Below are 144,179 nucleotides of genomic sequence, written 5' to 3'. Positions count from 1 at the left end.
GTGGCTGGGTTCTTGGGCACACCTGAACCGCACCCCCAGGGTTGTGGCACAACACCTCCAAGTCAGCTCCCAAACTTGCTGGTTAACAGCACAGCTATGCATCTGTGCTGCTTTTGGACCAGGGGGTCAGCACCACTGTGGGAAGTTCTGAACTCTGTCCCATGGTAAGACTAGGGTCCCTCACACAAAAAGTTAGGAAAAAGGCTCACTTTTAAAATGTTCAGATGTTTGGTACACGCCTGGTAAGGTCTGCAGATTTCAAGCCATGCCTTCATAAACACTTGCTGTCAAGGGAGTGGCTTACAGGTAAAAAATGAGTAATCACAATGTGTTCCGCTATACCTTAATAGAAACCAACCCCTTTCCTTTTAGTCTTGCATGTAATGCAAGAATTTTTTTAATTTTTTTTTTTTAAATTGCCAAAATAAAGCATATGATTCTGAACTGGGTCTAAAAAGTTGGGGGTTTTGCTTCTTCATGGAAATTTCGCCTTCTCAGTGGGGAAAAAAAAGGAACCACTAGTATGAACATTTCAGAAAAGAAATGCATGCATCTGGTAGAAACTAGCTCTATTTAATTCACCAAGGAATCAGCTTAACATAGGAGCAAGTATGCTTGGAGTATTGTCCTAGAGGTCCTTCTAAGTTCATGTTGGTGATAGTCTCTGTTGAAAACAGACTATAATTTTACAAAACATTACCTTGTACAACTGCCAAAATACTATTAATTCCCCACTTCTCCATGGAGCAAGATGGGGAGCAAAGGCATCTCAGCTTGATCCAAATTAACAACGTTTGAAAAGCAAAAACTGACATCTTTTCACTCTCTTTCAAGAGACAGCAGCGGAGAAATGAGATGTGCTTGTAGAAAAGTTCACAGGTATTTTTTCCAGCTGTGTTTTTGAGCTTTGCTCCTACCTGAGGAAAACAAGAGCAAGAGTGACAAAAAGGATGCAAACATTGCTATCAATGATTAAAAAAACCAAACAAACAAACAAAAAAAAAAAAAACAACAAAAAACCCTAAACTTGTAGGCAGAAGTTGAATAAAATGTTAACTGCAGTTTTTTGTCTCCCTTAGGCAGCAATGTTACTTCACTGAAGTAATGAATTTGCTACTGACTTTTTGAAAACTGAATTTTATTTTTTAGATTGGATTGTTTCAGAAACTGGATCCTGGGTTCAGAGCCCAAGCTTTACAATCTGTCTAAGAATATCACATTACAAAAGTTACAGTGAAAGTATGGTTTCTGATGTCAACAGAAAATGTAAATAAGCCATAAAGATTACTTTCAAAGAATGATCAAAGAGGCAGTAAAGCAAATGCAATTATGACAGCTTGTGGGAGATGATTACAGTGCCTTTTTTGCAGCAGTCAGCACCATAAATCTTTCTCTTCCACCATGAATGGTTTTGCTCAAGAACACACTTCAGCCAGGTGACCTTTTATGTTTTTTCAGTGTGAAAATTTCACTCATGTTCATGTTTCGTGAGAAGGAACTGCTTGCTCAGCTAAACAGAATCTTCTTTTTTTCCGCTCCCAGGACATTAAGGACTTGTGTTATTTATTTTAAAAACAAGATTAATTTTAATCCAATGTTCCAATCAAGGCCATGGATGTAATGCTATATTCTTGACAAACCTTGTTTAAAAGCCCATGTTTCATTCCATGCTCTTTTATTGAATGTAATCTCATTGTTCAGAAGTACAGTGTCAACACAAACATAAGAAAAGGCTTTTTCCCATCTGGTATAACAACACAGCACAATTGTTTGTGAAACTATTTACAGATTAAGTGTTTACAAGCTATTAATACATCATTTATAATTTCATTTATTGTAGATAGATTAGATAGATAATCCCAACCAAATGGATAAAAATTATTTGGCTTAATATACATTCAGAAATAACCAAGAAAAAAGCGTATTTCAGTACCTGCTGCCTCATCCTTTTCTCTGACTTATCTGCCTCTGCATTCAGGGTAGGTTGTTGGATACATACAGCAGTGGATTACAGCTGGGAATCTTTCACCTCCAGCAGTCTTACCTTCCCAAGGCCTTTTAGATAGATAGACAGACAGATAAAAAAATGTCATAAATTACTTAAGAGCTTAATTCAAATTGATTTTTCAGGGAGACAGACTCCTAAGAGATATTTTCAAACTGTTCTTAGAATCCAAAGTTACACAAATGCTTCCAGAAAAGTTGCCCAGGGTTTCCATTAAAAGCACTTTTTTAGATAAGACTGTATGATATAGTAGAAATTATTACTAAATTTTATTTAGGCTCTTGTACTTACATTTCCAAGTTTCAAAGAATCATGTATAGCTGAAAAATGAAATATGAAGACCTTTTGTTGAGAGCACAGTGAAGGTGAAAAACAATGATGCTATTAACTCTTTCCACTATGACAAGATAACTAGTTGTTTGCCAAAACTACGATGACTGAAAAGATCAGCATTGACTTTGTAATTATCATTGTTTATGTCAGTGTAACATTGTGGTGCATCTCATTCATAAAAACATAGCCTTTTTTCTGTGGCTTTATAAAAAAACTCCCAGAAATGAAATACTGAAAAACAAACCAACTGGTGATAGATGATGGCCTCTTACTCCCATAAGCAGCTGAATTCAATAAATGTCTCATGTAAGTAGTCACATATGCCTGTGCTAATTCTCCCCACCACAAAATTTTAAAAAGCACAAAACAGAATATAACTGTCACCTTCAGGTCTCTCAGGTGGTCTAGTTGATGATGCTGTTTCCAAGTCCAGGTTTTGTTCCCTCCTGTTTTGATATCATGATATCACCCCCAGACAGCCTGTCTGATTGCGTTAGATGTGCTCAAGTGCTGTAAAACCACATCTGGAGACACTCAGAACCATAAAAAGTCACCTCTAAACTACTTACTGCTGTGCAGACCTCATGCCTTCACCCTTAGCAGATCTTTAGTGATGGCAGACAGCACACATGAAGTTGAGAATACAAATCAAAAGAAAACACCAGTAAAAGTGAGTGTTGGGGGGAAAAAAAAAAAGGGGGGGGGGGAGAATACAGCTGAAGAAAACCCAGTAGGTTGGGAACATTAAAACAGCACTTTGTTGTGAGGGTCTTACAGCATGTATCTGTCAGGGCACTGAGTTGCATTAGAGGGTAACATGGTTTCTGGTCTCCATGGGTGAGAGTCTTTGCTTGTTATTCACCAACAGCAGTCCTCCACTGCACTCCCTCCAGTATGTTGAACTTCCCCTGTTCACCCTGAAGCACTGAACTTATACAAGAAATCCCTAAATTTTACCATTATTTTCTGTATATTGAAGTCCTTTTCCATTTCCTTTATGTGAAAATGCCACAAGTTTGTGGTGGCATGGCTAATTTTCCCATTTGCTTTGCCTCGGAACTAGCTACTGCCTCATTGTCTCTGTTCTTTCTGTTTAAAGAAATCATTTCATTGTCTTGTCTCTTTTTCTTTTTAGCTACATCTACTTCAAATATTTGGTAAATAAGTTTTACAATTAAACAGTTGGGGTATTTTCTGTAGATAAAATTTATATAATATTCATAATGCATTACCTATTGCTTCTGTGTAACCCAGCACTGTAATTAAATTATTTTCCCAAATTAACTTTGGTTATGTAGTAGCTGGAATTCAAGATCTAATTTAATGTTAGATTAGTGAAACATCTCCTCCAGGGATAGATGTTAGAGAGCTAACAAAATTCCTTCACTGTACTTAAAAACACTGTAAGGATTGGCACACTCCTCTGGCTGCAGCAGGCAGCAGACCAGCTACTTGGTTCCTTGTTCACAGTCCCAGAAATTGAAAAGAGAGAAGGAAAAAAATATCCAGTGGAGCAAGCAGCATGAAAACGTGTCTTTACTGTACCAAATAAAGCAGGAAAAAAGCCTCATGCCATGTTTTTTTTGCACAAGTCTAAATCCTAGGCTTGTGGTGAGCACCCAAAGAGTTTGCACAGCTGGTGCATTTGAAGCAGTTCTCCTGCTTTTCCTCACCCTTATATCCTTCATATTTGGGTCCGATCATACAACCCAAAAGACATTGGGAGTGTCACAAGAGCAAACCAAGCTGAAAAAGTACCTGTGCCTGACTGGAAAGGAGCCAAGACAGTGGAGCCTGACCAACTGCCATGACAAAAGAGGCCACTATGCCCAGGTGGTGCAGGTGATGGCTGCTGGAGTGAATGCAAACCTGCCTTTGAACATGAGGATCAGAAGAGGGACAGCAATTTTTATGAATCAATGGATGTCTTCTGCTGTGACAGATACCACTACAGATTTTAAAAGCCCCACAGATACAGCTCCACAGTAATATAAGTTGCTATTTAATGGCCTGCAGGCGTATTTCTATCCAGCTAATGAAACTACTGGCAGAATACTACAGTAATGAGCTAGCTGAGCAGTTCCATGAACCACTTGTATATCGAGTTAAAATTGCAGGAAAATATTCTCATCTGAGCATGTGAAATTGCCAGTCAAAATAACCTGCCAATTTCCAAACGCTATGCAGATAACAGCTTTTAACATTTAGAACACGAGTGCTCATATTGCAAAAAAAGGAAAAAAAAAAAGTTAAACTCTTTAAACTGTACAGCTGACAAAATCCAGTCAGGTGATAATACTTTATGGAGAGAGTTTATTTTCTTGTGCTTGAAGCGTGAATCATAGATGTGATTCTCACTGAAATGTGTACAGTATGAGGCCCCAGGACAAAAAGAGAGAGGCACACTGGTTCACTTTTAAACTTTCAACAGCATTTCCAGAAACCCATCCTGCCAAAGTTTCATTCACTCTTAAATATTTCTGTGTTATTAAGTGTCGAAAGCTGGCTCCTTCTAAACTTCTTTCCTATGTCATATAATTTCTATGCTCCAGTATCACCACATTATACCTCACTAAAGGACTCTCACAATATATGATGTTATTAGGACAACTTCTGCACTTTTCTTTCAGGGTGATAAATTTCAAGGTTTCACGTGTTCGTTCTTCTGTTTACTCTTATGATAAGGTGGATATTTTATCAAAACTCATGCAGTACTGAAATGCTCCCAGGATATGAGAATTAATTTGACTGCAGTGCTAAAGATGTAAATTACACAGGAGATAGTGTGTTTTTAGAATAGCTGTTGAACTCCCAGGTTCTGTGTTTGTAATGCTTTTCCAAACCACTCCAGTTCATTCTCAACAACAATAAATAATGATAATAATTTTAAAAGGAATTATTTTAGTTGTGTGACTGTACTGAGTCTTCATTTAGTGCCAGGTGATTGTTGCAGGTGGCCAAGTGCATTGTCTCCATAGTGCTATTCATACCTCCAGGAAGGCAATGTACAGCCCTTTGTTGAATCGTGAATGTAAATTTATATGAATATATATTTGCACATGGATCTATTATTGTAATCTGCAGAAATGCTCCCTTTCAGCTGCATAATAGCAGGAATCTTACAAAAGGATGTAAACTGCACTTCTGTTAAATGAAGGTTCATACTTGTCTTCTGACTTGGAGAGTTTTGTGTTCCTAGGTGCATAGCTTCTGTCAGCTACCAGTTAAGCAGTTGGGCAAAATTCCCGGCAAATGCACAAACCTGGTACTACTACAGCTCCATTCTCAGGCAGTGAAACAGGTCAGCTGAACTCCAGAGGACTGCTAAGATTGCTACTGGATATAAGAAAATAGAGACAAATACAGGTTTCTAAAGTTTAGAACCAGAAGGCACCCATGCAATCTGCTGTGTCAGGTCTTTTGCCTAATACAGTTGCACTCCTGCATTTTGAGGTGCAGCAGCATTTAGGGCAATCCCTAGATGACTTAAAGGTGTAGAAATACTTCCAAGATCTGTAGGCATGTTGGTCTCACAGTCACCCCCACTCTATATCTAAAGTTCAGGGTAGATGTGTAAGTAGAGATGTTGGCATTACTGGGAAGAAGACAGTGATGCAGAAGTTCATCCATTACGTCCACCACCAGCTATGGGAAGAAAATAGATCTTTACAGAATATCCCGCACTCATAAGCTAAATAATATGCCCCAGAAAGCCTGTTTGCTTTTTAACAGATGGCTGCCTAATTTTCTGTTTTGACACCTAAACAAAATGATGACACCACATATTTAGTGAATTAAAAGTAATAAGGAAAGTTTTGCTGAAAGGCCCAACTGCATTGATAACCTGCTGTTCAGGGTGTCTTTCAAATAGCAGCAAGAAGATATCTCAGACTGCTCAGAAACCATGCAAAGGGATAGTGTATAATTAAACTCACTCTTTTATCCCCTGGTCAGGCTTCTTGATCCTATTACTGAGAAAGACTCAAACACATGGCCTCCTATGACTATGGCAAAGTGATGAAATGCCTACAGCTAAAAGCAGAGGACATTACAATTGTTTTGACCATCAAAGCCAAAGAAGCATTATTGTGCAATTTATTGCCTCATGTACACCATGCTAGTCACAAAGAGCTATCCTGTTTGTATAAAGCTACCATTACCTGTTTGAAAAGAAGCCTGTCTTCAAATAAAGTGAAAAAATAATCAACCACAAGAAACATTCATTTATTTCTTCTCCCTGATATCTATTACTTCCTTTTGCACCACTTCTAACAGAAACAAAATGCTGAAATAATGGCAAGCTGGGACATTTTATTACCTAGAGTATCATAACAACACATGTAGAGTGGCAAACCTCAAATCCAATTTCTCACATGCATTTAGTTTCATTCCTTGGTGCTGCTTGTACAGCAGGAATTTATTTTGCATTTAAAATGGGAAATTCATTGCTTAAGCTTCTTCACATGCTTTGACATCTCTGAGCTCATTGTCCATGACAGTCTGACAGCATCAGTAAGATGCATCTCTGTTTCTCCATGTTTGTAGCTGCTGATTGGGAGTCTGAATTTCAATACAGGTTTCTTGTGTTTTCCACAATGGATATCAAGTTCTTTCTTTTTAAACCTTTTTATTATTATTATTCTACAGTCATACTGCCTCAGCTTTTACAGAGTTTTGATGCTACAAAACAGTTTTCATTTCAGACACCTAACGATGTTTCAGAAGCTCCAGAGTTTTATATTTACATCTGCAAAAGGAGTTACTAGCATCTTCTTGCAGTTTGTCTTGTTCTAAACTTCTTGTTTGAGCTTTTTAATTACCACATCCTTTCTCAGTGCCTCATATAGCCAGGTGGAAACGGGCACATACACTTAAAGTCATGACAAACCGATATCAGTAAAATAGGTTATAATAGAATACCGTCCAGCATAATTCACCTTCATACACTACTGCCCATGTTGCACTTGTGTGGAACCTCATGCAGCCAGAATATTGTGCCAAAATTTAAAGTCATGCATTACCTACCTTTTGTGGAACATATTGCACCTCAGAAAATGTATCACCTTTCCAGGAGGACAAATATATCCACAAGCTTTGATGAGCTCATTCTTGTGGCCTAACCAAGATCATCTTCAAACCCCCAAATTTTTGCACAAATATACAAAAAGAAAATATACTCTGGGGATTTTTTCATTTTGTTTTGTAGGTAAGGGGAACTAATTTGAATTTTTGAAGGGAGAAGGATGTAGTTTGGTAGCCATGTGATACAGAGAAATAAGGAAACAGATGAGTTGAAAATATTCCAGTGCCACTTTGATGGTTCTTACCTCTTCTACAGCCTTTTGTCAACAGCGCTCGTAAGATCAACACAGCTGTCTTCTAACCTGAGAGATAGATGCTCATTAGCAACCCCAGCCCATCAGCAGCAAACTCTCTATTTCCTCAGATCACATTCCTACTTAATTTCCTAATTATGGAAAGAAACCAAAGTGTGTATGCTCAGAGCAACACATGAAAACAAGGACACATATAAATTGCCAGAAACCATCCAACAAACAAGTTGCAAAATCAGAACCACAAAATTTCTAATGAGCACACATCCCTCAGGAGTATGCTGTTTTGCTAATGACCCTTGAAGATCCTTGGAGTGGATCAGATTGATAGAAAACACAGTTAATAGTAGACCACAGAGATTTGCAAATAACTGCTCAGGGTGCAACCAATCTGTTTTCAGTCTCAGGGGTCACTTCTTCACAGTGGCCCTCAGTGATCTTCAAATACAGGGAAAACTTCCCCTGTCCTTTCCAACCTTCATAAAAATTCCTCGTTCAGGGATTTCCTGAGCTAGAAGTAATTTTGAGTATGGCAAGACATCCACAGCTCTGCCTCTTCTGGCTTGAAGAGCCACCTCCTTTTCTTTGTTTTGAACCTGGCTCGTACTGATGCCTACATCTGATGCATGCCCACATGTGAAAGTGATATGCCAAGAGGCAGTGGAGGCAAACATGCCAGTGAGAAGTAGTTGTATGGCCCCTTTTTGTTTTCAGAGTATTTTCTCCATAATTTTTATGCCCTATCATTATCACTGATTAAAACACAGCGGAAAAATCTTTCACAAAAGCTATTTGACATAACTCTAGGAGGCCAGGAGATATCCAAATGGATTAGTGAGTGTATAAACTGCTTCAGAAAATGATATCAAAAGTGAGTTCATCTCAGAATTGCCAAAAGTAATTTTGTTACTCATTACACACAAAATAACATATTTATGGCTAAAATGCATCCCTATGAAGCAAGCTGCAACAAAGCCTGTTTGTCACTGAATCCAGCTCAAGACTAAGGCTTAACTGGAATTTTAAAATGCACGGGCCTTGAGTTTACTAATGTATCATACATTAATAGAAATTAGTTTATGCAGCTGCCCAAAAAGAAGTAAATACATTCAGTGTCTAAATGTTACATCTCTACATCAGGTTCCTGACTGATCAGTGACAGCATAAAACATGGCCTTAAGTAAATTAAAGTCATACAAGATAACACCACTAAACTGACTGCTCTGGCACTCCTGGTGCTTTGAGGTTGTCCTCCTTTCACCCCAGAAAAAAAGAGAAAATTCTTAAACAGTTAATCATTTTACTACAGAATAATTATGTGTCTCACAATTAAATCCATTAATGTGCAAAACAGAAAAGACGACAAAATTTCAAGACCTTCCTGAAACCCCAAAGCAAAAAGCAATAGAAGAAAGATATTTATTAGGATTCTTCCCAAGGCAATACCAACTTCTGACAGTCTACCCAGCTGCTCTCCCTGTTTGGTGTTTCCACAGCCGAAGACTTTTGACAGTATTTGATATACCATACTTGTTACATGGCACCTAGACGACTTTGCTCTTTTACTCAGTCACGTTAGAAATGTAAGTTTCCTTCTTCAGCTCCTGATGGTTCAGCCTGTGAACATTCAAGACCAAGAGAAAAATGTTAGCAACACTATGAAGTCTAAAAAAGAGTGTCTTAGAAAGGTGATGTAAGAACATAGCTACGCCCTACAGATGAGATCATGCTGTTTAACAGATGCACAGGGTAGCAATTGCTACTGCAAACTGACCTTTGTGGTCCAGTCCTTTTCACATGCAGAAAGGTGATGATATCCTAATGAGACTTGCCAGTTTCCAAAGAGAAAAGTCTCCCCAATACATTCCAGAAACATATTTTCATTAAACAACTTTGTGAGTTTTTTTATACCAAGCCAAAGTTAATATGTGTTCATCTAAAGAAAAGTATCAGTGTAACTGCTTAAAAGCAAAGTGTATTAAAGTGTGTGGGATTTTTCCATATGGGTCTCTCCTGATGTTTTTTTATAAATTGTTGCTTTTCCCAAACTGACAGAAGAATATAAACTTGGCCACCAGTTCTGATAAAACTTTTTTTAAAGACAGTAGCAATCTATTAGTCATCTTTCTAGATTAGCATTTCTTAAATTTGAGAAGCATGCTTGGACCTTGCATAGTGCTACCGTGAGGATTTGCACGTGCAGCTAAATAAAATTTAAGCTAAATTTCAAATGGGATGGGTTTTTTTCATATTTTGTCCTGTTCATTTTGTTTGTTTGCCTGCATTGTGTAAACATACACATATATAAAATTTGCAATTCTTCTGTCATATTAGAAAATGGAGGAAACACAACAAAAAACCCTTAACTACATATATGTCTCCTCTGCAACCTGACATATTTTTGCTCAGTGATCTGTCTTCAGAGCTCAATCAATTATATTATTTGTGTATATATTGTATTTATTTAAAGCCTATCTGCCAGAAGGAAACCCATCTTCAGTTTGAAAAAAATCATTAGATAGAAAAATACTTTCCTTGCTTGAATGGTTGGTCTGCTGGAAATAAACAGCATCATGTTGAAACACTGGTGATTGCAAAACATCACCATGGCATCCTCGTTTTATCTGATCATCTTCTAGGAATAATAAGTAGATATAAGATTCTGATTAATTTTGTGAATTATTTGCTATTTCTTTTTTCATATTAAGAAGATACAATGGCGACGTAGCAGTTTTAAATATCTTCTGGGAAACATCTGAAATAAAAAAACAGTCTTTTCTTCTAAGTAAGAAATGCATGAAATAAAATTTATGATAGATTAGTGCAGCCTCATATGGATTAGAAACTTTCCAGAAGAAGCACCAATTTTTGTATGTAAGGTAAGTAACAAGCATTTTAAAAGCCTTAATGAAATTTTAAAAGTAACTGAGACTAATTCTTTCCAACTCATCCCCCTCCCTCCATTGCTATAACAGAGTTTGAAACATGGTTGGAATAAAAAAACAACATAGGAGATGCCCCCTCAGAGACAATATTTCAGACTTATTGTCCAGATTCCACCAATCCAATTAGATTATTTGGAGTGATAGCTCATAAATTGTTAATATATTGCTCTGTAAGTGAAGAAAAATACTTATCTCATTTTTCCAGCCCGCTGGCTCAATTTCTGCACTTTACAATCATTTGTTACAAAATTTTCATTTTTCCATTACTTTTTATTGTTAGTTCAGAAATAAAATCCTATTAAAAGAGGATTTATGATGACAAGATAACTACGGTGCAGGAGCAGAGAGGGTGTGAGTTTAATGACACACAAATAAAGTTTAATGAAATATTATGAAATGGAAATAACATAGAGTCTGAATAAATCTCACTGGTAACTATGCATTGTAACTGTAAGAAAGGAAAATTCGTAAGAGAAAAAGGCTGTAAATATAAAGAAAAACAATACACTGAGAAGACAGCAGAACTATCCAATACAGTAGCACCATTCAGACTTACATTCTTAAAGATTTCTGAAAAAAATTCCTGAAGTCTGTATTTCTATGCTGGCCTTTGTTTTTTCTCTTCTGTCTGTAGAAAGATATCTGCCCATAAAGAAATGGAAATTAATAAAAAATCAATACACCTAAATGATACAGATTATATATGCAAACCTATTCAGAATGGATAGTAACAACGAGATAGGATAGAGATATTGTAATGGACCGTGTAATAAAGAAATGTGTATCAAATGTCCCATTCAAGGTGGTGATTTATTTTAAGCCATCCCTTAAATTTTCTAGCGAAAAAAAAAAAATGCAGTCTTCTAAAGCACATTTTTAAAGAAGTATTGTGAACATAAAAGTGCATTGGAAGGAGGAATTTCTCAGGCATGTCTAACACAAATCACTTGGAATAAGATAATTTACATCCTTAGGAAGAGAGGACATGAAACTCAAATTTTAGGAAAGTTAAAGGTAAGTCGAAGGACAGCACACGATGGCATTAATGAAGGATTTCTTACTTCTAATTTGAGATTAATTAATAACCTGAATTTTAATACTTTTTTTCTTTATAGTCCTCCAAAGCAATATTTCTAGCAAAGCTGGGCTGCTCTATAACCTTCATATCCTATTTATCTTTGTATGAATGTCTCTGCAAGGTCAATTGTTTGAAGTCACCCAAAGACAAGGGTGAAAGAAGTACAAGTCTATGGCCAAATTTGACCAGAAATAATGTATGTTGGGTTTCAAGGGAGCTGCAGCTGCTGCCTGTACATTTATGTCTCCTTCCTGCCATCATAGGCTTATTTGCTAAGCTGTGTTACTGAAAACGTTTTTCTACTCTGCAGAGAAATTACTTCTAAGATGCCTCTCCTTTCCATATTAAAACTCAGATATTGCATAAGGATTAAACTGGATGCAGTGTTTGATTTATAGGTAATCGCATGCAAGTTCTGCTAACTATGAATGTGTTAGATGATTGAAAGTGCAAATACTTCAGCTAGATAATTTATAGAGAATAGGCTGTTCACTTAATAATCAGTTCAACCATTATAAATTTTTAATGACGTACTGTGTAATCACATGTTATTCTTATATATACATCTCACTTTGGAGACAATAAATTAAGTTTACTGTGGTTTTGGCAAAACAGAATAATTTCTATAGATAAAAAAATCATGTAATAGTCTTTCAGTTCATTGAGAAGACTTGAGGAAAAAAGACATTACCAAAAGGAGGAAGTGTAATTATAGATCAATGTGCCCATTTTTGTAAAAATTGTTTGTTTCACTGCAGTTCTCATTCCTTAGGGAAATTGTATGTCTATTTATAACATATATAACATAATATATCTATTAATAAATATAACACTGCTCTATTAGTTCTGTTTGTCGAAGAAAGAATATCAACCTTGCTTAAGAAGTGTGACCATACTGCAAATTATCACTGTAGATCAATATTGGCTAATAAGATGGGCCCAAGTAGGTTTTTCAGCATGCTATTTTACTAGCAATCTTGTCATCTCTTTTAACAGAAGGGAAATTAAAATATTTATACCACTTTAAAAAATCCACTGAACATAACAAGTCTCAGAAGTTTGGGAAGAACGACATTTAGTTTTCTCCTAGGTCTTTTACAGGTACCCTTAGCATTTTTGAAATGCAGTGAAGATTCATGAGTGTCTTACAGCAGGAAAACTCTGGCTTCCTCTTCCCCTTCTATGTCTTCTAATGGTTTTTAATTTTCTCTTCCTGCCTCGCACACCGCTAAAGTATTTCTTATTTTAAAAAAGATTTTTTGTTTAATTTTTGCTTTGCAGTCAAAAAGGAGTCCTACAACAGAAACAAACTGCACTGGGGTAAAACCAGGACCCTTTTTTTTTTTTTTTTTTTTTTTGCCATTTTTCCTTAAACCCACCCAACAAGTTAAAAAAAAAAGGAGATAAATCCAATATACTGGAAATGCAAGAGCACATGGTAAGTTCTTTGAAACAGTCAATATTCAAGTTCATAATGGTGAAGTTATTGATAACGTGTATTTCACTGTCCTGGAAGTTTTGGACAAGACTATTAATCAAAGGTGTTCTGGAAGAAGAAGAATTAATATCTGAAAAAAATTACAGGAAAAAAAATGGTGAGAATCACCAAGGAGATTAAACAAAAAGCTTTGCACAAATAGAGGAGAAATACTTCTCTTTCTACTGCATAGAATCAAACTGTGAAACTCTATACCACCAGATAGCATGGGTGCCAAAACTAGATATGTTCAAAAAGCAAGTAGAAAAGTTTGCAGAAGTAAATCTCTTCCAGAGTTATAAGGCACAATGGTATCCCCCAATTTGGTAAGCAGTTTGCAAAAACTGTTAAGTGTTAAAGGTAAGATTTAGTAGGGAAGTTAATACCATCACCACCTTATCAAGAATATCTTGCAAATCCTTCTCTTTAATAGATACTCATATTGTAAAACATTTTCCCTAGTAGATTTTTGTATTGTCAGTGTGTTTATACTGAAAATCTCTTATTTTTCTTTTTCAGATTAGATGGGAGCTGTGGGAAATGTTTTCTGATCAACTCTTTTGCTTGGTAGAATGATATTTTAATTACCAAATCAGTACTTTTTTTTTTCTGCCACCATGCCTCATTTTTTTCCCCTCTAAATCTGTAACATTATACCCATCTCTAATGGTCCATTTGGAAATCCTGGAGAAAGTCCACTGTTCAACAAGAGATGCTCTTTGGAGGTTTCTTTCTCACCGGCATTCATTCAGGTATCAGCCTATTTATGAAACCTTTGTCTAAATTCCTGATGTTTTTGAGTCTCAGTTGCCCATTAAAAGGTCCACCCCAGGAATGTGGGAATGTGGGAATGCAAAAGCATAGGGCTTCACAGAGATGACTCATTTCAAACAGCTTTTAATTCACCCAAACTCTTGAACATCAGCCAATGTGTGCAGTGAATTAATACTCTTTGGCAGGCAACCAGGCTACAAAGCAGTCCTTTTTTGCCACTGAGGGCTGCTCATTTTCTAGTACAGTAAGAGTTTCCCCTTAAGCTGAAGGACCTGTCATGACACAAAAATAAAATTTTAAAAAAGCAAATAAGTGCAAATTCATCCACTATAATAAAATCAGATTGATTCTGTTTCTGCATTGTATCTTTATTGCTAAAATGTATGCCAAAAATTACAGAGTCTATGTGAATGATCATTCCTACTCCTGTTAGTACTCGTTTACCTGCTGTATGAGAAATGAAGAGCTCAGAAATCTGATTCTTGTTTGAACCAGCAGATTCTTAACCTCACTTGAAATCCCTAATTATAGTCCATTTACAGAACTGTTTTGGGGTAAGAAGGAGATGGAGAGGGGAACTGGGCCTTATTGAGACACACACAAATATAGCAGAGAAAAAAGTGCTTTCACTGTGTCTACTTACCTCTTTGGCCTTATGGTAAATGACCATAACAGCTAGAAGGAGAAAAGAAGCAGCAGCTTATTTTTAGATACAGTCCTGAATACTGTTTTTACTTAATTAAGGGTGCCCTTTCAGGTTGAGAATAAAAAAGAAAGGAAAAAGGAAGAAGAGGAAGTTGAAAGAGTGACATAATTGATTACAAATTTGCATGTGTAGATACTAATTTCAGTCTGTAGCTAAAAAAAAAAAGAAAAAAAGGTACCTATCTTTTATTTGGCTTTTTCCAACTAGTGAAATTAAAAGTGAATCATATTACCCTCAAAAGTTCTATTGTGATGATAAAAGCACCTTGAATTGAAAGAATCTTTGCTCAATTTTGAACTGACCTGTTCATAACATTTCCAAACTTGTTAAAAAAGAAGGGCAGAGCGTGGAAGAAAGCTTGTATGGCTTTGTATAGCTTATAAAGTTTTTTTCCATTACCCTTTTCAGGAACATTCTCCTTTTCTATTGAAAACAGTTGGGATGAAAAAAGTCAATGCACTGGTGCTCATAGGTGCTATACAGCTTACTCATATGAAGTTCATACTAGTCAGTATTTTATGTTACTTAGTTGAACAGTTAACAGCCTCTTCTGAGCTTTCCCATTTTTACTTGCTTTTTTCCGCAGCTATATGAGTGCAAAGTACTTAATATTCAAATTCTTTTACATGCAATAGAAGTCATGAAGTTAGACACTACTTATGCTGCACAGTAAACACTAGAATACTTCCTTACCAGTTCGCAATAAACAAATGAAAGGGCTTGACAGATGTGCTTTCTAGGATCCTGACACCAAATGTTTATATGCATTTGTACTAAGAGAGTACAATCTAACGGCAATAGATTGTTCCAGAGCTAACAAATGTGGTGGCTTTCAGAAAGGCTTTGGAAATCAACAAAATAAGAAGGCTCTTGGGACTTTCTGACTGACAGTCTTGAACTGACTTATCTGTACTTATTCCAGGTAAGCTGGGAGAGTGCAATCTACTGTCACCCAGGTATAGATATCTTGATTGTTTAGCTTTCTATGGGCCTCTAGGCTAACTGAGCAACCCCAAAATCACACAACCTCACAGATCTTTGGAGTTTTGAAACAAGACAGTTAACAGCACAAAGTGACACTACAAAAGACTCAGTTACTACCTGAGACATCACAACACCTTCACAGTTAGAGAAGAGCTCATGGAAAAACTGAAGGTTTGGAACAGTTCTCAAGTTTGCAGGACAAGTAGCATGTTCTCTACCTTCAGTGTTTTTGTGGCTAGTCAAACATTTCCCTTGGACTCATACCATCAAGCTTCTATCAGGAACATTTACAAAGAGGCTTGAGACATGTCTAGTGTCATAAACCAGCTGCTGTTCATTCATCATAATCTCTGCATGCCAGAAGCTCTGATAACAAAACCTGAATTTCAGCTGTTACTGTTAAAGTTTTCCTGTTTAAGATTATGTCGTCATCCACATTTACAGAAACAAATTGGGATAATTATATTCTTTCTGTGTGCCATGGAATTGTCATTTGCAGCTTTCTAATACATCCTTTGGTGTCCATGGCAAAATTTTCCTTTATTTGTTCATAATGGTAATGTTCATTTGTTAATGCTCTGCTCAGAATTTTGGTTGTGATCCTTTCTACTCTTCCTGCAAGAGGTCGAACCAGAACAGCTCAAGCAAATTGATCCATAGCTTTACAGAATTTCAGAACCAAACACCAACTCACCTTTTGCAGCAGAAGCTTTAATTTTCTAATATTTTTTTAATGTAGAGGCCACTTATGGGCCTAGTCTTTCTAAGGTGTCCCTAGGAGCTCTCTTCCTTGGAAGAGCAGAGAATTCAGTGTGACACCAAGTACAAAGTAGCTATATGGGAAAAGGACTGCACATACATTGTGTTCTCATTTCACAGGAACCTCTGTTATTTCTGCATTTCTCAGACCTGATTTTTTAACTGTTGCCTTTTCCCTTGCAAGCGTGCATCTGCTGTGTGTTGTTACTCATCATTAACACATACTGTCTGCTGAATGACCAAGGACCACTGAGACAGAAGCATACTACTTCTACTATACATGTACTCTAAGTACATTATTCAAGTATAATAACTATCAAAGTGCTGATAAATCATAAAGACAATGAATTGTCTTTCCACAGTTCTGTACTAAACATATGTTTGGCAAGAAAACACATTTCAGAACAAAATACAAAAAAAAACCCCATACTTAGAGGATGGGACATTTCAAATACATAAAACACATAATCCAGAATTTGAGGAACTATGAGCTTCTTTGAAAATGTTATACTTTAGTGCCTGGTACCCTTGCACTCCTAGAAAGTTACAAGAGGCAAGAAGTATTGTGACTCAGACACAGGATTTACTGAGGTAAACACAAGTCAAATCTGGCTGGTACAAAGAAATGCTCCATGATACTCAGATTAGGCTTCTGACTTCTCATTTTTGCAAATAATATTCTTTAGTTCCTGCTTCAAGAACACTGCTAAGCATTTCAGCAAGCAACAGTTCATTCCTATAACATGCAACAGGGATTTGATTTTGATACAACTGTTCTCAAGCTCATTCCCTTTGTGAGACAGAATTTCTCCTTAAGTTTGGCTACTAAAGTGTATCAAAACACTGTTTTTTTCATTATATGTGAACCTTCATGGCTTACAGCAGCCAAAGTGAAGACTAACTCTCTTAAATCCTTAGGAACGTTCCTTTCCAAAACGTGTCCTTCTTCCATATATTCAGGTAGGAAACCACACTTCCTGAAGGTAACCCTTCAGAGCTTCATGCTAAGGTCATTCAAAGATCAGAAATTACATACAGTTTGCTTCATTTCAAGTTTTTTTGTATAGTTGCTACAAGACCTATATGTCCACTTACTATTTGTGTTGCAGAAGCATCTGGATAGCCCAGAAATTCTCATTAACAAGTTATGAACCTTTGGGGACCAAGAGGTCATATCTTTATTCAGCGGGAGATTTAAAAAAAAAAAATCTGTCTCTACAGTGACAGAGAATAAAGAAACATAGAGGGGATGACTTGTTTTTTGCTATTTTTGACAATGGCTTTACACTGTATTCAGTCATCATAAACCCCAGGACAGGGCAGCAGATACACTTAAGCCTTACAGCGCTGATAGTTCCTCTGTAAGTCATTCATTTTCTGAACTGCTGGTGCTAAGACACAGCTTAGAAGGTATTTGATATTGCCATGGACATGTCTCCAGAAAGGTCTCTGGCTGGTGACCTATGCCCTGGCTCCTCATGGCACGTGCAGCCCCGGACTCACTCTCCCTTCATGTGTCTCCTCCCTCCTGTGGTGTGTTGGGCCTCTGTGGGATCCCTGATAGCACAGAGCCTCTTCCTAGGGCGTCATGTTACTCCCTGCTCTCCTTCCTCATTGCATCTCTCCCTCAGTGCTCACTTCCATCACCACTGCCCCAGTGCAGCCCCCTGTTACCCCAGCCACAAGGAACAGCTCCCACTCATCCCAGCATCATCTCAGGCTTCCCCCTTTCACTTTTTATCATGGGTCTGCCCATCAGGGAAATACAGTAATTAATCAAAAAAAACCACGAGACTCACACACCACATAATATATATAATCTTAGATAACATAAGATAAATTTCCAGCTGGAAAGTTTTTACTTTTTTTTGGTAAAAAAGTTACAGTTTTCCTGCAATGCAAAGAACAGTAAAATTTTCCTCGGGTGATCTTTAGCTACAAAATGAGTGAACTTCAGCAGTACACTCAACAGTAAAGTTTTTTTCCTCCTGATTCGTCCACTCTTAGTTGTAGCATTTTAACAGACTCTGTTACACACACCGATCTGAGAATTAAATGAGTATGCTGTTCGCGCGTATGAATCAATGTGTGTAGTGCAGCAGAAGTACTACGTGTTGATGTGCTCCATGCAAAAGTGTAAACTCTGGTCCATCTGAGTTGCATGGAAAGTGGCTTCCTTTTCTTTTTTTATAAATAATTTGATCCCAGGTTCATGAAACTGTGAGTGGAAACAAGCTACTGTTGTACCAGAAAGAAGAAAATCATATCCTTATCCACAGTCAAATGAGTGAGGAAACAGGTTTTCTGGAAAACAACATATCAAAACCAACTGGAGGTTAAAAAAGGAAAATAAAAAGGCATAAAATAATCAAAAAACTGTATTGAAAAGGGCAAAAAATTGACCTTAGAGAGAAAGTAGAAAAATGTGAGGGCAGAAACAATCTGGATAAAACTAAAAAAAAAAAGAAAAATGTTCCTTATAAGAGACTTAGAAATTAAGGAGTCAAATCAGCCCTCACCTTATGTCATTTCATCATCTGGAGAACACAGAACTAATCAGGTACCAGAAAAACAGGCCCAGCTGCAGGTTCTGCCCCTTCCCAAACAAATGTCTCAAAAGTAGCACTGCAGTTGCTTTCTGACAACTTTTTGAAGTGCCTGAATGGCTTAATACATACTTATAAGTATAGTTTTTCAAAAAGAGAAGCTTAACTTACATTCCTGACACACTTAAAAACTGATGGGAAGACTCTTGAAGACTTTGGTGAGTTTGGAGTCAGGCTTTGGAAAGGAAAGGTGCTTGAAGACCAGTTGTGTCCAATAAAGCATGCAAAGTTCAGTGTTTTGTACAGGATAGTGTTTGCATAAGGAGGGCACTGCAGCATGCATATGTAGGTGACAGTACTTGTTTTGATAGGTCTGTAAGTCTTTACTCCTCATCTGTCTTTGAAGCAAGCCTAGCTGCAATAGCTAAAAGAACACCATTAGATCCTGCTGTAAAAGTTGTGAATCCTTTATTTGCTTTAAATTAAAACTTCTCTCCAAACCCTAGTACGAATGAAGCATATATGTCTGTGTCACTGGATACAGAGGATATTATCAACAGTTATGTGATATTTTAATCAGTGACTTTATCACGTTACACTGATAAATGGGATGTGTAAAATTATCTGAACAGTGTTCTTATAATTACAGTTAGCATCATCTGCTCTATTTGATCACTTAGGAGTATTTCACATAGTGGTAGTCTGTGGTTACATACCACTCGTTCACTGAGAACAAGGAGCTTCACTTTACCAAAAACTGAGCAAACCAAGCTTGTCATCCTGATTAACAAGTCTTTTTTTTCTGACTAATTAGCAGAAACTTTAACTCCACTTCATGGGCTTCAGTTGAGCAGTGGAGAGTGTCTCTTACTTCATTGTCATTGAAAATAAAAGAGATGCAGCCAGCTTGTTCTAAATAAGAGTCTGTACTGGGTTTGGCTGGGATAGAGTTAGTTTTCTTCATAGTAGCTAGTATGGGGCTATGTTTTGGATTTATGCTGGAAACTGTTGACAGTTACCCTGGTTTCAGCTGGGAGAGCTAATTGTCTTCCTAGTAGCTGGTACAGTGCTATGTTTTGAGTTAGTTATGAGAAGAATGTTGATAACACACTGATGTTTTCAGTTGTTGCTAAGTAATGTTTAGTCTAATGTCAAGGATTTTTCAGCTTCTCATGGCCAGCCAGCAAGAAGGCTGGAGGGGCACCAGAAGTTGGGAGGGGACACAGCCAGGGCACCTGACCCAAAGTGGCCAAAGGGGTATTCCATACCATGTGATGTCATGCCCAGTACATAAACTGGGGGGAGTGGGGACGGGGGGATCGCCACTTGGGGACTACCTGGGTGTTGGTCGGTGGGTGGTGAGCAATTGCACTGTGCATCATTTGTATATTCCAATCCGTTTATTATTACTGTTGTCATTTTACTAGTGTTATCATTATCATTCTTAGTTTATTTTCTGTTCCATTAAACTGTTCTTATCTCAATCCACGAGTTTTACTTCTTTTCCACAATTCTCTCCCCCATCCCACTGGGGGGGGGGGGGGGGGAAGTGAGCGGCTTAGTTGGTGCTTAGTTGCTGACTGGGTTTAAACCATGACAACAATACAGGGATGTTTCATTACTGCTGAGCAGTGCTTACACAAAGTCGAGGCCTTTTCTACTTCTCACCCCACCCCACCAGTGAGCAGGCTGGGGGTGCACAACAAGTTGGGAGGGGACACAGCTAGGACAGCTGACCCAAACTGACCACAGGGATATTCCAGACCATAGGACATCATGCTCATCATATAAAGCTGGGGGAAGAAGGGAGTGGGGGGGATGTTCGTCCCAAGTCACCATTACACATGTTGGAGCCCTGCTTTCCTGGAGATGGCTGAACACCTGCCTGCCCATGGGAAGTGGTGAATGAATTCCTTGTTTTGCTTTGCTTGTGTGTGTGGCTTTTGCTTTCCCTATTAAACTGTCTTTATCCCAAACCATGAGTTTTCTCACTTTTACTCTTCTGATTGTCTCCCCCATGCCACCGGGGGGAGCAAGTGAGAGGCTGTGTGTTTAGCTGCTGGCTGAGGTAAAACCACGACAGAGTCACAAACTGTGGTTTTACATGAAGGATAGTTAATTAACTCTTTTAATATATGAACTAGGGTGATACCTTATAAAAATGTCCTTAATATTTTCATAATTTGTCCTCAGAAAAATAATTCAAATTTAGGGCAGACTTAAAAAAATAAAGTAGCCTTATGGATAGGCACTGTATTTTGAGCCAATAATGTAAAAGACAAAAGCATTCAGGAGACCTAGTAGATTATAAAGCATACTATAAGAAAGCACAAGAAGAAAGTCTCTCTCAAAGTAGTGAAAAAGACAAGAAATGGCAAGACACAACTGTGATCAAATTTTAAAGGACATTTAATGCCAAAAATGAAAACATAACAAAAAAGCTAGCAGAGGAAGGCAAAAGAATAGCGTAGGCTTGTATGAATATAAAGCAAATGGATGGAGGCACAATGTGAGTTACAACTGACCAAAGAAATTAAGCATAAGAAAAAAAATATTATTCTGCATCTACAGAATCAGGAAAGAGTAAAAGGAAAGTATAGGCTCATTGGTTGTGTAGGAGAGCAAATAAGCACTGAAAGAGAAAAAAACTGAAGTATTAAATGCCTTGTTTCTAGAGTTTTGAAAACACAACTAATTACACAATTGATTTTAACACAGAGAAAGGAGCACAAGCAAGGATTGTTGAGCAAAGCCCAAATAAGTTAAAAAACAAGTCAATTAACTATCTTAGTATAGGCATATCCAAATTTATTGACAACAGTGGAGTTAATTGAGAACAAACTAACAGAAATATGTGGAAAAGAGGCAGCTGTTAAATCACGGTCATTGTGGACTGGCTTCATGTTCGTCAGGCCTATGAATAAGGTCAAACTCTTATTCCATCAGGGAGAACTGAGAAACTGGAGATAGTTTCGTAACTAATTAAACCCTCTAAGCATGGTTATCAGTAGTTTGCTACCACATTGAAAGAATATACAAGTGGCATCCCATGGGTCTTTCCTAGACATATTCGATCTTTTCATTTATGATTTGAGTGATGTAACACTTTGAAACAATGTGTAATTTTGGGAAGCTTGATGAGTTTCAGAGCTGATGCAGAAAATATGCAAAAAAGTCTCATATGTCAAGCGGAAAGTACCAAATGAAAAAAGAAGAACCCAAATATGTAAATATGAAAGGGAAAACTGTTGGCAACAATAATGCTGTGGAAAAAAAAATCCCAGTTTATACCAGCATGCAAACTGACTTTAAGTTAATGATGTTGCTGCAAGAGCAGCGCTCAGTCACGAAAGTATTATCAGCAGTTTTATCTGGAAGGTGTGGGAGATGATAACCATTCTGCCATACACAGCAGTGGCAAAGCATTGAATTAGGTGCTGTCTTAGGTTTTGGCCCTGTGCTTAAAAAATGGAGAGAATCCAGGAAAGAAATGATGACAAGGGACTTGAACTGTGGGGAATTGTTAAAGAATCAGCTTTGTTTTGTCTGGAAAAGAGAAATATGATGTGGGAAATGGTGAAGTTGTTACAATTCCTGCCGGAATAAAGGGATGAGAAATTTGTCTTTCACCATTTGGAGTAGGTAGCTTAACAATCAGCTCAAACTACAACAACAGGGTAGGTGAGGAAAACAAAAACCAAACCAAAACAAAAAAAAAAAATTATAATCGTGCATCTGGCCAGAAGTCCAATTAACTCAGTAGTCCAATATTGAGTATTCTGTGCAAAATTGTAAGGGCAGTTCCAGAATTACCCTGCTTTTTCTATAGACTCCCAAATTTTGGTAAAAATCTGCAGATAGAAGAGGGAAAGAATATTCTTGTTTCAGGACTGATTTAGCAATGTACATCTGCATTTGTAATGATCGAGATAAAAAAACATACCCTGCCTTTTGCAAAGTAACTGTGACCTCCAGACAGTGTACACTCCTTAAACTGAAACTGAAATACTAAAATTTCCTTGTTTTGTGTCTGTTTTACCAACACACTTTAACATTACCCACTATGTAAAAATTTGCATTTTCTGTTTCTAGCAGACTGACTTTTGAGAAACACTTTAGTAATAACAGTTGTACGATTTCATTGTGACCCTAATTGAGAAAAACATTGCACAGACTGCCCAACATTCTATTTTCTCCCAAACTCCACACCCCTCTCTGCAAAAGCAATAAATTTACCTATAATAAGTAACACATAAAAATAATCTCCTGATGCAAGATTTTTATTAATACAATAATTCTTTCTAAGGTCATTAAAACTGGTATTTCCTCTGTGCAATGAAGGAACAGCTTCTTATTTATGTAATACACTCATATAATTTTCTGCTTAGTCCAGCTAAGTAAAAGTGTTGCTCAAGCAAACTCCAAGCTGATTGATCATTATGGAGCAAATTATACAGTGTCTCCCATCTGCATTTCTTACTGTAGACACTGTTTGCTTGAAAGCAGAGACTCTGCCATTTCTACATTATAACACAAGATGCATTAGAGTAGCAAGGGATGCCTGTTGGAAGAATAACAATAGTAAAAAAGAAAGATAATCTGGGATATCTCTATCTCCAAGAAACAATAGGAGCTCCACTTACTGAGCACATCAATTAGAAGTAAGTTTCATAGATCCAGCAGACTGTAAATAAAATCTGCTGAAGTTGCTGGGCCTCTAGTAGACATGCTTTAGTGACTCATACAGATGAGCAAATATCAAAAGAAGCTCTGGATTAGCTAAATATGAGGCTTTTTTTTTTTAGTCAGACATTTCTAAATTAATTACTTGAGAGATCTTTGTATAAATTAAAAGAATTTGAGGAAGGAAAGGAAAGAACTGGGTCATTTAGCTTGCAGAGGACAGGTTCTCAAGTGGAGGTACAGTATAGGGAGTGAGAGAGCAAGGCAAAGGTAAGAAAGAAGCCCCATCCCCAAACCCTTTTGTGGGCTATCCAAAAGAGACTACAGTTACCCTAGCCCTGTTCATCTGATGTCAGTGAAGAAAATGCCAGTGGTTCTGTGCAGTACTGGCCTGGACTTGCATAAAATCCCTAGTTATGGTTAGATTTCAGACTAGTCTGAGAACTAAATTAGATAAGTCAAGAGTAAGACTCCTTGAAATTTCCTGCTTTTGCTCGGAAAAGAACAACAAAGAAAAGAAGGCTGTCCACCAATAGTTTTGGCAGGATGAAGTGTCTTTAAACAACCAAAAAAGTGACTATCTGTAGCATATATTAGAATTAAAATGCCTTCATTCAGTTCTGCTGAAGTGGTAACAAGTATAGGATTCATTGCTTTCCAATGACTTTTTCTTAATCGAACACCATATACTCCACTCAGCAATATAGACCATCGCTACAGGGCCAAAGGAATTAAAGAACTAATGATGTAGATTGGCAATGACTCAAGTTTTCAAAAACGTCTACGTTAATTAAACAATTAATTCTCATTTTCTTCTGAAATGTATTTCACATAGCATCCTCTCTATTCTGGAAAACATGACCTGAGTGTATATGCTTGGTTGGATTTTGGTTCAGGAATTATTATGTCATCCCAAATGAAGGAACCAATAATGTCCTACCACATACACATCAGTATATTTTGGGTTTTCAGCTTCCTTCAAAGACAGCTTTCTGTCAAGTCAATAATAATAATAAAAGACAAGTAACAATCCAAGCTCATGAAAATATCTCTGTAGATTAGGATCTCATGTAGCTTTGATAAGAAATGGCATATAAAGTTTGCCTACGTAGTGAGGATTGCAGAGTTTCTGAGACTTATTATTAAAAAATAAACCGTCGGGTGAAAAAAAGAATACGCACAATGTTGGGAAGCTAGTTGTATTCCAACTTTGAGTTAATATTTCATTATTAGGGCTTGATCCCCTTTCAACAGGGAAGAATATTAATGGAGCATGTCATGTACATGATAAGAAGATTAATTTATTCAGTGAAAGATGGTAATGCTTAAGGGAAGAGTGGGAAACTGGGTTATGCTCAAGCTCTATAAAAGCACTTGAGAGGATTAAAAACTGAGCCCAGTTAGTGCAGTTAGAGAACCTGTAACAAAACCCCTTAAGAATGTGGTAGTAATATACATGGGGGATTTTGAATTTAAGTCCAAATGCGATTTGTACTGTCATGCTGCAATTTGTAGCAGAGTAGTAGAGAGTAGTAGAGAGATCCTACAGCACTGAACCAAGACCAGTGTCCACTGCTCTTTCCACTGGACAAAGATTTATTGCCTCCTCCAGGATATTGGCAATCTGGAATAATACCTGTTTTGTAGCTAGATAATTCAGACAGATCATGAGTCACCATCAATGCCATCAAGAAGTCCACTCTTCTGGGTCTCCTACAGGTCTTTCTGTCTTCTTCTTCCATCCTTTGTTCTTTGTTGTACTCAGCTTTCTCATATCCATACTTTCTGTACAATAAGACACCCCATTTTATAGAAATCCTTGCTACACTACAATTAATCCTTGCTGCTGTCCATCACCATCCAAAGCAAACTCTGATAATTTCTACTGTACACTGTCTCTTTCCCAGGTGTCAACAGTACCAGATCTGCCCAGATGTAGAGCCAGTGAACATACAGATACATACAAAAGCAGAGAAGCTAATTATGAGAGAAATGCCTCCTGTCATGCCCTTCATCTCCCAACCACAGCCATTCAGATGTCAATGTCATCACAAACTGCTCCTGACTGCCACTCTCCCAGGAGGCTGCAACCACCAAACACACAGCTATGGTGCTTCTCCACCCCTGTTCTTGTATAACACTCTAAAGCTTATCCCCAGTTCACCGAGGGAGAAATCAATTCAGCAGATGCTTATCAAAACATCTATGAATCAGCAATATATTACCCATGGTAGGACCACATCTCCAGAATTGCCATATGCTGTTGTAGAGAGTAAAAGGAAATAATCTATTACCTTTGCAGAAGGAAACAAAAAAATACTGTTTCTGATGCCTCATCAGGAAAGCCAAGACCACATAACATCTGCTCACATTACTGACTACAATATCAGACTCTGAGCATCTGTATAGTTAAGAAATGAGTTTAGTTTACTTTTGTCTTTGCTTCAGGATATGCAAAACCAGATCTCTAATTATGAAATGGCTTTATAACATTCTTACCAATTCCCGTGCTCTTGTCCTTGCTAATACAAAAATTACCATAGAAACATAATTAATCAACAGTCCTCTGTGCACTTCAGAAAACAATCAGTTCTGCTAAATTATTACTGTTTCAAATTAATGAACTGCCAATCTCTTCTCAATGGATAACATTTCTAGATAGTGGTCAATGAACCATTTGCAAATACAGAGAAATTATATGATCTTCCAGAACTGTTTCTTTTATTCTGTCCACCAAATGTTTTAAAGCAAATAAACATTACCTAAATGAACAGTTCCACTCCCAAAACATTACATTTTCAGTTACAGTGGAACAAAAACATCCTCTGCCTTCCTTCTTTGAAGTGACACATTTAGGTATCTCTGCTTAAATTGAGCCTCTACCCGCTCAGTTGTATCACTGCCTTTCACTCAGCAAGGGAAACGATGATGTTGACGAGAGATGTTGGTGGGGAAAAAAATATAAGCTTAGTTAAAGGATGATAGAACTAAAATTCAACTCACTTTTCTTTGTTTCTCAGCAGATCCTTGCAAAACTAAAGAAAGGTAACTATAATCACTTAATGAATAAGTCTTCCTAAGAATTTACTTGTTTAAATGTAATGACAAATAACTAGGTGTGCATGAGCCTTCCAGTTTGAGTGTGCTTTAAAGTCATAGGTTAAATATTGCAATTCTGGCATGCACGTGGAATTATTTTGTGCAGTGTACATTAGCAACTCCCCTATCTCATGCTAGGTTAAATAAAATGCTACTTTAAGAATTAGGAAGGTAAAAATCTAGTTAAAAGGTATGCTTATAGCAACTATGTTAACTTCAGAAATTACTCACTTTAATGTTGTAGATATTCAATGACATTTTTATCTCTCTACTTCCATGATTTTAATTACAATTGGCCAAGATACTTATATTCAACATCTCAGTAGTCACTTTAGTTCTGTACAGAAGAAATGGTATATAAATTTATATATGGGAGACCACCAGCATCACCTGCTTGGAGGAAAATACAAGAAGATTAAATGGACAGCTACTTAGCCTGAAATAACACCTCAGATTTTGGATAACAGATTCACAACTTTCTGAGTTGGACTTTACAACTGGTCTATCATGTTTAATAGCTACCAGTGTATCTATCTTCCAGCCTCTTTTCTTTGGACCTTTACAACAACCACTAGCAATTAAATTTGCAAGGATGGCATGAGGTAAAATAACATTCCTTTTCTTCTTTTAAGCTAGTTATTCAATAACTCTATTAGATATTTTATGAAGGTGCAGTATCACAAGAAATAGTAGATAATCCACTCTTCTATTAAAAGAATTAAAGCCATCAAAATTTTTCACCAAATAAAAGGCAGATGTTATTTTTCTGAACCAACAAATAAGGAAAAAGTTTGCAGGAGTGTTTTAGGGTGGTTTCGAGGATTCCCGAGAAGGTAAACACACACACACTGACTATAAGGGAAGAAGCAAGCATTTTATTGACTACACACGTGTGTTATGCTAAGGGTATTTTACAAAGCAAAAAACACCTGTTAACATACAGACCCAAGGGCTGTGAAGAAGAAGATGAACCATCCGTACATTCCATACATTCTTGTGCCATCTTGCACCGTGAGCTCAGCCCAGCAGTCGGTAGGTGCCAGCTTTACGTGGGCAACCCCACAGAGGTAATGGTGGCCTCGCGGTACACCAGTCCACTTCTCTTTGGAAAACCGGGGTATTTTATACATTTGTGGAGGAATGGGTGTCTACACTCACAGCCAATAACTGCCGAAACATGCTTCAATTGCAACATAGGAAACCTATGGCACTTGCTCCCGCTGGCCAGGCGTGCTGCACGTGCCATAGCCATCCCGTCTATTGGTTCATGGGCTCTGTGCATGTGGCAAATTACCATAATGCATCAGTCACGTCCACTATGCTCTAACCAATAGCAGGACTTTTGCAAGGTAAGCAAAATTATGTGTAGTGCCTTGTATTCCTCCATTATTGCATTATTGCATTATTGCACATACTACTTCCCCTGACCTTGCTTTACTTTCTTATCCCTATGGTCAGCATTTCAAACAATAGACAATAAACTAGCTGTTCCCAGTACTGACTGCGTTTTTTTAGTTATCCACTTCTTAGTGTTCTTCCACGGACCTAAATTCCATCTTTTAACCCTTCCATACACAGAGAGGAACAATGCCCCCCCAGTATGTGGCACCAAATGTCAGAACAGATTTTGAAGTTATTTTTGGAAGTTCTTCACATTTTTAGACCCACATTTGTGCAGTGGTAGCCTAAAAAAAGCCAACAAAATATTGGACTTCAAGAAAGCAGGTACTGAGAAAAAGATAGAGGGTATACTTTTGCTGTTATTCTTTAGTATGCCCACATCGTGAGTAATGTGCCTAGATACTGTCAAGAGAGAGGAGCAGCTGCCTTACAATGAGCACTGGAAAAGGCTGACATCACTTGCTTTAGAGAGAAGGCTGACATGGATGTGAATAAGGTTTCCAAAATAGAAAGGTGAGAACAAATTGAGGAACTGTGGTTGACCATATTCCCCTTCCACCTCACCCAAAAAAAAAAAAAAAAAAGAAAGAAAAGAAAAGAAACAAAGAAGCACAAGACAAGAACAAGGTATTCAATGAAAGTAGCAGAAGAATGGTTTAAAATGCACAAAAATACTACCTTCTGCAGTGGATTGCAAAATTTTAGAATGCATTGCCACAAAGATGTTTGTAGAGGGAATCAGTATTTGCAGGTTCAAAAAGGAGTTTAGACAGTTTCATAAACAACAGGTCCCATAAACAAATACTTTTAAAAAGTCAGATAGAAATATATTCCACAACATCCTTAATGCAACAATTGCAGGCACAGAGTGCCAACAGAACAGACAACAGGAATTTGCTATTTTGTCCCTTTTCCTGGACACACAGTACCAGGCTACACAGACTACTGCTCTGATTCAGCAGATATTCCTTGTGCAATGGTCTGTATAAGTGCCTGAATAACACCTGTTTCACTTCCCTCTTTTAGTGTGAACTGTCACCAGATAATAGTAAAATGAAGAGTTGTCCATAAGTCAACAGGGAAAGGAAAAAAGGGGGGTAGGAGATAGAAGAAGATAATTTAATTACAAGTCATGCAGAGGCAAAATTGAAAAATAAGGGAGCTACAGAAAGGAAGAAGAGTTAGTGGAAAGATTTGTGGGTTTCAAAATTGAAACAGTCCAGTCATAATCAGCAGTTTTATTTTTCTTAATGTGAAAGAAGAAACATTCAAAATTACCTCTTTCTAAAAAAAATATGTACTTTTGACAAAAACATCATTCCATAAAAAGTAATTTGATCAGTTCCATTCACTATATTAACTGACTGAAATTGTATCTCATCTGCAGAATGGCTGCTTTCAGCCAGGCCTACGAAAGTAAAACTGTCAAAACATGACAAATCTCACTTTTGCTTGTTGGCTTTCATTTCCAGTTTCTCAGTGCTGTTATATATGAGTTCAAACACTCCAGGAGGGGAACAAACATTGTTGATAGAACTATTGGCTTTGAGATATATTTTATAATATGATTAACTTTTTTGCCACTCCTCAGTTTTACAATAAAAAACATCTTGTTTTACAAAACCTAAGTTTTGAATCAAATTTATTTGTCTCCAATGGTGCTAGTCCCATCCATTTAAGTTGACGAAGTACACCAACTGAATGCTAAACAGGAGACAGTCAAAGTAAACGGTTTGTGAATTGCCCATAAAATAACCTCTGCTAGTTGGCAAATACATAGCAATAGTAAAACACATTTGCAGAAATTAATGCCCTTCCTTCATGAACTTAATGGCGCTCAACAGACACTGTTCATGTGGGCAAAGCTTGTGAATCACTAGAAGCAGAGAAAAAGGAGCTAGCTCATTCATGAACATTGTCTGCAATGAATAATTCAGTCAACTATATTTATGACCACCCATGATGCAAATGTGCTACTAACTCTGATCAGCGTTAGATTGCTTTCCCTCCCTACCACCACTGATGGTCAGAGAATATTGATGAAGTCATATACTACAGGATTTAATGTTTATTTAATTAGCAAGTGCTCCACTTGCTAATGGCAGGATTCCCTTCATGAATCAAGGTAAGAACACTTACTCTTTAAGTCCTGCAGAGATGATGTAACTTCTTAGGTTCATTTCCAATGCACTTTCGCCAAGCTGAGTCAACTCCATCCCAACAGAGCAACTCTTCCCTTTAGAAAACTCAATTAAATGGGTAATGTGATAAGCAGTCACAAGAGTCCATTGGAGTATTTGAGTGTATTTATGCATGAGTGTCATGCATGGACAGAAATGGGATTCAGTAAACTGATGGATGATTTTTGCATTAGATTTATAGCTCATGCCCCCAGCAAGCAAAGATGTAATCAGAAGGTGGAAAGATCACTGTGGTTACTATCAGTAAGGAAACATGGTTTTGACAGGCCCACAGTGGGTAGGACTTTATGTGTAAGTAACAGTCCAAAAGTACAAATAGAGGCTTTTGGGGTGGAGAAACAGGCAAAAAAATTCAAAGATCCTAAGTAAGTTGAGCAGTATAGACATCTAAAAAAAACCCAGGAACTCACTAAATCAAAGTGTGAGGCACTTAACTGGAAAAACATTTGGGGAAAACATTTTCTTTTTTGTTTTTTTTAGTTAGTTTTTCAAGACTGTAAAAAGGACTTGCTTAGTTTTGCTACTAGGAACTTCAGCTTTTCTGAGTCTTCTAATGGGAAACATATTATCCCTTGATCATAGAGGTCCTGAGACCATCATGCAAAGGCATAGCGAGGCAAGCTTCCACAGGTTCCTTTGACCTTGTGGCAAATACTTCAAAAAGGTTAGTCATCCAACCATTCACTCAGCATGTACATCAGTCCTCAATCAGAAAGCACAAGGAAAGTAACAGCAGTTGTGATGGGGAAAGAAATCAGAGGAAAGCAAAGGCTTCAGCTCAGTCTTGCTTCAAAGACAGTTTCCACTGTGACAGTATTTTGGCAAAGTGAAATGCGGGAGCTATATCAAAAGTGCAAAACTCATTGGGCACCAAAGCATAATCAGAAAGTCAAAAGCTTGAGACCACTAACCTGGGACCACTTCAGCTGATGGCTTAAGCTGGTGAGTGTCAGAGTTAATTAAATCTCTTATATTTCAATTGCACTGCAAGGTCACAAGCACTGTAATCAGTTTTCATAGCCTCCACATAAGAAAGAGTAACTCTCTATAGAGTATGGTTCAGACAAATAGATATTTTGGAGTTATAAACTGAGGGTTAGAGTCTGACCAGGCGAACACAGAACACAATAAAAAGACTCATTAAATTCCACTGGGGTAAAGACCAGGAGGAACAGAGTCCAGGGCTGGTGCTGTTGCCTGCTGCTCTGTAACAGGCATCCTTTGTTTCAGAGCACACATGATCAAAACAGTTCCACATGATGGCTGAACTGCTCTAAATGATTGTCTGGAGGGCCAAGTGGCAGACTGCAGGGTCCCACTATTTACTTTTCATGTCAGCCTGTGATAGAAGTCTATATTGCATTTAGGAGAACCACAAGGATAGTAATCTATGTGCAAGCCTACAGTGAACAAAGGCTGAGAGAGGCCACTAAAAGACAGAATGTCTTACAAGAAGTATGCCATAGACACATACACTGGAACCTTTTTAACACAGGCTGCAAGATAAACAAAGTTTGTAGCAAGATTTCTAAATTTCTGGTTTGACTAATGAGGTATATAGCTTCAGATTTGCTGGATTTAATGAAAAACTAAAACAAATTTCCCATGAATTTGCTGTGAAGCTTTCTGTAATTTCTTTCACATGCAATCAGAACTAGACAGTCCCTTCATCTAGCCATTCCAACAAACAAAAGAAGCAGGCAAGTGAAGCAATGTTGCAGTTAAATGCGCTGTAAGCTTTCCACAGTAACATCCAGGTCAGCTACACACAAGCGTACTATTTGAGCATTTGAATCTGTTCTACTGATTACTTCAGCTTAGCCAAAGGCAGCAAAAAAAACAAGGCTGTGTAACTCTACAAGTCAAGGAAAGCCATTGTTTCTGCTCTTTGCTGTTGCTTAAATAACTGTCTGCAGTAAACAAACCAGAAAATAACAAATGGGACTACTGCCTCCTTTTCCAGGCAAAAGAAACAGACAGTGTCATCGTTTAACCCCAGCCAGCAATTAAGCACCACACAGCTGCTTACTCCCTCCCTCCCCACCCAGTGGGATGGGGGAGAAAATCAGGAAAATAAATAAAACTTGTGGGTTGAGATAAGAACGGTTTAATAGAATATAAAAAGAATAAACTAATAATGATAATGATAACACTAATAAAGTGACAGCAGTAACGATAAAAGGATTGGAATGTACAAATGATGTGCAGTGCAATTGCTCACCACCCACCGATCGACGCCCAGTTAATCCCTGAGCGGAGATCCCCCCCACTTCCACTCCCCCAGTTTATATACTGGGCATGACATCACATGGTATGGAATACCCCTTTGGCCACTTTGGGTCAGGTGCCCTGGCTGTGTCCCCTCCCAACTTCTTGTGCCCCTCCAGCTTTCTCACTGGCTGGGCATGAGAAGCTGAAAAATCCTTGACTTTAGTCTAAACACTACTGAGCAACAACTGAAAACATCAGTGTGTTATAAACATTCTTCTCATACTGAACTCAAAACATAGCACTGTACCAGCTACTAGGAAGACAGTTAACTCTATCCCAGCTGAAACCAGGACAGACAGACAGCTTCCATTTGTCAAGAAACATCTTACCAATGTTAGGTGAATTGAAAAGAACCACAAAAAATTTGAAATAATCAGTTGCATTCTGAGTTGGGTGCATTTGGCTGCAGAGCATTTATTGGTCTCTTTTCTCTCACATGGCATGTACCCATCTCTCAAAAGAGAAAGGCAGTAGGTGCATAAATTGGGATTTTCTGAGAGAAGGGTTTAAATTGCATCATACTTGCAGTAAAGGTTTGTACACTATCAGTCCAGATGGACTCAAATCGCTTCCATCATGGAGTCTGGATGCAACATGGTGACCCTGCATCCACACCCAACACCTGGCCAGGTTCAACAGCAGCCTCACCTCCTTTGGCTGCAGAACCGGTAGCACAAGGAACCAGACTTGGGACCAACACGTAGACATTTGGAACTCTTTTCTCCTGCCTTGGAGGTAGCCTTTCCAAATTGACATGATGAACTAGGTATGTTTACAAGGTGAGAAGGCATCTATGAAGGCTAACAGAATACTGTGTTTTTCACACACATAGAAATATTAAGATGCTGAATAAATAAATTTTCTCTCTAAACTTTATTATTAACAGAGTTTTGCATGTTTCATTCAAGCATTCAGCTATGAGAAGGACATGGATGAACAGGTGGGTTGGTGTTTGAAGAAATGGACAGAAGATTACACGTAACTCCTTTTGAAACAGCAATTTTTAAGTAAGAGATACTAGGCTTGCAAAGTCAAGAAATTACTAAGGACCTTATAAGATCAGCCAGTATAAACAACAAATAAAATCAGAAATTATACATATATAGAGACACATATATATATATGCACACATATATTCTTACGTGGAAAAACTGCTCAGTTCATGAAGTTTAAACTACATTAACATAGTTAAATCAGGATTGAAGCAGCTATTTATTAACAACACACAACTAGCCAGCAACCAGTGAACTATACTTTCAGGACCAATACCAGGAATCCTAGCCCCTTTTAAAATGTCATGAGACACCTACAAACTTCTAAACACCCCTCCATACTGTCCCATAGGTGCCCTCAGCAGGGTGGGGTCCCTCTTTAATACCCCCAAAGATGATGGCCCATAGCAGTTTTTTTATCCCATACGACTCAGTATCCTGCCTTTATGAGTTGAAAATCTGTAACTGACATTCAGCTAAAGCAATCTTTGCTCCATCATAAATTAGTCTGCATCCCATAACAGTGCAAGCAACCAAGGTGCTGCATATGCGTGATAGCTGTCACCCTTGGGACAGACGTTTGGACAACCACACAGTCTGCACTGGATTAGACCTGCCGCACCACTGACTAGGTCTTGAAACAAGCTCCTCTCCTGTTTCTATAAACTTAAATTGCAAAATAAGTGGTTTAGCATTAGAGATTTAAATTACATTATTATTTCTGCCTTCCTAATGCCTATATATTTTAAGCTCTAATTCTCTGTAAATCATCTTGGTGTCAAAATCAACAAATTGGTAAAAAGCTGTGTGTTATACAGGGTACACTGGATTCTCCTGAAGCTCTCTGCTATTTGCTGCTGCTGTGACAGTTCTGGTTTCCATGGAATTGAGCAGAACGAAGATCCAGTGATACAGTCAAGAGTTAAGGCAGCATTACAATACTGTTTTCCCTCTCAGCAGGAAAATGTAGGCAACCCAAATTACAAATTGAAAAAAAAAAAGGGGTGGGGGGATTTTTTTCTCATGGCACTTTTCTTTTTCCCCTACCACACTGTTTCTTTGCAGCTGAGTACTGTAGCTCATATATCCTCTCCCAGGACAACCAAACTTTAGGCAGCTTGTAAACTGTTTGACCAGAAAACATAGATATACTGGCCAAGTCTGTCATGCAGTATTATTGCTCTCAATTTATCAGAGGTGGGAACTAATTCTTAAGTGAATAAATACTCCCACTTCTGCTGAAATGTTTACAGTCCATGATAACATCCTTTATTAACAGGGTTCCTTCAACGGACCAAAAATGAAATAATCATTAATCAACTCAAAAAGACTTCAGCACTTGTAAATCAGTGACAAGTACTATTCAACTTAAGTTCCTCTATTCACATTTAACCCAAAGTGAGATTTACACCAAGTGCTTTGTAAGAAGAGGCTAGAATGCAACTAAATACTTATATTTCTTTTTAGAATTGGTCTTCTTCGCAAAGAATGAGATTATTAATATGACCACAATATTCATCTTCGTGGCTTCAGATAAGGTATCGGAGCGTATTACATTTCACCTCCTACCTGTAAATGCAACAGCATTTGTTATTATTTGGGGGCATCCTGTCGGCAGCTATAAAGTCAGCCTCCTTCTTCATCCTTTGCAGCCCATACAGACCGTTGTGAAGACGTGGTGGGTGGCACAGAAGGGAGAGCAGGGCAATGCACAGCTGCCATAGGCTTCTGATCCATCTCCTTTACCTCTTGTACCTGCCAAACCATTCCCTCTTTCCAGCCTTGACAATGTTAAATCATGAGCATTTCAGAACAGGGAGCACGTAATATTTGTATGCTGCCACTCAGGAGAGACCAGCTCAGCCATAACCAAAATCTGCCACATTTTAGTTCTCTGTTCTGCAATGTTTCCAGCATTGCTCTTTCAGATGAGGGAAGATTCTCTTATTAGTATTTCTTTCAGTAGTAAAAGAGGCTGTTGTTCAAAGAAACAATCTATTTCAGATGAGAAGGGCATCCACTGGAAATAAAGGGAGTCAAATTATTGCTATTTGATGTGCTAACCAGAAAGAGTAAGATGGAAACAGTGGGCTTTCACAGAACAAGTGTATTTTATTTCAGTGTGGAATGATGTGTAATCCTGGTTAAATACAGCTTGAGCTGGGAAGGGAAGATGTAACCCACTTTACTGAGATGTTCTGGAATAATGTTAGATATTAAAAAGGAAAATTTCTTCCCTCCTTTTCCTTAAAAACCTTTCTGCCATAGCTGGCCCAACTTTGGGAATACAAGTGTGTGCTAAATAAGGCTATTTCTGGCTTACACAATATTTGCAGAGAAAAATGAACTGTACCTTTAAAAGACAGAAACTAAAGTAGATAAGTATCAGGCAAATTCTTTCCTTAAGGCAAAACACCTATCAGAAGAAGAAATGAAATAAAAAAATCACTTCTGTCTGTGCACTAGCTTCAGTTATGGCAGTATTCAAGCTCATAGCAAAGTGCTGGAATCAGTTTTGCTCCCTCTTATCCATTCATTTAGCAAGACAGGGTCAAATTTGTTCTTATATGTGCAGCCTTACCACGATGTACCACAGCTCCGTAGGTCCCCATCCTGCAGTCCAACCCACACATTAATGCCACCCAGCATAGACCCAGGAATTACAATGAGACTTTGAAAGGCCTGAATCTGCCACTCTGAGAGATCATTCAAATAACTGGGACTTTGTTGTCATTCTTCTACAGCTTGTATGAAATTTTCAGCTATCAGTGGGAATGGGATAACATTTTTCAGGAGATGGAACAACCTGATTGCAAACTCACGGGAGAAAGCAAACAAGTGACTGAGGAAACTAAGGCTAGTTGTAATACCATCTTTTTTTTAATTTGGGTGATTTTTTTAATAGGCCAGATTTGTTTTGAAAATGTTTCAACTGTAAGGAAAGCATATTTAAAAAAAAAAAAAAAAAAAAAACAAACAACAACCTGCAGTTGTACAAATTCTTAAAGATTGCGCAAAGTGTTATCTGACAAATAACTCTGCAGTGCTAAAGAGCAGAACAGCTAGTGTGGACTGGTCACAGAGGCTGAACTCTGGCAGTTTCCTCCCAGTGTATTTGAATCACTTTAACACAGTTTAGCATGGTACTTTAGGTAGAGTGCATATGTAAAGATAGCCTGTCAGTGTGACAGCCAAAGATTTTCATGGCTTTCTACAGCATCTGAGCACTCCAGAAATTAAAGAAAGTTTGGCCATCCCTTAAGAGACCTTGCAGATCTCTGCCTAAATGCTGCTCTCAGCAAAGCACTTGCATAGGCATCTCAACTGCATTCTTAAGGTATACCTTAAAAGGGGAGGAGAGGAGGGGCTGTGGTTCTTTCTCCTACCCTTCATTGTTAATTTGCATTTGCTTAGCATGACCACTATTCCCTGTCTCTTGCATTGACTATTTAATTTGTTGGACACTTGATGCAAATCTGTTCAAGTCCAATGTAGAGCTCCTGGCTCCATCTGCAGCATCGTACACTTGCTAAACCAGCTCTCTGGCATCCACACCACAGATCGTGTGCTTTTGTTCCCTAGTAAAATCCCATCATAATTAGTATTTGATAAATCAAATGCCAGCCTTAGCAAAATGCATTAAGCAACTAAATAGCTCATAACACTATAGTTGGCAATTATATAGAATAAGGAAAAGAAATGGTAAAAACTCTGACATTCAAACCATTTTAAAGGTTGCGTTAAGATCATTCATAATGGAGTTTTCAGCCATCAGGAATGTTAAATATAAAAATATTCACCTTACAGTCTGGTACCCATGGAAGTGAAATACAATTCAAGGCACAAATTTTGACAAAGTATTCTGGATTTCATTTTCCTTAAACAGTTCCTTTCCACTCAGGGATGTATAATTGGGCAATCACTGTATCTTGACATGACAACCTAATTTTCTTAGAGGTGACCTAGAACATGGAGCGTCCTGTGTTTTCACTGGGACACTGTGTGATGTTTTCTGTACATAATTATCTCAAACTGCAACTCTGGGAAATCATCCATTCCCAGGGAATTGACAAGGCGCACAAAAGCAAGGACTCCGTTACAATCCGACCTGGGCCCTCATAGTCTGAGGGTGGACCAAGCACGTAATGTAACTCAGCACTGGAGGCACATCACCTCACTGTCAGTTGGCTCGGCAGGCTGAGTGAGTCATTTGGGCACCCACACTTGCCATTTATTTGGTCAGGTCCCCTGCCTGCAGATAATCCATGTACTGCAACATTTTTCCTGTTCTCTGTAACAGCAATATGCACATTTAAAAGAGCACTTCAGGCGTTTTACTTTGGGATGCCCCACGGTGTCACAGCATCAGTGCCGCCTCCATGGCAATGTAACGCACACTGTCCACAGGCTCACCCCAGGCTTGACCTCCATCAGCTGCTGCCCAGAGAGCTACTGCTAGAGCAAGGATCTGGTGGGGAGTGGAGAAAATACATCTCCAGTAACTTACTTTCTTGATGAGGAAGAAGTAAACTGTCACTTAAATTTTCTCTCTTTTGGCTTTTAGAGCAGTATTCATCCTGCTCAGTAAAAATGCCTTCAAGATCAGCAGGCACATAGTCTCTGGGACAGCCATTACAGTCACAGCAGCTTTTTTCCCTCTGGCAAATCTGCCTGTGTTCAGGTCAAACCTGAGGAGACTCATGGCTGTAGTTTTTCTACTTGGGCTTGCCACACCCTACATGGATCTGTCAGCTAAACCACTCTGGAGACTGATTCCTAATCTTTTTCAGTTAAAATAAGCTGATTTAGCTTGGTGCATTTAAAGAAAAAATATTTGTCCATGCATTCATGACTGTCGGGACTTGAGTATTTTAGCCATATCCACCTTAGAAAGCTTGATCTCTTCAGAAAGATTGCTCAGTAGCTCACGGCCAATTATTCATGTGTTTTAGTTACTTCACTGGCTTTTCTTCTAACTCCTTTAGTCAAATTTCTAGTGTCATTGCTGACTAGCATGTGGTCCAAAATATCTGGGACACTGTCTAGCTCTTCTGCAGATTAGTTTCTTATGACAGCTGTCGCAATGTTAGTTTCTCATGATAACTGCAGGGAAAATTGAACTGTCACCTCTACCTGTGGGATATCCTGCATAACCTACTGTGAATAGAAGCGAAAATAGCCTCCCACCTGCATACAAAACCCATAAATTCCTTTTCAAAAATAACATTTGACCTAAACTGTACTAAAGCCATTTTCACAAAATGTCAGCTGTCAGGAAGCCATCAGCTGCAAATCCCAGAGCTAAGCCCATCATGCTCCTGCCCATTTGGAGGAGAGTTGTAAGTCCTTAGCACAGACCTGACCCCATGTCCAACAGCCATTGCAGCGCTCTTTGCACAGATGCCTTCTGCCTGCAGAAAATATCCACTGTACCAGAGCTGGAAACCTGAAGCTGTTAAACATCATCACTTACAACAGTAATTAATCTCGTAATCACCAGCTCAGCTGGCTGTAATTGTCAATATATTGTTTTATGAGCTTCCATTGGCAGGAAATGAATGATTTCTATCTCCTAAAAATGAAATGACTCCCTGGGTACAGTAGGGGGATTATTTATATAGAGAAGAATAAATCATAATGAAAGTGGCAGGAAATAAATAAAAGGGCAATTCTGCTGGCTGAGTGTCTACAGTTGAAATTTCTATTTGAAGCAGGTTTCAAGGATCTTCTATACTGCTTTAGTTATTTAACCCTAGTTGCAACTTTAACGGGTACTGATTTCTGTTTGATTCAGATATGTTAAGTGCCAGGCCATTTGTGCCATCAGAATGCAATTATACATCTAATTTTGAGAAAACAAAACTAAAATAAATAAATCTGGAAACTGCTACAATCTTCCAGCAAAATATAAGGTTATGAAGAAAAAAACATCTGGTCATTCTGCACCATCAAAGCTGCCCATTAGCTGCACTACTCTGCCAGGGATATAGGTACAAAGCCAACAGTAAAGCTAAATACCTGTGAAGAAGCATCATTTATCTGCTAGTGAATGGTATTCTCTTAAAAAAAAAGAAATTACCAAGTGAAGTGGCATGATGAGACAAGAGTCACAGTAGCAGAAAAACTAAGATTTGAAGCTGAAACCTCCAATAGAGCTGGATGAGGAGGCATCTTTGGAAGTGCAAAAACTTTACTATTTGTTTCGCCTCCTCTTACATCTCACAGATAAAAGCAACAGCAACATTACTTCCCACATAACATAAGTACAAGACGACGTGTCTTTTTTAGCAGATACAGTGGATAGGGAGAACAATATGACTGGGTCCAAACTTGGCATAACAATTTTCCCTTAAGCAACAGAACAGGTATTTGAGTATGTTTTTCTATTGTCTTTCTTACATGTAAATAGATTTATGCAATATTTTGACAGGACACCACAAGTATATTTAAGTCCTCTTTTCCCTTAATTCTCTTGCCTGCCAAGCTCATCCCAAGAACTTCTTAATGTTTCAGTAACATGCCACTTCAATGTTACTTCACTGCAGTTAGGCAGAGTTTTTCTGTGATTTTGAGTCACAACAGCCATTCTGCAAAGACAGCGACAGTATGTGGAGACTGAACGTCAAAACAACTTCCAGGTTTGTGTCATAAGGGAGCAGCCTCCAGGGAGGAGCTTGCATGAGCTGATAGACCTGCAGATGGACAAAGAAGTACCCACTGTGCATGCAGAACACCTTGGGAAGTCCTTCAGGCTCCATCCCCTGTGCAGGTGTACTTGCAGTGTCTCCAAGAGTCCACTCAGAGCTCGCCAGAGGAAAGCAGGCTATAAAGCAAGAATTTAGTCAGCAAAACCATTGCTGCATGCATTAGAAATCTTTTTGTTGTTGTTGTTGTTGTTAAATGGTGAAACAAGGTTTTACTGACAGGTTAAAACACTGTCAACAGCAAGGCAGAAACAAAAGCCAAGACCAGTTTCCTGCCCCAATGGAAAACTGGTTTTCCTGTGGGCCTGTGTCTGTGCAGAAGTTAAAACTCATGTCCAGAAATACACACTTCTAACTTACCACCTTATCTCAAGGAGCAGCCATATGGTCTGGAGATGAAAAAGCAGTCTGCATAGTGCATACTGCATAGCTATTCAGAGAGATATGTTTTGGTTTGATGACTGGTACAGTCTGCCTGCTCTCCTCTGTCTTTAAAATTAAAGCATCATTTTAAAATATATAGCATGAATTCATCTTCCTGTGTCCTCAGTTCCTCCTTATAGCTTTTCCCTCTTTTAAATTTAATAAATTTTCCTCTTTTTTTGCCTTCACAGCCAAGAACTGAAACAATTCATTTCACAGCAATCCCTTCTCACTGCTTTTCTAATACCCATGCGCATTAAAACCTCATCCATCATTGTTTTCAGAGAGTCAGCTTTTTAATCAGATCTGTATGTATATTGGTTTGAGCATGTGGCAGTTTAATTACCCTCTTGAATATGTGAAACACATCTTTGTCATATCTACTTATATCTGAAGAGAGCCATCCTATAACACTAATTAAAGAGGGATGATGACAATTTTTCCGTACTCAAATTATGTCCCATCTGTCTAATCTTCCTCATGTTCACTCTCTGGATTAATTAAGGGTGGGGAAAGGTTGTTTCCCTGGAGTTTTGCCTAATGCAGGATGAAAAGTCTGTTTTAATGAAGAAACATACAAAATTCCTTTCTTTTCATCCCAGAGTAAAGCACATAGCAAAGCAGAACAGAATCCTTCGTTTTGCTGCTGTCTAAACAACTAGTCATAGATTGCATGGCATTAGGAGTCATGTTTATGCAACTGTTTACTGAAGCTAGCAGCTGGTCTGAAGAGACGCACAGCACTGTCAGCAAGTCACAGCTAGACACTGTGCCCTGATACCTGGATCCAGAGTTAAAACCAATTTTGTGTTAATAATACGATTAAAGGACAGAGTAACATAGTACCAAATGGGTACCATGTGAAAGCACACTTTTTCAGCATTGTCTTTTATCAGCCTGAGAGTATTTTGCCCATAGACATTTTCTTCAGGTATTTGAGACATCTAGGTAAAATACAAAGCCTTCTAGTCTTGCCTAGTCAGAAAAGCTTTAAAGAATTTATTCTTATTAATGAGACTAGGTTTTTTCCTACCTAAACCTAGCTGCACAGTCCCTGTTCATTTTGAAGCTATTGTACATCCAAGCAGTCCTCTTAGATGCCTAAACCATTAATTTTCATCTAAATAGCAACCACAAAAGCTTTTAATACAGGGAAGGATAGAAAGCCCTGAGGAGTCAGAACTGTGTGCCACCAGCAAGGAAGGGGCATTACTTGTACCAGAGGCTGTCACACCCACACACAATTCGCAGAGAACACGCACCAGCTGCTGTCACATGCCAAAAAGTGAAAAATCAGGCAGGAGAAGCAGTGTCAGCAAGGCCTGGACTTCCCTGTCCCTCATTATATGGCTGAGCGTGAGAATTGTTTTGACCCACTCCCACCTTAAAAGCTTTTCCACTGCTGCTGGAGTGGTTCTCTGGCCTTTTTCTTCTCCCATTTTCTTTTTCTTTTCTTCCCTTCACTGCGACAGATGATAAAGGAGTCCTTCACTCAGAAGACCGTGCTACCACTGAAGACTTTATTAACTGCGAGGGTGGTGGTGCTTTTATTACCCTGGTTTTCCCCTGTTTATACAAGGCAGTGCAAATATGCAGTATAAAATTAATTTATAGAGATGACTGCATAGTATTAATTTAGGGTCATCAATCGCTGAGTCTATTCTGATCCTCTGGTTAGGCCAGGACATAATAATGGCTATAAATTTGCATGAAAACGAGGCAGCTAACAACTGAAACTGTTAAAATATATTTCTTTAATAACCATCGTATTTCATTGTCATTGTTCACATACACTACATAAACCTAGTTTTCTTTTCAGTATTTCTTCCTGCCTAGTGTACTTTGTTCTATTTTTTTATTTCTCTGGACTAATACAAAGCTAAACAAGGTGCTTCCAAAGTCTTTACACTTCAATTTACACATTACCTGCCATATGTTGATGCATTTTCCAAACTACAAGATAAGAAAAATACAGCTTGCCATATATAAAAGATTATTTACATTTTTTTTTTCTTATGGGAATATTGAAGCTCTTCATTTTAAAGCCTTAAAATAAAGTTTTCTAGGGAAGATAATAAACTCAGACCATGCTAAATCAGAGAGGCAGCCTGTGACTAGATATTTCAGCAGTTGCTACAGCAGTGGGTTAAAGAAAGCATTCTACATTCTCAAAATTTCTTTTGGTGAGGTTTTTTAACCTTAAGTTAACAGCACTACGAGACCATAATTACCAAGGCACAGAGATAAAAATATTTCTCCCGTTTTACTTTTTTTTTTTTTACTTTGCATATTTGACACTGTTGTATTCTATTACATTTTGTACTTCTCTCACTATTTTCTCCTCAGTTAGAGCCCAACAGTCACTGGTTCTTCCATAATCCTATTTAATTTCCTATTTTGTCTTTGCATGGTGTCTCCATCTCTAACAAACACTTTGACTGGTTTTCAACTGGACCAAACGACCCTGGAAAGAAAATGAACTCTCCTTTAAGTGAAATGACAGAGGCTCTCACACAGACATGCCAGCTTACTCCTGCATCAAAACCCTGGGGGGCGGGGGGGGAAATTAGTTTCTTAGTTCTGTAAGTATCAGGGAGTAGACTCCAAGTACTTCAAATAACTCTTCCAGACATGCTTAAATCTGCTACCTTTTCTGTATGCATAATGCTTTGTGCCACTTGCACAGTACTTCTTACCTACAGTTTGAAGTGGTGTTTTCTCCCACACAGCTCTGCAAAGAATCAGCATCTCACATTTGATTTTTTTTTTTTTAGGCTTAAGTTGCAAAATTAGATTCATTAGAAAACTCTGTAGACTCCTAAGGATTTTGCACCTGGTTCACCAAGTAAGAACACATTCTTTAAGACATTAAAAAGTTCTGGCAACAAGGATACCTGAATTTCAGTAAGAAATTGATATTTGAGTCCTTAGGGAAATATTCTCTAAGTACTGTGAGGCAATAAGCTGATTTAATAATGGATCCTATTTCAAATATTTTTCATTACCTCCAACCCAATTCCACAACATGAATGGTTGAGTAGCAGGAGGGGAAATTTGAAGAGATACAAAGAAAAAAATATTTTTTTTAATCCAGTAGAATCATGAAAAAACAGGCCAACAGAGTAGTATGCAATTTCAACCTGTGTGTGTAGACAACAGGATCATATTTTTTTATTCTCCCTCTCCCACTCCAAAAAAGTCTCAATATAATGATCAAATGTGATGGTTTCATCACATCTGTCTGCAAAATAGAAAATCCAGTCATGTAGAAAGGTATGACAGTATTTTATTTTCAAAATATGTTAGTAAGTTTCCTATAAGCTTGCAATTTTAGTACCCATTTCCTCCCCCTTCCTTCCCACCCCACCCCACCCTTCCACCCCCTGCCAAGCTCGTTAGTTGTTGGTCCTTTTCTCCCCGTTTTTGACACCTTCCAACTGATGTTTACAAATAATGTTTGCAAGACTTTACATATAAGAACAAATAATAGCTGGGAAGTTAAAGTGAAATCTCATCTTTCACTTTGAAAGAAATAGCAGTATTGTACCAACAGCCAATAGTGGAAAAGAAATATGAAAAGGAGTGGCTTCACTTGCACTTTGTTTTAACTAGTCCATCATTATAAGCATTTCCATGAATTTAATAATAGCACCAATATCCAATATTCTGAACTTAATGTAATAAATGAAGGGTGATCACATTACCCAGTTTTAAAAATTGCTTTACATAATGTAATCACTTACTTGCTCTAATTTAATTTCACTTTACATCATTTATTAAATGAATGCTGATCATTTGACATAATTGAATAAGTAGTTCAGCTCATTCTCGTACTTCTTAGATCACCAAATAGGCTGCTTTTTTGTCATCTTCCAGGATGATATTGTGAGATTTAAGAGTTGGGTTTCATTTCTCCTCTCAGCTTCTTCATTACCCATTGTAATCCCAGTCTGTAGGAAAGAACCTAGCCCAGCCCTGCAAGCTGAATTTTTCAAAATAATTAAAGCTAGGAATCTAAAACCCAGAAATTCTAGACACTCCAGTTTTCTGTGAAGTCAGTGATTCCAGACGACACAATGACTTTCCCTATCTTCTCTCCAAAGTGGGTAGGGAAATGCTCAGACATGCCTTTTGAACACAGAAAGGCAGAAAACTGCACCTCCTTCCATTTCCTGCACGCTTGCCAAAAAGCAGTGTGACCATGCTACTACAGTTCCTCTGGAAATATACCACAGCCCTCAGACCACCTTGAGCCCAACAAACATTGAAAGCCTCTCTGCAGCACAACAGAGCCCTGGGCTTTTTTGTAGGCAGGTAGGCTCTCAGGATTTATGAATATACCTGGAATTCAGTGCAGGACTCCTACAAATGAGGTCCCAAAGGCCACCATGATGTCCCCAGGCCCACGCCAATACCACCATGCTTTTTAGTGACTGGCTTTTGATCACACAGGATGCTGTAAGGATGGAGGGATGAAGCTGTCCAAGACTATCAGCCTAATGACATTACTCTGTTGTAAATTAAATATGTTATATGTAGATGCATGTTAGCAAGAAAATCTTGTTTTTCTCCATACTGCAGGCTTGAGGCCAGGTCTTACCTAGTATAAACTGCTTTGGGTCTTCCAGTGCCAGAGAAGGTGAAGGTCTTCTCTACCTGGAGGTGCTGTGTGCAGAAACTCCTTCCTAGCTGTCCTAAAACAGCTTTCCATGGGGATGCACTTAGTCCAAAGGAGCTGTATGGGAATATCTTCCAAACCAGAAATCTTTGAGAAGAGCTGCTGCTTTTCCCAGCATCCCCTCCCCATGTACATAAATCTTAAACTCACTTCCACTAGGCAGAAATTAGTTATGGTGTGCCTGTGGATCTAGTAAATAGTAATTTCATACTCCTCCAATGGAAGTATAAGCCCCTGGTACCTGTTAATATGCCTGAAATGGCTTTTTAAAGACAACAACAGAGGAAAAAGCCTGAAGGGTTGGCTTAAATATTGCATTGTTTAAATGGTTGAGTGAGTTCCTCACTTTTTGAAAGGGATTTTCTCAGACTGTGATTATTTTTCTCTCTTTTTTTTTTTTTAAACCTATAATCCAACAAAGCTTCAAAACTCTTTTCATTAATTTAGATACAAACATCATACCTTTACTCACAAAGCTGAATTCTGGTGAATCTTCTTAGGAAGTAACACATAAATCATAATGAGAAAATAACAGTTTAAAGTCTAATAAAAAGAGGCGTACTGACTGCATCTGTTGAATTTTCAGAAGAGATATTAGTTGACATGACTTAAAGGATGAAACGACACAAGAGGGGTTTCCTATATGCAAATTTCTGGGACATTTCCAATGGTCTACAGCCACCATTCAAAGCTTCTTTAATTAGAAAGGAATTTTTTTGAAAGAAATTATAACTCACATGCCATGACTAGTTTCAGCTTTTTCATCCAATCCAAGTCTCTACAGGGCACATAAGCACTCAGAAATATATTTCTTACAATTAATCACCTATAGCTACAAGCTGAATAGCGATCTTTTGACTTACTGTTATAGAAGGCTCTATAATATCCATTTTCAGTCTCCATGTAAATATGCACACCTATACACATAAATTACATACTGTATATTCAAACATTCTCTCTCTGAAACACATATAGGTGGTTTTCAAAGGTATTCTCTCTAGGAATACATATAGAAGAGAGCCAAAATTGAAAGGAATACATGAGTGGGCTGATTTAAGGATTTATTATTGCTCCTAGGTTCTCTCCAGAGCTACAGCCTCCTCCTTCCATCGTTCATGCCTTAAGCACAAGATTAATCTTTCTTTTTCAAACAAGCAGTATAATTTTTCAAAAAAACTTACTGTTCACTTAGCTTTAGCAACAATATGGATGTACCTTGTGTTGACTTGTTCAGTTTGTGCAACCTTCTCTTCCAGTATCCCCACATGGATTTAACTATGGGTTCATATAAAATCCGTACTGGTTAAGTACAGCCAACTTCCTCCAGTTTTAAGGTGTGAAACTACATGTGTGCTCCTGGATAGTTTTATTTCTGTGACCTTTCCTGACAAAATCAAATTATTCACATGCACAGCTGCTTTTAGAGCCAATCCCCTTAGGTATTAAGTCAGTACATGAAATATTTATCTTTCCCTCTACTGGAGAAGATGGATGACATCACTCTTCATTACGAAACAAACTTCCATGGTATATCTGAGCAACATTGAGGCAATTAAACTCACTGTAGGAACTATCCGAATTCTTCAGTAAAACTACAACTAGATATGGAAAACCAGGTTATGTTCCCACAGTGATTTGCAGTAGATAGCAGGCAATAACAGAATGCTTATTTTCTTGAAGATGCAGTTATTTTCTTTAAAAAAAAATAAAAAATAAAAAAAAAATAAAAAAAAAAAAATAAAAAATAAAAAATAAAAAATAAAAAATAAAAAATAAAAAATAAAAAATAAAAAATAAAAAATAAAAAATAAAAAATAAAAAATAAAAAATAAAAAATAAAAAATAAAAAATAAAAAATAAAAAATAAAAAATAAAAAATAAAAAATAAAAAATAAAAAATAAAAAATAAAAAATAAAAAATAAAAAATAAAAAATAAAAAATAAAAAATAAAAAATAAAAAATAAAAAATAAAAAATAAAAAATAAAAAATAAAAAATAAAAAATAAAAAAAAAATAAAAATAAAAATAAAAATAAAAATAAAAATAAAAATAAAAATAAAAATAAAAATAAAAATAAAAATAAAAATAAAAATAAAAATAAAAATAAAAATAAAAATAAAAAATAAAAAAATAAAAAAATAAAAAAAATAAAAAATAAAAAAAATAAAAAAATAAAAAAAATAAAAAATAAAAAAAATAAAAAGGGAGCCCTCAGGATAAAAACTGATTTCTGACACCTAAAAATATTAACAACAGATGACATGAAATCTTTCATCTTCAATGCTTCAGACCAACTAAATGTCAACTTGGCAACTCTCTGGCTTTCAGAAATGTGCTCGGAAAATGTTTCATTGCTTTGAAAGAGCCATTTGGCTCAAGAGACAATCACACGAATGGGATTTCTTCCTGTGTTTGAAGTAATAGATGCCAGATACTGGCAAAAGCCTTACTGTTGGTGTTGCTCTAAAGAAAATACCCTGTTTAGCAAGAAAAAAAGGCTTAGTTGCTCCACATAATCTTTTCTAGCTGGTGGATGTCACCCAACTCAATTTCTAAGAAAAAACACACAGCATAACACTACAACATCCTGCCATAATTTTAATTAAAGAGTAACTTTAAGTGATTTAATGGTTTCTATGGGACATTGGCAGGAACTGAGTCTTCAGCCACCTTCTAGCATACCCCAGATCTTTCCACTTTGTTTTTGTGATACAGAGTTTAAACTGGAAAAACAATAGATTTGATGAAGGACAACTCTTAATTCCAGAATCTGGATTATGTTCTGCTCAGAGTTAAAACAAGCCGTCATTCACAATAAGGGGGGGGAAAAGGGGAGGGGACAGCGGAGAGGACAGCAGAAGGGACAGCAAGAATCCTTCTAGGAAAAAAGACAGAAAGGAGGAAAAAGAAAAAGACAGATAGAAACACCAACAGTCACACAGAAAAACAAAGAAACAGTATAATTTCAACATGTTCACTATCTGGAAATGTGAAGGAGTCAGAAAGCAGCAATCAATTTCAAAATGGCCATGTCATAAAGCTGCGGCAAGTGCTCTCTGCCAAGTTCGGTGGTTCAGTCCAAGACAGGTGTGCCAGAAACAGGTTGTTAAAGGGCTGCAATGATGACTTTTGCCTTTGAGGATTAGTTTTGCCTTTCTGACTGTTAGCATCCAAGATGTGAAATCAGCAGTTCACATATGAAATATATGGGGTTTAGTGTACTTTGCAAAAGAGTGATCACAGAATATATTTCTAGCTTTGCACTAGACATCAGTTTCTCCCCTTCAAACCCAAAACACCACAATTTTCAGAAATGTTGACTGCAAGTCATCTAGTGCCTGGCTATACAACGTTTCATTTTTACAGATTATGAAAAACACCTGGAGATCCTTTAGAATGAAGCATGCAATGTATAGATTGCAATAGTACCCAAGGATTTATGTGTCTTATAACACAGAAATACATTGCAGTTACTTAAAAATAACAACTTTTTTATTTCAAAAGAAGTTACTCCTGTCCAGAAGTAACTGTTCAGAATCAAACTACCCAAGTCAACACAAGAAGAAAGGGGTAATAAATCTATGGTTTTGTCTAGTGACTGTCTACTAACAACCATTTATATCTGTAGTAGGTCTGTCTCATGCATCCTCACACTCCCCTCTTTGTTTTTACCAGGTTTAAGATCTGATCTTCCAGAGTCTAGTATCAAAGATATTTTGGGGTTGTCTTTCATATTTATCTTATAAATTTCTTAGTACAGTAAAAGTAGAGAGAGCCATGCATGACCTGGACTTTTAGCAGGCTGGAGAGTAAATGATGACATCCACGTTAGTAATTGTTCTCTTTAACTATCTTGAAATTACTTCTTTCCACTTAGCAGTGAAAAAAAAAAGGACATTCCCCTTTTTTAAGAGATTCTGGCTCAGAACTTGTGAAGGAAGTTGTAAGGGAAAAGAATTGATCCAAGATAAATATCCCCCTTAAGAAAGTCAGGTGGTAAAAAGGCATTACAGCCACGCCGCTCTTCTACCTTTCTTTTTTCAACAAACTCAATTTCTTCCTGGGCCAGTTGATGTCACTTCAGTTTCATTGCATCTTTGTAATGTCATAACAATAACTTTGCATCACAAAACACTTATGTGCAAGGGCACCACAAAGCCATGAAGACCAAATTGTGGTACTTAACTAGATGGATTTTATTCACTGCCACATGCATCCTGTGTCCAGCAAACTGAAAGAAATATTTCTTTCTATTATTTTACTCAAAGACACAGCTATTTTCCTTTTTTGCTTTGGAACATTCCTTTTTTGGAAGGATTACCCACTCCTAACGAATTAGTTCTTTTCCTTTATCTTTTATGAAGCAGCCCTGCAGTATGTTTCATGTTAGGTTTCCACATAGTTATTAGGTCAGCTCTTGCAGGCTTATTATGTCCTCTGATGGTGGTTTGGGGTTTTTTCCCCATGAAAATCAGTATCTGGTGATTTGGGGTCTGAAAATTGTCATAAAGTACCTGACATGTGGTAGAAAATTTAAAGCAACAATGATTTAGCTGATGATTTCTTCAAGTGCTAGGGGAGTTGCCCAGTCCAGTCGTTTTTGTGACCCAAACAGTTTCCTTGTTCCCAGTCTGGTAAACTGTAACATCACGCACTTATAGGCCCTGGAGATTCCCTACATACACTTACTAAAGGATGTGGCTGCTGTAGTCCTCACACACAGGTCAGCAGTGAGGCTGAGAGCGTTTCCAAGACACATATGTACGAGCACGTACAACCATACACTGCACAGTCCAACACAGGTAGAGCAGAGCCTTTACCAGCACCTCCCTAAACACCAACAGCACTGACATAAAAAAGAATATGGATAGCCCATACACTGACTTAGTCCATTTCAGCACATGCAGACTAGAGTGAGACCCACAGAAAATAGATAAGGGGATTTCATAAAAGTAAGGCAGATGTACCTTAAGAAAAAGCAGCGTATTGTTGTTGCCATTCAAACATGTGTATGACCCTGCATAACTTTTCAGGAAAGGAAAATTGAGTCATTCCTTGCTTTGACATGAAATAAATGAATAAATAGACAGACTTCCTTCTTCTTCTTTAGTTTGGGAATTGCTCCTGTGCAACTCCTGATATAACTACACCTCCTACTGTATGTCATTTTATTACTCTGCTGCTATTAAATATATCTTCTCTATTTAGATTGCACCTTCATGTCACATCAAAAATTGACATTTATTTTCTCTGAAAAATGTTAGGTTTTAAACCAGTGTTTGAAGGAGAAAAAGAAAAATTATTACACTTTAGTATTTCTAAAAGAAAACCCTTTGCATAAAGCATTAAATACAAGTTTGAAGGTGAAAGAATCTGCTCTTTAGTTACTCTTCAAGATTCTAGCGCAGTTAAGACTTATTCCAAAAGTTCAGATAATGACCTTGCAACATGCTCCCCTGACCAAGACATACCTCTACCTCTGCTTCCCCCACATTCACAGACAGTAGTTTCATGTTTACACATGCTGAAGACCTTCCCCTCCCTGCTGTGACTTCCAGCAATGAAGTTTTTAAGACACAGGATGCTTATCAAACAAGAACTGGGTGAAAACTGATCTAATATTGTAACACTAGCGAAAAAAAAAAATCCAGCAATGAACAATGTTTGATTTACATGCAAGTATTTTAAAAAAAAGTTTTCTTCCAGTGCAGCTGCAGAGTGTTACAAAACCAAGGAAATATGCAGTAGGTCCAGCAATGCTGACAGTGTCTGCAGGCCTACAAGAAGTTAGATGACTCCAGAAATCGGAGGTTGTGGAAAGTCTGATGCCTCATGAGGATGCCATTGCTGACACCAGCCAACAGCTCCAAGACACTTACCACAATACAGCACCAAAACATGTAGAGCATGATAAAATGCAACTGGTCTTCCAGCTTCTTTAGACAGCCTTCCTGAAAAAACTGCTCCAGATGGCCTAAGTCACCCCTGCAGTGAAAATACTCCTCCTTACAGCAGCTTTCAGGTACATAAGCTTTTTCAGCTGGAAGATGCCAAGAAGCAGCTGTTTCCTTTAGCCAGTCTGTGTAGTTTTGGGCCCCACAACACTGCAGCTTCCTCTGTACCACATCCATAGTGCTGTTGCCAGGAGCCTCGGAGTGTGTCCCATTGTAGTGATAGACAAGGTAACCTATAGAGCTTTTCAGCTCAGAAGCCATCCAAATAGAATAGATCTGTGCCAGAACTGTGAAAGACATTTCTAGGCAAAGAAGGACCAGCAGCAAGTACATGAGAGTTCCTTGCTTATAGCGGGAACACTTAGCAGAAACAGAGATAGCCAAAACTCCAGTAGGTAGCAAGATAATTGCAGCTGCAACAGCCAAACAGCCAGGCAGAGGCAAGAAAAATTCCTGATATAAATATCCATAGTCCTTGCACATGAGGATCCACCAAACCCCACCAAAGGCCAGAGCTGCAGCAGTGCCCCAGAAGATGAAACCTAGGAAGTTCAGCAGAAATCGAGCAAAGAGCCTGAGCCAGGAGTCCTCAGAGTACCACAAAGTTGATAACAATATCACCAGCACTACCATACCTCTAACTTTCTTCATTCTGACCACTCCTAGCAACCCAAACCCACACTGCCACTATTTAAGAGGCCTCCACCCCACTTATCCAGGTGCAGCAGATGGCATCTCCACCCAAAACAACTTGCAAGGGAGCAGCACTGATGAGACTCACACAGCACAAAGACCAGGCCCTCCATCAGCTAACCACAAGCGGTTGCTTGTTCAGTGTAGCCTGCAGACACCAGGAGGGTACGTGCCAGGCTTGCTGTTGAAAGGTCATTTACTCTGCTGTCATTGAGACATTTGCCTTTGAAGGAGGGGGACAACTGAAAAAAGGCTGCATCCCTTGCTTTACTACATTCATGTGTTGAAGAGCTACATGGAGAGAAATAGTCGAGGTGGTAGCCAGCAGCACTAGTTCAGATCACTTAGACTGCACAAGTGAAAGAGGTAATCCAACTGTCAATCCTACCTCAGTAGCCAAGATGGCAACAAATGCACAAGTCATAGTCATTAACAAAGGAATAGTTTAAGCAGAGCTATTCAATCAGGGATCTCCACAGGTAACACTCACCTAAAATCATTATCCTTCCCAGTACGTTTACCGCTCATTAGATTTTATGAGGGGCATAATGATGTTAATAATATTTTGCCCTTTTTAACTCGGCAAGATTTCTGTGTAGATAGCTTCAATTACTTAGGACACCTGGATGAGAATTCCCTACCATTTCACACTTGTACCCCTCAGTTTGCATCACCAGTGATTTGACTGAGTGCTGTAATGACTGAATACAAACAACAGTAAGATCTGTATTAACTTTTCCTTGTGTGTAAAGAAACTGAATTACACACTAGTTAAATGACTCCACAACAACCTCAAATGGAATTAATGCCACTTATCAGCCAGCACAAGAGCATTATTACTCAAATATGTGATGCCGAAGAGCCAGGCAGAATGGGAAACCTGCATAAAACTTGCCACAGGCATCAGGAAGGCAGATCCCAAGCCCATCCTAATGAAGTCCTGTAACATCTCTTTTGTTTCTCAAGGTGCAGAGCAGGGCTAATACAACAGGCATACATGAGGGAGAATACAAAGAAATGATCCTCATTTTCAGAAACATGACACTTGCAGACCCCCTAGAAAATCAGCGTGAGTCAGTGCTCAGATCTGTGGAACCCTGGAAAAGTCTCAGCAAAGCCAGTGATCCCACATTTGTCAGACATTTTACAAGGACCTATTGCTGCTATATATGGTATGCACACACAGCTGCTGGGCTGATTGCCATCAAAATGTCTTTCTATGTGCAGTACAAACATGTCATTAAGGCTAATTATTTTGGAATGAGATAAATTGCTTTTATTATTTTTAATCTTGCCATTAACAGTAATTAACTTGCAGTGATTAACTTGTTAAATCTTAACCCAATGCTTCTTTCAAAGCTGTTCTAGGATGTGTGTTTTCCTGCAACTGTTCTCTGAATATCTGTCTGCCCTCTCTCTTGTTCAGCTTGCTGCTATGCCCAGCCCTCCAGCTGCACGGGTTTTGCTGCCATTCACTTACTCTCTTGAATGCCTTTTTCTCCGATTTCTATGTTCTGCATCAGGGACAGGGACAAGGCGGGGGGAACAGAAAGGATTTCTCCCTCACATCTATACACACAGGCAAACTACACTGAATTAATGTTGCCATGATGCAGAAGAAACGTACCAGAAAAGTGCGAGGAAATGTATCAGAAACGTGTCAGAAAATACTGTGAGGAGTAACGGCTGCTTATTGCTAGTTCGCAAGCTTTGTGAAAAAAGCACATGAACCTGCTTCTTTTCCTTTCTGCCTTCACCCATGCTTATAGAGCTTAATGAGATATTAAGAAATTACTTACAACACTATTTACTTTTAGCTTGTTCTGCAGTCTCTGAAATATGTTAGAAAGGCTCAAACTGCCTAGAGGAGAATTTCACTGCACCTCTTGCTCATTTCAGCCAGGGTAACTGCCATCCCCTCCCTGAATACAGTGGAGAGAATTTCAATGGTTACTGAAGCCTAGGGGCTCTTATCTTTCTAAATATTCCCCAAATATAATAACTTCCCACTTACTTAAGTCTGACTCTTTGAACCACTGTGAGGGTTTTTTTATTTCTTTCATATGGCTGTGAGAGAGAAAGTGGGGAGACAGGGTTGAAGATGCTTTTGTGAGTGGAGGGGTTTGTGCTGTAACAGGCCCTAACCATTCCACTGGTGCCTTCGTGCTGGCTTAGCCCCACACAGAAAGCTGTGAGCCAGCCCACAGGAGCAGGGAACCATCTGCACACAGCCTCCTCCTGAAGTCAGGACTTCTGTGGCCGTACAAGTGGACAGGAGAACCTGCATGCGTGGCTATCTGTCATGGAAATCAGAAACACCAACACTAAATGTTGATTGGGAGCCAGTTCCCAGGTAAGAGCTCTCATTGCTCAATGCCATCTGGGGGGATGGAGCGTACTCAGCACGATGCAAGAGGAAATTGCTGTAGTGGGGATTAATATTGGCAGGGCTATCTAAAACACCTTGCCCACTATATGCTAGGTAATGCATACGCACTCAGGAAAAGAGAGCCTCTGCTCAAAATGTTTGCTGTCTGGTAAGAAAGGCAAGACAAAGAAGGACAAGAAAAACATACAACTGATCCCTGAAGTACCCAAAAGACCTAACTGGCACCCTCAGTAGCATTGTGTTTGTGCTAAGTAATTTTACCTGCATGTGTGGCCAAAAGATTGAAAAAAGCAATGAGTGGAGGTATCCTTCAAGAGACTGTGGTCTGACAAGGAGTATAGGTAAGGCAGAATAGGAATGCTCCTCTGTTTTCTTTCCAGTGGTAAACAGCATAACATGATAAATGCTATCCCTGCTTTCTCTGGAGTTGTTTCTGCTTATGAACTGATGAATATTGAAATTCAAATGTGGGTGTAACAGATAATACATCTTGGATAAACTACTTTCAGGAATGTTGCTGAAAGTATAATCCTTCAAGATAATAAAATGCCAAATATGTATTTTTTGCATACATTGTTCTAGCAAGCCGTGACTGGCATTGAAGGGCTTTGATGTGCCAGGAAGGTCAAAGAGGTTCATTCCACGTGGGTCCAGAAGTGGGACTGGAGACCCATCAAGTCAATGCTGCAGTTGTGCAAATACAACGTAGGCAGACGACTAGACTTATTTTAAGTGACATGGGCCATCATACAGATTGATCAGGGAGCGCATCTGAGCTCTTGCTGTAATGGACAACAATTCAAATCAAGATGGCCAGCTAGTCCATTCAGGCTTGTGTGAACAAGAAGGAATGAAAAGATGACCATGGGATCAGGGCACAGTTAAACAGCCCATCCTCTAAGTTTAATACAAACCTCACATAAAATGCGACAAGATCGCAAAGCCAGACCTTCAACCACTGCATTCATTATCACAGTGGCACAGAAGAGCCCTAAAGCTGCCTCAGAAGCACAGCAGGCATTTACCCTGTAACCCATCCACACATGAATCTACTGTAGCTGAACCTTGTAGGTGAAGTTAAAGCACTCTGGAATCGGTTTGGCTTGAGAGCTTAGAACATTTTTTTAAATGTTAAATGTCTTGTTAGACTAAAGCACACACATAGCATAGGATATGACTTTAAAACCTTACTAAAACACAGGTTTTTATCAACTTCATCTACCCCAGCTTTTACATTAAGCTTCCCCCCACCCTCCTGACCCCTTCAGTAGGTAGAAACTGGTGTGTGACCCAGGAGGGCTGGCAGATCCAGAAAAACTGGTAAATAGGTATCATTGGTATCACTCCTCCCTTCACTCATTCTGACCCTGTCTGTTGGCCCTGGCAGTATATCTCTCCCAAGCTGAAAGGACTTCATACAAAATTTTTCCAGTTTCCAAGAAAAGCCCTGACTGCCTGTAAAGTGACAGCAAATAGTAAGATTTGGGGTGGGGTGGGGGTGTGGGGCGGTGGAGAACTGTTATTCTTCTCAATCAGATCATTCAAGCTATGATGGGTAGTCAAAACACCACACAGCAGAAGGACTGGGTACCAAGCGGAAAGCTATTTTTTAAAAAACTGAAAGCTGCTAAGTATATTGGCTCTTTGGGAATGGAAAACATTGTCTTACGAGACATGTCATATTGGAAGAGCACTCTGAGAGCCCAAATGCAAAAAAGATGAACAAGCCTGGTTGGACCCAGATCCTACAGTCGCTGCCATGCACAACTGGTTGCCATAGTAACCAAGGTCAGACACTGTTGCCTTGGATAAGACTAATACCTCTCATGGAAAGCTTGAAGCAAGCAGCAGAGATATGATTGCCAGCTCCTATTCATAGAGAAAGTGTACTCTCCACAGGAACTGATTTACCATTGTGCAGGTGTTCCAACTAAAGCCAGTCAGATGTTTACCCCTGGCTCTGTTTGCCTGACCAAAAATGGCCCTTTTTGTAATTGAAGAACCACACCAAATCTTTCAGGGCTTTTATTTAGTTTTGGTTTTAATGTTCTAGGTTTTCATTGGTATTGAACACATTGAAAACTAAATGTCAAAAGTTTGGTGTTTTCATGTATTTCCCTCTTTCTTTCCTTTTATGAATTGAACACAAGAAAAAGGCCAAAACTTCTATTGTTGTTAAATTTTATTTTTTGCCTCCTATTTTTATTTGCCAGTCTGGAATTGATATAAAATATCTTCGGACTGAGTTGAATACAGACTATCAGAGGAAAAAAAAAAAAGGCACTTTCTGTATTTCCATCACTTTGGAATTTCAGAAGTTGGAGAAGATTTTAAAAAACACAGAATGGCAAAAGAAAAAAGAAATTAAAATGAAAAGGAAACTTCTGTTCTTTTGATAGCCTTCGTTTTATTGCAGTTGGTAATAAAAACAGGTTGGAGGAAAAGGTGCTTTGTAAAAACTTCAAAAAATGAAGAAAGGACAGAACACTGTGAAATTCAAGTCACCTTGACATTTAAAGTATTTTGTGGCTTTCTTTTTTCATTGTTTTCAACCATCACTAGCTACAGTATTTTTTCATGTGAATGCAGTGTTCTCATTTGTGTTTCAAACCATATGCAAGACTGTTGGGCACTTTGTGAAGTTATAGAAAGACTTTTAATATGAAATAGAGGCCCTTTAATCATTAACAAATGAAAATAACTAACATATTTCTTTTTAGGGAGGAAGTCAGAAGTGTCTGAATACATTACCTGGAAGTTAGTAAACTGTGTAAAGACCTGACCAGAAGCTTACACTTGTCAGAACTTCCCATGAATAAAGTTTCTTTTCTGCTGGGTCTCCTCAGAAAAAGGAATCCTTGTAGGATGCTTTTTCCTTAAGAAAAGCCTTTCATGCAAAATTGGGCTGGACCCCTGCTGGGCCAGCATTCTGCACAGCATCGCCTGTGAAACCTCAGTTTCACACCTAAAGCAGTGCTGTAGGTGATATGCATGAGCTTTCTACTTGTGACCCTTTTGCCCAACAATATAAGTGAATCTAGTTGTACAGCCATAAAGCAGCCATTTGTGAATAAAAATTTTGAAATCTTTGTTTCATATTGATACTATAAAATCTATATACAGCATCCAAGACAAATCTTTCAAATTAATTTTGTGTTAAATCCTTAAATTGGTCAATCTCAAGGTCCTAAATTACCGAGGTGCTTTTGCAAGTGCTGCCTTTGGCTACTCTGTTTCCCAGAGGATGTAGGCCTTTTAATGGTCTTCGAGCTCCATAAACTTCAGCCTTAAGTCATCAGGATTTACTACAATATGGAAACCTGCACCCCGCTGTTGATCTTACAATGTAAATCAATGTCAGTTTGTTCTTGAGGCCACTGCAGTAGAGATGCATTTGTTCCGAGTGTTATGGTTTCCTGTAACTAGCTACTCAAAACTAAGCTGAAGGGGAGACATCCAGCATGATCGCAAGCAAAAAATTCTTGATTAAAGGTTCACTTGAGCACCAACTTAGGAGGTAAAAAAAGAAAAAGACATTGTAGCAGTAATGATTTGAGGACTGTGGGATTACTTTTGAAATATTTGGTCTGACCAGAGACATCTTCAGACCTGTAATGCGAGCTCACCTGAAAGAATGAGGTTTGTACAGCTCATGCTTCATGAACTCATCTGCAAAGATGATGGCTGGCAGGGTGTAGGTTCTTCTGGGGAATAACTGATTCCTTTTTCAGCTCATTGACTGGGGAAAAAAAAAATCAATGAAAACATTCATTTTGGGTTAATCTGACAAATGATTAAAAGTTCAGCTTTTCCACCAGGAAAGATATTAGCAAAGAATGTTGTCAACCTACAAGGCAGCTGAAAATTTAGCCAACTGGAAGTAAAAGGAGTATTTGACAGAGTCCTTTTCTCTTTTTACTGGCATAGTACTAAGTATATGTATATCAAATGTAATGTTCATCTCATACCAGGTTTTATAGCAACTATAGTAGAAAACATTTTTATTATCTTTCTTAAGTCATGATAGGAGCATATAAAATATCAACTTTGTCAGAATTAGTCTTACAGCACATTTCAAAAAAGTGGAACCAATTTTAATAGGATTTTTATGCATTTCCATTCAGATGAAATGCAGCTTTTTAGAGAAAAAAGGGGGGGGAAGGAATAAAAAAAAGGTATTTGCAATTTATTTCTGTACTCTATTTCTATCTACAGTCTCTTCACCAAACAATTGCTTTCAAGAGGTATTTTGCTTTTAAATATAGATACTGTCACTGACATGGAAAGAGTCTATTAGGTTTAAACTCATAGAAGCATCTAAATGTAAAACAAAAGCAAACAAACGAAAATGTATTTGAACATGGAATGTAACAACACATTTAAGGGAGAAAACGTGAATGCATTCCACTACCAGGAAAGGTGTCTCTGCTAACTTCCAGACTCAATGACGAGTAACACAACCTGGCTTTGCCTTGGTAGGAGTCGCTTTCTTTTATTTCAGTGTTTAGTGTACTCACCAAAACTCAATTTTCAAGCCCAGCTGCTGGGCATCAGAGGCCTTTTCAGAAACCGCAGTGAGGTTCCCATAATGTTGAAGTCTAGCTAGGACTATCAAAAATATCCCGGCACTCCAGAAGCATTTTACTTTCTCCCACAGCACCTTGACATGTGTGGTTATTGTAACCTAAGTAAGTAAGTGCCTTGTTCAGCACCTTCCAGCAGAACTGGTCTCTGGGACATGCACAGCATGAGAAAGTCCAAGAGGCACTGTTAGAAGTAGATGAGGTGGGAGATGTTGCTTTCTTGCCCACAGCACAATTTGGGGCACCTTTTGCTCAGTACAGATTATGGTCCTGACTGACTGCAGCATGAGGATCTATGCCAATATACAGAGGAACTATGAGTGTTCCCATTTTCAGCAGTCAGACAAAAATCGGAGACTCAATGTGGAGCTGAGGGATCAACAGGGAGAAAAGGATTTGGAGGAAAAACAAAGTGAGTAGGTTTATACAAATTCCATTAAATGTTGCTACCAGTGAAACAGACAGTGTTGAAGAGCATAGTTGCTGAATCAGGATAAACCCTACCAAAAATACTCAAAAAAAAAAAAAAAGGTATTGTCCAACATTTTCTTCTTTAATCTACTTCCAAAATTTATTTCATGGCTGTCTATAGCAGAAGAATAATTTCTCTTTTCCTCATTGGCACTGTGAGCACAACCACTCAGGACTGAACAGAAAATAGCTCCATATTCTCAGAGGTAATTTTGGTCTTGCTTTTGCAGAGAGCAAAATACCAGATTATTCAGGGCTGCCATGAGCTTTCATCACAAATAAAGCAATTAGGTTTTACCTAAACTCTCATTCCCCAGCACCTTCCCACTCACTGAACTCAGTGTGATGCAGTGCCCACGTGAATCAGACAAGGAGGGGGACCCATATTTCATGCTGATAGTGGGGTAACCTTGCAAATGCTTGTACACACTTCTCCCTCAATATGCATTCACAGATGGGGCATTGGAGAAATCTTGGAGTGGCACAGGCATAAGAAGCAATAGAAGCAGAAGTCCATTACTTTGGGGAATTGAATAGCCATTTTGGATAGTTGGTCAGGCAAAATAGACAGTTAGGCAAAAAATCTTTCTCATGTATTCCCATTGTGTGAATTTCAGCATTAATGTGAAATTTGAGGCAGAGAACCTTCCCCAGGTGTCTGCACTGGTCTGGAATCCCGAATGCGTGGGTCAGGGCATTCAAAATGATGTGGCCACTGCAATTTTACGTTGCTGGAAGCCAGTTGGGCCTCCCCACACACAAATGCAAGCAGTCAGGAAGATGGTCCCCATTTCACAGCAGTCCGCAGAGGCGTGGAGGGAGGCAGGACATCTGGAGCAAGACAAACGCCCTAACCATGCCATCAGGGCTACACCAACAGTGGAGGTGACCAGGGCGGCTTCAGGTTCTTCACGTGCCACGCTGACATATTTCTCCAGCACTATGTTCACTTCAGAAACAAATTTATATTTACAGGCCTGTCGCCGAGTGGAATACTTAAGAAAGCTATTTCAGACACCCGATAAGAGCTCCAGTTTCCAGAAAAAATGGGATTCGAAGGGAGTGGAGCTGACTGACAAGCAGCTTCTGCAACCAAGGAATTTCTGCAACGTGGAGGAGGGAAGAGGCGACAGCTTAAACCGCGGGCCTTCCTGGATTTACTTTGGCACAGACTGCACTCTCAGCATCTTCCCTTTCCCTGTGCACAGACAGAGGTTGTGCGAAATGCCAGGAGGAAAACAGGACATGCTGCGAGGGAAATGGGAACTGAAGTCCTTTGTGTCCATTGCAGCCCTAATAGGAACAAAGCTCCTCCCATTCAAATATTCAAGGCTTTCTCTGCTCTGGCTGTTTGCATGGGTTTTGCCAAGTGGCAGCCCCATTCATTTTAACATAAAAATGTAGCATTGCTCAACTTGTCTTTATCAATAAATGCCACTTTGACAAATGCTTTTGATAAGACTTAAAAATACTGAAAAATCACACTGGAATGATGACAGCCCATCACCCTGACTGGCATGGTAACGAATGCTGCTGAAAGCCACAGTGTTTCCGTACACTTATAAATCCTGGAATAAATGTAAATCCTACTGAACATGCACACTGTCTATGTTTGCACTGGTTCCCTTCAGCTAATTAACTTGCTGTATTTGTAATAAATACTTACACAACTTCCCAGGCAGCAGTGCATTCTGTTTAATTAAAAATATTTTCAATATTGTACAAGTCATCTTCCACAACCGTAGCAATGGTGGGTTTAGAGTCATTGTGTTTCAATATTCTTCTTTAATGAAGTAACACTGAAACGTTTGCTACTGGCTAGTAGTTAAACTGTTTATAAAAATATACTGTTCTTACAAACAAGTAGATCTCAGATATTGTAACCCATGCCTTTGTTTCACAGTGCTCCTCCGGACAAATTTGCAGGTAGCAGTAAAGAGTAGAACTCAATTGAACAAAACATTCAGCTGCCATAGTGATGAAAGCAGCAGGAACAGAAGGCAATAAAATGAGCTTTGATAAATGAAAAAGCCTGCACCCAGAGAGAAACACGAACAAGCACCTCATGACACAGAGATAAACAAGCAGCCAAAACCAGCGCATTAAAGCAGACTTAGTCTTTTTTTCAGTTGTGTCCTCATACTGACAAGTGCTTCTGGGAAAGCAGATTGCAGAAAAACATGAGGGTGAAAAGTCAAAGTAAACTGGAATCCTACCAGATATTTCAGATTCAGCAGAGAAGGGTCCATGTTAAGATCCCTAGCCCTATAGAAGGACTTCTGTTTGAAAAATAAAATTTGAAAACCATCACTTAATAAACATAATGTATATAAAGAATTTCCCTAGCCTAGCAAGTAAATATTTTCATGAGTTTAACCTACAACTAGAAATCAAAATCTGGAATTGCCAGATTTCAGAAAAAAAATCAAAATGTGTTTTCATATCTTTTTTTGCCAGAATTTTTTAACATTTCAGGGAAACTCCAGGGATCTCTAAAAAGTTTATTTTGAACTTATTTTACTGACAGACTTTCATTTAGGAATGGCCTTTGATTTCAAGGACATTTTTAAAGTGCTTTCTGTATCGTGGTATAATTCAGAATAACATGTTTAAAGGACCTGAACAGTTTTCTGCAACAGTGTCTCCATGGAGAATTTCAAGGTATCTTGATTAATTTTTTTTACTGAACCAAAATGAAATCAGATTTTCCAAAAATCAGAATGGAGAGTACACTGTTACTGAAAAAAAGACATTAAAATCTCCATAATTTTAAGAGGAAAATTGAGATTTCTATGCAAGTTTCCCTCTTCTGACACAGATCACATCCTGCCTCAACTTCGCAAAACTTCCTACATGCTTTAAGAATGGAGATGATGGTTCCAGCACTTGATTGAATTGCCCTTATTTTTAAAGGAAATGCACCTGAAAGTTTTGAATGCTCTCTGATCTCTCTGTAGACAGAAACATGTATATTAAACAGATGTGTACAAACTCATAAACCTTCCTTGCAAACTATGTGCATGAAAGAACTAGCTGTTACACACATTAATGAGTTAGAATTTACTTTTTATGCCCAATAATCCTGCTGTGCAAACCAGTATTAAAGGAGTTCTCTTCCCAGTGGTCTTCTACGCAAGAAAGAGAAAATCCTAAATCTCATTTATCAATGCAGTTGACTGCATAACTCCACCATAAAGCCTGAAGGAAAGGGGAAGGAGCTTTCCAGAGCCTTGCTATATAATACAAAAGAGCTGGTTCTAATCTTGGTTATAAAGAAAGTGAAGTAACAAGAAACACCATTTAATTGCTGGAGCTGGATAAGATCCTATGAGATCAAAACAAGACCTACCTTGCACATGTTTATTTAAATCACCTCACATCAGGTAAATTTAAAATCTGTAATTTTAATATATATGTATTGCCATTTTAGATACTAACCTACTAAATGACCCACACTGACAGAGCTGGAAAATGCATGAAAGAGGCTAAAAGCCTGAACATTAGTTTATCAGCGGGGATGTAAGAAATGAATATTCATGTAGTAGATAATATTTTTGTGAATAGATTAGCAGGTGGAGATAGGTGCTGCTTTTGTATTTAATTTTCACTCTTTCTCAAATAAAAGAATAAACTCATATCTATGCAGTCTGCTTAGACTGGATTTTACTTGAATTTGAATAGCTGCAAATATTGACATCTTTAGTAAGATTTGCTTTGTAATTGGGTGGTTGTAAATTAAAGGAACCATTAACTTGAAATGTAACCACTTTAAAAATACATAAATTAAAAATACTTCTGGCCAGTACATTAGCTTAGATTGCATGCTCTTTGGCTAGGAATCATCTTTTGGGGTTTTTTTTCTATTTTCTTTTCCATTATCTGTAGATCACCAAGCATACACTAAAAACAGTATAATATCAGTATGTAATTACTTGATTACAATATGTAATCAAGTAACAATAGGCAATCCAGAGTATCCAGCCTTAGCAGTCTTCCTAAATTTGTGGTTGCCTTCTCTAGAATTTTTTGAAATTATTTTTGGATGACAGAAAAAGGAAAAGATGCATATTGTCATGGTTTAACCCCAGGCAGCAACTAAGCACCATGCAGCTGCTCACTCACTCCCTCCCCACCCAGTGGGATGGGGGAGAAAATCGGGAAAAGAAGTAAAACTCGTGGGTTGAGATAAGAATGGTTTAATAGAACAGAAAAGAAGAAACTAATAATGATAATGATAACACTAATAAAATGACAGCAGTGGTACTAAAAGGATTAAAATGTACAAATGATGCGCAGGGCAATTGCTCACCACCCGCCGACCGACACCCAGCCAGTCCCTGAGCTGCGAATCCCTGCCCCCCCCCTTCCCAGTTCCTAAACTAGATGGGACGTCCCATGGTATGGAATACCCCCTTGGCCAGTTTGGGTCAGGTGCCCTGGCTGGGCATGAGAAGCTGAAAAATCCTTGACTATAGTCTAAACACTACTGAGCAACAACTGAAAACATCAGTGTTACCAACACTCTTCACATACTGAACCCAAAACACAGCACTGTACCAGCTACTAGGAAGACAGTTAACTCTATCCCAGCTGAAACCAGGACAATATAAAGGAAACAGGAAATGATACCACACAGTCCACTCCAAGCACAGTGTTATCAAAGTGAGAGAAAAAGAAAAAGAATGGAAGTTTTGTTGTTCTCTGACCTTTTAAATATTTACTAAATGCATCAGGACCTGTCACATAATAAATCAAATACTTTTAAACAGAGAGTGACTGGTTTTAAGTTAAAGATATTTTTTTAAACATGTACCTAATTCTTTAGATAACTAATCCCAGGAAAGTACTGGCACAAGGTGATCTGTTGATCAAGCAGCATGTGTAAATAAGAGTCAAGTATGTCACTCCTTGTAATGTCTTGCAGGGTAATATGAAATGGGAAAGTGGGTTGGAGCTCCGTAACCCAAATAAGAGAATGGATGCTGAAGAAATGCAAGTACATATTAAGGGAAGATTATCTGCAAAACTTGAGTGTAAGCACAAAACTTCAGGAATGACAAACTACAAGCAAGACCCCTTGGTGTCATTTGAGCTGCTCTGAGGTTTTCATAAACACTAATGGTAAGAACTAGGTCACTCTGTTGATGATGTCATGTAGATTAAGGCAGGCAAACAAAAAAAGGCTGGTCTCTTACCATCTTTGGCAATATTCCCCTTCCAAACTTTATTTGTATGCCTTTTAACTGTATATTTTCATGCCAGGTTATTTCTTCTCCAGTTGCATAGCACTGTGCTCAACGGGGTATTCTCTCACTTGACTTCTCAGGTGAACATCAGAGTCCTGGACATCAGGTACGTGTCGGCACAAATGCTCTGATTCCCCTTCAAAGGAAGCGTAAATACGGGAGTAACAATGGCTCTGCTGTCCTCACCAGTAAGCTTAGTTTGGATAACAAACATAATGGCTACAAAGAGCATCAGCAAAGGCACAATCCCTTGGGATTTTGGTCCTGCTGAGACACAAGTGAACAAATATTGCTATGTAACTAAATACAAATAACCAGAGTTTTTTTCAAAGAGCTTACATCCTTTACATGCCAGGCCTCACACCAAGAGGGTTGTGATTGTGTGCAGGATTTAGGCTGAGTCACATCTTCTTCATCCAGAGGTAGCTTTTTGTAAACCCATAGACATTTGTCTGGGAAATGGCTGCACAAGTAATAAAAGAAACCCATAGTTGTTGAATATTTGTAGCTAAAGCCAGTCATAAGAACAGGCCACTTTCAGAAGAGATTTTATCCCAAATTACACTTGGCCATCACTTGCAAGAGTGTGTGGTAGTTTCATATTTTATGAACTAGATTTTCTTTAAAATATGCCATGGGTTTTTTTCCTGATTTGATTTATGTCTTTCTGGATATCACAATCTCTAATGGCTTTTTTTTAGAAAAGCCACTCATATGTCTAAGATGAAAGACAGCTACCTACATCTTCACATCTGTTAGTTTCATACCCCGCACCAATGCAGAGCCAGAGATCCTTGTTCTCATGCTCTTTTGTATGTTTCCTATATAGTTGTTTGGGAACCTCAATTCATTCTTACTAGGAACTCTGCATTGCCTTCACCAGCCACATATGGCTTTTGAAGGCAGAAGGGAGAAGTGTTATTTTCTGTGGAGTATGTCTTTCGCTCTTCTAACTGTATCATGAGTAGGAGCTTTGCAGGCATTATCATTAGCCATAACTGCTGTAGGAAAGCATTGGTACCCTGCAAGCAAGAGGCAAATTTTACTTCAAGAGTCTAACACTAAATCTCTCTGAATTACCACCACCACATTTACCCTGTCCACAGATCCCAGAGACCCCCTCCAGTTCCCTCTGGGAGAATTGGGCCAGTCACACACCTCCCACCACACTCCTTCATGAGGAGGAAGAGCCAATATTCTTCTGTCATACAGATTGCCTCTCCAAATTAAATCCAAGATGAAGGACTTAAAAAACAGAAAATCTCAGGAAAAGTGGCATTAGGGTTTGAGCAAGCTATAAATTCAGGTCACTTTGAGTAATGAAAGCATTGTAAAGACCATGCTTAACTACCTATAAATCTGAGATTATTTTTACCTTTCAGGTTAGGGACTTTAATGAAAAGCAAATTGAGAAAGCACAAGGATAAAATATAATGAAAAATCAGGTATATCACTGAGACCAGCAGGGACGTTTCAGAGATGCAAACAGAAATCACAGTGCTATAACAGGGAATGATTTAACTCTCTTTTTCTGTGTGACTGTGCTCAGTTACTGCTTCTAAGTCATCCACCTTTTCCTCAAGTCATTTGAGCAACAACACTTTGCCTTCGCTGCCTCTTACCAGCCTCCTGCACACTTGACAGGCTGGTCAAATTAGGGCACTGGAGCACAGCTCTTGGAGCAATAGCCTGAGCTCTGCATCCCCCTCAGACCACTCATCTGTCTGGGTGCTGCCCCAGTACAGGACAAAATGAAGCCACCAGTGCTTCCAACCCCAGACCTGGCAAGCTTAGCTTTATTTAATTATGTAAGTGAAGTTAAATTTCCCACTGGAGAGGGAAGAGATATCTCCAACTTTATCTTGTGAAGGGAGAAACTTGAGACTGACCCAGTCAGAGTATCTGAGATCATTCCCAACTTCACATCTCCAGCTTTCACCCACAACCACCCCTCGGTCCTGCAGCCTGTGCATGGGAACATCCCCAGAAATATTCTGAAGAATAATTAGCTAGGCACTGTACCAAATCCCCTCTAATGACAATGTACTGTCCAGTGTTAATACCTTATCTCTCTGAGTTCAGAACACACAAAATATAAGGAACCACATACCAAAACTGATTAATTTATAGAATTTGTCTGTGGTCTGAAGACATACCGTATTAGAGAACAGCTGAGTTGTGCTGTTATTCTCAGATTTATAATGAATATATATAAATTAATGGCAATTTCACATAACATAAAACAGAATAATGCTTTGTATGATGTAACTGCCATGTAACTAGGCTGTACTAGCCATTAAGTCTGATCAGCCATGACTTTGTTTTCTTCCTATTCTTCAGTCCTCACAGGTAACCTGAGATACAGCATGCAAATATTAATTAATGGACATATATTTGCCCAGGAGCTGCAGCAGAGACCTCTGAAGCTGCAGCATTTACAAGTGGACCTGGAAAAATATTTCAACCACAGCACAACTTTATTTACAGCACTTTTTACTCATTCATTACCTCCTCAAAAAGCTATTAAAGAATGGATCTTTAATGCAAATGAGGCCACAAATTCTTAATGTGAGCTAAGCAGAGAGCGGTGCACACAGCTCAGAGAGTGAATCTGCAGCCAAGAGACAGTCGGTTGTCATTACTGGAGGAGTTTGGCAATGAAAAACAGAGCTTAAATCCTTTTCCCTACTTCTGTCAGACTGGTGGCTGACAGTGTGTCACACCAGAATTCTCATAACACCAAAGGCACATGCTGGTGCATTTTGTGTACAGCCAATGCAGAATGAATTGTTACTATCAAGTGCTTCATGCATTTCTGTTCAAAATACTGTCATAATTTCTGTCAAGGACAGTATCATTTTGAATCTTACAAAGAATTTAATAGTCTCCTCAAAATTTGATCTGCTGCTTCCAAAATTAAACTGTGGTTACTAGACCTCAGCAAACTGGATAAATGCTATGTAGAAATGTCAAAAATTTCGTATTTAAGCAATATTTGTTAGACTTTCAGATTCAACTGTGATGTATCACAGTGCTTTTGCACCTTTGCAAGTCTTCTGGAGATTTTTGCTTAAATCTTGAAGTGTGTCTCAGATTGCTTGGGGAAAACATTAAAATTGAATAGTTTCCAACATGATTGTGACCTGCACTTTATCTAGGCATTGCTAGGTCTGCTTATATGCTATGTGACAGATGAACCACAGAATGAAGTTCTCTGATTTCATCTCTCTACAATGCTCAATGGAAACACAGCTTCTTTCACTCACAAAATGGCAAAAGAGATACAAACACAGACCTTAAGCAGATTTTGCTTAGTCATAATTTAATCTGATTGATACTTAGAGTACATTCGTTTGTGAGTATCTTTTACTTCTGTCAAGCTGTCATATTTTCTCCCTTTAACTGTCTGAATTTTTTCAATTGAAAGCTTTGGTGAAACTTTATATTTTGTACCAAAAGACACCCCAGAATTCCTCTCTGAAGCAAAGCTGATGGTGGTCTGCTCACCACATGTTCACTAATGTTCACTGTATCAAATGACGAATAAAGCCTGTACCACAAATGGTGGAGCCCTTCACATTCATTTGCCTTATGCTGGGAGCATCTGCCTGAATACACATTTTCAAATTAATGTGTTATTGTTTGTACATCTTTGTTATTGATGTCACCTTGCAAAACAGAATAGTGATTCACAGGCAGGACAAAAGCAGATGTACTGTATTTCATATTTAACTCTACTTACATACACTAAAATGTACTTATATAATATTAATGCAGTATTAATATAAAAATATGCTATCACTCCTTTCCAGAAATTGTGCATAGGTTTTCGAAAACTTCTTTTGGAGGAAAAATAATATTCTTCTGTGAAGTGTGGGGGGGTTCTACCATTTTGTTTTCTAGTTTTATTTTCTTAAGATCCTTTTACCCTTTCACGAAGGGGGATTCAGTGTGTGAATTTACTGTGCAGATTAACCTTATAAATTGTACAATGAAATTTTACACTAAACCAAGAAATACTTCCTCACAATTGAAGCAAGTAGTGGGCCGGAGGTGTACTCCACAAATCAAGGTTCAGTTCACATTAACAATGTAGAAGGGTGCCTAAGAAATATATGATACTTGCACAGTATGTTAAAAGACAGCCTCAAGCACCCACTTAAAGTTGCTGACCTGACAGCTGAGTTGACGCTTAGGATTTTCTTGGCAGCTAATCAAAGCGGGTGAAGAAGTGAAACAGGTAAAGGACTGGACACCATGGAAAGAGCAGAAAGGAGACAAAGAGACTGGAGAGGAATCACTTGTTATTAACCCAGGTAGGCTACAGTTTCATTCCTCACTCCAATCTCACTGCCGTTCTGCTTTACTAAATAAAGAGGAGGAATTAGGATGATTACACTCCAGTAATTCCTTGATAAAGCAATTCTACTCCTGAAATGAAAAAGCAGTGAGGAAAATTGAGAAAACCAAAGTCCTTTTTTGTTTGTTTGTTTGTCTTTGTTTCTCTCTATTTTTCATTCTTGCAAAGTTCAGTAAAAGCATAGAGCAGGGATTCATGGGTTGCAAAACCTGAAGTGAGCACTGATGTTAAGTAATCTCACCACAGACTTTGCAGTGGGAGACACATCTTTGCAAAGAAAGGGGACAGCAAATGTAGAGACCTCCCAGCCTTGTTTGCCTCAGTGATATTGGTACCAAACTGCACAGCTTCAAAGATCTAATCTAATCTGTCCCCACTGTACAATACACAGCACAGAAACACACAAAGGGGCCATCCACAAGTAAAAGAGTTGTGACAGTCCAGCTTTTAAAAACAAGGTCTCTAGTTTTTAAAAACAAAGTCTCACATGTTCAGTATTGCATACAACGGGAGTGGGAGCACCTTAATTGTTATTTTAATCCTATGTACCCGGAGTCGATCCCTCCAAAAAGTATTCCTGGAGGTCTACATTGAAGTTATAGACCAAACTTGCATATACCCAGGGTAGGGGTGCTCCCACAGGCCACCCTTGGTGAGCACCTCAGGGGACCCACACAACTTGGGAGCAGTTTGTGACACCCACAGTCTGTGCAGGGAGGGGATATGTGTACATCTGTATGTGCATGCAACTGTGCATGCATACGGGGGGGGGAGTGGGGGATTAGATCTCCTTGGGTTTTGCTATAGAAGGGCCTTTACGTTTGTAGGTGTTTCCTAATGTTTTATAAGTGCCTATTATTGTAGTTTGTTGCATTTCTGATATTGCTTCTGAATGTATAGTTCACTGAGTTGCTGGTTAATTATGTCCCATTAATATGTCAATAAATCACTGCAATCCTGAGTTAGTGTTTTGAACTCAGCACTTCTTTCCCTGTGATTCTCCAGTGTCATTATGTTCTTCTATCACACAGGAAGGTCTCATTGTTTGCCAGTATGGACACAGACAATTTCTGATATCTGTGCCTTTGCCATCTTCTGTGTATGAAAAATAACTAAAATCAAAACTAAAAGTCTTTATATGCTAATTTACAAATAATGTTTCTGGATGCTATTCATGCAAATAAACCCCCAGTCATTAGCAGAGGGATGTTCATCTGAACAGATCAAAGACCAGTTCATTGCAAATCTGCTCTCACTAGTTCTCAAGCCAACCGTGTATGGATAGATGAGAGGTCTAGGGTTTGGGGGTTTTTTTCTCCAACTAATATTGTTGAATATTCATTACAGAAAAATGAGTTTAAAAAATGCTGTATTATTCTTATGGATTTTTATGGACTAGTTTTTCAGGAAAAGAAAGTCCTCCTTCTCCAAATCAGGCAAGGATAGCAGTGCTGTAATTCTCTTCCCTGGATTTCTTCACAGAGACAACACCCTTTTCACTGTGGTTTCTGTGTTGATAAGGTTCCCACATGCGAGATAGACGAGTTTATCCCTAAAGTGGCACATACTTAAGCAAGATGCTTCAAACCTGTTGTCTGTTGTTGCAACTCTGTTATTAAAAAGAAGGGTCTTTTCAGTGGCCTCCTGTGCTTAAATTGTTATGGTTTTGGAACTTGTGATCACTTCTTGCTACATGTGCATATAGTATTTAACACAGTAGAGACCCTAAAGATTGCCTATTACCTAAAAATTGGTTTTAAACAATTCACTCCAGTAATTCTCCCTGTTTTTCAGGTGAAAAACACAGGATCACAGACAAAGCCACTGTTCCAAGGCTCCTCTATTGGTCACACATCAACAAACAAGGCTTGCTGTGTTTCACAGGCAAGAGTGATCTCTCTGACCTAGCTTGAACAAAAGCATTTCTGATAAGGCACAGTGTCACATGAACTCACAGAGAAGAAAAACAGCTGCTCCCATGTGAGTTCAGTACATGTCATTACAGTTTCTCTTTTCACCAATGTTTAGGAGCTTATATTCATTCTGGAACTACCATTTTTGAGCTCCATTTCCAGGCATCCACTAGTGCCTTATATCTAGCAAACTTCTTTCTTTGCCACTAGTTCCAGTTCTTCTGCTGCTGGGGCTTGCACAGTTGGTCTCAACTTGCACCTCTCTAGACATGTATAAAATCTCACAAAAGCCCATGAAGGAAAGACTTAAAAAGAGTGAAAGAAAAAGTGAAAGGAGTTTCAGAAGGCCAAGAAGGAGATGCAAGTGAGGTCATAAAGACAGGATTGTCACCTGAATCCAGAGCCCACGGGCAGTGGGACAATTTCAACTGGTACATCAGCCTGTGATTTACTGTATGGCAAAGCAGCAGTTGGACCAGAAGTAACATTTAAACAAGTAAACCTGAAAGTAATACAGAAACACATAAAGAATAGCTATGAAAATTTGGTGGACTTTCTCCAAGTCTGCTTTGTTTCAGCATTTGCCCACAGTAAGAAAATCCTTCTTTGAAGTTCCTGCAAGGTAGGTAGTGTCTTTGAGGAAGATGTTAAAACCTGCTAATTGTCAAGACCATCCCTCTGACTGCTGATTTCTAAACCTTCTGGTGTTTCATAAAATAGGCAGAGTGAGTAGCAGAAAAAGCAGAGGGATAGCTGTGTTACAATCCTTCCTGATTTTGTTTTCAACCAGCAGCTTTTGAGAAGATTCCAGGTAGTGTACGTCATACCCACCTTCTATGAAAAAGATTATTATATTCTTCTGAGCACTTGTAATGCTCACCATCATAAAGGAAATAAAATCAACTTATCCAAAGCCTTTTGGCTAGTTTCTGACCTCCTCTTCATCACTTTTACACCAGCCTGGCTTTCACTGGGCCCTTGCTGGTTTCAGTGGGATCACAGTAGAGAAACCAGGAAGAAAATGCAGCAACGGGGGGGGGGCATTTCTGCTTTGAGACCAATGGCATCTGAAGAAGATATGATTAGCTTGTAGAAAATGTGAACTATTCTGATGTCATCTCTGGAGATTAGGGTAATAAAAGGCAAAGGAAATGTCTTTCTCTAATTATTTAGTGATAATCTGTGATGGGTTGTTGCAGTTGAACTCAATAGCCTCCTGCCATGGAAACTGCCATTAACAGCTGCAGCTGATACTGAAAAGCTCGGTTCATTTATGTACTCATTCATTCCCCCAGCTCAAGAGTCTGGGTTATGGTGCACAGACTTTCTCAAGAGAAATAACTAGTCTAAGGGGAAAGTTGCATTATTACCTCCAATTCTGTGGGGTTTTTTCAATTTGAATTCCTGTATTTAGCTAAATGAAATTTCTTCTATGAATCAGCCTCAGTCAAAACCTACTTGTCAAGGCAACTTTCCTCACAGAATCCCAAAGTTAAAAACTTTTTTAAAAATCAGCTAATCAACAGGAAATGCTGATATAGATTTACTTTAGAATATTTTGCATGGAGATAATTATAAAATATTGCATTTATACTAACTCATTTAAAACCTAAATTAGGAAATCTTACTCTGACAGATGTAAACAAGACAGTAAGAGAAGAAAAATATATATAGATTGATCTGTAGCAAGCAGAAAGTCCTGGATGACTGATTTTATTTGGAGAACTTACACAGACAACACTAGCAAAAGGGTTCCACATCAAAAAATTTTATATCAGGGTTCTTCACCATTGTAACACTAACAGCGTAATTAAGTTCCACTTCTGTCCAAGGTTTCCCACATATGTAAACACTCAGCAAATCTGAAGTATAGGATGCTTCTGGACCATAATAGACTTGCTTTGCAGGTGCATTTCAGCTGAAGTGCACCCATTCAGTAAGTCTAACTCTTCCAAGAACTATCAGACATACCATGTGTGAAGGAGGTGGCTGATCTAAGCACACGCTGTAGAGACATTGTTAAGCTTCCAGACGGAGAGTCACACAGTGAGAGGCAAGGCAAAAAAGTACTGCACAGGGGTTTCTGGGGGGTTTTGGACCACCAGAAATCTCACCCAGACATGTGGTAGCACTAATTACATAATGGCTGCTAATATTTTCTAAGTTTGAAGGTAATGTCAGTCGCCAGAAATTCTGGTTCCTGTCCCTAGGAAACACAGTTTTTTTCATAAAGCTCTTTCAGTTTCATTGTGGTTCAGCACTGGTTTCACTGCACATTTTATAGTACACGGGGACAAGAAAGCTGTAGGACTATAGGCTCCCACCACACACCAACCAATCCTTGATGGTAAAAGTGGCTGTGATTGCCTTCAGATGAACACTCACAACACAAATAAAAAAGTCACACACTTTTCTTCTGATTCAGTGAACCACTGTTTATTTCAGACCTGACTGGACAACTTGAATAAGCTGGAGGAAAGAGTTATCTCAGTCCTGCAAGTCTTCTCTCTCTCATCAAACCTGGGCATGAGGGCATGCTCCGGAGGGAAGGAGACAAGCCTGAATCTTGTCCAGTAGTGAAGAAAATTTACCCAGCTCTTGCTTAGCCCAGATGAGAACCCCAGGGAAGAAACCCATGTCTGATGCTGCCATCACCACACTGCATGGCTTGAAGGATGGTTGCTGCTCTTGTCTTTTGAGCAGAGCACCAAGGGTCAAGCCCAGCTGCACTTTCAGAGCCTATTGGCTGGTGCTTTCATTGTACAGCACAACACTCTAATCCCCACATATGCTCTCTTTTAAATGCCAGAGATTTGCAGTGGTTTGTTTCACATCCACTGGGGATGTTTCTTCTACTGAGTGGCAAAGGCAGTTTTCAGCACTGCCTTCCCCTGGGGTAGCCGTTCAAGTTCCCACTCCTGTCTCTTCCTTTGTTCATATGTATCATCCAAAAAGGCAGCTTCCTCCAATGGCTCCCAATGTAACCCTTCATTTATTCCTGCAGATAGAGTACCTGCTTTTAATTTTTGCATAATGATCAGCTTATTCAGGAGTTTCATCTTCATATTTGCTACTGACCTGCTTAGGGTCTGCCATTGTTCCTTTGAATTCCTGCTGAATTTTACATTTAAATTCCTTCACTTGTTGTCATAATATGTCCTTTTCCTTTCTAGTTGCCACTTTTTTCAGTGTCATGCTGCTTCTCTGAAATTTCTTTCTGGGCTGCTAAGTGACTTTGCTTTTCTCATAACTAGGCCACTTTTAAGGTCCTTCCTTAATCCATTATTTTCTGATTTCAGCCACTGATTTTTCTCATGTTCAGCACAATGAGCACAAAATATTTTAGCAGCCTCCCACAATAATCCCAATAATAGGGGACATCCATCCTTAGGTTTCACTTTATAAAGCCTACAACAATCTGAGAACATCTATAATATATTACCCATTGCTCCGTGAACTGGAGGAACACTTTTCTTCCACAGGCAAGTGCCTAAAACCCAATTTGTTTCCTACAGCATAACCACTTACCTTTTTAACATTCCCATTTTCTTTCTTCCCTTTATCCAGCCTGTTTCCCTTTGTTCTACTCTTAAACATTGTGTGTAATAATATTCACCACAAATTACATAAATTACAGTCTTTTTGCAAGTCTGACAGGAGTATTCCGAAAGATTCCTTCACGGAAGGGAAGAAAAAAAAAAATCTAGTCTGTTTTATACCCCCTGCCCTCTGGTCTCCAGTAGAATTTTATAAAAATTAAAATATTGTCGTACCTTATAGGGAGACATGAGCCAGGGCCAAGAGTTAAAGAACACTCTTCTATTTGGTCTATCAGTGCATAAAAAACCAACACAAATTCACCCTTTCCTATTTCCTTCTGCTAAGTGTTTCTCCATTCACACCTCCATTCATTCATTATAAGGTTTTTAAAACAAAAACCAAACCCACTTTTTCTAACAAAATATCTACATATGCAATCACCCACACAGAGATAGGTAACCATTCTCATGTAAATCATTCACAGCTACCAAGCCATTGCAATAACTGGGATGCCAGCCTTGCAGCAGACCACCAGGGCCACTGAGGCACCACCATCTCCCTGGTCCTGGGTGCCCTCTGCCGTGCTCCCCAGTGGCCTTCCTTACTGTGGCAGTGTGCTTTCCTGCACCCTCCCCTCCACCCCCTGGCTACCCGACCTGTATTTCTTGTAATCCTGCTCAAGTGTTCACTGGTGGTGTTCTGGTTGTGATGGCTGCATCTGGTTCAAAGTGGACTGGGCAGAGACAGATAAAAACACAATAGCCAAAGGCTAATTTGAACAATGCACCCACCTAACCACAGTCCTGGTCAATGTCCAACTCAAGCCAAATCTGGAAGAAGCTAACACCTGTAGTCGGTATGTAAATATGACTATGAGGTAATTCTCTTACTCCACAGTGGATAGCCCAGGGCCCATTGAGTTCTCCTGCACGGCAGCAGGCTGCATGCCAGGATCTCCTCCTCAAGGTTACTCCTTGAGGTTGAGAGAGTCCTTGCCACAACAGATTCTTGGTAAGTGGTTAACAGCATGCTAAACTTTGAAGTCTTAGCTAAGTGATATAAAGGATTGATTACACATATATAATCCTTTAGACATAAATCGTTGACCAAATGTGGGACAAGGAGTGGAACCAGCTGCACCTAGTCTCCTCTTCAAGAAGGGGTTTAGAACACAAGGCTGTCCATTTTGAACCCCCTGACTCAACAGGAAGGTCTCCCTGACAGTTTTGTCTGGCCCTGTCCTCTATGCAGTAAATATCAAGTGAACCTTGCCATCAAATCTTGTTGCATTTACTATCAAGCTTTGTTAAATCACTGTTTTATGTCAATAAACATATTGCTACTTCTCTCTTACAAGTGAAGTGAGTCACTCCACCCACAGCACCTACTCAACTCTTACATTGTTCCAGCCCTCCAAACCCACACTTAACACTTTTCCCTCTGCAGCCTTTTCTCCTGGGAACTATTTCCATACATTCTTATAATGATTGGGATTTGGGGAGCGTGGTTGTTTTCTTAAATCTTTATCAGTCAAGCTGGTTAGAGGAACACTTGTGTGGGTATCCCAATAGAGACACTGTCTGGGGTTTTGGCACTGACAAGACTTCAGCACACCAAGACATTCCCAGAAACAATAATTTAAGTTCTTGGGGAATTTAACATAAAGATTTTAGGACTTCAGGAAGCAGAAGAATAAGGTACTGATGTCCTAAATTTTGAGCTACAGCCTGTCAGGGTCTCACTGAGTTGTGAAATGTGTCCCACCCTTTTTGCATAACTGACCCTTAAGCTTCATGAACTCAAGGTGCTAAATTCCTTCATGCTCCCCTGACATCAACATCAGGGGTAGAAACTTGATTGTCTGAGATTCAACAGAAGTTTGCAAGAAAGCTTGTTTTCCACTTCATTAATGCTGTTTTAGAAAGGCAAGTCAAGGCAAGAAGGAAGCAAATGCAGACTCTTTTTCTTTGAGGGTATTGCAAATTATCTCTTATTCCAATTTCTGCTACAGAGACCGTCAGTGTGCTATGGATAGTACTGTGTACCACCTTGTGTAGACAAGTCATGGGACATATAGAAGACAATCTCCCAGAAAAATCCAGCTTTGCAACTGTTCAGTAATACTAGTATCACCTGATTGAAGGCTTTTATTTTTTGTTTGGTTTTGAATGAAATGTTTTGCAGGTTGTTACCTGGGCATATTTTGGTGAGGTTACTGCAAGTTTAGAAGATTTTTCAATGAAAAATTGTGAGTTTTCTTTCTAGAAGCCCAAACCACCATTATAGAAGCTCTGCCACCATTGCTAAGGTTTGTATCCATGTCTGTATAGTGCAGATAAAAATGCACAACCCTTCAGGGAGTCTTTATGTTGGTCTGTTGTTTTGCCATACAAATAAAGATTATACTGACAAAAATCTTTAAATGAGAGAGCTTTATTAGTGGTTATATTACCTTATATCATTACCTATATATTACCATATATATATATTTATGTATTACCCTATATATATACCTTTATATTATCTTTTATTACCTTACCACAGAGAAGACATTTAAACTTCAGTTTGGATAATGAATTTGGTAAAGTGTGGTGTCCTGCTAAAAGGTATATAAGGACCAGCCTTCCTTCCTGTCCACAGTGAGTAGCAGTTCCTGGTGAGACGAGCAGTCATATATTGCTGAGTCCAGAGAGTACATGGCAATATTCAGTACTGTCAAAAGTTTGTCAAATTATGTCTAGGTTATCAGGGAATTATAAGAGAGGGGGAAGAAAAATGAAGACATCACAATTGGGAGTAATGACAGCTAGACAAGAGATCAATTTGGATATATTCATTGCCTGTCAAGAGAATAACAAAAACTAGAAATCTATTTATGGAGAGGAATACTGTGTCTTGTTTTATGCCTGCATGCAGTGGACAAATCTGGTGGACACACATTTCATACCTGCCAAGGATTGCAATGCGTACAAGACTACTGCTTAGTTTTCTCTCTTCCTTGGGGAGCCAAAGGAAGAACAAATCTTCCTGGAAGGTTTTGATCATGTGTTCAAGCACTTAAAGCTTGAACCTAAAATTACAGTGACATTTTGTTCATGGGTAGTTGTCTCAGCTCAATATTATTAACACTATGATATTCAAAGCACTTCTGTTCATAAATGTCATAATTGCTGGTAGCTTTTTAATGGTGGATCCACCGCCTCATTTGTCAGCGTAGATATTAACTTGGATAGCCTGGCAGCATCCTAGTGCATTCAGAAAAGGAAAGAACATCAAGGCATCTGTGTAATTAAGAGTGATGGTCTTATATTGCAGGAGGGCTACTATTCCAGTCAGTTTGCTAAAGACTGGATAGGGAGTGCAGCTCTGTGTTTGTTTACCCAATGAACATCTGCACAGAAATCTGATGTCGTGGTTTGCCAAGAATTTTTACTGGAAGGGAGCTGAAATATTTAGCAGTTTGATCAGTCTGTTTCTCTGCCCCAAACAGTATATGAAAGTGTGTCAGTTCTTGTTGTTTAGGTTATGGTTCTTCTATATCCTTATCTAAGTGCTGATTTGGCAATTCAGACAAACTTCTATGTAGCCTAAATAAGGTGCTGATTTGGCAGCTCAAACTCATACATATCGTAAATGGGACCCTGAGAATCTCCTAAAGTTTACTGATGGTTAAAAGCTTAGCTGCTAGTAAAGGGGTTTAGAAAAAACTCTCTTCCCACAAAAGCCACTGGCAATTTTGCCACAAAATTCAATCAGCAGAAAACTGAAAACTGTCTCTGTCGGTTTATGTTTCTGTGTGGCCTTACATTATCTAGATCAATGATATTTGTTTCTGATTTAAGTCACTGAGAAGGGTCTTCATACACCAAAAGGTTATTTGCTTATGCAAATCCATGTATATTTTTGGTGGATGAATCCTGAAGAAACACCACTTTTGGCTTCCTTCTCTCACTTCTCTCACTTTTTAAGGGAGGCGAGCATGTCTCTGCACAGTTCATCACTGGCTTAAGCACATAAAATCCTCAGGAATGGATATGTCTCCATTTATGGAGATGGACAGTGCAAAGGACCACCACCACACTACAGCACTGAGGATATAGCATTTGTGATGTCCCTTTCTACTATTTCACCTCTCCCCAGATTGAGGTTTGTCACTGTGATCATGGTGTAAATCCATGTAGATCTTCTGTTCTGCTTTTGCACCAGCTCTGTGTCTGGCCCAGGGATCAGTGTTGGGACTTGATCAGGGAAATGGGAGAAAAAAGCATCAGACAATTTTATCTTCACAGAACACAACAATCTTCAGCTGTTCAGCCAGCTACAAGGAAAACATCTGTAATTGTGTAGGATTTCAGCACAAAGTATTTGTTATGTCCTTCAAGTGCAATGTCATTTTAACAAGTCTCCGTAACTCTTTTCTAATGCAAATCAAAGCCGTTAGAAAAGCGAGCAGAACAATACTGGAAACTGTAAATGTTTACAACTCCTACTTACTAACACACAAGGAGACCCTCCAGTTTCCATGCTTGTTGGAAAACACTTGCTACTGCTGTCCCCAGATCTCATAAACCACATGGTAACAGTTAGGTTTCATGGTGGACAGAATCTATGTGAAACTTCAAAATAGGCAGATGGAGCTTAGTTCCCCACAGTGAAAATTAATATAATTATGTTGACTTTAAAGTTATTTACTTTAGCTAAGCATTTTGCCCTACACTAATCTTGGTAATATTTTTTTTTTAAGTTATATAAATCAATACAGAATAAAAAACAAGATCTCATCAAAATATTTCTAAGTTTAAACCGAAATGCTCATGATCATGGAAAAACTAATCCTAGAGTCATTTTCTGTATTACCAGGGCTCCACATCAGCCCAACTAATCGGTTCCTAACCCAATTTGAATAGGGATCACAGGAACACCTGTCATCAGGTAACTGACCCAAAATTTTTTATTAGTCATATTTTTAGCTATTTGATACAGTTTTGTCACATTTCAGAGATGTTTTCTCTTTCAGATTATCCATCTGGTTTACAGTAGTGGACCTTGTATATTGGTATTGCATGGGAAAGACTGGAGGGATGGTGGTGCCACCTGGAAAAGAAAACACAAGACATTAATTGGCAAACTGTGCCCTTCCCTGGGAGGTTTGTGCTGACCCGCCTCTGTAGGAAATGCCACCGAGGCCCACCGAGCCGTTAGGATATAAGCACGCTATTACAAATTAAAAGATTCCATCTTGCCATTTCATCTTGATTCTGACTTTCGTTTTAAATTACTTTGTCTCTTGTGCCCTGTTAAATTGATTTGTTATGCTAAATTTGTGCCAAATAAATAATGAGCTTCCTAATTAACTTATGCTGAAGCAAGGCAAGGATGAAATTATATCCAACTGTCTTAGTGTCTGGGGCCCTATGAAAAAAACACACTGAAGATACTAGAAACTGTGCAACTCCTCAATGCATTAGTTGCTACCATGTTGATTTCCAGTGCTTTGATGCTGTAGGGAAGCAATTGCTTTGAATGCTTCTGAAAGCACAGAGCTTAGCTCTCATTACAGCAGTCTTACAGATAGCTGCAAACTACAAATGAACATTCTGGTAAGTAGTGGAAGAAAAATGTGCCTTCACATATATCTCATGAATAAATAACTGACACACCCCTCTGAATTAATAATTATTACTTTATTTTATTTTTACCCTGAATAATCCATAACCTAAGCCAGCAGCCAGAAATAACCTAGGAACTCTGACACCTTTTCAAGCTTTGAAGGGGACCTGAGCTCCTATCCCAGCTTTGACATAGGGTCTCAGCCTTATATAGCACATAAACAGATTGGAAAATTTTGCCTAAAAAGATCAAGAGGGAATCTCTGCTTCCACCTAAGCCAAAGGCAAAATCCTTGTTAACCACAATCAGACCAGAAGATCCCATAGATCACCTAACAGAGGAAAGAACCAAAACCAAGACTCCAGTCTGTCTGTCTGCTGTCCTAGGCAAAATGGAACCTGTCATACTGGCTGTTACTATTGTTATCACTAGTATTACTACTTTTCACTATTATTATTACTATTAAAATTGTTAATAAATATTACTGTCAGTATTGACTTCCTAAAGGATTACTACTCTGTCCAGACAACTTTTGGTATTTTTACATGGTAATATTTCTGACCAGATGTACATACATCTTCTGCTACTCTTTTCAAACATTGTATTTAATGAGAAATTCAGGAGCAACATAAATTTTTGTCAGGAGTTAGATGCTGAAAATAGTGCAGATGAAGCAGAGTAAGTACCAGTAACTTTAATAACTAACCAAAGAACACATCTAATCTATCAGCCATGACAAGTAGTTTCTTCCTGCATTGGAGAAGTCTCATGGAAATACATTATGAAATGTAATTAGACACATGCATTAACTCTTTTGTCAAGAAAGAGAAATATTTCTTAGCTGTTAGAGTTCACCAAGAAATAAATAACCATATGGCATAGTTAGCAGCAGAATGAATCATAAGAAATGGGACTTGTTCACCAGATTTAGCTAGAACCTAGTGATGTCTTGCTAATAGAAAGAAGACTTCATATTTAAACAGCATCTCTATTCACACCAGATGAAACGAAGAGAGAAGCACGAATTGTTTGCCTAGATAGTAAATACTTTAGTATAAGACTATAAACCTAAGATGCAAGGGTTGCCTTACTAGCCCAGACCAAATGTTCATCTAGTTCAGTGTCACATGTCCAACACAGGCCAGAAACAGACCCCAAGGTAAAGAGTAAAAAAAATAAAGGCATGTGGTTTAGATCAGATATTAGAAAAAATTTCTTCACCAAAAGGGTTCTTATCAAGCACTGGAACAGGCTGCCCAGGGAAAAAGTTGAGGTACTCCTAGAAGGTATTTAAAAGACGTGTAGACATGGTGCTTAGGGACATGATTTAGTGGGGAACTCAGTAGTGTTAGGTTAACAGTTGGACTGGATGATCTTGAGGGTCTTTTCCAACATAAATGATTCTATGATTCAATTATTTACAATGGTGGATCACCCAGGAGTAAGATACACCTTTCCCCTGTCATACTGAGGTATGATGCCTCAAAATGTGCAATCCTAGCTGGAGCTAGTCCTTGAGGAGCCCTACCTGATGCTATTAACTCTCATATTCAGTGGGATTAACGAAGTCCATTTAAAAATATAGTGCTTACAAGTGACACATCTTTGAGTTAAATTCAGCATAATCTACCAAATATATATATTTATATGGATGTGTGTGTATATATATATAGGGCAATGCCAATGCCACTCAGCTGAGAGAACTCAGACAGCTTCCAGTTTCCTCTTAAGTATGTAATGCTGATGGAGCGTGATAGAAACATGTTTTGAAATATAATTAAACAGGTGCGTTTTATGCTTTGTCAAGACAGAAATATGCTGCAGAGCAAGATCACAGCAGAGCAGGTCCAATAGCAAACTAAAAAAAGTTTATACATGTATTAATGCTATGACACAAAGCAGTTTTCTGTGGCACCAATTTCCCTAATGTATTTATTATTATTTTAAAGAAAAAAATCCCAAACAACAATATGTCTAGATGGCTAAATTAGTTTTCTCAAAACAAAAGGAAAAAAGCAGTGGAAGAAAATACATGTCATCATAAAAATATAAATTACCTCACAACAAATATTCAGCATGTAGTCTTGAGAAATTAACTCATTCCAGGAAGACTAAGACCAAGACCTTGAGTTTAGCTGAAGAAAGATCAACTTTAAATCTATATAAACTAATTTATTTTAACTCAACATGTGTTCATATGTTTGCTGCAATGTTAATATGTAATGTGATTCAGAAAATAAACTGGTATCATTTACAAGTGGGTGTTATGTAAGCCGCTTTGCTGTTACCAACCTGGTGCAAAGGAGTCCACTATTCTCAAGGAATTTAGTCACAGTCAAGTCATATTTTTTACTTTTATTTGAATTATTTCTTTCAAGACATAATTTGGACAGTGTCTGGGAATGGGGAAGAAGGGGTGAAATAGAGAACTACAGGAAAGGCAACTTAAGATTGAAAAAACAGGTGTACAGAAATCAGAGTCAGAATCAGGTCAGCTGCAAAGATTTAGTTGGGTCCCTCGGTGTGTAAAGCTGTTTGGCTGATAGACGAGGACTGTGTAACAAGACAGATGACCATAGGTATAACAGGGAGGTTTCTTCATTTATACTGTTAAACACTGCCCTGAAGAGTTGGATTCCAGCTCTGGTATCTACGTCAGAGTTTGTGCATGACAGGACTTACAGATCACTAAGTGTATGACACATTTTTTCAAATGCCACTGAGCAAGGGGGAATGTAGAAGAGCTGAGCCCTCAGAGCTGCAGCTGAAGACAATAAGAACTGGTCTTTGACATCTTCATGTGGCATATGACAGTGAACCACTTTGTATCATCAAACATTTTAACAGACATATTTTTCCAGTTGCTCTTAAAATCATCCTTCTATCAGTGAAACAGGTATAAATACTCCTTTTAATTCACAGAAATATATGAAGTTTTGTGTTTAAGGCACTCAGACAGTATAGTGACAAACATCTTTAGAAAGCCTGTGAAGAAATTAATTATTCTGTCTTCACAGTAGGGTTTGAAGTGTGTATGATAAAGAAGGAAGATAAAATAAATGTCATATAACTGCTCATATAACCAAGCACCAAACGGGCATGGGTCATTTTAGAGAAAAACAAGTGTGTACGCAATTCCAGTATCAGAAGATATAAAGTGGCAGCTCAAATGAGATTGGAGACATAATTCCAGCACTCTGTACTGTTTAAGTGCTTGGCTTTAGAACCCTCTAATCATGGTCTTTTATCACCAAGGGTGGAATGAGTTCATTTTTCAAATCAACAGAAGGTCACTATTCAAAATAAAGCTACTGTTTGTCACTGATTAGATATAAAACTACTTTACTCTCACGAAATGTTCATGAAGCTCTTCAGGTGCCTCACAGATAATCTCAAAACACTTCATAATAACACCAGGGTGGTTAAACACAAAATCACCTCACCCCAGCTCAACAGGTGAGATTTGCTAAGAAAACATAAATGTTTCTGCTGCTCTGTTGAGCTGCTTGTGTGTCTTTTGTGAATAAATGGAGATTTCTGCCTGCACCAGGATTCTTTCAGAACCATTGTCTCATGTGCAGGGTCATATTTTTGAACAAAATATTAGAAAACTGGCAAGCAACTGGCTACACTCTGTAAAAAGCTGAACTTGTCTGTTTCTAAGATACAGTTTAGGTTAAGACATATTAGGAGATGATGAAAGACATTCAGGTCTCTTTTTAAAGCTCTGTCCTACTTTCCCTCTTCCAGCTCTTCTAGAAGCACCAAGCAACATTTTCAGTATCCAGAAGTGAATTACGCCCTTTGAAGATGCTGCATGCAAAGCAAGGCTTTTGATATTTCACTTGAGCTCAGGTCAGTCCCTGCCCCCAGGCAGGATAAGAGAGGGTTTTACAGAAACTTTCAGAATTGCTACTGAGACAGCTGACACCAGTGCATCCCCCAGTCACCATCCATCCTTGTCCTGACGACATGACCAGACTCTGCACAGACTATCCTTCAGCCACCTGCATCACCATTGCTCCCGCTTTCATCTGAAAGAAGTTGGTGTCCATCTCAGCTGGGAGGGCTCAGGCCCTCTGCAGAGCAGGATGCTAGTTTGGAGAGATAGTGGATGGGGTTTTTTTTTTTGTTTTCTGGCTGTTTTTATCAACAGCATGGGTCCTTGTAAGAATAGTGTCTCATTTTCTTGGAAGGTGGCTAACTATAACAACTGTAAAAGGGCTGCAGAATTTAACATGACTCTTTTTCTCCCCCTCATTTCTTATAAAATTACCATCATTGGGAAAGCTTTTGGCCTTGCCTTCTCTAACACAAAATCTACAGAAAGATCTTAGTTATGAAGTAAAGGAGCGGGGGCACGGAGGGTGAAGGAAGCCACTCCTTCTAGAGCCTTGTAATTTTTTTCATGAACTACATCAGCTTTGTACACATCATTGTGTCAGGAGAGCCATGATGTCTGAAAGTATCAGTACTAGGTTAAGGTGAAAAAAATGGAAGACTCAGACCTAAGGGCTGTTGCACAGGTACTCACAGACAGTCTGCTGAGAAGGAAAACAAATTTGTTGCGATCTTGGCATGGGGTGATGCTCATGTCTGGAATCAAATCTTTTGAATAGGGTGGTAGCTTGCTGTTTGGATGGTGATGGGTGTCTTTGCTGCAAGAGTTTTTATAGTAGCTTCTCAAGCTGGATGGAGTGATACTTCTGCCCTTCTTAGTCCTTATAGCCCAGCTGGCTATAGTCCTATGTGACCACTCAAGCACATGTATAATGCATCACTATATATTATATTAACCAGATACAAAATGACTTAAATATCTTACCGATGTACAAAAGACTGTATTGCATGACCCCTTCTGCATGAGTAGCTTAAAATGCCTATTTACAAGTGTTTTAACTATGTACTATTTGATCAGTTCTGCAGCCAGGACCACCTAGGGTAGTCTTTGGAAGGAAGGATCAGATTGTCCAACCGAGATATTGAGTGGACTATTAAGCATATGAACTGGACAACACCAAAGTTACCACCAGGAGGGTTCCTGCACCATACAGTTAAATACCTAATTGTGAAGGTGGCCAGGAGTTTAGTCTATTACCTGTTTCCAAGTGACTCCATTATTTTCAGCCACTCCATTTTCTCCCTTCTGATGACAACTAGCTGGGGAGTTCCTGCGTCATCCCTCAATTAATGACTCAGGAGCACTGGGTTCACACATGGGCACAGTCCTGACATCCAGCTGCACTATGGTAGATGGGTAGATGGATGGATGGATTTGTTTTATCTCCAGAAAAATTCAAGGTCTGAATGTCAGCATCTCTTAGAAAATGTCCATTTCATAAATTCAAGTCAGAGCACTTGAGAAGTTCCTGATTGTCTCCAATGTGCTACTTATTGTGGGCTACATCCTTTTTACCCTCTTTCCCATGTGGGCCATCAAGTTGTAAATGGCATAAAACAAGTTCTGCTACACCCCTATAGTAGACCATTGCAAGGCCTCTGGGCAGACATAGACACAGGTCATGTGAGGGAAATGGCAGGTAGGAAATAACTGGTTTACACAGGGACTGATGCTGAAATTGCAGCAGCAGGCTTAACCAAAGTCTACTGCTGCTCCACTGTCTCACAACATCTACCGCACGTGTCCTCTTAATAGGAAGCAGGAATGGGGTTTTGCACAAGAAAAAAATCACATCTGAGTGTGCAAGAGTATACTCTACTGCCAAGACAAGATTGCTCAAACTATTTGCACTGAAAGACAGTTCACATTTCCTAAGAGAAGTTTTGTCCTGACAGGAGAAATGAAAATTCAAAACACACTTTTCCTCCAGACTAAATTCAGCTTTGTAAGCCAAAAAACATCACACAGTAACAGTCCACATACAGGGCATGCAACAAAAGAAAGAAGATGTTTTTTACCCATTATTTGCGTTATTTCTAATATTCAGCTTTCCAAGCAAAAGGTGAGTGTTGAGCACTTTTGCTGCCCAGTGGTGAGAAACCCAGTACAGGCCTCTTAGTCAAGAACCATAGCTACTCAGTAGTGCTGGACTATCAGTACAGAAGTTCATCAGTCATATCTTCCGTTTGCCACAGGATCATGAATCAGGACTCTGCAAAAATTTTATAGTCTCCCTAAATCCTCTTCAAACAAGTCTTTCCAGTTTGTCATTTGCTGTGCAAGGGCTCAGGAAGTACAAACCTAGAAGGCAATTGATTTCTGAAAGGGGGAAGTTTATTAATGTGAAAGTTGGCAGAAAGCATATTGTGTTTGTTTACTGCAGGGCCAGACCAAGCACCTTCTGCTAGTTGATAGTAAATAGCTCTAAAAGGTACCAAGAAAATAATTAATGCGTATGCATCAGATATCATGAAATGAGAGGAAGCAAGAGCTAAGCAAGGGGAGAAAAAAGCAAAGGGATGTCAGTGTACCTCTGCAGGTCATTTGTTTTCCACAGATCACTTTTCAAATAGCCTATGATCTCTTCCGTGCAGGAGGAACAATCCTCACAGGCACTGTTGGTAAGGAGCAGGGTGACACAGTTTTGCAGACATAGCATGAGGGAGGCTGTGAGAATCCCCCATACCAACCCCACCATGTGTTTCTGCTCCCTACAGAGCCTTGCCCAGATGCCTCCCCAGCAGGGACTGTTTCCTCTCTCTGGTCCTTGAACGACACTACATGAGACCGAATCTGGAGGTGTCAGCCGTGATAAGGATTTTTGCTGGGATAATGAGAAGTGGCATGTCCTTTCCCAAAGAGGGGGCAAACTGAATAGCTCAGAGAGGTCAGCAACGGAGGAGAGCTCAGATACCTATTTGCTAAGTGGAATAGCAGACAGACTAAAAGGTTTCTTTAAGATGTTGTAGAATATCTGCAAAACATAAGAATTTCATACAAATCTGAGTCTTAGTCAAGTTCTTCACTCCCAACTTCTTAAAATGACAGAGTGGGACAAAATCTGGCATGCTGAGAGAAAACCGGTTTGCAAAAATACCAGGGGAAGAGCTAGCTTTTCAAATCCCTATTTCTACTCCCCACTTTATGAGACAATCTGCTTTCCAGATGAGCACCTGGAATTTTCCATGACTACCATTCACATGCAATGACAGTCATTAAAAAGGTCTAATCATTATGCTGACTGTATTCAATAAGTTGTGAGTGTTACCTGCTCCTGGAGTGTTTCCTCTCCAGTGATTCCTTTTTTCCTTTTATTAACTGTCACTATTATTTTATTTTCTCAGTCCCAGGGAAAAGGTGTACAGAATTAAAGTGTTAGATGAAAAGCTTTCATTCTGGTAAGTGCTTAAGGGGAAGCTTGCATAAACACCAGGAGAAAATAGAAATAACTCATTTCCATTCCTTTATTTCTGAGGAGTGACTGATTTCTCTGTCAACAGCTTAACAAGACTGGACCAGAATTTGTTCCTCAAGTGAATAATAATGAGAAAAGAATGTAATCTGAGGTGCCTATTTAATTCTGAGCTATGTATTGGCCTTCGCTTTAGACCAAGTAGCTTTTACACTAAATAAAAATAATAAATAATAATAAAATTAATAATAATAAAACAGAGGCTTGGCCCAAACAAGTCAGTAGAAAAGTTCTAGCTTTGACTCAGGCCTTAAAAAAACTATATTCTTATAGGAAATGGTGAAAAGAGGCTGCTGCTATTTTTCCATCTCGTTAACTTTTCTTATAATCACGATTTTCACTTCAAAGTTTTCTTCTGTCCTTCTAGTGATGACTTTAAAGACCTCAGTATAGCATTTGCAGCATATAAATTTGCAACCAGACAGTGTAACTGAGAAGATTTATTTTCTGTTTTCAAATTACCAGCATTTCACCTCAAAGACACCTCTCAGGCTTACAGGCTGTCAGTAAAGAACTATGACTCTGCTCATAAATCAGTGCAGAAATTAGTAACGATATGTAGTATTGGAGTTGCTATGAATGCTGTTTCTGCCAGTCAGGCACTCTTGATGTCCCCACAGGCCAGACAGTCCATCAGCAGAGGATCCTGCAATCCTCACACCAGCAGGATGGCTAGAAGGCTGTGATATACCACTTATACCTCTTTTTTTCTGTTAGACTAACAGGAAAAGGCTATAGACATGTCTTAAATATATATATATTTCAAACAACGGAGAAAAGTCAATGGGCAGCAACCTGACCCAAGATTTATGAAAGGCAAAGTAAGCATGAACTGAGGCAAAGGATTACCTCATTGCAGTGGATATTTCCTATGGGATATAAAAGATCTGTCTAAAAACTGCTTTGTGGGTACCAGCCAAGAGGTATTGAAAAGATACAGGCAGCATCCCTCATCGTCTTGCTTCACACAAGTACCCTAGCCAGACCACCTGAACACAGAACATATCTGAACATACAATTTGGCATTCATGAGTGTGAAAGCCTGAAAGGCTAAAATCACACTGCTTAAAGATTTTGTATAATAAAATCAGCTTCCTCTTCCTTAAGAACATGCACTAAATTTTGTGAACCTAACTTTGCGCTGAAGTCCTGATCATGGAAGGAAAGAATGCACAGCATCTTGTAGAGGTGAAATCATCCAAGGGACTATTGTGATAAGGACAACCTTACAGTGGTTACTATAAATCACAGAAACTCAAGCCTCAAAATCCCAGGTACAGGAGATCAGGGGAGCAACTCATGGCAGCAGCCAAAGCTGTCAGGGCCCTGGCCTAGAAATAAAAGACAAAAGCCTTTTCCTTCCGATAATATGAACCTGTGGGAGACAAAAAAAGATGGAAAAATAAACCCTCACAGTCACACATGTGGACAAGAGCTATGCCTTGGACAGAAAAAGCTATCTGGCTGTAAAGATGATGGTTGTCTGCAGGGTCAGCCCAGGCCACTTCACCTCCTCTGAATCTCAACAAGACCCTCCAGCTCCTCCTTCTTCTGGTTTTAACTGGCCACCTCTGAAGACCAGACGGCAACAACAGGACAATATGAGTTATAGTGGGAAGCAGTATGTGGAAGTACAGAGCAGCTCTCCCCTGAATCCAGAGCTAAATTTAAAAAAGTAAAAATTAAAAAATCATGACAGCTCTTCTGAAAGATGAGTAATAGCTTCTTTTTGACTATGTAAATATCACATATTGTATCATGCAAGGAAAAATACCCAGCAAAAAGGACATGTAAATCACCATTAAGGTTGCCAAAGAGTAGACTGAGGTGACAGCCAGCCTGGACCAGTAAAGGGGCAACACTGACCTTTTTTGGTGTTGCTTAAAGTCCCTTCAAATAATTCTTATGGGCTTTTTTTCTGCAGAATTATTTATTTGGAGATAAAATACATTATAAATCTATTTGTTTATGGGTTTGTGTTTGTTTGTTTTTTACAACCTATTAGGTTTATAAACTCTCTTTTATCTGCCTGTTTCATTTATTTGAACTACAATAGATCAGACGGGATTAGTTGCTTAGCAACTTTTCAGTGGCAGAATCTATTTTGGAGAATTTGCAACGCTCATACGAGAGGTCAGAATAATTTATAATATCGTAAGCCAACCAGAAAATGTGTTTCAACAACAAAGATTTCTTACAGGGCTTCTATTTCAGTCAGAGAGGATTGCAGATTGCCACCAGAAAGTTCTACTGACAAAGGGATAACGCATAGTTAAAATGGAGAAAGTAATAGCAAGGCAGGAAAATATGGGTAGATTTGGATGAAGTAATATTATACCTTTCTTAAGTATATTCAAGTTCTTCCTGCACTGCAGCTGTGCTCTCTGCTCCTACACAGGCTGGTCTCCTGTATTTGAAGAAAGGATAAACAGAATTAAACCTCTAGCTTTAGGTGAAGGTCTAACAAATATTATTTGTTTCCTATCTGCTAATAACTGCAAGGGAGGCTAACATATAATGGCACAATTAAATAAATTAAATGTATTCAGGAAATATGGCATCTGTCACAAAATATTTTACGCAGTGCTGAGGATACTGTAGATTGCTTGAAAACAAATTCCCTCAGATGGCAGAATAGATGGTGTCACTTCTGTGATCCTCCCCGAAAACATTCTCAAATATAAGTTTCAACACAACACTTACACTGCTGTACTTTGGCACATATAAACCACACTCTCCTCTGGTCTTTCTCCAGACATATTTTTAACTTTCTCACTGTGATTACAACATGCAGTTTGTCCCACCTGGATTCTTAAAACCTGGAAATGAATGGCAGTATCTTTTGAGTTGTTTTGTGTTGCTTTTGGTTTTTTTTAATGCTTACATTAATATTCTTGGGATCTCTACACTTATCAGAATGAGCTAACACTTGACTGGGTCTCAGCAGCACCCAAGATGTAAGCATATAACATGAACCCAAAATGCTTTATGCACTGGCATTCAGCATACAAAATATATGTTTTAGACATGCCTTTTCCCCCCTTCTCTAAGTATCCTTATGGAAATTATTTACAGTTCTTCCCTTTTAGGACTTTAGAGAACCGAACACCAAAATCAAAAAAAATGCAAGCCTTTTTTTAAAAGAGAATTTTCCCAAGTGAAAAGTACAAAGCCTGACCTAAGATTTTTCAGTGACCTTTTTGCCTGAAAATATCAACAGTAGACTGCATTCTGGACCCTTTGGGGGTTAATCTGTTTGCCAAGAGCCTTTGCCTTTCCCTCTGTACTTTAAACCAAATGCAAGTCTTTGTTCTCTTACAGCATGCATTTGCCCCTTCATGAAAAGCCTCTCCCTTAGAGCAGGTAGGTAAATGACTCATGCAATGACCTCTTCTATCACTTTTAACATTTGCAAGTAGCTGGGCAGAAAAGGATACACACTGACTGAAAATCTGAAATTGCAGGCAAAATTTAAGAAAATTTTTGTTACTGGAATCAGATATGCTCAGCACAAGCTAAAAAATACCCCATGCTTTTCTTTAGAATTAAAAAAAATAAAATAGGAGGTTACTTTTTAATATCTCCTATTCCCTATAAATTCTTGCAAACTTTGAAAGTTAATCAGCTCCCAGCCAACTTTACAAAACACTGTTCATTTTTCACTGCTTCCTGCTTTATATAATCATTTCCCTTGGGTCAGACAGTTTAATACCTTTTTTGGACTAACATGAATGACTACACAAGACCTCAAGTAAGGGAGAAGACAATCAGTTCTCTTTCGTCTCGTTATTTCCGGTATTATCTGCAAAACTTGTTTTAAGGAAGGAAATGGAACATCACTGCATTAATACAATGGTCAGATAAAGCCACCAGGCACTGTTTGTCTGCTAACAGGGTATTGAGTAGCAATAGAGAAAAATGAGGTTTAGACATAATTAATTTCCAGGGATAGCACACTCTTTATGAATAATAGAATTTACCCCATCTCTCCCAGGCAGCATTTTAGATTGAGATTTACATTATTCAAGGTTTTTTGAGGGAGAGTTCATAGTAATTTTTCAGTAAGAAAACTAGTAATTTCTTCAAAGTAATCACTCATAAGAATAAAAGCCCCACTTTGATGTTTCACTATTTTAAGTTTAGCTAGCTTTTTGATGACTATTATAACAGAATAAAATAATATGACTGTTGCGTGTTATTAGTGCATTAGCTAGATAGCAAATGCTCTAGTTAATGTTCCAGTGCAGTTTCACATCCTTAAAAATTAATGAAACATTCATCTTTGCAAGTGGAGCTTTCTATGCAGAATGTCACAATTATAGTTTTTGAAAAACTGAGCCAGTTTTCATCTACTGCTTTCAAGTCAGCTAAAGGTGACTCTTACCTTTCCTTCCATTACAGAAGAAAAATTTAAATACACTGCAGTGGTCTTAATGGTGGGCCAATGCCCCTGAGAGGTCTGACAGCAAAATTGCACTTCAGTTGCAGGCTTCATGCGCTAGTGGCACAGAGGCTGAATAGACCTTGAGAAGCAAGTATGTCAGGGAAATGGGAAGGCATTGCAGCCCTCCTGTCAGGCACTACAAGACAAAAACCTACACTGTCACCTCAAAAACAGTTTGGGTCAATGCCAAGTCCACCTGATGCTGATGGAGAGCTCATTCTGCAGAGGCTCTGACGTGGCAGGAGGTGAGCCAGCTGTCTTCCAAGAGCTGCATTAAACCAATGAGCATAAGTTGTACCTAAGCAGAAAAGCTGCACAACAAAAAGCATTTGGACCAGCTTGAAATGATCTGCACTAGACTGTATAGAGAACAGGAGCTTCAGAATGCTCAAGCACAAAGCATATGTGATATCCTCAGAAACAGACAGGTTCATAAGCTGGGAGAGATGGAAATGGACATTGTGAGAGCTTCTTATCTTTACTCCAATGTCATGATTTTCTTCAACTTCTTCAGTTCCTGTCCAATGCAGTAAGTGTAAGTTGCCGATGATAAAAATGCTCAGAAGGTGCCTTATGTGATTTCATAGGCAAACAGTTGGGGTATTTAATGGCTATATTTGTGAACACTCCCTTTTTCTGTGTCCAAAATGCACTGACTGAACAAACCTCATGTTCTTGCCATCTGGTAATCACCCTTGCTCAAAATGTTGTCAGATCGTTATTTCCTTTCATTTATTTGCCAGAACCATTCAAAATGACTAACTGAAACAATAAATAAAAGAAACTGAAAACTTTCAGGCTAACACTTTTTTTCATATGCTTAAATCAAAAGGCGAAGGAGCTCAAAGCCAGTGAAGAGTCTTCTTAAATCCAATGAGTTCAGTGTTTGCCGCACTCATGGAGCATGATCTGAACCAGCACATTCAAGCTTCCAGAAGAATAGTGCCACCTTGGAGCTACATGATCATTTTACCAGCTGGAGGCAGATTTCTAAACACTGACTGATCTGGAAAAGCAACAACCATGCACACCCAAATTGACAAAGCACCTTCTCCAGTAGTTCTCTCAGTTCAGCCCACTGCCTCATTACAATTGCCAAAAACCTGGGAACTTCAGAAATTTGTCCCCCAAAACTTTTTCCAAGCACTACTTTTATTATTTGGTTCATGTTTTAGCAACATCCAGTGAATTCAGCTCAACTTAGCAAATAGTTTTTCTCACCCATATGTATTTTCAGCACATGGTGATTTACCAAAAAAAGTGGGCAGACACATTAGCAAACCAAAATAAGAACAGTATGATTTTAGATGCATAAATGAAGGAGAAAAAACTCTTTGAGACTGTCAACAAGCTGTTATATAAGTGTAGGGGGAGAAACTTTTTTTCATTATTCTCAGCCATTCCTGCCTTTTTCCAGAGTAGCAAGAATTTGCACCCTGTTTCTGCTCACTAGCTTGATGTAAATTGGCATAAGTTCATGGAAGCAGATGGCATAATATGTGTAGAGGCTGGGGAACTACTGACTTCTCTCTGAACTGTACAGAGACTTACAGTTCTAAAAAGTGATGACACTGACTATACTCCTCAGTTACTAACATGTTGCATTCATGCAAGGCCTAAAAAATGCGACAAGAATGAGTTAGAGGGACTTTAGGGCAATATTAAGTCGGTAAAAAAGAGGCTTTGAATTGACATTAATTGCAATTGTCACAAACTATAAAAAGGTGAAAATAAGAAAACTGCATAAATAAATGGCAGAAAATTGGTATAGCAGTAGTGCTTTCATCTGGAAAAGCTGATCACATCCTGGTCCCACTCAATGAATGTACATGGTCAAAGCATGTTGCTTGATCCTCAGTATGAGCCTTCATTCAGATTTGGCATACGATTGTTGAGGAAATGCATTAAACTCAGAGACACAAGACAAAGGCACACATGATCTTTCAGAAGCAAGGTCAGATCCAGGGCTGCTCCAGGCAGGGTCAGACTTTGTTTTGTGTTTTCTGTGCAGCATACAGCACCTGTCTACACCTGCATTACTGAAGTTACAACTCATGCATAGGTCCCAGAAAAAGCATAGTCTGACTATTTTTTATCTCATCTTGGCTCAGGGCAGACAGGACGCCAACTTTTAATCTCCCTTGGCATTAGTTGATATCCCAATAGAAATTAAGTAAGAATCTGTCCCATGGGCACTTAACTAAAATTAAGCTATCACAGCAAACTTCAGATTTTATTTAGAGTTGACATAATGTCTGGATAATTCTTGAGCATACTGAAGGCCATGTTAACAGCATTTAATAGTTGCACTATTTTGTTTAACTTCTCAAACTGAACTGTAGCAACCAGTGAGGAAAAGGAGTATTTCCCAATAGTGAGATGCTGGGTTAAGAAATGGTAAAAGTCCTAGACTGCTATAGACACCCTACAGGATCTAGCCTTGGCCTCGTCGTCCATCAGAGCTGGTGGTGATAGAAGGTCCCCATCTCCCTTGAGCAGAAACATAATTAAGAATGTGAGGCAGAAAAATAATTAAGAGATGTCATTTCTAACATGGGGCGAGATGTAAAGAAGAGGTAGGTAAAGGAAGTGATCAAGATTGGTGTTGCAAAGGAAAACAGCTCCATGGAATGGGGTCCTATGTCCTGCCTCCTTGGAAAATTTGGAGTGTTATCAACAAAATTTTGTAAACCATAGAGTGTCTGGGGATTTTCATTCATCTGGGAAGTTTTGAATCGGTGGAGAAGGAAAAAAGAGATTTGACAACTAGCAACCACACAGGTCATTCATTAGGAGATGGCACACCCTGCATTGCCTGTGAGTAGTACTGCTATACTTGGGATGACTGTGCCTGGACAGACGATGCATATCTGGAGCCACTGGGCTGAACCAGCTGAATGAGGAGACGCTATGGCAGAACGTGATTACCTACTGAGAGCAGAGACCTGTGCTAAGACCAGGGGTTTAAACCAGAAACTGAAATGGCATCATGCTTCAGTCATCTATGCCTTTTAATTGTATGTATGCTTCCTTTCAAGATCTATTATGATTTTCATGTCTGAAAGGTTTTGGCAGCTATTACTGATATTTCTCCATTCCCATAAGCCTGTAGTTCCCACTCAGACAAAATTTCCCATTTAATAAATTTGAAGTACATGTAATATTTGATCCAGTGTAAACAAGTGAAAATAAACTTCCAAGGGTTCAGAGGTAGAGAGTCTTCCTGTGTTTTTCCAAGAGTGTTACTGAGGTGTAAAACAGCTTGAAGTCACCACTTTGTCACTAGAAAACTATCTTTGCTGTGTTTTGAAGAAGATGGAAGCAGTACACTAATTATCAGCCATCTGTGATGGGAGCTAGGGACTCTCCATCTCTCTCTTCCCTTCCTGCTTTTATACATAGACAGATTCAGATCAGAATCCCTGGCGCATCAGCCAAGGGATAAAAGCACATGCGGAAGATCCCTGTTGTGAGCTGGTATGTGTCCCACAAATGAACATCAAAAAAAGGATTGGCTAATCATCATTTTCTTTTGAATATTAAGGACAGCAAAAGAGAAAAAGCCTGCCTGCCTGATCCTATGATGCTTATACTGAACAAACAGTATAATCCAGCCACAGGCCAAATACCCAGCTCTCACACAGCATAACACTGATACCCACTTCACATCTGCAGGAGCCAAGGAGGCTTGTGCAGGGCTGCCGACACACTGACACCTCCAGCCACCAACATGACTGTGGGCTACAGTCAGGCTGTGCACACAGATGTTTTCCAACCCTGCATTCTCTGGGGTGGTCAGAGATGGGGCCCACTGTTTAGACATCCCTCGTCACCAAAGCAGGGACTGTCCTTCCTGGTAGGTGGACAGAAATCAGGAGAAACCCAGAAGAACACACGTCAGCTGAATTTTCCTAGCAGCAGGAACATCCTTTTGCCAGACATTGCTCTACCTAGGACCTCCTAATCTCTGCAGATTTATATAAACTAAAAATTGTCCTGGACTCATAAGTCACACACCAAATGTTACTGCACTACTAGACAGAAAACCTAAAGAAGAAATTCTCCTCTGGAAAATGCCAGACTCTTAAGCTATCGATATTATGAAATTACATTTCAGTACCTGTAATGTTTGGAGAAGCTAACTTCATCTATGAACTCTCTTGCGTCATGTGCCTTTGCCTTTAGGAATAACTTGAACTGATTTTTTTGAGATTATTGCTGATGCAGCTCAGCAGCATTTGGACTTAGTGCAGAACTGGCTGTGATACACACAGCAACTTTCTCTCTTTTCCAGATTAAACAAGCTGAAAATAATTTCTTCTACAAGATAAAGTAGAAATTACACTGATTGTTTCAATAAAATATTTTCAAACTAAAATGTCATTAAAGACTAGACTCCCCAAAAGTTTTAAGCATTTACATTTTCCTAGATAATAAAAGGTGCCTGTGATGAGCAATTTTAGGAAAGAAGAATGACAGAAGAAATGGGAGAAAGATAGCATATAACATTAATTTTCTGAATTTGTTTCCCAGCAAAAAGTAACCTGAAGAAAATCATAAGAGTAGCAGTAAAAGCTTCTTTTTCCAGCAATAACTTTGTGGTTTGAGGTTTGGGGAACTCAGCTTAGTTTCAAATTCATTGGGAACAGCCTTTCCAAGGTAGATTTATCAGATGATGTAAGGGAAATTGGGGCACCCTCTCCACCTTTTCCTCTATCAGCATGAATTATCACAGAACAAACTTCCATGCTGTGTGATAGCTAGTCCACACATGCACAAACTCACATTTCTTTCTGCTTCATCTGCTTCTACTCTGACCCTGAATTCTACTGGAACCAGTAAGATTTTGCCTGGAAAAAAAGGTAAGATTAGGTCCACTGTGTTTCTGCAAGGCAGGTGGAACATCAGGCTCCAGGGCACCATATTTCAGCATCAAGCTGCTGAACAAAAGCAAGGAATTTTGGTATGTGGAAAGGGAAAAAAAAAAAAAAAAAAAAAAAAAAAAAAAAAAAAAAAAAAAAAAAAAAAAAAAACAATCAAGCTCTCTGCATTGCTGGAACCTGAAAAATAGTCTCTTTGGGAGTTGTGAGGGATGAAAAGAGATAGAGATCTTCTCTAACTTTTTTTCTAAGCTGATTCACTCCTCAGTGGTATAAATTGTGTTGGGAAGTGCAATTGCTATCTCTTAAATAGATCTTGCTGTGGATATAATAGGAAACTTTAACTTGCTTCTAAAAACATAATTACGGGTGAGAATGCAGTGAGCAGCCTGATATTACAAACTGATAATGCCATTCCCTGTCCCTACCCTAGTGCTATAAATCACAGTTAATGACATGAAAATCAGTAAAAATTCAGTGGCATAAAACAAGTTAGAAGAGTATCAGGATCACTGCAGTTTGAGAGTACGGACACTACTGAGTGCTTAACTTTGAGACAGTGTTTTTATTTTTTGTGTTCAGTTTCCTCTTGACATTCTTTGTTACAGAATGAAATTGCTTCTCATAAGAAGAGGAATCCATGGAAAGTTGGAAGCTGTTCCATTTCACACTTGTCTTAGGCACACCATCCTACCTAGTCCTGCCCAGAGTCCTAGGGAGCCAAGTTTGCACTTTGCTATAAGGAGATGGCTCATGCTGAGACAGTGCCCTGCTGTAAAACTCTGGTTTTACAGCCAACTGTACCAACTCTCAATATAAGACAAGTCATTGTTGGGAAAAAAAAAACCTTTGAATTGCAAGAAAATTAAAAGCAAACAAATCAACACATACCAAAACAAACCACCCAACTTCACTGAACTTGTTCTTTGTGTAACAACTACTCTCTTTTGGTAAATTAACAAGGAAAACAAAAAAATTCTCCTTAAATTTTGCGTTAAGCTCTTCCTTCCCTGGAATCCAAGCATTGGCTCAGAATTATTTACACTCTTGATTTTCTTTTGCTTCTGTTTCTTGTAACTGCCTCTCCTCTGTTCCCATACTGAGCTTTCATCTTCTGTACTATTTTCCAGAGAACAATTCTGCCCAACAGAGGGAGGCCAAGATTTAGTAACACAGGTAATGATTTCATCAGCCCTCCCTATGGAAGCTTGAATGAAAATATAAAAGATTGTATGGCAACAAGGGAGAGACAAGTCCCAAACCTGCCACTGCCTACCAGGTAGCTTTAGGGAGGTCAGTTCACCTGTCTGGTCTGTCTCAGCTTTCTGTCTGTAAAATAAGAATGAAGACATATCCTTACTCTCAAAAGATCCTGATTTTTAAAGTGATTTCTGAAACTTGTGCCATTTATCAGATATTCAAGGACAGAAACCAGTGAAGAGGGGTTTTCAGAAACCATTAGATGCTTTGCCTGATGGAAAAGAATGTCATATAGTAAATCTCAAAAAAAAAGCTGGTGGGCTGAGACAGTATTCGTCCACGTCTTTGCCACTGAAGTCAAGTTTTCAATATTAATATGTCTTGAAATGATGCTTGTAATAAGGACAGCAGCATACAGTTGAATCTGCATGGTTCTCCATTGGATCTTTGAAAGTATGTTGGAGAAATATTTAAATAACTGACTGGTTTATTTGAGGGCTTACCTTCCTATACAACACCTGAGAAAACGCAGATAGAAGAGAAAATTTATTCAAGAAATTATCATTTTGTTCCACAAATATGGATTCAAAAATGCTAGGAAGGACAATATTTTATCATGTGAAGCAAAAGCTGTAGCAGTTTTTTTGAACACAATGTCCCCTTAAATATTTGAAAGGGCCCTGCATTTTTGACTTCTGAAATACATGTTTTTAAACATGGAAATTGAGAAACCTACTAAGAAGTCTGTCTGCTGACCTGTTTTCTGCACTGCACACATTTCACTCCCAGTCTTCCCAAAGAGAAGTCAATGTAAAGCTGTTGTTGGCTGTGGTGGATGCAATGCTGTCCTCTTCCAGTTGGTCTCTGCCAACCTGAATCCATGCAATTTTGCAATCTAAGTACCTTACGAGGGCACATTCTACCAGGCAGTGAAACACTGCAGAGGCACCCTGAGCCAATCTGCAGACTGCAGAATAGGTACACACAGACAAGGCTGGGTACAGCTGCTTCTGGGGGGAACAAGGGCACAGCCACTCCAGACACAGAATATGGTAGGAATGTACTAATATAACAATATACCAGGTGTGGTTTCCTTGCAGAGGGGAGAAATCTTGGTCCTGTGAGATGCCCTGCAGTCTCCTCCCTGAGAGCTGAACTAGTTAGATCTATCCAGAGTCTTTCCCCACCAGGAGGTACAACCATGGTTGACTTCCCAAGCAGAAAAGCTATAAAAACCTAATGGGGGAGCTGGAGGAAAGGAGAGGTGACAGCACTGTTAGCAGAGCTTAATTGCAGGGAATTTTGCCCTCCAGCCCTCACACACTTTTCTGCATCACTGCCACTCTGATGTGGGGATGTTCTTGAGAGAAGAAGCAAAGCTCTAAATGCATGTTTTTATATATATATATATGCATAGATATACCTTTTTAAATATGTGTGTGTGTGTGTGTGACTGTGTAAAATTATTCTTACTAAAAAATGCAACCACATCCCGCAGTCTGAGAGGTTCAGCATATCTAATTTCTCTTCAGAGCAAACACACAGAGGCACAGAGCAATGAACATCCCCTGCTGTTAGCTGTTTTTTAAAAGAGCCCCACTTTGCTTTTCAGGCAGCTCTTCCTCACAGCAGTATTGCCGTGTAATTTCAAGTCATAAAACTAATACCAAGCGCAAGCTAGAGTAAATACAGCTGCCACACTTTCCCCCCACCCCAGCCATAGCCTCTCCACCTTTCTGGAGTGAGTCCCTTTAGGGGCTCACCTATGCATACTTCATCTGCCTCCCTCCTGCCTGACACAGATGTGGGATTATTTTCCTCAGGCAGGGATGAGGAGGGTTCAGAAGAGCTGGTGTACTACCCCCATTGCTGGTTTCCACCTCGTGTCAATTATCTGGTTTTGTACATTGAAAAGGCTCTGGTAATGTCCCAATTAAATGATGCAGTCACAGCAAGGGCCTTCGTATGCTCGGGAAGGAACATTACAATGGAGGAGGTGGGAGGAAAAAATCCATCAGGTTGGCTGGAGGGGCTATATAAGCACTTTTGTAAGAGGTCTGGTCTGATGTGAAACCCAGGGCAAGCAAAGCAAGAAGAAGATGGTTGGGCCACTGTATCACTGCCCAGATGCATCCTCCCAGGAGCAGAGAGGAATGGGCAGCATTGCAGCTCTGCACAGCATGGGTCTGCTTCTTCCCTCTGGCTCACACGGCTAACAGCAACAATGCAGGGGAAGAGGATTATTTACCTGTATGTAGCTCTGCCAACAGCCACAGAGGAGGGCAAAGAGAAGAGGAAAATAAGAGGGACAGTGGCTTTATGCACTGTGACAGAGAGTGATCCACTAAATCAGAAAGGAGGGAGCAGCTACCCTATCTGTCCCAAGCAAGTGGGAACCAGTGGTGATGAATGCACCAACAGAAGATGCACCTGCATGGTCCCAGTAACACAACATCAGCTGGAGGCTTGTGGCTGGTGCCACTGGTGTCTGCAGCAAGTGCATGCAGGTGTCCCTGACTTCCAGCAAGTCCCTGAATGTCAGGGGACCTGTGAGCTGCTGAAATACAATCTCCTTTGGAAGGGAGAAACCCTATCCAATGAGACCAGCTCAGGGGAATGCTCCTAGAGGAGCCACCGTGTACCACAGGTATCTTCATGGGCTGTCCCAATGGTCAGAGCGATTCAAAGCATGAGGGTAAATCTTTGTGGCTTGCTCAAGAGGAACTTGAAAATTTAGTGAAAGGAAAAGGTGAGTTTACTGCAGGTCTTTCCGCCTGCTAAGTATGAGTCAGCATCACTGTGGATCTTTATATGGGGCAGGCCTTTTGTGTTTTTTATTTCTCCATTTTCTACAAAACACCGACACAGATGCCAGGGTCATAATCCAGCTACCACCAGTACTGGGTGCCCAATTTCTGTGTTATCCATGAATGTGAATGTCTGGCTAAAAGATACTGGTGCCTCATGTAAGAATAATGCAGGCTCAGCCAAAAGGAATCAATTCTAAATGGAAGCAAATGAACTGGACTGGTAGATATATAAGGTGAAAAAGTGAATTTATATACACAAAACAAGCAAAAGAAGAGTTAAATTGCAGACAAAGTCCACTCTTTTTAAATGGGTCATACTGATTTTGTCCAGTCCTTCCAAAAAAAAAGAGGAAAGTAGAAAGCAGTACAGTTCTAGAATAAGTTACACAGAGATGCTGTGGCATCTCGTCCTTGGAGGTTTTGAAGGCTCAGCTAGACAAAGACACAGACATCATGCTGGCAGCAGTCCCGCTTTGAGCAGGAGGCTATACTGCAGAGCTTCAGAGGTCTCTTTCCACCACCATTTCTATGATTTTATGAAAAACACTGCAAGCTTCTCCCTGAAGAAGGCTGAATGAGCATCCTAAAATCACATGGATTTGAGAGTATTCAGCCCTCTTGATATCAGACCTGAAATTCAATGTTTATTTTGCATAACCTTCTCAAACTATGCCTGCTAGTAAAGCTGCCATTCTCAGCCAACTAGTGGTAACTAAAAATCCATGAAAACCAACTATCTTAACTTGTTATACCACTAATCTTCTATAGGTAAAAAAATGACTTATGTGCTGATGCCCTTAAATGACCACTTCCAGGGAGCTGATCGGTTCAGCATGAAGCAAAGGAACACCTTTAAAAATGGACAATTATTTCTCCAATCAATAGCTGTCAGTAATAGATTGAGTACTCTCTAAATGCATAATTTAATTTCACAGTCCATTAATTTTCCGCCTTCTTAGCCTGCCATCGTACTGGCATTAAGTTGTAATCTTTAATCCAATGTGGGAATACTTCAACCTTTAACCTTTAGGTTTCTTATTATTTCTTACCTGATACTTTATGTTCTCTGTGCTTGAATAAAATGAAGCTGAAAAGAAAAATCAAATTAATCTATTCTTTTTGATTGGCAGCCAAAAAATAACTGAACTTTGAGAGCAGGAAGAAAACATTCTGTATCAAAGCCCATAGGTTTCCCAGAAAGACTGTAATTAAATTGCAGTTCATAGAACCATATGAACATAAGAATTGTCAAAATGGCTCTCACTAGCATCCTAAATTCTGTAAGAACCAAAGAATGCTGCTTCAGAGGAAAAGAAACATTACACTACAACAAAATATGTGATTATATGTACTACTACGAGGAACAAGCTAGTTCCTCACCTAACTGATGGTCAACACACATTTCCATAAAACAAGAATAATAAAATAAATAAATGCAAACAGATAAAAGCAAACACTATAAAAAGCTTTTTAGAAAGAGATAGTATAAAGGGCTTTAATTGGGGGAAAAAAATTAAGTTGTCTTTGGCACCTCTTTTCTCAGATATTATGCCCCAGGTGAAGTTTGTCTCTCATAGCTGATGGCACTGAATTTGGGCATACTTGTCCGCTTCAGCCATGAGTCTGGTTTTCCATTCTTGGTCACAGGGTAGGTCATGTCACTACAAAGCTGGCTACAGACTGAAGCTGTGTGGGTCCTTCCTACACTGGTTGTGAAAAAATGGCCCCCAAACAACTTTTCCTTGGATGGCAACTAACAATCTTGTCAATTTTTGTTTCTTGTCCGGGATCTCTCTTTGATTTCTGCTCAGGAGTTTGACTTTTTCTGGGTTTTAGGGTGTCAATGGGAGGTGTCTAAAATAGACCTGTAACCAAAGCAGCAGGGCCCCATTCAGAAAATATGTAGTGCAGAACATTGCTGCTGTCGTATTCCCTAGCCTCAGTTTAAAGCTGTTGAGCAGCTTATTAATTTCTGACTGATGCTGCAAATTGAGCAGACATCTTCATTGAGCTTCCACAATGCAACCTATAGTTTATTTTTTCCGAAGGGTGACAACTAATTCAGAAGCCATCGATGTATATAAGGAGATTAATTTGTTCCATCCGATTTGTATTCCCTTGCAACCATCAACAATGAATGTAATTTACCATCATGTTGCCCAACTGTCTCCAGCTACCTGCAGTAGTCTTTTCATCAGCAAGTTTGGCCACTTTGCTATTTAAACACCTTCACTCAGTAATAGCATAAACCATTGTAAATTTAGGAAGCAAATTCCCCTCCAGGTAAATTAATCCAGAGCTCCTGGTAGCAGCCAGTACATGAAATGGGGCATAGGAGATAAATTATTATGTGGGTTGCATATGGCATTCTTACATATTTATGCACATGAAATTAACTGTAACTGCCTTCTTCCCCATCAACGTAGCAATACATTTCTAAGGTGCAGGACTGTTATTATCCTTTTCTTACTGTTGGGTGAGCAAACAGATTAAGGACTCAAATGCCTGAACATGCTTCTGCTATTCTGTGGTATTGACAAGTCAAGTGTTTGCTTTTACCATGTGGAAACCAGGAGGTCTTTCAGGTTCAACTAGCCCTTAGCAGAGAAAAGTCAATGTCAGTTGATCAGTCAGTTAAGACTGACTCACATTCATGGCCAGGAAATTATTGTGGCCAGGCAAATGTCCCATAACTCAGTGATGAGCTGTGTGACCTGCCCAGGGCCAAACAAGGATTCAGCAATGGAACTCATAGCATGACTCAGACCTACAATAATTCTCTAAGTATCCTTCTGCTCAGGAAGGGAGTAAGCAGGGCTACTAGTCTGTAAAGTGATATGAAGTACTCCCAGTGCCTTTTGTAATCCATGTATTGTATGTATACTCTGCCTTCCAGAAGATTTACCCCATCCTTAAGGATCTGAACTGCACTAATGCACCCCACACAGGGTCACTGCTCAAGATCATGCTGGTACCACAGTTACCGTTACAATGGCTGCACTTTCCAAAGGCACGCAGAGCATGATAGATTGGACAGTTAAAATTAAACCTAAGCAAATGATTAATATGGAACATCTGAAAGCCTCAGGATTCTGCTGTGAGTGTGATTTATAAGTATGGTATTGTGATAATGTCAGAAAACATACCAACCTGCCAATTTCATTTCAGAAAGTCAGTGAACTTCATAATCCTCTTAATTCCAACTTCCCTCTGCTTCTGTCCAGCTCCCTTTCAGCTTTTAACACACCGCAGTTCAAGTCACTGTGCAAGGAAGCAGAATGAATCAGGCAGCGAGTGTCACTTGTGATTGACTTTAACAACCTTCTCCCAAGAGGAGCACAGAGAGGCCCCCAGGACAAGTCTGTAGTCCCACCAGGAACAGGAGAGTGAGTGAGAGAAAGGGCAAGGGGCAGGTGGGAGGCTATTGTGGGGAGGTTTACTTACTGATGTGAGCATGACAAGAAAAAACAAAATAGGGGTTGTGCCTCCAAACCACTCTACACCAATAGCATCCCAACACTTAAAAAGAGAATTTCATATTCGTGAAGGCTGTCAGTCAATTCACAGGTTGGAGATGTATGTCCAAATGTCTGTAGCCACATTGTCTTTACTACAGGTCTTGCCAGTGTGCCTCAGTCCTGACTTAAAGTGTTACCTCTAGGTGTGTCAAGGTCACCTACTCTGTAGCAATAAGTCTTTATTTTCAATGTCTGCTTCAAGGAGTAACACTCTGAAGAAAGAGGCACAGCAGCATTTAAGGAGGCATCAACCACTTTGATTTGAAGTGACAGGAGGAGCTGTCTAGCACCTCCCCATGGGTTTTTTTGGCTAGAGGAGAAGGGCATAGTTGCACGTGACTTTGTGATGACCAGCAGAGTAGCAACAGTGAACCAGCTGTGTGTCTCTTGTGCTCCTATATAATGATTCCAAGACAAGAGAGTCTGATGCTGAGACTTTATCGAACTACTCGGAGGGATCAGAAGGGACACAAGGATGACTGACTGCAAAATAAAGTTATTAAATTTGCAGGGGCTGAAAGAAGACCTGCTACAATCTTGCCCATGCATGAAAGAGGATGTATATGACTAAAACTCATCGTGAAGTATATCCAAACTTTGTCTACACTTATTCTGTCCTAATATGCATGAAAAAAACAGCAAACACTTCCCCCAGTGCAGTGCTCTTTGTGTGAAATGCAGCACTAGGCTGGCAGATGACATTCAAGAAGCAACGGAGAAGGAGGATTTCATGCTCTGTGGGATCTCTGGCTTTCATAGTCAGTATTGGCTTTGATTTACCTAGAAAAACTGCACATCAATTCTCTCAGGCCATCAGCAAGTTATCTACTAATAGGGAAGAGACACAAAAACAATTTCCTGAATCTTAAAAGGAACAAAGTCACTGTAGGAAGGAGGTCAGAGTGGTGAGGAACAGAGTGAGATACGCAACCAAGTATGCTGCTGTCGCACACCACCACGCCTTCAGGAATTAGCAGCCCAGCTAGGTTTCCTAAACAACCTCATGCTCGGAAAAGTACAAACAATAATTGTACAAAGGTAAGTCACCATAGCCAAATAAAATTCACCAGAAAGAATAAGAACAGACTGAAATAGAAACCCACAGACTGATCATCCTGGAGAACTCAGTTAATTCCAAGGAGGTCTCTAGAGTTTTCCCACATTAATATTCAAAAGTCATTACTTTGAGGCTTCAAGCTTTGTGAAATGATGAATACCTGCAGGCAAGACAGAGAAGACACTGCAGTGATGGACAGTATATACCTCTAAATTACATACTTTGACCTCCTTTTGAGGAGCAGAGAGTTAAGGCTGGGAACAAGTATCATCTGCCAGGACTTCAGAAAGTTGCACCATGAATGGGTTTTGCTTCCTGCAGCAATCCAAAGTGCACTAAATGAGTCAAAAACCTAAGGTTACTATATGGGACAGAAGGTTTTCATGGAGGTGGGAATCCAGTGACCACAGCCATGGTCTTACCAAGCTGTCTGGGCTGCAGCCACAGGAGACAAATACTCCATGAATGTCCTGTGCAACACGAGACTGAGTAACACTCCTCTTCCAGCAGACAGAGGGATCTAACAGATAACCTGTTCTTGTCTCCACTGCACCAGAGCCACCGCTGCCCTTCAGTTTCCACAGTTTCTATTTAAAGCATCTATGAGTTAATACTTGCACTGTACTTGCAAGTCATCAGAGAAAGAGGATTAGGTCTGATGTGTCTGTAAAGGATATAAAGACAAAGTGTGTCCCTTAAGAAAAGATGTTAAAGATGCATAAGGTGAAAAACAAACCAGGCTTTTTAGTAAAGATAAAGAATTATTTAGCTTCTGGCAGATTAGAAGCAAACTGTATTGCTGACTGGGGTATGTCTATGCAAACAGTGTCTTTCCTTGTTCTCAGACTCTCAGACTAATTACTGTGTCCAATACCTGCATTTTTGTTAGGTGAAATACACTCTTAAATAGAAATAGAGGTTCATAACAAGATACAGGTATCATTTATGTCACATTTAGGTAAAGCTTTCATCCAAATAACAAATTATTCACTGCAGGTGTGAAACCAAAACAACACAGTTAAAGATGAGTTTGCCTTGCACTGAGGTAAATGTATATTTTCCAGCAGTTTTTTTCCCCATATATATCTGAAATACAACAGTCATTCATTATGCTTTTGATACTGGTAAGGCTATGAAGAGTTAAATGCACAGTTCTGTCCTCTTATGCAAGAATACCAAGAATGTGGCTACTTTTCTTCTTGTGTGCAAAATGGTTTCCCAGCCTGACCACCACAAGCATATCAGTCTCAGCATACTTTTCTCACTCTTGTTTAAAATATACTACACAGTAATGATATAAACCCCTTCATACACCCATGTCCTGAAATGTTTTATGTGGTATAAAGAAAGGAGGTACAATATCATTACTGAGGAAAATGACATAATACATTCTCCATAAATCATTTCAAAACCAATTGCCACAGCTTTGAACCTGTCTTAATTTTGTGGATTAATCTTAATCTTGTAATACAGATGCCATCCTGCAGCCTGTAACACAAGCTATCAGCACTTACGTGACCTGAACTGTACATTTAGCATTGCAAAATACGTTATATAATTAACTGGCTATATGCACATGCAGTAGACCGATATCTGCCAAATTACATACTGTGGTTTGCCCTTTAGTGCCTTAAGTATAAATATAATGAGTAAAAATGATCAACACCCCATTTTGGCATGAAATTGATTTTCAAGGTATGCCATTTTCATACATAAAGTTGCATTCATGTATTACACTGAAATGTCTCACCTCAACAGCTACACAGCATGAGATTGATTTATTTTGTAGCTGGAAAAGACAAACTTGGAATCAACAAATAAGATTCTGTCCCTCCAGAAAGACTCTATTTCAGCAGTTGCCATTCTTGCCCATATGAAAGATTTCTCCTCATATCCACCCAGTTACGGAAACGCACTCCCAGGGAGGGAAGGGGGCAGGCAAGAACACACAGATGAAAGAAAAGAAGTGGGTTTTTAAACAGATAAGGTAAAAAGGAAGGTCCTAGCTTTTTATGTACAAGCCACTGTCAGAGTAACATGATTTCCCTAAGATGTTCCCAGCCACCCCTGGAAGAATTAACAGGCACAGTCAGATGTGCTGTTCCTGGCCCAGCTTGTCCAGGTAAAGAAGTTTCTCCCCAGCTGCTTGTCCCTCCTTCACATCACAGACTATTGCCCCCTCACAGCTACAGCATAACATCACATATGATCACTCCCTATTTCAGTTCAACCAGGTTTGAGCATTAGCAGAAGTACTTAGCAGCAGTCCTCTTCCAAACCACTTTCACCAGCCTGGTCATAAATTATACTGCAACAACAAACTATTGCTACTGCTAAGCAGAGAAGCTTGCCCATTCTCAGACTCCACAGCGTGCTTCAGGGTGGTTTGCACCCACCTCCAAGGGCTCTGACTTTTGTGAAGACCGTTTCCAATGCTCCAGGGAACATCAGGCTAGTGTTCAAGACAGGGATCCTGCCACATCACATAGGGATCCTTAAATATAAAATGTAAGCCAAGATTCAGATTCATAATCCAAAGCATCTCTTGCTGATACTATGCTCAAAAAAGGGAGAGGGGCAAATAAATTCTGCTGGGTTTTCCCCCTCAAATACAAGAGGCTAAGCATTTCAAGATCTATACCTCCCCATTGCTGCTCCTTTCTCCCTCCCTTCCACCACAGGAGCCCTGGTGTGAGAAGGTTCACCTACTTATAGAGAGTACTCTGGAGTCTCAAGGGTGAGCAGGCAAAACTGCTTGCACCTACAGTGCCATGAGTTTGCTGCAGACTAAAGATTCAGAATAATTTTTTAAGTGCTTGGGTTTTTTAAGTAAGTTGATGTATTTTTCTTTTTTCCACTCTTCCACTAGCATATCAACATGAATTGAAAGCTGCTTCATGGGAAGATGTGAAGGGAAGGCATAAAGGTTGGCATCTATAGAGTACCACCTGCCAGGCTTAATACAAGAAGACATCAGGTTTGCATGCAGATTTTGGGTGCCTAACCTTCACAGCCCAGTCTCAGCTATGACTGGTGTCCTCTGGACACAGCCAAGGAGATGCAGAACAGCTGATGATAGCATCAGTTGCAGGAGTGTGCCAGCTAGTCTGGTAGCTAATCCTGTGTACATCACCCAACTCTTTCTCCCTTTCATAAGCCGCTCTGCCCATTTTCTCAGTCCCTGTTCATATGCCAGAATATAGCAGTGATCTACCTATTTGCACTTTAGACATCCTCATACTTCCTGCTGGGGCTGCAAGGGTTTGATGGGGTTATTTATGGATCAGAGAAATTAAATCCTGTTTTCCAGCCCTTTATGCACCTGGAATGAATGGGGAAATTTTGCCTGTGATGTTCTGGACAATAACTGTGAAATTTCATAGAGTGTAGCAGTTTCTTAAGATCTAGGGATGGGATTTTTTATTATTGCTTTTGAAATAAAATTCTTGTTGGTGCCTCAGAAAGCCTTCCTATATCTATCAATGACATCAGGAAGAAAATATTAGCCTTCTGTGCAGTAGCAATTCTCTATTGAATTAACCACTAGGTGGGAAAATCATTGTGCTGGGGAGCAGGGAAATTTCCACAGATGTCAGGGTTGTTCCTACTGAAATACTCCATAGCTGTTCTTTGAAGTGAATGTAGTCAGCAACTTGAGATTAATATGCTACTAATGACACTATGAACATGAAATACAATGAAAGAGGTTTCTGTGTTTTCTGAACCATATAGTTGCTGTTTGAAAGGTAGCATTCAACATGGAAATGTAACTAGCAGTCCTTGTCCATGGCAGGGATTTTCTTGTAATCTGTTTTGCAATCCATTATTAAGAGCTTTCCTAGGGACTTCATGCAATATAGATTTTAGTGCATGTTTTAGTGTTAGCAAGGGTGAGGTCTTGTTGTTTTACAAGTCCCTGGTATCCCTATGACAAATTTCCAATAACGTGTAAGAAGATGGCCATTTCTTGATGACTGGCCCCCACATTACCGTCATTTCATATGACAGATCAGAGACAATCCCTTCTGTTGCTTACTTTTAATACTGCTCTCTTGTTCTCAGTTGCTTTAACCCCAATTTGCTTTTATGGAAACAGAACCCATCCCACTCCCTGCAGAGTGAGAAGTCGTCTTCTCTGCTGTTTTCACAAATAACTCAGTGACATTTCAAGCCCAGGTGATGAGGGGAATTTACCAGTATCTCTCTCCGGGAGAGAATTTACCAGTATCTGATTAATAACGTGGTGGCCATTTCCCACTGTGTTTAATTGCAGCCTGGTCTCCTTAGTCTGTTGAGAGCTCATAGGATGCGCATGAGTTTAACCACCATACAGCTCACGTTTTGGGTCTCTCTTCGCACACGGTTCCTAGGCACTCTCCCTACCTGAAAAAAACCTGTCATTTCAGGTATGATGTTCCTTTCCCACCACTGCCAGGAAACAGCCCTCTCCAACACATCATGCCTAAATGAAAAGCTCTTACCACCCATGCAGCTGCACAGGCATGAAAGTATTTGGTTGGTGCTTGGTGGCCATCTCCACCTCACCCAGGTTTCTTCCCAGTGTTCCCAGCCTATTTCTCATCTTAGAACAGTAAAGACACTGTATAACAGAGCCATCAAACAAGGCAGTTGGAAGACACCTCTAGAGGGCATCTGGGCTAGCCCTCTCAAAAGCAGCATCAACTTTGGAGACAGATCCAGGATAGGGGGAAAGAAGAGAGAGGGAGGAAAAAGCTGTGAAGAAAAAAGGGCAAGGAGAGACAGACACGACGAACACAGAGAGAAGCTCACTTCCATTCCTATTCCTAGCCACACCTCTAAGAAACAAAAAGTTTAAACAGAAGAGCAAGAAAAATCTCAAATATCCCTAGTCTTTTTATTAGCTCAAATTTTCTGACAATGACCTGTAACCTCTGGCCTGACAGCCAGTCAGGCAGAACCCTTCCAGTTCCCACAGCAGATGTGCTTGTTCTCAAACACATGTTTAAGATTTGCAGTACCACTTCTGCTTAAACATAGACAGCTTCTAGAAACTGCCACTGACTTTCCCTACTGCCCCACTGCTGCTTTTTCCTTCTGGCAAGGTGTAACTTCATGGCTGTCTCTTGTATGCCCGTTAATGCATGGTCTTACAAAGGCAGCTGTGAAACTCAAGATTTCTGTTTGTACATTGGATTCATCACACGAAGAAGAAGAGAGCACGGCATGCTCTTATTTGCAGAGCAGAATGGGAGATCTAAGGTGAGAAAAACACTGAAGGCAGAGATACACAGATACGCAGGTCCAGCCTTGCAGGGCGGACTGCCATCCATGCAGAGGGCCAAAACATGACCTTTTCTGAATTTGAATCAGTCTTCTACAAACCTACTAATAGCTTAATGGGTTGAGAACTAGATCAAACTTTGTATCCTATGGGTTTCTGTATTGTTGTTGGGCTGTTAAGTGCAAACTCCACTTAAAGAGGTTTATTTTCTTATTTTCTTTTTCTTAAGGAATTTATTTGCTTTGTTACCAGTATCTGTCTGTCAACTCAAAGTTCCTTAATGAATCTAAAGTTACTGGGGAAAGGACGGACAAACAGCTCATTATACCTATTTGCGTAAGACAAAAGACAAACAACTTTAAACTGAAGGTATTTTGTAGTGCTCAGTAAGTGTCAAAATAAAATAACTGCCTGAGAGTAAACTACTGCAACACTATGACTATTCAAAATGAATCAGTGCACTATCATGCAACTATTTTCTTGAAGTAATACTGAGGAGGATGCCCTCACCCACAACATGGCTTACACCTAATCAGCCAGAAATTCAATGTGACAGGCAACTCTAGTTCACGACAAAATCCTCAGGCCTAGATAGGATCAATAACTTACACATACATCTATTTATAAAACTCTTGATTAATAATGTTAATGATTACTGATGATATTTCTGTGGAGATTACCACATCTGCAGAAATGTATTGCAAATGTGGTAATAATTTGCGTTATTTGGACACGTCAAGAGAAGACTAGTTTTCTTCCTTGCCCAGCTGTTCTTCAGTTTCCTAAGTCAAAACAGAGCCTGCACGTGATCTAAATTCATCTGGAGATTTTTTTCAATGTGAAAGGTTGAAAGGTGAGACCAGGTGGTTATATTCTGCACATAGGAAGATTTGGTAGTTTGTAAGACAAAGAAATTGGTTTCCTTTTCCCCAAGATTACTAAGAAGTATTTAACTTAAAGAAAATGCAATCTGCAAAAACCCAAGCCTCTTTGGAATATCTCTTCAAAGTTATTTTACTAGTTCTACTTCAGAAAGAGCCTTCTAAATAAAAACAAAGAAAGTGAAGTTTACAGATTTGGATATCCAAAGCTATTCTCCTTTTAAAGGCTAATTCCTAAATTCTTTCAGTAAGAAACATTAGGAAGTGAAATAACAGGGATGCCAGACAAAGTCTGGGGATTAAGCTATTTTCCTTTCCCTTCTTACATGAATAAATATTAGCCATCCAGTATATTCCTCTCAGCATATTGTACTCTCCGTTGTTAATAATAAGATACCAATTAAAATACAAAGTCAATGGGAGACAAGAATCGTCGTGTGACTAGACTGTGAGGGGGTGCAGGATCACCCAGGTTAATCTGGGTTTGGAGCTTTGACAGAGCTAAATGCTACGCAAGATCAGATGGCACGTGAGATAATTAAAAAACATTAGAAGGAAGGTTTCGCATTTCTGCATTTTGCAAGAAGCTTTAATGACTCCCAGGGCATTAGAACAGAACACGTAACTTGTTGAGAGAATACAAACCCAGTGTTACAACAAAATAATTGTTTGATTAGACAGTGGGGATGGGTGAAGAGGGAGAAGGGGGATTAATATTCATTTTGCATTGTCTGAATAGCCTAAGGGAAATATAATTTAATTAGGTCTATGTATATTTTCAAGACACACCATGTTCATAGCTAAAGAAGAAAATGTCTGTGTTCTCAGGCAGCTAAGCAAGAAGAGTGCTGACCTTCAGTGTGTTTTCACGAAAATAAATAAATAAAAAGGACCACATAACTGACTTCCTAAAGGCAGCTGAGATCAGTCTGAATGAATTATATGGCAAACAGTAGTTGGAAATGCAAAATAATGAGAATGTAACATCCTGGAGTTAAAGAACATACAGACAATGGGCACAGGAAAATTGATTACACTGACTTAAAAGCATTGAGAAGAGGGACTTCTACTAGAAATTTTTACATAGCGTTTTAGAATTTATTTGTATGCATTTGTATGTATATAATGATCTTCAAATTGGCACTGAGGCCCTGCTATAGGAGTAGCTGATGTCCATGCTGTTTTCTTCTCATCCCAGTAGAACACCTTGATGGGATTAGCAGAATAATGCTGAGCACACAGCAGGGTCCTAGCAAGATCACAGCCTTGCAGAAGGACAACCACAGAGAGAAAGGTGTGAAGGCTTAGGGTTAAAAATCCATGGGCCCATGTCCCCTGTGGATACAGCTGTGCAAACCAAAGCTGCAACTGCCTTGAGGTGCCTGCCCAGTGGCTAACACAAACACCTTCCTGGCCTTTGCAGGTGAGCCACAGAGACCTGAAGTCCTGCAAAGGACTTGGCTCTTTTTCACTGAAAAAAGGCAGCTCTAAGACAGAGATATCTTCCTGTGAAAAAGTGGTGAAAAACTAGAGACAACCTGTTAATTAGCTGAGAGAAAACCATGAATGGATGCTTATGGAAGGAGAAAGGGAGGATGCTCAGGAAAAGTGAGGTTTATTCAAAAGTGTATATATGCACCTATGTCTTTATGCATGATGAAAATAAGAAGATTGAGCTGGGACAAGAATGAAAACAATGGCAATTATGTATTTCCTCACAGAAGGCAAATGCGAGAAAGAAGATGGATGTTTGTATGTCTGCTCAATATATTTTGCCATGAATATTTTGAAGGGCATACATTTCTGTAATGAAAGTTCAGATCTGCTTTACTGGTTTTGTAGGACAGAGGTTACTAAATAATATGTTGGAAACTAGAAAAAGGTCTCTTTCTGGATTTCTTTGATATTTGAAACAAATAACTGTTTTCCTTTTGCCACATTACTACGATGTCTTAACAATGGAACTAAGCAGCTTGTTTTATTTATTCTGCAAAAACTTATAAATAATCAATTCTTGATGAAGGTGATGATCACAGTTAAAACACAGCTCCCTGTAGTCCTTGATCTAAGGGTGATGGTTCTGTACACTCAGCCCTGACAGACACCTTAGTGCCTGTGGAGGCTTCTGGGCCATCCTGAAGAACACACTGAATGATGTCAACTACAAATGGACAAAAGTTTCAGCTTCATTTATATCACTTGCCAAAGTTAATTCTCTGCAGATTACTCTCCCATGCACATGTAGACAGACACAGACATTTTTCTGCTGTCACTAGAAAGGGATGTTTGAGAGTGCTGTGAGGCAATGGGTTCAGATCCAGACTTGTTTTCTTCTGGAGGGAAGACAGGGAAGCCAGTTAGTGGAAAGAGAAAAGGCCAAAATTTATCTGGGTGAAAAAAAAAAAAAAGGTGTTCCCCATTTCTAAGCCTTAGAATAGTATTGTCGTATGACACTAACCCACACCTTCCATGTGTATGTAGACTATCTTTCCTCTGAGAGCAACTCCAAAACTCATCTCTTACTAATCAACTTCACCACTAAGCTTCTCATCTGTACACCATGGTCTTGTCTTTACTCCTAGACTCTCAGCTTCAGGCTTCTCCAACATGACATCCATGGTGTCTCCGGAGCTTATTCGGCCTGCCATCATCATCCAAAAGCCACCTTCTGCATCAGCCTGTACCAGCCATTGTATATGACTGTACATGGTTTTCCCTGAAAGACCCATGTTTCTCCACCAAAGACACTTTCCTATCTAACCCGTGTGTTGCATAAATATGCTGGGATGCCAGACTGGTGCATCCTGAGGCACTTCCCACCCACTGCATTTGTGCACAGGCTGATATTCCTGGCCAGAACAGAAAAAATTTGAATTGTGCCTAGTTTCTGCCTTTCTCCAGTTATGCTGCAACAACTGCAGAGAAGCAGAAAGGTGCTGTCATGGCTTCTTCTTGGTTTTGACACCACTGTCTGTCCCAGTTCATGGTATTTTGCTTCACAAACAGAACTAGCTATTTTTTACCTACTAAAACCCTGTATAAACACTGCAGTTGCTAATCCTCATGTTTGTGGAAAGAAAAAACATTGAAGTCTCAGAAATTAAGCCTGAATCTTCCTGAAGTTTTGCAACTTCTGGGAGGTACTGTGGGGGCAGTTCATCCCAGTCCCATTTATAGGGAGCCTGATGCATGATTATTAAGTGCTTGGCCTCAATAACGTGCATTGCAAAGTCCCACCTAGCACTAGTGCTCTGAAATGTCTCATGTTAGCTGGTCAAAGAGTGAACTGTATTCCAAAATCCTTTACAGTCCGCTTTGACAGATGACCCTTCCCTTATTTTTCCCAGCCTATCTTGCTTTTCCTACAGGAGCAGAAGATACCAGCTTTATGGATAGTTGGATCTTGATAGGACTAACACAGAGTAGACGTGGTCTGTCAGAAAGAACCTCATGACATTTCTGTGCCTTAGCAACAATTTGAATTACAGATTCAGACAAAGCAGCCTGTTGTCTCTGGTTTAGAATTTTATTTGCATCGAAGAGGCAACTTTCAGGAATGAATTATGCATATAAAATAGAAAGCAAAGGGAGGAAAATGGGAGGTTGATCAATATGCAAGTGAATATATATGTCAATACCACACTGCTTTGCCTTAATGTATGCTCGCCATGGCACATTGGCATGCTGCAATGATCAGCTCACTAAGCTGCTCCAGCCATGTAGGAGGTGCATTTGCTACCCTCTGGCCATGGCCTGCCTCTCAGCCTGTGCTGGGACCTCCCGGAGACAGGCAGTTCAGCAGGTGTAGCACACACACCACAAACAGCAGGTAAGCCTGGCAATCGTTTCACAAACATAAATGTTGTTATTCCCACCTCTGTCAAATTTTGGAAAGGATTTTGTTTTTTTTTCTAATAACTGTGAAATCCTCTTTCCCTTAAGGGAGAATGGGAGAGCAGCAGGACAACCAAACCAGATTTTTTGGCTCTTGTTATAGTCTTTTTCTCCCTGCAGGCAGCAAAAGAAATGGCTAAGAGCCCTCCACGTAGGCAGAGTGAAAGCTGTCATTTTGATTTCTCTTGGATGCGCAACTCAAAATGCTCAGCAAAATGCAGTTTCTCTGTGGCTAACCCCTCCCACCACTCCCCCCCATTGAATAAAGTCTGCTGACATCCTTCCCAATGATGATGTTTTTCTGGCCAAGGGAGAGACTGGTCACAGCCTCATGGATACCAGGGGACCTGAGACAGTGACCGCCCTGAATCTGGTAGGGAACTTTGCAGCATGGCAGAGAAGTAACTCCGTCAGGGACACTACATCCTGCCACATCCGCTACTATTCCAGGCCCTCCATATTCAGAAAAGGGCAGCAGCACAATCCTGTAAGGAACCACAGACTCCTTAGAAGTGGACTTCAGAAGAAGACTTCTTAGAGGACTCCTTAGAAGAAGACTTCATCATTGCTTCTTCCTCTACTACCACCCCGATTGCTTCAGTATGGCTGGCTGTCACACAGCAGTCATATAGCAAAAGCCAGCAAGCCAGCCCCAGTGAGCTGACCCACTAAGGCAAACCATGGGATCATAGTAACCCAAGATCCTTCATTCTCTCCAGGCTCAACACACAGAGGATCAAATACATATCAGGTTCATGGCTCACTCCGTGTTCCATCCAACTGCCAAGGAAGATGTGTCTCATAATCGTTCATTGTCTAACTCATGGCTGCACAGCAGGACCTCCTTTGAAAGATATACACAATCCTCACTATAGACAAATAATAACTTTATTAAAGAAGGCAGTTAGAAGAGGAGAATGAACCTTGCAGTGTGTGGGATATACTTCACACAGGAAGAGTTATATCCCACATGCACAGTGCATTCACCTTCCTCCACAAAACGGGCTCCAATATAAAGTATCAGGATATCTGTGTTCAGATTTCCCTGGAAACAATGGTTTCCAAATAAATTGGATGCTGCATTACATCTCTTTTCCATTGGGGAAGAGGGGGAGACAAATTTAGAAACAACAAATTTAGAAACAAACCAAGAGTGACCCAGAGCACAAAAGAAAATGAAATCAGGGGAGAACAGGGAAGGTTCATAATAAAAGCATATCCCTTTGAAGACACCTTCACATACATACTTTTCCCTCTAGCTACAGCCATTTTACAGAGCTTTATTAAAATAGCAACTCTGCAGAGGAATTTCTTAAAAGAGAGAAGTAATAGATTTTTCAGAACCAATGAAAACAAACCCCCTAGAAACAAGAGCGATTTACTTTCCCAGACAGGAGTTCTTTAATTCCATTCTCATCTTCATCCATTGTGGGGATGAGATGGATCAAAACACAGCAGAGGTGTGTGATGATGCTGCCATTTGTCTTGGGGATGCACTGGCCAGTCAACAAACTAGTTAAACAACCAAAGATACTACTGCTAATGCCCTGTAATGCTGAACCAGGAGGCAATAAATAGCCTTTTCGAAGTGGGTAACAGGGCCACACTGAAAAAGCGCTTCAGTGACAATTTTCTGTTGTTGGGTTTGGGCAGCATTTCAGCAACTTGAACAGGAGGAGGAGTGGGAGGAGGTGTGGTCTCTATGGGCAGCTTTCTGTCTGTGGGAATAAAGCAGAGCAGGTGCAACCCTTGTATGAAGCCGATCACATTTCCTGGCACGTTTTGATATTTGATTTGCAGATTTATGCTCTTCCAGGTTCTTTTTTTTTTTTTTTTTTTTTAGAGTGATAATTCTGGGGAAGGTTTTTTTACTATTTTTTTAATATACTATATAAAAAGGAGGAATGAGATGCAATTATACTGGAGAAGAATGGGAATACTACCTCTGCTTCCAAATATCAGTAAAAATTATAGTTAGTACCTTATAGGGTAACTTCTGCAGGTTTCCTTGCTCTATGAGGCTGTGCATGAAGGAATTTACCTTGTTTCTCCAATGATGAAGTGTTCCACCAGTTGATAGCTATGGCCTTGACTCTCCATAAACTAAATGCCTTCAAGACCTCTAGGAGCAATGAGGGGATCTCAGCAAAAACAAAAGTGGTCTTAATTCATTGTGTCTCAGTCTTTGTGGGCTTTCTTGCGAAAAAAAAAAAAAAGTTTTATTTGGTGTTTTGGTTTGTGTGGCTGTGTTTTGGGAGAGGGCTGCAGGGGTGGCTCCTGTGAGAAGGGGCCAGAAGCTTCCCCAGCTCTGAGTTGGGCCTGTCGCTGGCCGGGGCCAAGGCCAAACCCATCAGCAACTGTGGTAGCACCTCTGGGAGAACAGATTTAAGAAGGGGAACCTGCAGCGGAGAGGGGAGTGGACTGTGAGAGGAACCCCTGTGCAGACAGCCAGGTCAGTTCGGAAGGAGGGGAGGAGGTGCACCGGGGGAGGTTGATGCCCCTGCAGCCCTGGTGAGGCGGCAGGCTGTCCCCCCCAGCCCATGGAGGGGAGCGGGGGAGCAGATGCCCACCTGCAGCCTGTGAACGACCCCACGCCAGAGCAGGGGCATGCCCCCGAAGATGGCTGTGACTCCATGGGAAGGCCCACGCTGGAGCAGCCTGTGACTGAAGGACGGCAGCACGCAGAAAGGACCCACGCTGGAGCAGTTCATGAGGGACTGCAGCCCCTGGGAAGGGCTCAGGTTGGAGCAGTTCATGAAGGACTGTCTCCCGCGGGAGGGACCCCATGGCGGAGCAGGGGACAGGTGAGGAGTCCTCCCCCGAGGAGGAAGGAGCGGCAGAGATGTGTGACGAACTGACCCCAAGCCCCATTCCTGTCCCCTGCACTGCTGTGGGGAGGAGGTGGAGAGAACCGGGCGTGGGGTTGTGCCCGGGAAGGAGGGAGAGGTGGGGGGAAGGTGTTTTAAGATTTGGTTTTATTTCCCAGTATCCTTGTTTTGATTTGATTTGTAACAAATTAAATTGATTCTGTTTCTTCCCCAAGTTGAGTCTGTCTTTAGACTGTGACTGTAACTGGTGAGTGATCCCTCCCTGTCCTTGTCTCGACCCATGAGCTTTTCTTTATATTTTCTCCTCATCCCACCGGGGCTGGGGGCAGGGGAGTGAGTGAGTGGCTTTGTGGTGCTCTGTTGCTGACTGGGCTCAAACCACAACATTTGGCAATCAGCATTTTCTCTCAGCTTGACATCTGGTTGCCAGACATCAAGACTAGCTGCCCTTTTCAATACCAAAGCAAAGTCCTAACCCCTGATATGACTGTACCAATAAACCTATATCCTTGGAAGCTGGGTCCAGTCCTGTACAGTAGATGATCTCTGAGACACAACTCAACAAGCTAGCATACAAGTCTGGTTTTCTGCCTTTACAGATAAAAAACTTGATATCAGCGCCAGTGATGTATTTGGTCAGAGATTTACTGCTTGAGTTTTCCTTCCCAAAACTGTCTGTCCAAAATCAATGGGAATAACAAGAAAGCATGAAATTTTGTAACACTTTCCAGCTGGACTTTCAGGTTAGGTTTCTGGGAACAGGTACTTGGATATCTAGGGAAAAAGGAACTCTTGCTGAAGGCTGGAGCTGTCGTAGTGTGGTCAGTTAGCACTACTGCTCTGTGCTGCCCCATGACCCTTCATGGGTGTGACAGGCAAAATACAAAATATACCAGCTATTGCTTATCTACAAAATTTAACACATAGGGTGATCTGCAGATGATCTGAGACTGCTTCTAGTCTATTAGGGCCATTAGGGACCACTAGAGAACAGGACAGGCTGAGCCCGTAGGACATACTGTGTAGCAGGTCTGTGGGAGCACTTTGAAGACCTTCTGCACCATTTCTTGGGAGGGTGAAGAAAGTGACCCCTGAGTGAGACCCCAGTCCTTGACATGCTTGTGCCACATGTACAATCCAGGGCATGGGAATGAACTTGAGAATGGAGAAGATCCAAAAAGAGGAAAGCAATTTAGTAAGGCAATTCAGAGTTTCATTTAGCGTTGTCTAGAACTGCTTGGTTGCGGCAGGGACATCTGCCTTAACTTTCCCTGGGGGTGAAAACGGAATTCTTTTGCTCAGAAGCCTGGAGTCAGAGACGACCCATGGGTTTGCTGTTGACAAGGAGCTCTCCTATCTGAAGAACATACTAAAAATATCTCAGGCAAAAGAGCCTCTGACAAGAGCAATAATTAGGGAAGAAAATTAAAAAAAAAAAAAAAAAAAGGACACAGAGCAGCTAGCTATGGTTCAAGCTGAATAACAGAAGCATCAAAACTGAATGTTAAATCTGACATTAATGTTCAAAGCAACACTCATTACTGTAAACAAATTTGTTGTTCTGCTAAATTGGGATACTACATCTTTGAAAGGAAATCTCTTTGCTGGAGTTTCTGGCATTCTGCAAGAGCTCCTTCTAAAAGGTAGCTCATTCCAACATCCTTTGGAAAAAGATTAAGGGATCAGAAAACAAAACCATCACAACCTCTGTAACTTTATAACTAAATCCCTTTACCCTAAGTAACAAGCTTTCTACACTGAGCCTGGCTTGTTTGACTTCTGGTCCTGAAAGCTAGAGTCTTGAACTACTTTAAATCTTGTAAGCAGAAGAAAACATATTATTCTTATATTTCCCCTTTATATAATGCCTCCAGACAATCTCTGGGACAGCACTGCACCATGTCTCTGGCTTCACACAATTTAACCAGACAATTACCGATTTTCCTGCAGCTCTCTGGCTAAAAGTACTCACTGCAGGCAGAAAATAAATGCTTTATTGGGGTGGATGGAGGGGGAGAAGAGGAAAGGAAGAACACAGATAATTTCTCCTGATGAGCTTAATTCTCCTAGCTACCTTTCTGGGTCTGCTTCTCTGCTACCTCCTTTCCTGTGCCATTAACGTCTTGCAGCAAGCAGGAGATAAGGTACTACAGGAACACATGGACATAGTTTTCACCCTTTTCCACTGAGAAAAATTCTGGCTCCAAATCTGAATGAATGAATCTACCTCATTAATTATAGCACATAAGAGTGTTGAGAGCTGTTGCAGGCATAGCTGTAATAAATGCTATTCCTGACCAGGAATAGCAGGACTGTAGAAGTACAACATGTAACTGCAGTAACATCTTTCTTATATCTGTATACACATCCGGTAAAGCTATTTATTTATGAACCATGAAAAATATCAGTTCTTCCCTTCATCAAAATGAGCACTCTGAGCTAAGATGAAGCTAAGAAAGCAATAACTATGTCACAGCAAACCACATTCTGTTATCTGTCTGTGTAGAAGTTACTGGCCCAACACATCCATTTTATCTTGAGATTTGACTGGCTGCAACAGAGTTAATCCTGCCTTACAATGGCATAAGTGATAATGATCCCCAGAGTTTTCATAAAAGCTGGCGGTTTAAATTCTGCACATTTTTTTTTAGTACACAGCTGGGACACTCCCAACTGCATTATATCCTAGGCTTTTTATTCCACTTAAGGTAGATACCTCTCATGATCTAAAACTGCTCTTAATTGTCCAGATATGCATTTATTTACCAAGAACAGAATTTCTTTACTCTGTTAAATACCCAAGATATAGAAACAACAAAATATTCTCATAGAAAAACATTTCCATAAGACTGTACAAACCCAATTAAAATTAAACTAATAATGTTGATAAAATACTCCAGTTATTAAATAAATATAATTTGTGGAAGCTAGGCAATTGTTAAATAAGGATCAGCAGCTTAGCCTTAGATTTGGCCCAGGCTTGTATGTGTAATCTACCTATCCCTGATATGATGTCCTGTGAGAAGACACAATACATGATTCAAGCCACATTGTACCAGGCTTAACTTTCATATCCCAGGCTGACTTTTCAAAACTGTCAGGAAATATACATATATATATATATATATGTAAATTTATAATTTTATATATATAAAAACATATACATATGGGGGTGGTGTAAATAAATAACACAATGAGCACAGAAAACTGTGGAAGAACAGCCTGACTTTCACACAACAAAGGCAATGGTCCCCTTGAAAAGTACATCACTTGCTTCAGTAGTTTCATGACTGGATGCCTTTACCTCCCCAGGATGCTCGGCCCCGCATGAAGTGGGAATAGCTGTCACTTCCTGGCACACAAACAGATTTACAGGCTTAATTAACACTAGAAATTTTGTTAAGCTAAAGGGCTAATTATAAATGCAGCACAAACTGCTCACACCCATACCCTCCCACTGTCCTTCCCACCAGCTGGATAGTCCATTCCAGCAGAAACTGCTTTTGAAGCTGACACAAATCTGACACTCAGCAAAATACAGTAGTAAAGCTGCTTGTTCACCATGATGTATCCTACAGAACCAATTCCAACCTCTGCAGCCCACCCCCCTTTTAGGATTTCTCAAGGTCCAAAGAAAAGAAAGAGGTCCACGACTCAGCAGAATCAATGTGGTGGGTGGAAGGCTGCCCCCACCTACATCCCATGAGTACAGAAACAATCCCAAAGCAGCATCCACACTGCTCTACACAGAGCAAATCCTGTGTAAGGGGGAAACTTGAAGAGAGTTACACTCCCCATTGCTGTCACTTACAGTTAGTGCCACCATTTTTCTATGGGGTTTTTTTCACTTTTTTATAAAATATGTCTTTTTAATTCCACTGGATCTCAGACTCTTCAGTGATCAAATGTTTTTTGGATTTGGAGACTGTTATGTCACTTTTTTTTTTAACTTTTCTTCTCTCAGTATAAACACTGAGGAGATATTTTCTGGCCTCAAGACAATTCTGTTGTCCTGACACCTTAGCAGAAGTTAGGCACAGCAGGGACCCCCAAACACCGAGTGAGTAAAGCCCATGAACAGTTGTACAGCATGGGAAACCCTTACTGAAAAGTAAAGACAAGAGCTGTGAACATCTGGTATCACAGGCAGTGCTCTGAATACTCCACATTTGTATTGCATATATGCACAGCCGTGATTGCTTAACATCCTCCACAGCCTCCTGCCAAGTAAACACCCAAGAGCAGTAAAGGGCTTTTGTTGGAGTTTTCCAGGCTGACACTCCCCATGCAAAGGAGCATTGTTATGGGCAGCTTTTCATCCAGTGATCCTGCTTCCCCTGCTTTACTGGTGGGGTCGAATTCCTCTCCTCTGGAGAGTACCTCTGGAGCCTGCTTTGGGAATGGAGAGGAGCTGTAGAGGGGATGCAAACAGCCATTCCCATTTCAAGGCTCTTTTCCTGCTGCTAGAACAGGAGAGAGAGATGTTATGACTGCCCCAGTCCACTTCCTCAGCTCCCACTCCCTGGAGTGTTATGGGGTGCTCTCAACTCATACCCAACCACAGGGGAGCACCCGCTGGGGAGGCGTCTGCCATCGCACACTCATCCTTCAGCTAGACCAAACAAACATGTATTCCAGCTGGGCATTCAGCTCAGCTGCCTTTCAGCTACCTCCTGTGACTGCCACATGCTCTGCCTGCAGAGAAAATTATGCAAGCAAGCCTGAGAGAGAACACAACAATGATTTTCATATATATATGTAATATTCATTTAATTATAACAAGCACTTTGTTAAATAGCCTGAATTTGAAAACAAGGAGAGAGGAGGCAATCAGCAGATGTTGTGGGATTTTTATCATCTTTATTTAGTTATTTATTTGTTTGAAATATCAACTAAAATTTGAAATCTCTCATGCACTTTGCCGGGATCTGAACTTCTTTTGATTTGACATACATATTTTTGCTATTGGTTTCCAACCCTTGACTTGGGAAGCCTGTGAATAGATGGCTCAAGGATAAATCTTTATTTTGTTGTTGTTCATGCTGCATGAACATTAGTACCATATCAGCCTATTTCTCTAATATTCCACACCTGTGTAAAAACCACAAGAAGACACTGCAAGACAAAATTTAATACCCAGAATGTCAGTGGTATGTAGGTACTTCACTTCCACTGATTTCTTTGGAAAATAGGTCATTAATACTTTGGGGATTAGTTCTTACAGTGCAGACCTGAATCCAGTCTAATTTTCTAGTGGTTCAGATAATTTTTTTTCTTTTTATTTTAGACTATAAGCTACAGCTCAGATAGAGTTTGGATGAATGCAAGAGAATTGGAAAGCTTGTTCAAATTTCTCAAATGTGGCAAAGTGAACTTAAAAATGTAATTTGTGCAGGGTCTCCTGTAGGCTTTCCACCCAGGCCTAAGTTAACATAAGAACATCCATATTCACCTCACAGTATTTCTGTGCTGTTATTACACTCTTTGCTGAACCTAGCTAGTACAGCAGAGTAATGCCAAAAGTGGGACAGATAAGTAAAAATCTATTTAAAAATATGTAATACACAAGTTATAAATAAGATTTGTTGGTGTTTGTGAGGAATTGTCAGATATCCCAATAAAAAATGTTATTTCAATTTAAATGAAAACACAACTAGGCTGATATTAGAAATTCTATCTTCATATTTGTCTAGAAGTTTTGGCAAATTCTTGGCAGGAGAAGCATGGAGAAAAGGTTTCCCCCTTTGAGAATTAGGCTGTTGTCATGGTGTGGCCCTTTCTGTTTCTAATAACGATCAAGGCTGCACTTCCACTGGATCTTGTATAATCTGAAAAACCTCTTGAGAATTTACAGGTGTAAAGCACGGGAGAAAATCCTTTCTTTCCTTCCTTGGAACAGCTCTTTAACATTAAAAAGATTTGACATTTTTATACTGTTGACTGCCAAATTTACCTGTAGGCTTCTTCTGGGAACTGAATGGATTCTGGGCCTGCTACCCCAAAACACTGCCTCATTCTACACCCTCCCTCCATCCTCAGACAGACATCAGCACTAAGACACCTGCAAAGCAAAGGCTGTTAGATAGTAGCCATCTCATCATAATCTACGGTCATCATCATGCAGTTAGGGCCTTCAGGCTCTGCCAGAGAGCAGCATCAAAGCCACAGTGACTATAAAACTTTAAAGCTGAAAAGTTACCCCCCTCCAGAGCTCATGCTCATTTCTGGGACACCTTGAGCCATGTGACTTAATTTAAAGGTGGCGGTGCCCAAGGATTCAGTAGTGAAAGATATCAATTGTAAATTGCTAGTCGAAACCCTTCTGCAGTGCTAGTGTCAGACCAGCATCGCGATCCAGTGGGTGTTTCACAACCAGGCAGATGTACATTGGTGCTCCCAATGCACAAGCCAATGCTCAAAATGAAGGAGAAAAGTAGCAATGTTTGGTTTTCTTGCTGTGCAGGATGCTGCATCAGAGCAAGCAGTTGTTGCCTACAATCTACACAGCTGTGCCCCACATCTAAAAACAATAAAGTAATGCAGACTTTTTTTTCTGTTGGTTAAAAGGATCTGTGTGATTCAGAGTGAGGATGACACTGTCTCTGTGCCAGACTATCATCTCCTTTGTCATGGGACCATGAAGATGCAGCTTCTCTGCAGGGACAAGTACTGATGTCAATGTATTATTGAAGAAAAGCATAGTGCTTTGGCTCGGATGTTGATTCCCATTATAAGGAAAGGCTGTGACAATGTTCTGGTAATACAATGCATTTTGGCAGTGTTTTGCTTCATTGCCCTTTTTAATAAAATAGGGGAAAAAATAGTAATAGCAAATCTGTTTAGTGAATTAACTCAGGTGACAGTCCTGTTTCTCATATCCCGACCACAGCAGAGCCCTCTTGACCACCAGACCTTGCATCTGCTCCTACTTTGTGACTTCTGTTCCCTGAGAGACAATCTGATCTGCATTGCAGATGATTCTTTAGTCCTCAGGTCCTACTAGAGCACAGCATTGCTTACAGCTGGCTTGACAGAGGCATGGCCGTTCAGCATGATTTCAGGCTGTGAATGCACATCATCTCCTGGCTATAAGCGTGCCTACATGTTGCTGCCCCTCTGCCACCCCTGCTCTGTGTCACTGCTTTCTTGGACTCTGCCATGTGAGGTATTGTGTGAGCACTTTTTATTTTAAACAAAATTAGCAAAGATCTACTGCTTACACTTGATAACTCACTTTACTGAACTGCAATAGCTGGGAGGGTGTCTGCAAGTGGCAGAGCCAGCAGAGCTGGGGGAAAAGTCACCTCCCACAGAGGGGTGTACGCAGCAACCCAGGAGAGATGGGCTCCATTCTGCAACAGCACACACTGCCTGATTGGGAGGAAGGTCTATGTGCCCTTTGTTGGCTGTCTTGGAGTTATCTGGTGAGAAAAGCTGGCCTGTTCAACACTGCAAGCATTTACTACAACTGAGGAGCAAAGTCAGCCCAGAAGACAGAGGCAGAGCCCCACTAATCTGTAGGTGTGGGATTACCACCTGCCATAGAAGAGCACTCCCTCCTTTTCATTTTGGAGTCCCATGTTATGACACTTCTCAAACTGCACAAGAGTTTGGTGCCAACTCCCACTGGGCTCCATAGTAAGCCTCTAATGCTCAGGCAACAGGGCTTCTGCCCAGTTTATGCCAATACAAATTTAATACTTATCTATGGCATATCAGCTAGCATTCCCCCTCAGATGAAGTTCTTAAACAAGAAAAAAAATGACAGGTCAAAGCCACTCTAAAGAAAAACACCAGATTATATACTCTCAGTTGATTTCAACACCTGCTCTTTTTGCCTCAAACCAATTCATTAAGTTGTTAGTTAAACTGAGTTAGTTCCCCTGCCTAGTAGCTATCCCTGGTGCAAGGCTTTTTTAAAAATCAGGGCACACAGGCAAATTCAACAGCCATTTGTCACTCAGCTGTCCCTCTAGAAAGAGAAAACAGGGCTTTGACTTTCTTCCCAGTTTTATGATCTCGTCTTTCCGCTGAAATGGAATTAGACCTCTGGAGGTGAGGACAACAAAAAGCTCACTGAGTCAGTATTTTGGTTCTGCTTCTCTTTGTCACGTATTAGCCCTTTTTTGCAGCTAAGCTCCTGCTCTCCTGTATTCTTTGTCCAGTGGTTGGAGATTTGGCAGTGTAAATTATTTCCTTCCCAGTTCTGAAAGAAGTGCAGAAAAATTTCTTATGCTTTTAGAAAAAACTTGCATATGAATGAAACCCATCTCTAACCACCTGGTTCTCTTGTTTGTGGTCAAATGTACAAGAGAAGGAAAATTAGCAGAGAGATTTTGCATGGGTCACCTAGCAACCAAGCACTGAGCACAAAATCAATTTCCATTTGGGACCAAAGTTCAGGTGTTGAAGAAGGAACATGGAAAGAAAGATCCTGTCAAAATTGGGGCAGTTTGGGTTAAAATTGTTGCAGTATGTTCCTGAGATGAAAGAAGGAAAGGGTATTTTTCCCACTTTCTTTTCTTTAAACTAGTGTTAGATTCTGAAATTAGTCCCAGCAGGAAGAACAAAACGCACATCTGAGAAAGAGAGAGGTTTCTATACTAACATGGTATTTCTGTTGGTTGTTACAGCTGGGGACTTTGGGTTAGGGGTTTTTTCTGAGAGTCCCAGCATCTTTTCTTGATCTTGGCATTTTGGGCTCACAAGTGGAGCCTCTGTTTGAAGAAAATAGAATTTTAAAAAGCATGGAAGCAAATTTGATTAGTAAGATGGATAGTAGAGAACAAGAAATGAGAAACAATGTGAGGAGGGGGCACATTCAGAATGCAAAAGGTCCCTCAGAGGAGTTCCTGTGAGCTCCAGGAGATACAGGGCTGTTTCATCCATCCCTGCCTCTCTGCACCCCTGGTGTAGGAGTTCACAAACATCTCTCCCCACTGAAATTTCTGCATTAGTAATTCACACAATATCAAGTGAAGTATGTGAGTGGCACTGCCCTGAAGAGGGGTGGAATATCAGAGTTTGCTCAATCACACTGAAAAGTTATTTAAAAATGCTGCACATTCACACTTTCTGAATTGCCTTCAAACAGCTACAGCAAGTTGACTTTGGCACTAGCTGTTTTTGAGACCCTGGATGAGCCAAACATCAGCTCTGGGAAAAAAAAAAGAGATTATATTTACTTCATAGTGACTCTTTAACTCACCACTCCCTTGGAAGAAAGCTGATGTGTGTGCTCCGATTCAAATGCCCACCACCATTTTTGAAGATCCACGTATCTCTTACTCTGTGTTGTGAAAGAGGAGGATGGGCACTAAAAGAAAAGCTACCTTTAATTCAGTTTTACCAAGATATTCTCATCATCTTTCTAAGCAGCTGTCTGAGTAATTCCTTCCTTTCCATAATCCAAAAGGTCATTTTAATTCATGGCCCCTTTAACATTATTAAGAGGTTTTTCCCTGAAGGAAAAGTCTTTCCCCTCCCCCCCCTCCCCCCCCCCATCATTTATTCCAAAACAAATGGAACTCTTTATACTGAGATTATACTTTGTCATTGGCCTTGCTCTGGTACGGCATTCAACTATACTCTCCATCCCTAATACCCTTAATAAAACTCCTATTTCTGCATTTATTAATACATTTCATTTAGTACTTCCCAAAAAGAGAAGAAAAAGGGGGAAAAAAAAGAAAAATTATTCAGAGAAATGAATGTTAGGGAAAGGCATTTAATTAATATTTTTCAATGTTAATGATACAGAGCCAGTTGAAATTCAGCTAACAACAGGGAATTATTTCTGCCTCACATGATTATCTCTGAGCATAACTTTTATAATTGTGATTGCCGGGAATGTGATTATTAAATCCACAGATCTCATCACCATATCTGAATGAATGAATGAATGTATTACACTGCCAACTTTTAAATACGTTTATCTGTACAATATCCTGCCAACAAATGTATTCAGTTTCTGTAAATATGGTCAAAACCTCACAGACTACTGTGGGTTATAAAACCTGAAGACACTTATAGGATTACTTGTAGCTTATATCTAGGTTTCTACTACTTCTGACTTCAAAGTTTTGTGTGGATTAAAGAGAAGCATTGCTTTTAATCACCCTTTTTAAGAGAGATCGCTCTACCATTATCACACCGCTCAGGATTTACCCCAATTATTTTAAAATTTAAATGTTTCCTTAAAATTAGTTTCACATGATTCTGCAGTGCCATAAATAGCCTGGATCCTCAAAAAGCACGACATACTCATGTAGTATGCAGGCTGCAGAAGATGACTCAGTCTCACCAAATGCAAACTATTCATTGGAGTCTTAAAAAGGGAAGTCAAAAGAAAGATTTGCACTGGCTGTCTCTGAGCATTAATTTAGGTGCAGGATGAAATTATAAATATTTGTAGGGTGCCTCAGTTTAATAAATGTCATTGTTAAACACCACCTATCCTAGAACTGCCATTCCCTAGGACAGGAGCAGTAACTTTTTTTCTTTGGCAAAACTTACAGGTGTGTTACCAGCTAAAAGTTCTGCTTGGAAGATACCCCTTGGCATCCTCAAGTTGTCCATTCTGGAACATCAAAACTTTCAAAGTGAAGTGACCTCATGTCTGCTCCTCTACTTTTACCAGGAAGGTTAACAGCTAGGTAGCAGTTCTCTGGGAAAAAATCAAAATGTTGTAGATTATGCATTTTGACTGATTTTTCCTCTTTTAAATAAAAACCAGCTGTGTTTCAAAGCCAGAAGGTCTTCTGAAATGGCAAGTCTGAACACTGACTTTTCTAGTCTTTTCCTTTTTTTTTTCCTTCCCAATAACTTCATCCACATAAAATAATTTGACTCAGTTTAGGTCATCGCAAAACTGCTTCTCAGAAAAAGCCAACTATCTGCAAATTTTTCTCTGGTTCTTTACCAGATCTGACATGAACTTCAGCGTGTTTCTCATTTTCTATCTCAACATAACTGCTTGCACATAACTGCTTGCACACTTCAGTAGAGATAGATCGTTCTGTGCATATTTCGCACCTTTGTACAGCCAGTCTTATTTTATATCCCGTAAAGAATATGGTGGCAGGTGATGCTTTTAAATGGCAATCCAAATAAACCCCATCAGTTTATGTTTGATTGCGTATGTGCTCTCCCATACCTCTTCTTGTAAATAGAGAAGGAACTATGCAAGCTGGTTCAGGTAACTTTAGCCAGTTACTCTGGGCTAACTCCAGCCAGGGTTTCTTCTATTAAAAATAGATTGATAGAGTTCAGTGTCCCATAGGATCAGCCATTAATTCAAAAGAAATACTTGTTAGGGGAACAAGGAGCAGAATGTAAGACAATATTTTTATGACAGAGGTATGATCAAGAGGTCTGAGTCCAAGGTGGATAGCCAGGCTCTCATGGTAGCCAGTTCAACTTCTTGTGTGGCCAAAACCCCTTTGCTTCAATTTCCCAGCCTTTGAAGCAGAGGTGATACTTACTCACTGCATCTACCTTACAGGTTTGCTCTGAGATTAATCAATACCTGTAAAGTCCTTTGAAGATCAAAAGAGCCATGAGAAAACTAACAGCTAGAATAACAAACAGACCTTTTCAAATACAGCATTGCAGCTGAAGGTATACTTGCTGGACCTGGTGGCATTCTTCTTTTCCTCCCCAAATCCATTCCAAGGAGTCAAAGCAACCATTATCATTTAACAGTGGCACTGAGATCAGTGGCACTACAACAGAGATGAGCTTTGCCCAGTGTGTAAATTCCTTGATAAGTCCTGTGAAACAATCTGTAAATCCTATTTTATCAATGTTATCTTGCCCTCGCAGGCACAACCTTAAAGCTTAAGTTTTCTGAGCTTGTGTTTTATGATCTCTCCCTGCCTGGCTTTAAAGCAATAATTTATGCAGCCTTCTCCTATGAGCACCCTCCGCACCACGCACCTTCCCTGGCTGGAGCTCGCAGCGGGCCTCCTCATGCATTGCCCCATCATCTAACAAGAGCCCAGACGTGTGAATGTCAGACAACACTGGACAGGAGGTGGCAAGGCAACTGGCAAGTCATCACCCAAAATGGCCATCAACAGTGCCATCAACCAGGCACCGAGGAGCTCAGCCTGCTTATTCTGCATTTTGAGTGCCCAGGTCTGCAATTTTCATTGCCAAGAGAGACCCAGCACCAGGTGAGCACTGTTTGCTGCTTGGACTGAGTCACGGTCACAGTGCTGGACGTTACATTTGAAAGCCTAACCAGGAAGGCCTAAAACGAAGACAAACCCCAAAAAGCATTTCTGGATCGCTTCTCGAAGCTGGGTGAAGCCCTCTCTCTGCTCCTTGCTCCTGTGGCTCGTTGCTGCTCACCACCCTCCCAGCTGTGCTCCGCACGGCTCCCCCTGCCCGCCAGCCCCTAGCCCTGCCTGCCACCGCTCTCCTGCCAGCTGCAGCTGCCTCCAGCAGCCCCTGGAAGAGTACGTGTAACGCTGAAACAAGACACAGCCGTTTGCTCACAGGAGGCTCTTTGAAAGCTTTTGGTATGTATCTTTTACAAAGCTTGCAGAAGACTCCAACTGCTTTTTCCCCCAGACTTGAAGGTTTGCACCCCAGTTGCTACCAATTAAGGTGTCCACTCTCCCCAAGCCCATTCAGATTTAATTGATCAGGACTTGTGTATGCTACTAAAACAACAAACTTTCTCTTTTCTACAGCAACACTTTTCAAATGTAACAGTACAACACACACAACACAGAGCAGCTGTGCCTTATGCCCATGTTTCTCACCGTGCTCTTCTCCCTTTGCTTTAATCAGGCTGAGCCAAGTGCCGTTTGAGATATGGGACCTGATCCCTGTAGAGTGAAAATCTCAGAAGGAAGAGAAAAAAAGGGATATATTTGCCTGTAGTCCTCTGGCATCAGACTTATAAATGTTGTGAACTTTTTCACTGGTAAAGCAACAGGGCAGTGTTTTTAATTCAAGACATTAGTCATACAGTTTAGGTGACAAAACAGTGAGCAAATTGTATTTTGCAGAAGAAATGAGGGCATTGGACAACTGCTAATGGTGAAATAAATTCTAGCTATTATTTCCAGATACCAGATTTAACACTGGTAAGGAAGTCCTTCACTAATCAGTGGAAAACTATTTTATCGCAGTATCCTCATAAGAAGAAAAAGGTTTCTTGCTGCAATGAAATTCCCCATCTCAAAGCCTAACTGAAATGTGCATTTCACTGGCAATGTGAGGAAACTGATCTCTGACTATCCATGACAATAATTTGACTAATGTTAGCACTTTTAGGAGTCCTCCTGCAAATGGTTTGCCAGCTGCTGACATGCCATACACAGTGAGAAAATTAGCCTAATTGCTTTGTCTGCAGCTGACATAATTCCTGGTTAGTCTGTGCAGTTGTGTGAAATGCATGTGTAATTTAGACCATCCGGATAACTGTGAGCAAAAGTTCTCTGTCTGTCCAGGCTGACACCCAGAGCTCGTGCCCCCTTTGCATATCAAGTCTGTTAACCTTGAGCCTGGGCTCAAGAAGACCAGGCCTTTGCCACACTTCACCCCCTTCGGCAAAAGATCATACCACCTCAGCTAAGACCCTGCAACATAAATTCTGCACAACGTTTACTCCTGGTATTGTGGCAAGCTTGAAGGTGACCTTGCTTCCTTTTTAATTTACTCATTACAAACTTATTATACAAGGTATTGGTATGCAAGCACAGGCAACTGTCCCTATGCACTGAGGAATGCAAAGAGCTTTATAACATTTTTCAAATAAAAATCTGCACTGTAAATAAATCTGTACTTGGCAAAGGAAAGATATATAGAACAACATGCACAGTGTCCAATATGTATTCTCTTGATGAATGGATAAGCAATTATCAAACACTTTGAAAGCATTACAAACGCTATGAGCAACCCTACCTAACTAGTGAATTTGCTTTCAAATAATGCACACTACTAATCATGAAGGGTCCCAATCTCCCTCTAGACCAAGGATCTCTGTAAGAAGAGGTTCTGTCACTTGACATATCACACACTTTGTCTTTCCTCCAGCTCTTTACTGAGCCAGTGATTCAGCATGATGTCAGAGGGCAAATGCTTTCCTGATGAGATTTAAAACTGAGGTCCCGACCTGCTGTGATAATTAAAGATCCTCAAGTGCCTTTTGTAAGTGCAGGTTTGTTTCCTGGCTAAATTGCACTTCAGGTAATGACACAGTACTGGCTTAAATCACCTCTCTGGCTCAAATAGGACAGAATTTCCATCCCAGGCATAGTTCCAATTGGTTACAGACATCTTTTCTTTCTGTACCACTGGGCCAAACAGCATCAACATGTTCAGTTTTACACAACACAGCACTTCACCTCACAGGCTGCAAAATTCCAAGCCACCTGGCGCCAATCCCATTTCACAGCTTGTGTATTAATTAATAAGACAGTTTTACTCAGGCCAGACACTGAAGGGTTAGGGGTGGCACTGAGGTGATTCAAAGCTGCATGGACTGTGGGAAGGTCGAGCCAGGCTCTGAATTTCAGGTGACCAGGGAGAAGATTATTTTGTCTTTTTAAACAGCCAGGAAATTGTATTGTAACACCTACATTAAACTAACTTGGAAAGCTGCAGAGACAAAGTAAATGCCAGAATAAGGTTAGATGATCAGCCCTAACTTCCTGCCACCAGCCCCAAACTATTCTGGGAAGAACGAAATGTAGCATTTAATCTCATGATCATACACTGGGCTCCTACAGAGGCCCCCAGCAGTGTCACAAGCAGGGTGAGGGTCTGGAGAGCTATTGTGCAGACTCACATTAATACAACACAAAGGGGTATCTGTAGCAGGCTCTGCCATCCATGTCAGCCAACTACTCCAAGACACCAGGGTGTTTAGCTCCCTCTTGTTTCACGCTACAGGGATGCTGGGACTCTGAGTTTCATTCTAGTCTCTACCAATAAGTGCATTATAACAGCTCAATACCACCCCTGCTCCTGTGCCACCAGCATATCTCTGTTTATCTTAATTCCTGCCCTTTCTCTGTCTGGTATCCTTCCTCTCTTCCCTGCCGATCCTCTGCCATGCCATACTTTTTCCTCGGTATCCCTAGGATTTTGTACTTCTGTTCCTCCCCTGCTATGTCCCACATCTACTTGATTTCTCTTCTCAGCATTAAGATTTCCACTAAGCACACTAAATTCCTCCCAGACATTAGCATAGGAAGCATTTCAAAGCACAAAACAATACTTCCACTTCCACAAAGACATGTCCAGAGACTGCCCAGTACAATAAGCATGCTGTCTCTGTATGAATAGCAGAGGACAACACTATCGAAATCCACAGAGGTGATGGACCGTAGAGATCCACTTGTGGCAGAAAGCAGGTCGACCTGCTCCTGAAGGTGGTGCTAACAACCTTTTCTGGCAGCCCTTACAGTAGTTTGCCTGGTATTGCAGATATGAAGGTAACAGCCCTTTCTGTTGAACTCCATGGCCAGCACTGGGGTACATAGAACAGGTACAGGCCCTCTCAGTTGCCCCAGTAATGAATAAAAACTACAGACAACCATCAGTCTATGGCCACTCCTAGCTCTAAAGATGAATATCATTTCTTAGCAGTGTTTGTCAGCCAAAAGCTGCAAGTGTGGTCTTACCATTCACTCTAGCTGGCAAAACTGAAGTGGTAACTTGCTAAACAATTCGGTGCCAGATGAAATAAATCTAGGAAATGTGTCCTTTCGATGTCATCTTCTTTCTCCTTGTTGACTACTTTTACTGTCCTGCCTCATGAAGCCCAGGCAAAAAGATGAATCACAAGGAGAAAACAGAAGAAAATACAGAATTACTCCATTTGATCCTACTCTCCCCATCCCACAGAACTACTTCATTTGCCAGTAGTCTGGAGCGCATTGAGCCAAAAATCTCCAAAGGAAAGTATCAGAGCAGTCTGCTATAGAAAACACACAGCTCATATGTCAAAACATCGCAGGGTGATGTGAGGCTTAAGGAGGAGCGAACAGTGCTGCTACTTGTGTAAGAGCCGCACCAGACCACCTCATGTAAACAAAGCCAACAAGGAGTTTCAAAAAAGCAAACATGACCTCATTCATCTGATGTGGGATGCAGGTATTTTCCACTGAAGCTACGTCTACAGGAGCATCTCTTACCTGGTGGGAGACAACTGACCCCAAACAGTGCAGAATGTGCTCTAACTTTGAGATACAGCATTTCTTTCATCTTGTCTCAAGTAACATTGCTTTCTGATTTATGTCCTATATATTAAATAATTTACAACCAGGGGACCTACTGGGCTGTCTGACACTCTCAGGTTTTGTGCCAGGCAAATAGCATAAATTATTTGAGGGTGTTTTCTTCTTTTTAATATTCTGAAAAGAAAGGAGTTGGATTCACTTGAAGATGTTGCGCAGTTTCCTGCTTATGCTTTCATTTGTTTGGAGTATTTGTTTTGTGTTTTTTCTTGTAATTAGGGTAACACAGTTTATATTGCCTTTAATCACAGCATACGCACTCTGTAATTACTCTGTAAATACATGCATATGAATTGTTTATATGTGTGGAGGTGGGAGAGCAAGAAAGTGGATGTAATTATGTGTATAGGGAAATGTAATGATTAATTATCTGGAGTACATAATCTTACCAAGAGGCTTGATAAAGTGCAAGCACAACTGTCTCTCCTGTGTGTTAATTACTTACAGTGAGCTTGATCCAGCTGTTTCTACTCATGCAAATTCCCATTCCAGTCTATCTGAAGGGGAGTCCATAGGCTGAAACATGTGAGTGCTTTTCCTGAGCAAACAGCTCGCATCCATACATATTCACCCAGAACACATTAAGTTGTCTTTAGGTTGTGGGGCTCAATCTGCATTTAGACCAGTTTAACCCTTCAGCCTTGAGCCAGCAGGAAGAAAATAAGGGGTGTCATTGTTGCAGCTGTTCAGGTTCAAAGGAGGCAGAAGAGACCTGCACCCAGCTGGGAAGAACGGTTTCCCATGCTGCCTAACCCAGAATATCTGAATCAGCACAGCATTTATGAACTGTCTGTGTAATAACCAAGTGTGTGAAAGAAATCCTTTTTCTGCAGTGATGACAGAGGGGACAGACCCAGATTTTCACACCCTCCATAAAAAGCATCAAGGCAGCTTTCCAAAAAAGCCAGCAGGCAGCAGGCTGTGTGGAGGAAAAGTCTGCTTTTTCCTTCCAGAGTTCAATGCATTAACAAACAATACCTTGCGAAAATTGCAGCAGAACCTAACTTTTGAAATTCTCAAGGGAAATGCCATTGTGTTGATGAACCAGTGTCGTGGTTTAACCCCAGCCAGCGACTAAGCACCACGCAGCTGCTCACTCACTCCCCCCACCACCCAGTGAGATGGGGGAGAAAATCGGGAAAAGTAAAACTCGTGGGTTGAGATAAGAACAGTTTAATAGAACAGGAAAGAAGAAACTAATAATGACAATGATAACACTAATAAAATGACAACAGTAATAATAAACGGATTGGAATATACAAATGATGCACACTGCAATTGCTCACCACCCACTGACCAACACCCAGGTAGTCCCCAAGTGGCGATCCCCCCGTCCCCACTCCCCCCAGTTTATGTACTGGGCATGACATCACATGGTATGGAATACCCCTTTGGCCACTTTGGGTCAGGTGCCCTGGCTGTGTCCCCTCCCAACTTCTTGTGCCCTCTCCAGCCTTCTTGCTGGCTGGGCACGAGAAACTGAAAAATCCTTTACATTAGTCTAAACACTACCTGGCAACAACTGAAAACATCAGTGTTATCAACATTCTTCTCATACCTAACTCAAAAACACAGCACTGTACCAGCTACTAGGAAGACAATTAAGTCTATCCCAGCTGAAACCAGGACAACCAGCCACCACTTCACTTGCTCAGGGCAGCAGCAGCAGCAGCAGCATCTGGTCTCCTCTGCCTGGTGACGAGACAAGCAGCACGACTAAACACAGTGTGCAGGTGCTCTGCAGCAGAGAGCAGAGAAAGAGCAGAGAAAGAACCCCTAAACTCACTGAATATAAGGTTGTGCCACCCAGGCATGGTGCAGTGATACCAGACCGATGTGTATGATTTGTTACTACACATGAAAACTACTACAGAGCTTTTCTTTTTAGTTAACTATTTTTAGTACAAAAGTTTTTCTTTTCCAGTGTTGTGAAAAATGCATTTCCTGAGTCCTCAGATAAGGGTCTCAGGCAGCAATACCTTTTTCTTTCTCATCCTTGCTGACACCAGAGGCCTCAGTTTGCTACTAGTTGTGGTGACAAGCAGAGCTGGCATGAGGGTTCTTTGACGTGAGCAGAGGAAGTAAGCCCCGGCTTAGTTCATCACTCTCATAGCTCCTGCTTCTAATGACTCTGGAGTCAATAAGTGGCCATTCATATTGGCCTTTTTTCTCTCCCACTACAGACCTCCAAATTTCCTCTCCAGACGTACTGGTCCCTAAGCACCAGTCACACAGCATTGTAAGCCTGCCTCGTCTGCATGCACACGCTTCCTCTGTTTCTCCTTTCAGAGACTAAGCCTGTCCGTCATTTCTTGTATGAACAGACGACATTGGAAAGTATGTTCAAAAAGTTCCATTGATTACTGCAAACCTAGATCTGTGGGGAGGCAAGTGTGAATAACACAGCTTTACCTAACACTCTGCTCCTACTTGCTCATCCTAACATTTTAAGAAAGAGAAAAGACCTGGCAGAAAAAAAAATGTCATGGGACTTGTCTTGCACAAGGACAGATGTAAGCACATGCTTGCTGCACCAAGGACATGCTTCTGCACTGCTGCTGCACTGCAGAAGTCTGGTTCAGGAAACACAGTACAGATATTCGGCTTTCTATCACCAATTCTGGATACTAGTGTTTTGTATGAAGATGTCATTGTTTGCTTTACCTGACTGAATGCAGCTGTCATTTTACAGTGAACTTATTTCACTGGATCACAATTATCTCATTTTGTTGTTTATACTACTCCATTTCTCTCTTAAAACATTCCAGCCTGGCCTAGCTCTTACAGCTTGTGTACCAGGACACAGTGCAATGCTTGTATGTTTAAAAAGCAACTTGGCATAAAACTGAGATAGAAAATTTTCTTATTTTATTACAATCCCGAGCACAAGTTAATTTCAGTCAAAACTGCTCACCAGACACAAAAGGCTCCCAGAGAAGGTAATCGGAGAATGGTTTGTAAAACAGCAACAGAGATTTGGTTAAGTACAGCTGAAGCTACATTAATCCTTATAATTTCATTCAAATTCTGTATGAAGAGGAACACTCCAATGTCTCAGTCAAGCTGTACTGCAGTATTGCCCTGCCTTTTCATCATTTCATATCTCTCTTGTAGCAGATAATATGTGGGAAGTTATAGTCTAAGACTTCCATAGTTCTCAGTTAGCTATTCATTACATTGAGGCTAATGACTCTTTTTAAATGTTTCTTCCTTCTTGACAATCTGTCCTGTAAGTCAATAATATGAACATTGGAAAATATCAATAACTATTAAATATTTGAGAGCAATACTACCCCCCTTTCTTCACAGTGTTAGAGAAGTCATTCATCCTAATGCTGCTGGTGGCACTCAGAGCAATCTCAATCAACAGGCGGAATCTAATTTCACAGCCCTGATACGTCCACAGCCAGATTGTCTCTGCTGCAGTGACACCTATCAAAATGGCGTGAGGACCAGTCTTTGATCAGATGTTCTTTTGCTGAAACCAAGCAGGGCACAACTTCTCTATGCTCCCACCTCAGAAAAGAGCTACGGGAACACACACATCTCTGAAAAACACAGCAACATTGATACCAGACTCTCTGTAACTCGCTGAAGTTTGTCTCAGCCTTACAGCAGCGAAAAAATTTGCTGTAAGGTAGTGGTTTGAAGTGAAAGTTGCTGGCACTGTTACCTCGCTTATGCTAAGTACATACCGACACTTCAAGGAACTGGACCACAGTGACAACCATATGCAAAGTGTCCAAATACCTATGAAACAGATTATCTAAAAGATAGTGTGGCAACAAAATAGAAACTAAATTTTACTTTACTTTTCTATAAAAAATAGCTAACTGCAATTCTTCCATAATAGGTGATAATTCATGGTATCTTTGCCATGATGTAAGTTACAGGACTCAAACATAGTACAATCACTCAGGCTTTAGGGGTGAAAGATAGCAGAACTACATCAGGAACACTTGAAAAATGCAGATAACTCGTACAAACATGACAAGTTCTTCAAGTGGAAATTTAGAAACTTTACCTTCACCAAGGACTTCCTTCCACTCCCAGAAGAGTACACTAGATAAAGATATGGTAAGGGTCTACAGATATTGTCACCAGATTTTCAAATTTTCCCTTCCCCAGTCAGAGAGCACAGGCAGCTCACAGGGTAAACAGGTACTAGGTATGAAAGTCTTTCAGGCTTTTTGCAACAGTGTGCAAAAACACATTGCAAAAATCGAAGTACAAGCTTTAATTGTGTGAGTCCAAGTGAAAGTTTGTTCAACTAACCATCTTTAGCATTCAGGCTTCATAACCCCCCCTGCTACCAAAGACTTGGCACACAAAGCCAACACAAAGTTACAATGTTCTTTGTTCCTTAATGTTATTGCATTAAAAAGTAGCACCATTTTTTAAAGAAACTTGGATTATTTAATGAATTCAGTACATCCATCTGATTACTAATAACTTAATACAGTGCATGAGTCAATAGATGTCAGAAGCATTGATAGTACTGCAGAAATGTTGAGGAGCTCACAGTAGTCAGAGGCTCACCAGAGATCTCTTGCCTTCAGAGCCAAGCTAGGTATCTCCCTGGGGAAAAAACAGAGACCTCTAACATGGAAAACCATGAAGACTATTCCTCCCATGGCTCCTTCAGTGGGCAAAGGACACATTGATCAGTCCCATTTTTACAAAAACTCCTCAACAGGGAGCAACTGTAGCATTTTGGGGAGCCACACCAATCTCTGGAGTAAAACCAATATTTCCACTGTTACAGTGCCCAACTCTGCACACACCTACAGCTAGTTACGGGTCACCGGTCCACGTGCAAAGGTCAAAGCAAGGCTTCCCACACCCATAAGGTAGTATTATACTCATGATTATCCTGTTTACCAATAAGCCAAGAGAAAGGTTTGGAAAATTGACTGGGATCACAGTGCTGTGTTGTCAAAACTAGTCTCCTTAATGCCACCTTTCATTGATTGGTCCAGTCTCCTAAACAGAAGTTGAGAGGAAACAAACATGCTACCCAGCCAGAACAGCAGCATCCTGCACCCACTTTCCTCTAGTTTAAATATTTACAGAAGACAGGGGGCAACCGAGAACCATATCCAGCCTTATAACATCTTACTGTTCTGAGATTTTTTATAAAATGTTTCTGTAAAATGCTCTTCCCTTACTGTTTTCACTGGGGTTATACTGACACACACTAACACACATCCTGACCCTGTGTTCTAAAGAGCAAACCGCAATGGTTTTATGACACATTTTAATCTGCTGTATGGTTGTACTGTATTATTGAAATAGGATAAATGTAAACCGTAACCAGGATAAAGCATAAAACATAAACAGAATTTACAATAGGACAGAAGGTAAATAAGCATTATGTTCTGTTGCTAAGTCAATGTAACTTAATTAAAATACATGTGAAATTAACTTTCCAGTTGCTAAAAGCATCTTGTTTAACTCAGAAGTGCAAGAAATCTACCAATACCTCCTGCAGAATATTTGTGCTTACTCCCACATTTGAATAAATTAAAAGTACTAACCTATTAGATCAAAGAACAAATATTGTAATAGAAAAACAGTATCAAGGAAGGAGAAGACCATAAAATAGAATTGAATAGAAGCACGGTTCCAAATCTTAAGCACTGTTTTACAGAGAATTTTTCCTGTTGTGGAAGATCTATATACATTCACTAGTCACAGCTTATTTTGGACTCCTCACTGTCCTTCAAACTCCTTTCATTCAGCTTTAAAGCATCCTTTGACTTTGGTGGGCTTTGAATCAGGCCTTATAAGCTGCAAGCACTGTAATTAAATGCCTTCTACCCTATAATTGATATGACTATTAGTGAATCAAATCAAGTCATATGTGCATGTCTGCAGTAAAAACAAGTCTGGAGCAGATCTTAGACTAACTACAAAGCGTCCCTGCAGTGGAAAAATAGCATGGCTTTTTCAGTGATAAAAATCACTCCAGATATTCATGATGGTACACTTTTTAAGCATGGGAGTGACTGTGATAATGAAGTATGGACTAAGGCCATGATGTAGCATTACTCTCCATTATTATTCTATTACATAGGTGTTGGCACCAGGACCCAGGAGGTATATAAATGCTACTCAGTTATAATGAGAGGGTTTCACATTCAATTTTGTGTTTGGGTAAATGATTGCCCAAGGTACAAGGATCAGATCCCTTGCAAATCCTTGCAAAGCAGATCCCTTGCACCCTGAGCAGTCTGCCAGGAGCCACTACGTGTTGCCAGCCTGAACCCTGGAGAGGGGAAATGATGCAGACTGGGCAGTTGTTGGTGCTTTTAGCAAACGCTGTACCTCATCACCTGAAAGCAGATGCTTTAGCATCAATCAAACACTGCAGCTACGGCCTATAGCTCATTTTGAGGAGGTTCACCCTGGACCTCTCTCGCAGCTGATCCCATTTGCTTTAGCAGCGTAAGTTGAGAGAAACACACTGCAGCATTTCATCTCTTGTGTTTGGTACTACTCAGCTCTGCAGCAAGCACTGTACAACAGGTACAGATGCAGAGGATGATGCCTAAATGAGTTTTCAAGGTGTTTATGGCTGCTGGAGAAAAAAAATCAAAGCACCTACTACATACTGTTGTTGAATGTTACAATTTGCTCAGATTTACCTTTACTTGCTAGAAGATTTAAGTAACAAGTGTTAATGCAGTCTGTGGAGTGACAGCCACACTGCACGTACATCATGCCCCATAGGTCCCCAGCAATGCAGTGTACAATTCACGCATATGTAGAAATCACCGGAAACAAAGTGAAAATACCAGAGAAGCAGTAGGAGCCTTTGAGGACGTAACACCAGATTCAGACAAACTGGCGAAACCATGGAAATATTTTGTTTATTTTCAGTGAAAAGCAGCTGTGTCAGGAAACACAGGAGCCGTAACTACAAAGTAAAGTCACAGGGCAAGGATCAGTGTCTGTCTCCGCCCAGCTGAGCCACCCATCTCTGCCCTAGGCTCTGGTTGTCATTTCCCTGCTATCCTCCCAAATCTGTGGTTCGCTTCCCATGTGCATGAGTGACCCAGCTTTGGTGGAGGTGGAGGGGGTGCTGACCCCAGCATCTCCTTGTCCCAGTAATTAGGAAATTCCTTTGGCCTGCAGGAGCAATCAATCTAGAGCCCACATGCTGAGGAGGAGGATTTCATCTCATGGTGAAAAGAAGATATGGAAACATCATATGGAAACACACCATGGAATCTAGCATCAATCTTTAAAGAGAGAGTCTGTGTCTGAGGCCTATTCTCTACCTTAGAGAGAGGACATTTATTGGAAATCAGAGTGACTCCAGGCTTGAGTGCAACACATTAAGTGCAACTGACAAAATTTAGAAAATATTTAATTATTTTTTTTAAATCTCTCTTTTTTTTTTTAATTTTCCTTTGCACAGCAGTTGCTGTCTAAGCAAAAGGCTAGTTCTTTTTTTTTTAAGTGTGTGTTGGGAAGTCTCCAAAGCAACTTCCATGTGACAAAATTACTGGAACTGGCTGACAATGTTTGAATTCATGCCATTTCAATTAAAAAGGCTTTCAAAAAATGTCAGTTTTCACAGGAGCATTGTTCATTGTAACCATGAGACAAAAGACAACATCCACCATGTTAATTAAATAGGAGAGAGGGAAAGAGAGAAAGTAGAAGTTAGGACGTAATTAGCATAACAAAGATAATGGGGGAAAGAAACCCTAGAAATACAAGACAGCAGAAAAGTAGGTCTTGCCAAGGACAGGACGGATAATAACATTTTCTTCTCTGCTGAAAATACACTCTTGGCCATCACATTCTTTCCCCTTTTTCAAAAGTAAGATGGAAATGTGAACTTTTTATTCATTCGTGGACTTCCAGGATTTGAGGGGAAAAAACAAATGGGAGATTAGCTGCTGAGAGCTCTCTAAAGAGTTACAATTTTTAAAAAAGCCTTTCCATGCAAAAGAAAGAAGTCTTACCAGTCTTTTATGTCCTGTCACTGTTGCTTGTCACCATGTACACTTCAGCAGCTACCAGGCAGCTGGATTTCTTTTTCACAGATCACTGTTACCCCAGTTCCTGCAGGGGCTTCTACTTTTCTGGGCAGCAGGAAAGCCAAACAGTGCAGAAAATTGCTGTAAAATAGCAGAGGAAGAAAGTTTTAGCAGTGAAGTCAAGTGTTTATAGTCAAGGTAGTAAAGAAAAGAAGTTAGAACATCATCCCAATTTATTTTCCCTCCCTTCCCATTAGAGACTGATTTTTCAGCAGAGGAGCATGCAGTGGCAAACTTAACAACCATAAAGTTGCTATTGTTTTAGCTTTGACCAAGGACTGTGGCTGGTTAGCTATACACTATGTCAAGGTGTGTTACCAGTGTCTGTTGGTTTTGCCTCCCAAGCAGATGGGAAGAGCAGTTAACAATGTGTCCGAAACATACTCACAGATTCTTTGTATCATTAGAGTAGAGGAGAAGCCCACGCTGATACCCATGTGGAAGCTGTGCTGCACCCTTAGTGTGATCAACACTGATTTAATCAACAGCTTCTCCAGTCTAACAATGTGACTGAACAGGGACAGAGGGCCCATTCTTCACAGCTGCGAATTTTTGTGTGTCTTTTATATGCTATTTCATGCATATTCATAAAAGAGCTCATTTGCATGCTAGCCAATAGCTTACAGGTACACACAGGTTTTGATTTATTCTTCTAAGGTGGGGTATTTGCCAGGACAGAAAGACGTATTGCACTCCATGCTGTGTTACTGATAAAACAAACATAGCACTTGAATTTAACAAAATAATATTGGTCAGGCTATCATTTTTTCTGCACCTGTTTCTTCAACAGTTTGAGGAGCTAAAAGGCAAAGTAGGCTGTAGAGCTGATCCCTCTGCCTGAAGGAGCAAAGCGCTTTGAATTGCTTTGACAATGGTTTGGTTCATTTTATTTCATCACAGTAGGGAATAAAGTCCTCTGCACCAGGGAAGACATAACAGCGAATCACAGCCAGGATTATAAGCATCAGTTTATGGAGGGGAAATGATTATTTTGTCTCATTTCTGTTGAACCTTATTGTTTCTGAGCCATAGAACAGGCTCCAAGTTGAAGCTGCATGGGGGAAAAGCGGGGTCTGGAGCCATAGCCCCCAACACCTGTGTTAATAACAGCACAACCCTGTTGAAAAAATACAAAAGTCCTGAGCAGTGATTTCCATAATATTTGAAGCCAACACTTCACAGGCTGGTGTTTCTCGTCAAAGAATTAGCTTGAGAGCTAGCTGCATCCCACCGAGTTATGTTTTAATCACTAACGCTGTAACTACAATAAAAGGGACATTTGCTGCCTTTAGCATACCAGTTCTCTCCACTGTGCTTCATTCATTAGGACCAGCATCTCCTGATTAGCTGCAGAGAGACCCCTGGAGTCACATTAATCCTGTCAATTCAGTCAGTTGCTGTGGCTCTGCAGGATACAGGTGCTGACTGCAGGATTACAGAGATGCTCTTCTGCTTGGTTTAAGCTCAGCATGGGTTTGGAGGCGAAAGAGGAGAACACCCCCCCTCTTGCGCTGCGCTCGGAGGGCTGCACAGGGACGCGGAGGTGCCCTCACGCACAGGGGCAGCCCCTCA

The 144,179-nt window shown here is 39.7% G+C and overlaps 1 protein-coding gene and 1 long non-coding RNA gene across 2 annotated transcripts; both read right to left on the bottom strand.

Moving 5' to 3' along the window:
- Nucleotides 1-51,170: 51,170 nt before the first annotated feature.
- LOC142027146 (tetraspanin-3-like) lies at nucleotides 51,171-51,998 on the bottom strand. The gene has a single exon (XM_075020831.1). The coding sequence runs from the start codon at nucleotides 51,996-51,998 to the stop codon at nucleotides 51,171-51,173; it is 828 nt and encodes a 275-aa protein (XP_074876932.1).
- Nucleotides 51,999-79,510: 27,512 nt separating this feature from the next.
- Nucleotides 79,511-143,145, bottom strand: LOC142027248 (uncharacterized). The gene is made up of 5 exons (XR_012649066.1): nucleotides 142,996-143,145; nucleotides 142,533-142,688; nucleotides 104,010-104,120; nucleotides 89,864-89,932; nucleotides 79,511-79,636 (listed from the first exon to the last, which is right to left on the bottom strand). It is a non-coding gene; the product is annotated as an uncharacterized LOC142027248 (long non-coding RNA).
- Between the last annotated feature and the right edge of the window lie 1,034 nt (nucleotides 143,146-144,179).

Source organism: Buteo buteo, chromosome Z (genome assembly GCF_964188355.1).
Source record: "Buteo buteo chromosome Z, bButBut1.hap1.1, whole genome shotgun sequence".
Taxonomy (NCBI): domain Eukaryota; kingdom Metazoa; phylum Chordata; class Aves; order Accipitriformes; family Accipitridae; genus Buteo; species Buteo buteo.
This window is presented reverse-complemented; position numbering and strand designations above follow the sequence as displayed.

Bases quoted from the DNA above. Each gene is read 5' to 3' on its own strand.
- LOC142027146 (XM_075020831.1), bottom strand. From the start codon at position 51,998: ATGAAGAAAGTTAGAGGTATGGTAGTGCTGGTGATATTGTTATCAACT.